This window comes from Magnolia sinica, chromosome 19 (genome assembly GCF_029962835.1).
Source record: "Magnolia sinica isolate HGM2019 chromosome 19, MsV1, whole genome shotgun sequence".
Taxonomy (NCBI): domain Eukaryota; kingdom Viridiplantae; phylum Streptophyta; class Magnoliopsida; order Magnoliales; family Magnoliaceae; genus Magnolia; species Magnolia sinica.
In genome coordinates this window covers 25,694,090-25,798,531 of record NC_080591.1, presented here as the reverse complement: position 1 = coordinate 25,798,531, position 104,442 = coordinate 25,694,090, and the positions used below count along the sequence as shown (strand labels likewise).

Here is a 104,442-nt window from a genome sequence, read left to right as displayed (position 1 = left end):
GTTTTAGGCATGATTTTACATGATATGACTCACATTGCTTAATTTTTGGGCGTTGATGTGAACCGTGGGCCCACAGATGAACAGACAGTATTTCATTAAAAAAATAATGGCAGGCCTAACGCGTTGATTTATAAGATGAGCCTATCCTGGAAACGATTTGTATTAGATCAGCCCTCCTTTGATTTCAACTTGGTTTTTTCTTTTCTTTTCTTTTCTTTTTATTTTTCCCAACTAATCTTACGTGAGACATCATATCCTAAAGATCATCCCAAGTTTGGGATGAAAAACTTTTCAGATTAAGCTTAATCTATAATGCAATGTGTGGGGCCCACCATGATGTTAACATGACATCCAATCCATCCATCAGATTCTCCTTAGTGCCAAAAAATCAAGTAAAATCATCCATAAAACCTCTAAAATCAGATGGTGCCCCCCTCTGCAGGGTGCTGGAATGGCCCTCTTTTCTGGCGGTGTGCATTCATCCTAGTGGTAGGACGTAGGTTCTAAATGGATTGGATGGAATCCACAAAATGCATTGTCTTTAATGGTTGGCATCCCCATCCCAGCCATTCCCTGTGGTGTGGCCCACTTAAGTTTTGGATCATGAGATTAAGGGGCCCAAGAATCCGAGGGGGCCTACATGTGAACGGATCGGATCTCATGTACACATGGCAGTGGGCCCTGTGGATCGCATTCTAGGTTAATCCTAACCTACAAAACTCTGTAGTGGATCTAGCCTCATCCACTAATTAGGTGGGCCACACATACACATCGAGTCAGCCTCTGTTAATCAATGGACCATTATGGGTTTTGCCAGAGACGATCTCTATCATGGGTCCCACCAATTGTAAGATTCCAATGCTATAAACAAATGATGACACGTTAGCCGGATGAAAGCATTGTATATATGTCTTAATTAAAGTTCCTATGCATGCCTAATAATAAATTAATACATAAGCTTAGGAGAGGGAGAATCCTTCTCACTTTGACTAAAGAAATTTAATTAACTTGCCTATGCTTACACACAACTAGTTGGTGTGTGAGGCCATCATGGGTTTTTTTTATTACATTTCATCCGTCCAACAAGGTTGTCCCATCATGAAAATGGGACACGCTAAATGTTAGATGGATCTAACCATCAGGCAGGGCACACCAAAAGTTGGATCCAACTATCAAGCATGCACACCAAAGAAAACAAAGAACAACTACCAAAAAACTCCACATTTATGTGGGGGTGCATCTAGTGGTTGGATCAACCTTATTTTTGGAGTATCCTATTTTCATAGTGGGACAATCTTATTAGATGGGCGAGATATCATACAAACACCATGATGCGTCCTACGCACCACCTAGTGTGTGTGCATTTCTCAATAATCCTAAGGAAGGAGGAACTCTCCTAATATATTTTAAGGAGAAAAAAATTGATAAATCATAGTGCACCGCTGATGCTATAAGGTATGGTAGGTGTAACGGGAAGGAAAGAGAAGAGAGAGTTGGAGGAGAGAGAAAGATTAGAAAAGTGAGAGTTACAAGCATATGTTTTTGTTATGATGAGAGAAAGAGAGAGAAAGCATGTACAATCTTATTATTTTTTTCACTTTGACCTAGTGAAGTTTTAAATCTGCGTGTAATCCATCTTACTAATTTTCTCATTTTAGCCCACTCAAATTGCAAATGCATATGCAATATATCTTACAAATTTTATCACTTCGGCCCACTCAAGTACTAAATTCACGTGCAATCTATCTTATTATTTATCTCACTTCAGGCCACTTAAGTTTTAGACCCATGTGCAACTTCGTATTTTTCTCACTTCGGCCACTTGAGTTCCAAACATGCCTAACATTTTGGGCTATCGTCTTAATAAGAGTTTATTACATGGATGTATAAGTGAATGTCATAGGTCATTAAAGTGAGTTTTATAAAGCCTTTGTAGCATAGTTTTCTTAATTAGACACTTACCATTGATGTGGACTACACATAGAGGTTGATGACATGGTTTGACACAACATAGTCCAGCTAGCTAATCTCAAAGCTCCGTGGGCCCGTCATGATGTATGCATTTTATCCAAGCCGTCCATCCATTTTGCTAACTTATTTTAGGACATGAACCCAAGAATGAGGCAAATCCAAACCTTAGATGGACTGCATCACAGGAAACGGTGGGGATTGAATGCTTGCCATTGAAAACTTTTTGAGGGCCACAAAAGATTTGGATCAAGGTAATATATGTGTTTTCTCTTCATCTAAGTCCGTGTGACCTCATCAACCGGTTAGATGACAAATAAACATCACAATAAATCCCAGGCAGGTTTCAATGGTGGGTGCCATCGTTCAATTTTAGAGTTGAAATAACAGATGGATGTGGTGGATAAACACATACATCATGGTGGGCCCCACATAGTCCGATCATGGTGTTGGGGTCACCATCCAATCTGTTCCATGTGCAACAGAAACCCTATGTGGGCCTACAATGATGTTTGTTTGACATTCACATATTGTGGATCATTTACACCAGCTCATGCTATGGTGCGATTCCAAAAATCTTGCTCATCTAAATTCAAGTGGCCCGCAGCACAGGAAATAGTGTGATTGCTGACACCCGCCGTTGAAACCTTCCTAGTCCACCGGAGTTTCCAATCGGCTTGATGTTTAGGTTTTTTTTTTCTCTTCATCCTAGCGGGATTCACCTCGTGAACGAGTTAGATATATGGCATATAAACGTCACGGCGGGCCCGCAAATGTTCCAATCGTTGGATCTCCTCATCCCCATTGGTCCATGTGGTGTGGCCTACTTGAGTATTGGATTGGCTAGATGCAGCTTTGGTGGATCCCTCGAAGGCCCACTGTGATGTATTTTTCTTATATTCAAGCTGTTTATCTTTTTCATCAGGTTATTTTATGGCATAATTCCAAAATTATAATAGATTCAAATCTTAAGTAGAACACACCTAGGAAAGTGGTGGTGATTAACCATTAAACATTTCTTGTGGGCTACAAAAGTTTTGGATCAAGCTTATATTTTTGTGGTCCATTCATCCATGTCTTTGTGACCTTGTCAATGGATTTGATGAAAAATAAACATTCTCGTGGCTCCCAAGAAGCTTTTAATGGTGGGTATTCAATCATCAATGATTCCTTTGGTGTGGTACACCTGAGTTTTGGATCTGCATCATTTTTGGTAATACGCCCTAAAATGATCTAACAGTCAAAGTAGATGTAGCATACATATCAAGGTAGGCCCTGCCAGAATAAGTCTGGGTTATGTACAATGCATCATGGAGAATTAAAAAAAAGAAAAAAAGAAAAAAAAAGAATGGCATGGGATACAGCTCTCAATTTTGACAGGCCACGAGATATTTATGTAAGATCCACTCTGACCATTAGACATTTGGCCTCATATAGGCTAAGAGACAAAACATCATATTGATATGTGATTCTGGTGGACCACACCAAAGGAAACATTCGGAAAAGAGATGTCTAAACTTGATTTTTAGCGCCAAGGATGATAATCATATAAAATCTACTTGAACCATTAGATTCCACACAAACATTTAGGCCTATCACCCAAAACTCATACCCATCCGTGGTTCACATGGGCTACACTAATGAAAACCGTTTGGAGGGCAAGTGTTGCCTTATTCACTCTTTCCAATTATGTAGTCCACCTAAATCATAGGTGGAGCTGATTTTTAGGACTTTGGCCTAATATGGAGTGACACACTTAGTTTTCCAGGTGAATTTTACATCAAAATTATGGTGGGACCCATCTGAGTACTTGTGGCAGTGAGGGAAGGTAGGAAAATGATAATTACATTGAATGAGGCAGCTTCTTTAAAACCTTTTGAAAAAAGACACTGAAATGTAAATTCTGTATTAATCATGTAAATTTTTTATTATAAAATTCCCTTGACAAATGTTCACACAAAGGATAGAATCTTTACCCACAGCAGGTTTCTGTTTCCAGGCCGGATCCACTACAAACGTACAAACTGACGTGTGGGGCCTACCATAATATTCTAGTGACATCCAATCCATCCAGCATATATGTCCCCCGATATTCTCTTGCCACCCAAAAATCCTGCAGACCCAAAACTCAAGTGAGCCAACCTAGAGGAACAGATGGGATTTAAAAACCTTTCAAATTGTATGTGGGGCCCACCCTTTTTATATGCCATCTAATCCATTTATAAGATGCATCCAACCTGGATAAACAAATCCCCGGATCATCATACCATTCCAAAACTCAAGCGCGCCACAACACAAGATTAATTTAGAGGTTTTAGGCATGATTTTACATGATATGACTCATATTGCTTGATTTTTGGGCGTCCAGGTGAACAGTGGGCCCACAGATGAATAGACTGTATTTCATTAAAAAAAATCATGGCAGGCACGTTGGTTTGTAAAATGAGCCTATCCTGGAAACATTTGTATTAGATCAGCCTTCCTTTGATTTCAACATAGTTTTTTTTTCTTTCTTTCTTTTTGTTGTTCCCAACTAATTCTACGTGAGACATCAGATCCTAAAGATCAGCCCTAGTTTGGGATAAAAAACTTTTCAGATTAATCTTAATCTATAATGCAATGTGTGGGGCCCACCATGATGTTAGCATGACATCCAAGCCATCCATCAGGTTCTCCTTTGTGCCAAAAAAAAACAAGCAAAATCATCCATAAAACCTCTAAAATCAGATGGTATCCCCCTCTGCATGGTACTGGAATGTCCCCTTTTTTTGGCAGTATGCATTTATCCTAGTGGTAGGACGCACGTTCTAAATAGATTAGATGGAATTCACAAAAAGCATGGTCTTTAATGATTGGCATCCCCATCCTAGCCATTCCCTGTGGTGTGGCCCACTTGAGTTTTGGATCAGTCTTATTTTGGGGCCTAAGAGTCTGAGGGAGCCTACATGTGAACGGATCAGATCTCATGTACACATGAAAGTGGGCCCTGTGAATCGCATTCTAGGTTAATCCTAACCTACAAAACTTTGTAGTGAATCTAGCCTCATCCACTAATTAGGTGGGCCACACATACAAATCGAATCAGCCCATCATCTTTTTGTTAATTGGCTTAGTGTTGCCAGCGTTCAATGGACAAATAAGGGTTTTGTACGAGACGATCTCTGTGATGGGTCCCACCAATTGTAAGATTCCAATGCTATAAACAAATGGTGACACGTTAGCCGGATGAAAGCATTGTATATCTTAATTAAAGTTCTTATGCATGCCTAATAATAAATTAATACATAAGCTTAGAAGAGGAAGAATCCTTCTCACTTTGAATAAGAAATCTAATTATCCTGCTAATGCTTACACACAACTAGTTGGTGTGTGAGGCAATTATAGGGCCTTTTTTTTTTTTTTTTTTTTTTAAAGGACAACTAGTTGCTAACTTATTTTAGGACATGAACTCAAGAATGAGGCAAATTCAAACCTTAGGTGGACTGCATCACAAGAAACAGCTGGGATTGAATGCTTGCCATTGAAAACTTTTTGAGGGCCACAAAAACTTAGGTGATATATGTGTTTTCTCTACATCTAAGTCTGTGTGACCTCATCAACCAGTTGGATGACAAATAAACATCACAGTAAGCCCTAGGATGGTTTCAATGGTGGGTGCCATCGTTCATATTTAGAGCTGGAATAACAGTTGGATGAGGTGGATAAACACATACATCATGGTGGGCCCCACATAGTCCAATCATGGTGTTGGGGTCACCATCTAATCGGCTTCCATGTGCAACAGAAACCCTATGTGGGGCCTACAATGATGTTTGTTTGACATTCACAGTGTACATCATTTACACCAGCTCATGCTATGGTGCGATTCCAAAAACCTGGCTCATCTAAATTCAAGTGGCCCACAGCACAAGAAATAGTGTGAGTGCCGACACCCACCGTTGAAACCTTCCTGGCCCACCGACGTTTCCAACCAGCTTGATGTTTGGTTTGTTTTCTCTTCATCCTGGTGGGATTCACCTCATGAACAGGTTAGATGGCATATAAACATCACGGTGGGCCCGCAAAGGTTCCAATGTTGGGTGTCCTCATCCCCATTGGTCCATGTGGTGTGGCCTACAGTATTGGATTAGCTGGATGTGACTTTGGTGGATCCCTCTAAGGCCTACCGTGATGTATTTTTCTTATATCCAAGTTGTCCATCTTTTTCATCAGGTTATTTTAAGGCATAATTCCAAAATTATAGTAGATCCAAATCTTAAGTGGATCAAGTTGATATTATTGTAGTCCATTTATCTAGGTCTTTGTGACCCTATCAACGGATTTGATGAAAAATAAACATTTTGGTGGCTCCTAAGAAGTTTTTAATGATGGGTATTCAATCACCAATACTTCCTTTGATGTGGCACACCTGAGTTTTGGATCAGCATCAATTTTGGTAATACGCTCTAAAATGATATGATGAAATAGATGGATGGCATGGATATAATACAATTACATCAAACCTTTTATATGTCATCTAATTCTTTCATAAGATGCATCCAACCTGAATAAACATATCCCCGGATCACCATGCCATTCCAAAACTCAAGTGGGTTACAACATAATATTTTAAAAGTTTTAGTCATGATTTTATGTGGTGTGGCTCACCTTGCCTGATTTTTGGGCATCAACGTGAATAGTGGGCCCACATACAAATAGACTGTATTTTCATTTTTTAAAAAAATAATGGCAAGATGAGCCTATCCCAAAAACAGTTATATTAGATCAGCCCTCTGTTGATCTAAGATGAGTCTATCCTGAAAACGATTGTATTTCATGGTAAAAAATTATATTGACTTATAAGATGAGCCTATCCTACAAACGTTTGTATTAGATCAGCCCTCCGTGGATCAACGTAGTTTGTGTTTTTTCCAACTAATTCTACGTGAGACCTCATATCCTAAAGATCATCCCAAGTTTGGGATAAAAAACTTTTCAGATTAAGCTTAATCTATAATGCAATGTGTGGGGCCCACTATGATGTTAACATGACATCCAAGCCATCCACCAGGTTCTCCTTGGTGCCAAAAAATCAAGTAAAATCATCCATAAAACCTCTAAAGTCAGATGGTGTCCCCCTCTGCAGGGTGCTGGAATGGCCCTCTTTTTTGGTAGTGTGCATTCATCCTAGTGGTACGACGTATGTTCTAACTGGATTGGATGGAATCCACAAAACGCATCGTCTTTAATGGTTGGCATCCACATCCCAGCCATTCCCTGTGGTGTGGCCCACTTGAGTTTTGGATCATGAGTTTAATTTTGGGGGCCCAAGAATCTGAGGGGGCCTACACGTGAATGGATCTGATCTCATGTACTCATGACAGTGGGCCCTGTGGATCGCATTCTAGGTTAATCCTAACCTACAAAACTTTGTAGTGGATCTAGCCTCATCCACTAATTAGGTGGGCCACACATACACATCGAATCAGCCCATCATCTATTTGTTAATTGGTGCAGTGTTGCCGGCCGTTCAATGGACCATTAGGGGTTTTGCAAGAGACGATCTCTATGATGGGTCCCACCATTTGTAAGAGTCCAATGCTATAAACAAGTGGTGACACGTTAGCCGGATGAAAGCATTGTATATCTTAATTAAATGTCCTATGCACGCCTAATAATAAGAGAGGGAGATTCCTTCTCACCTTGACTATGCTCACACACAACTAGTTCGCATGTGGGGCCATCATGGTTTTTTTTTTTTTATTGCATCTCACCGTCCAATAAAGTTGTCCCATCATAAAAATGGGACATGCTAAAATTTAGGTGGATCCAAATATCAGACAGGGCACGCCAAAGAAAAAAAAAAACCAACTACCAAAAAACTCCACATTCATGTGGGGTGGTGCATCTAGTGGTTGGATCAACATTATTTTTATAGTATCCCATTTTCATGATGGGAAAACCTTATTGGATGGATGAGATGTCATACAAACACCATGATGGTCTTACACACCACCTAGTGTACCTGCATTTCTCCATAATCCTTTTCCTAATATATTTTAATGGGCAACAATGCCCATTACTAATGGTACAGGGTATGGCAGGTGTAGCGCGAAGGAAAGACGAGAGATTTGAACGAGAGAGAAAGAGTAGAAAAGTGAGAGTTGCAGGCGTAAGATTTTACCATGTACGAACCATTTAAGTATTTTTTTCATTTTAACCTACTCAAATTTTAGATTCGTGTGTAATTCATAATATATATATATATATGCAGGCGGTCTATGTTTTTTCATCAAATTATTTTAAAACATAATTCAAAAAAATATAGCATATGCAAATCTTAAGTGGACCACAACACATAAATCATGGGCCTAGATCTCAAAAATGAGTTAATCCGTGACTTTTGTGGGTCACACCACATACAGAAGTGGGGAGGGACCGTGCACCATTAAAACATTCATAATCATTTTTTGGGCCCAACTAGGTTTTTTTTTTCAAATCCATCCCATCCATTATGTGTGTCCCACTTGGATGAGGGTTCAGACCAAGTTTCAGCAGCATTAAAAACTCAGATGGGCCCCACCAAGTGCTTTTATATGTTTTAACAGTGTCTTCACATGATTTTAGATGGTATGGCCGACCTGAGTTCCACATACAGCTGACTTTTAGGCGTAAGATTTTACCATGTACGAACCATTTAAGTATTTTTTTCATTTTAACCTACTCAAATTTTAGATTCGTGTGTAATTCATAATATATATATATATATGCAGGCGGTCTATGTTTTTTCATCAAATTATTTTAAAACATAATTCAAAAAAATATAGCATATGCAAATCTTAAGTGGACCACAACACATAAAGCGGTGGTGATTAACCATTAAACACTTCCTGTGCGTCACAAAAGTTTTGGATTGAGCTGATATTTGTGTGATCCCTTCATCCATGTCTTTGTGACCTTATCAACAGGTTTGATGGGAAAAAAAAAAAAAAACATTCCGATGGCTCCTAAGAAGTTTTTAATGGCGGGTGTTCAATTACCACTGTTTCTGTAATGTGGTACATCTGAGATTTGGATATGCATTATTTTTGGTAATATGCCCTAAAATGATCCAAAGAAACCGATAGAATAAATATACATCAAAGTGGGCTCCACATTCAGGGCTCCACTCAAACCGCGTCCTTATTTTTGTGCTCCTGTATACTGCGAACCGCTGAAAATGACATATGGCATTGATGTCACACACATGTCAGGGTGGAGCCCACGTACCCTTTTGTTTGTTGCACGCACTCAGAGAATCTGGATCTTGTAACTCAACGGTTTATTCATCCGATGAGTAAACTGGCTTATTTTTCAAGCAAAGGCACCAGCCCCACCTCATGAATGGCTTAGATCTTTGGAACACGTGTCATGCAAAAAGGGTTCTCTTCGTTTCTAAGTAGTCTTATCTCTCAGACTTGTGGCCATACTCTATTTGTATACGTGGCATGCATGTAACTTGAATCAAACGTTTCATATCGTGGGACCCACTGTAGAGAAGTATAGAGAAGTAGTAAATACAAATTTAGATTGACCGTAAAATTCCAACTTTTGATCAATAAACGTATATATCCGCTGAATTTAGTTGGAATAAGGCTATGATGATGATTGGTGGGTCATAATTTTTGGACATGCATGTAATATAGGACAAGTTAAGAGCAATGGCATTGAGAGCCAAGATCAAGAGAAATCAAGCTCTTTTTTTTTTTTTTTACACATGCACACACACCCCCACACACTCATGCCGGTGGAATTTCACCACCTATGGGTACTCGAACCCTTGCCCGGGAGTTGAAACTCCTGAGAGTCTACCACTGGGCAAGAGTAAGAACCCAGAAATCAAGCTATATAGCTACATATGGCATTAAAATAATAATAATAATAATAATAATAATAGGTAATATCTTTGATATAAGTTTTTTATTTTGTAAATTAAGGTTTCATGGATTTTGAGGTTTATCTTAGCAAAAGAAGATCATGATTTCTTCCTCTCCTTTCCACTATATATATACTCATTACGGTAGTTGGTATCAGAACGAGGTCTTTCATTAAATCAATAGCTTTCAACAATGGATCAAATGAAAACAATCATTTGGACTAACATAATGGTCCAAGCTTTTCATCAAGAAAACTTATGATCAATATAAAAGATAATAATGTTAATTAAACAATTTACTCATACTATGAAACATAAACATATTCATACCAACAAATGACCAACAACCATTGAAAAAGATTGCAATTAGCCAATTTGTGGCTGAGTAATTGAGTAACCATACCCAGCCGTTGGTTACAGCCTGATGGAGGCGAGGCTAAGACTAGATACTTTTTGACCAATCAAATGGTAAAGAAGAAGAAGAGTGGACTAATGTAGATTAAGGAGTGTCCCATGAAGAATTTATTGGTGAATATGAAGATTAGACTTGTGCAAATGAATGAGAGCCTCTTAATAAATCCACCATCAGATTGCTTGATGGATCCACAAGGGAATCAACTTGTGAATTCATGGCGACACACGTGTGGGAGTGGGTCGCGGAGTCTGCATGCCTATATGGCGTGAAAATCAAATGTCAGTTGCTTGTGTGACTTGGAGTCGTCACCGGCTGAATCTACGGTCAGCTAGTTACCATAAGATCATATGAAACTTGGGAATCAAAGATCCTCCGGCTTGAATGACTCTTGCAATTGGCATGCTTTTAAAGATCTTGAGTAACGGCATCGATGATAGAGGAGGACGTTAGGCACCCTTTGTTAGGGTATGTTGTTGAGGGTCGAATATTGCATATCAAACCCCAATTATTACCTGAATTTATGAACATGATGCCATTTAATGACCTATTTTAATCGTGTTTATGCTGCAGGGTGAATTTAGGAGCCTGGACTGAAAAAGGATGTTAAAAGCATGGATTTAATGCTCATGAGTCATCAAGGCAAGGGACGGACCCCAGGGACCCAAGATCGACAGATTTACACGCCAAAGATCCAAGGAAATCGAGAAACTGAAGCTCAAGTAGTTCGAAATTGTTCCAGAATGCAAGATCACAAGGTTCCAACCATCCATTCGACTCAAAACTTTATATATGGCTTGAAGACCATAAATTAACCGTATACATCAAATTTGAGTCATTGGATCCTTGTGAAAGCGGCCCAACGGACAGATAAGCTCATAAAAACCGGATTCTGGACCCACCTGATCTCTGGATATGCTTCATTTTTTTTCTCAATGTGTTAAATAAGCTGAAAAAGCGGATGGACGGAGCAGATGTCACATATACATTACAGTGGACCCCATGTACAAGGCGAGAGTGCACCGCACGGTGCACTCCCACGCTGCACCGAACGCCAGACTGGTTTTACCCAAGCCATTGCGTGCTGAAACAGCAGACGAACAGCGTCCGTCTGGTTTTGGGTTATGGGGCTCATCTAGGGTTCAAAAGAAAGATCTGGACCGTCCATTAGATCCCCATGGTCTGTCTTACCAAGACTCAGGTGACGGAATTTCAAAAGGAAGCGAGTATGGGTTCTCAGCTGTTCAAACGCAGGTTGGACGGCGGAGTAAAATATTCGGTGGGCCACACCGAATCCAACTTGAAACCAGCCATTTCTTACTGGTTTTTTGACGTGATTGCAATGGACGGAGTTGATTTTGCAGACATCGAAGGCAGTGGGCCCCACCGACAGCCAGCGCAAGAAGCACTGGCTCTGTTCGCAGTCCGGAAAAATCAGATGCAACGTGCCGATGTGGGCTGGTTGCGTGACTGTGATCATGGCCGGATCATTGATCCAAATCGTCCATTTGATCAGGCAAGGGGTTCTTACCCTCACCACGTTGGCATATTTCAAGGATGTGAAGTTTCCTTCTCTCAAATTCATTCCAAACGGCAATCTGTCTCTGCGTTTCTTGCACAAAAACGGAGGCTGATGTGGGGTTCCGCTGCAAACGGGAATCACAAAGAGAGTCAGTTCGCCGACTCTAGTCACACTCCCAGCCGACCTCCAGCAATTATAAAAGAAAGAGAGAGGAGAGAGCTGAGCTATCAAAGTTTTAACGTGAAGACAGGGAGAGAAAGGAGAAGTCTTTTTTTTCTTTTCTTATTTTCTTTTCTGTTGTTTTTTTTTTCTTTTTTCTCTTATGACTCCTAAGGTTATTAGTCCATCCATGAGGGGCTAAACCTCTTAGCTAGGGCTAAGAGGTGAAGCTTGTAGCGTGATGGGGGACTCTTTCGCTTGTGTTTTGTATTCATACTGAACTGACACTAATTATAGTTTATTTAAGGGAGTGTTTTTAGTTTTTAATGGTCTGTTGTGACTAAAATTACAATGGATCTGCAAATGGCTTTGAGCATGTTCCTTCCTTTTATGTTTATGACGTCAGGAAACCCTGTTGTTCACCATCATCTCCTGGGCATGATAGGATGACGGTACCCTTTCTAACCTTCATAGCATGTTGATTGGTTGGTAATTAGTTAATTCTGTTGTTTGCTTTGTCTCCTGGGCATGATTTGGTGATGGAATTCATTCTCATTCATATACTTTTCATCTCTTTAAAATTTTATCAGAGGAAGTTCAGTTTAATTTCCATGATTTTTGAAGCAGGCATAAGATCTCCCTGATCTCTATAAGTGGATCCTCTGAATCCCTAGTTTCTTATCTCTGATTTCTCTTAAGTTTTACATTAATCTCTCACAATTATTCATCAATTTATATTTGATTTAGATTTCATCTTAGGCTAGTTTTATTTCTACCTAGTTTCAGATTTCGTACAGGTATCAGTCCCTTGGGATTCGACCTCGGTCTCACCGAGTTTATTACTACATCACAACCCTATACTTGGGGAGTGAACATATGTGAAGCCTAATCATTAGAGATATCCAGTTCATCCAACTAGCACTTTTATGAGTCATACATATTATGTCATAATTTCACATGGTGTTTTATGTAAATCCTAATTTGTTTAGGATAATATATATTTTGTCATGAGAGAAAGTGAGTTGTCGTTGTATTGAGAGATGCTTCTTCATTTTTTTTCTTTTAAGCATAATAGATTGTTGTGAATCCATAGACATATCAAAATGGAGCCACGTAAATCCGTGTTATATTTTATTTTTTTTCTTTTCTTTTTATTTCGATATTACTATGTATGGTCGAGAAGGGATCTCTCCTCCCAACACCCTTATCCACACACACTAATGTGCAATCTCTACTTTGTTGGATTTTAAGTTTTTTTTTTTTTTGGATTGTCGAGCTCCAAAAATTATTGTTTGACCACAATCATGATTGTGGAGATAATGCGCTCAACATCAATCGCAATTGAGAAATCAACTATTACTTGAAAGTGAGAAAAGGAAGTAAGATTGGTCTTTGGTTTTTTTTTTTTTTTTTTTAATGGGTTAGGATCCATTAATATGGTAAGGCATGTTGAAAATAATGAAATATGAAATATTCAAAGTAAATAAATCAGCAAAAAATAAAACATCATGCATGTTGACATGATTGCAAAAGCAATACACTTGGTTGATGTAGAAGTCGTCTTCTCACTAGACGAGGCACAAACTAGGTCACTCTCTTCGAGATAGGTTTGTGCCCCTCAATAGAATATCTTTGGAGTAGTATAACACTCCAAATTTCAAGAGTCGAGCACGTACTCAATTCCCAATATTTTAGGTGTCACTTATATTTTACATAAGCATAAATTTATTGTACTTTTAACTTGATATCTGTTAAATCATAAAACTAAGTTAAACAGTGAAATATACTCTGAAATAAATGTATCAAAAGCAAGCACCAATCCCAAAATATACAATATGCATTCATTCATACCACAGGGTCCAAAGCTGGAGCTTAATATACAGTTCCAAAATAAATAGAAAATGTGTCAAGCCTAAAGTCTATCAAACAAAAGAATATCTCTCAAATCCAACTGAGCAGCGATCCGTCTACAACTGCCCATCAGATAACTGAAAGTATGAGAACTTCTCCTCCGGATCCATGCACACATCATTCAATGCGTCTACCTCAGCAACCCCTCCATTTAAAGCAATGTCTGCTTGGTGTTTTAAAACACCGTCTTAGAGTGAGAGTGAGTGATCAACTCAATGGTCTCATTTATTATAAGTTGCGCATGTTATCAACTCAATCAGTGCAGGTAATGATAACACAGGTAAACAAATATTTCTTATATAATCTTGTCAGGTGCATAAATGTTATAATGAAATGATGTATGATCCTTACAATCCAGCACTCCCACAACAAGTGACTTCAATGCCTATTTTGCAGATGCCAAGACTTCCTCATCAAGCGACTCCGACTCTATTCACAAACTACCTATCCTAGTATAATGTAGCTCATCACCAGCATTACCAATAAGTGATGAATGATATGCATGATCGACCATATACTTATTAGGTCTTATTCATTTAATATATTGGAAAAATTAGGGTACCACCATTATATCACGAGTCTCATCTGGATCACGAGGCTCGTGGCAGCCATACCGACTACTCACCTGTATCCCTTGATATGTTTTTGGGTTTGTCGCCTCATTCAATCACACACGAATGGCACGTTGCTTTCATTATTGTCCAATGGTCACTATAGGGAGGCTTGTCACACTAGCATATGCCGATAACTCGAACATAGTATCACATACCATCATGCTTGGTTCATGACTCTTGTAGGATCATATCGCTAATGGTTATAAGTAGACTCATTCAAGGGAAATAACGATATTTTAGATTCAATCAAACGCTATCACACGATATTAACATAATATAATCAACCATGCATTAGAATGATCCAATTAACATGAGAGAACCCCGATGCAATTGACATTAGGTGTAAAGCATCTGACGTAATCCAACTATTGTTGGTCGGCCGTGTTTAACACTGGTCAATCAAACAAGCCTGTGATGGCTGACCCATTGCGGGCCACTCCTTGACTTAAACATTTTGCAGAGCGAATTACACAATAATCGCAGTTCTAATCATTAGGCAGCATTTATCAATTCGTAAAATGACAAAGCGAGGCAACATAAATGTTCGTTAACGAAAGCATTATACGTAAACATAAACAACATATCAATGTAATGTATAAGTCTTCAATTCAAGCATTTCATTCATTCAGACCTTTCATCAAATATATTGACTGCCAAAAGCAAGTAACAACTAGATTTACAACAACGAATCAAGTATAGTAATGTTAGCATACATAATTATAATTATAACATAGATTTATTAACAAGGTCCTCAAGGATTGATAAAAGGAAATGGTTCACATCTTATGATGGTTCACCTCACTTAGAGCGCTTCTAGGGTTAAGTTTATGGTTAGATTTTTAAAACCTACCAATCATATATGTTATCATGAGATTTAGGAAACTCAACCTAAAAGACTTAGATTGGTAAGTAAAATTCATTTCTAACCTCCAATAGCCGATAAAAAATCTCCGATGAATGATCTAAGAGTGACTTAAGGTTGTTATTAAGAGGATGAGAGAGTAAAGGTTCACAAGCCCTCACTCTCTCTCTCTCTTTCCTTTTTTTTCTCTCTTTCTTTCTTAATGCTAGGACACAAATTTGAATGAGGAGAGGAGGTGTGAAATAGTGAACTATTTATAGTGACAGAATGGGTGCAAATGGCCCCCAATGACTAGGTATTTGTTATATTAACCTTTTTTTTTTCTTTTTAGTTAGCTTGTTAGTACACACCCGTGTCAGTACACACACTCCATGTTAGCCACCCCCGCTAGGGATCGATACCAAGACCTCAAGTGTTGAAACGAGGTATCTCCACTCAGTCTGCCAGTTGAGCTATGGATCTGGGTGTTTTGTTATATTAACATTATGAGAGGTCATTTCCAACTAATGGGGCCCATTGGGAGGTATATGGATCGATCTAAGCCATGAGATATGTGTCTCGCTAGAAGATCTATGTTCGGATACTACCATCTGATGATCGGATGTGTCGATCAATGGGGAAGGTCCTAATTCAGTTCAACAGCCATTGAGTACCAATTGAGGTTACAACTATATGGATGTATGTAGGGTTTGTTTTTGTTTTTTTTTTTTTGTTTTTAAACACACACACACCGTAGTGGAATTTCACCACCTATGGGTACTCGAACCCTTGACCAGGTGTTGAAACTCTTGAGATTCTACCACCGGAGCAAGAGTAAAGACTGGAATTTCACCACCTATGTAGGGTAATAATATAGATTGATGTCTTATGTATGATTATCATCTAATGGTCTGAAAGTCACAATTTGGGCAATGAGTGGAGGGTGGACATTTAACTTGAGTTCATGTTACCTCTTAAGGCATTCGCACATTTCACACCCTTTGCTTGTAAGCCCAAGTAAGATGATCCTAGACGCGATCTTGCCTCAGTATCTAGGATGGACATCAATCCCGATAAGACAAACATTTTCTATAGTTTCGAGTTTAACGAACCACGAATGCGCGGTCTAAACCTACTTCGGTTAATCGAGGCATTTTTAGAATAAGTTAAACCTCAAGATTTCTCGTGGGTGTCAACTAGTGTTGGGATTATCGACATTCATGATGCTAACCATTCTAAATTAGCATAAATGAGTATTCAACTCTAATTATCCTAAATTCATCAATTCTAGTATAATTAGAGCATTTAATTGGGTTAGTACGACCCTATAGCAGTTTTGCTCGTGGATGTACTAGGAATTTTGCACGTAATTTTATAGGACGCTACATGTTTAAGGTTTGTATCGCACTGTCCCCAGCATATAATCGTCCAATATATGATCTTGAGGTTATACATACATTATGCGAGACCCAACACCACCACACCTTCTTCATATGCCCTGGAAGAAGAATGAGAAAAAAAATTGAAAAGAGAGAGAAGAAACAATATGTGAAATGCAATGGATAAAAACCCATTTTATAAATGCAAAAGAGAGAGACATAATCTCATTATGACACTACTACACTACATATACACACCACGGGTATAAAGAAACAATTCATAAGTGTGGAGATACGACACACGTGTGGGGACATGAAAAAGGAAAAGTGGGCCACTAAAAAGATTGCTAAAAACAATCAAAATAAATTAGTGTAATTTTTTGCAAAACCAAACCCATCTTGACTCAAATAAATGGACCCATTCAAACCTATCATAGCCCGATTCTTTCCTACATGCGCGTGAGTATAAATGCGCACACACACCTAGTTAATTGATTTTCGGGACAATTTTTTCATTGGGCTGGCATTGGGTGCGCATAAGGGCTCGTGCATAGTATTATACCAATTCAAAATACTAAGAAGGGGAAAAAGTTATAAACGCTTTAAAATTCTTTCCTCTATCTAATATGGAAATAAACTTTAATACAAAAAGTGAGAAGATGATTTTTTTTTTCCAAAATATTTTCTTCATGTTTTACTCTTTATTTTTTTACAATATCTCAATAAGGCATAGATCATATGTCTAGCCTGTTTAACCAATAAATAAAATAAATGCAAATGGGTGAGTGTATGAGAAAGAGTATGTTACAAAGTAAAATGAATGAGATGAACGGAAACCCATGGTGGCTACTCTCGTTAAAGATGTGAGAAATGAATGAAGAGCTCTGACAATATTCTAGTAAAAATTTGGTAGAAGGTCTTAGATCTTGATCCTACTTTACCTGATCTGTATTGTTGGTTAGGTGATGGATTGGACACTCTTTATTTTCTCTCTTTCTCCCTCATTTTCTTTTCCTCCATTTTTTTTCTTTTTTCCTCCTCTCTCTCTCTCTCTCTCTCTCTCCCTATGGTCCTCCTAATAGCTATATAACAAATACCTTTGATGTAACGCCTCAGATTTTTGCCAACTTAGGAATTGGATGTCCTTGGGTATTATCTTTGATTTCTTAATTTGAGTGCATGTCCGTGTCTATATGCATGTGTTTGAGACCAAATGGAGTGATTTTTGGTCCAGCAAAACTGCTCAACCAAGTGAAAGTATGATCTTTAGGCAATCTGGATAAAACCAAATGACGTCACCATAGAAAATGAGAATTTTCCTAGTTCAGGAGTATCCGACAATGTAGGAGATCTAGTAAATTACGGACAATGAACCCCAAGACCAAATTCCTGATTTGATATGTTTTAAAACTTGAAACATGGAAACGGGCACCTTAGGATCAAACTTTCCATATGCACGAACGCGAACATAGCAATCTAAGTTTTAAGATTTGTCTTGGTTAGTGTAAACGAGTTCGTAGGGTTGTAAGTCATTTGTAGGTATGCAAAAAACTAGTTTGGTGGGTGTGTTAGAGTAAGAAAAATGTATTTTACGGCTCTAGGCCTTGAATGAATGAAAATTTCAAAGATATTGTAAACTAGATGAAGAAAAATCTAACCCAATGGTTGGGGGTCGACCCTCGCTTGGACAGAGGTCGATGGTTAACCCCAAAAATCGAGGGTTGACCCTCGTTGAGACAACATAAGTACACTAACTTAAAAAATACTTATCATCTTCAATACAACTTCGATTGAGGTGATTCAAAAGTCAAAATGAAGATCAATGAGTCTATTTTCAAAGAGAAATAAATAAAAAAATTTAAAAATATAATAAAATAAGGTTGATTTTAGGATATTTTGAAAACTATATAGAAAATTATTAGTTTCAGGTAATTGGTACTTATGAAATTTTAAGAATTTTTTTGAAGCTCAAAATGTAATAAATTTTGGTGGAACTAAAGTAAACTTGTGGATTAATTACCTAAAAAAATATAAAAAATAATTAATTAACTAAAAGTGTCAAAAACATTACAAGCAATAGACCTATTGGGAGTGAAATTTTTTGCAACAAAATGTCGTTGATGGGTCGAACGTATCGTTTTCATCTTAAAGTTTTTATATTCAGTGTCTTTTTACGAATTGTTTCTAATCATACTATGAATCATCCCATATGATTAAATTAAGATTTTCTATTTTTAATACATTTTACTAATTTAGGTAGTTCCTTATAAAGTTGAATCAGGGTTCTTGATTATGGTGTTAGAGCTGAATCATCGTTTTTGCTAATTGCAAATAATACGCGATATGAACTTAACTACTCCAAAATCTACTTGTCGTGCACAAGAAATCTCGTTACCCAATTCATTTAAAAAATGCCATGATTAACCAAACTAGATCTAGGCCTCTTGTTAGTGGGCCGTTAAACTCGAAACTATAAAAAAATGTTTGTCTTGTTGGGCTTCACGTTCATCTCGAACGTTGAGCCGATGTGGCATGTGAAATCGCTCAATTTAGAACCGAAAGGTAGCACGTATTGTATGAGGCTGGGTTGAAATCAGCATAAATTTAAGTTAATTGTCTTCCTTTAATCTTTTTTTAAAGTTGTGACTTTCGGGCTATTAGATCGCAACTAAACTTAGGACGTTAAAATAGAATAATTTCCCACACACATCCATATAGTCACGACTTCGATCGATGATCAATAACCGTCGAATTAACTTTTGATCATAATCGTTGATCGATGTGTCCGACATGCGGGGTGATCGAAGCTTTGCGTAAATTATCACTCAGAGAAACTATCCTATGCCACAGATCAACTTGTGCGCCTCCTAGTGGGCCCCAAAAGCTATAAACAACTTCTCATAAGGGTTATAATAGTATCATTTGCATCACATCTTGCACTAAAATATCCATTTATTTCACACTTTCTCCTTATAAAAATTTGTCATAGCAAATGAGAGAATGAAGAATGAAAGATGAGAGGAATGAGAAAAATGGTAGTTCTCGGTGCCAGATCACACTGTCCAATCCTCGTGCTCGTCGGATCTTGTAAAATCTCACCTTTACGCTCGATTTCACGTCTTCCACACCCAAAATCTAATGATTTCCGGTCGAATTCGTCACCCCTTACTAGTTAATAGGTTCCCTAATTATTATTTTTCATATTTCCTTTTGTTTCTTACATTTTTGAACCATTAGGGTTAAAAACCCTTTCTTTTTTGTCATTTCTTGTAAACCCTAACTCTGCAGTTTGTTTATGCTAGGACTTGGGACCTCGTCAATCGATTAAGAGTGGTTCATGCTATTGTGGAAGCTGTATTTGGGCGTGTCCTTATGTGGATTCCGTTATACAACAACTCCGACCCCAACTTGTCGAATTGAGTTAGAGTTTGCTTGAATTAAGTTAGATAAAATCATTGACCCTTAATTAAAGTATAAATATATTAGAATTCACGTTACTAATGATGAGATTTTCAATGAATTAAGGTTTTGAGCGTTTTCCCTAAATTTTCGACATTAAGACCGCATCTAAATCGATGATTTTTGACTTCAAAATGAAAATCTACCCTCAAGTTTCTACCTGCAATTTTATATGATTAAATGTGTTTGTTTGCTATTTGATTAATAACATGCTCGAAGAAATGCTTAAATGATATGAAACTCTTAATTGATACATGCTTGGTGTGGTATTAAATTTTCTTATGATTATGTTTACGTAATTAATAAATTTGAATTCTTATTGTGGTAGATCGAGCTCTGTAAATTATTTAAATAAGCAGATGACCCGCTTTAGGGTGGCTATCCCATACTTATACAAATGATCGAAGTTGAATATGGACGATTGACAGTAATTGAAACTACAAGGGATAGACTGCACCCAATGCTAGTTTGCTTCGGGTCCTTCGTAGTCGATCGCATAAGCCTAATGTAGGACTCAATTATTTTTATGCTTAGTGATTGTATAACATTCGATAGAATCTGGGATACCAATATTACCATTGATTTAAGTCTACTCATAACCATTAGTACATTATGATCCTACAAAGACTTATGACCTGAGCATGGTGGTTTAGGATATTGTATTTGAGCTGTCAGTTTATGCTAGGGCGACGAGCCTCTCCTTAGTGGCCAATGAGCATTCATGGAGGTGATATATTGGCTATGTGGTAAAGTACCATCCGAACAATCCGAGCATAAATAAAATTGAGTGATGACTTTTTTTTTTTTTTTTGATTTGTATTTATTTAGTTTTGATGGCATTGTACATCACTAATGATAAGGGATTATGAACGCATTGCCAAGCACAACATTAGAACTTCTGATCCGCAATTCAAGGTGTTTCAAATTCATAGGTGGATTTGTTTTACCGCTTGCGTCGTATATAAGCCTAAAAATGAGGGCCGTATGGCAGGAAAAAATTGGGCAGGAAATGCATACCGTACAATCCTCCCGGTGCCCACCACGATCCTTATACGCCAGTGAAACCTTTCACAACGTCATTCCCACTGGATGAACCGAAAACTCAAAAATATACGCCTGATCAAAACTTGTGGCCACGTTAATATTTCAAGAGTGAACGTACAATCCTCAGTGTTTCCTGTTATGCGGTTCACGAGTTTTGGATCTACCTCATTTTTAAGATCATGTCAGATGGACGGGGTGGATTTCTCACATACATCACGGTGGGCCCCACCTTGCTTCTGTGTCAGGAACTTCCTTCGACAGGGTGCCGCCGGCAATACGCGTCCCAGTCATTGTAGCTACCACCGGAGGGAATAAAGTGTCCCTCTCATCAGCAGACGCACTGTAGGCTGATTCGTACGATTCCTTACACGCGTGACACGTTTAGATGATCCAAGCCGTTTATATGACGGAAATAACTGTTCATCGCGTAAGTACAAAACTTCCCAAATTGGAATGGTCTAACCCTTGGATCATTCAACTGTTTTCCTTCAAAATGGACGGTCTTCTCAACCGTCTTTTTTGGGCCATTGATCTGAACGCTGGCACATCGAGTATTCGAAATTTTCGGAGATGGCCCCATCAAATGTATATAACATAAGATCATCGGTTTGGATTACCATTCCATCGCCACACGTTTAAGAATCTACCTGTCAGATTACTGTATGTTTGATAATGAGCAGGACCTTCCATCCAACGGAAAGGAATGAGAAAGAGCGCCCGTGAGAAACAAAACCGGCATGAAAAATACCGCCCGCTTCCCCGTTCCAAAGCCTCTAAAGGGACTGGCGCTGCTAGGCGAACTCACGCGAGTGAATCTTTTGGTATTCATTTCCCACACGTGAAAAAATGAAAACATGTAAGAAATCCAAGATGTCATTGATTCTAGAAAATATACATTGGATTCATTTTCACTTTACCTGTTCTTTTTGATAGATATACCACATTTTATAATTAATCCGTGGTCACAAAACATTTAAAAACGATCATATTCATCATAAATGTGTGGAATTCATGATATAATAAAAATGTTAATTTTTAATTCAAAACCATAAAAAAATCAGGGCTAGAAATAATAACGGGTTGGATCTTTGACAAACATGAGAAAATAGCATGTATTAACAGCGCATCCAAAAAATGACTTCGCGCGAGTTCACTTTTTATTTGATCGTCGGACGGCCTCTTGATCCCCGTTGTTTAGGAATACGACCAGTACTCTCTCGCATGTGATTTATGGTCTTCGCCGCGTGCCAGATACCAACGTTAATACAGGTGCAAGATCTTGTCTGTTAATCAAGTGGGCCCACAATATATAGTCACTTAAAAAAGTATTTTTTGTATAATCATGAAATGGATCACATATGCATGAGTAGTCCTGAAATTTAGAAAAAAAGGATCCACCTTCCACTTGTAACTGATATTCATGTATAATTAAATAAAATAAATATACTAATTTTTTATTCATATCATAAAAATATCAATAAATGGATATGATGTCATATATATGTCCATGTTAATATGTTTTCTGCGATGAAGCTAGAACGAGCACGCGCGCGTGTCTTGTTAGTATTTGTGAGAGTCCTTCCAGAGTCAAAATGGGAGGACCACTTAAGAATTACAGCCCACGAGACCACCTTAAATAGTAGTCCCTCTTGAACTAAAAACCCCACCATCTGTGCTAAAGAAGCTGCGAAGAAGCAGCGAGAGAGAGAGAGAGAGAGGAAAACAGCTCCAAAAATAGCTTTTTGAGAGAGAGAGAGAGAGAGAGAGAGGAAAACAGCTCCAAAAAAAGAGGTTTTGGAGGGATTTGAAAGCTTCTTCAACGGCGGGCGAATTTCTCATGTAAGTTCGAATTCTAAAAATTCTCAGATCAGATCTCTCTCTCTCTGTCTCTCTCTCTCACACACACACACACACACACACACTCTCTCTCTCTCTCTCTCTCTCTCTCGCATGCGATTTTCAATACGTTTTCTTTTCTGTTGTTTTGTACTATTGCATTTCCCAAAATGGAAAGTACGTGTATGGAAACCAATCAGATTGGGTGTAGATGTCACTTACTGGTTTTTAATCAGGAAAAAAGAGTGGCTGCTCGCGACGAATTATCTCATCCTCGACCCGACGATGTGCAAGATAGTATACTCGGGTTTCCAGCTTGTACAAGTTGGGCCCATGATTCAGTAATCCAGACCGTTGATCGGTTTGGCTGAACCGTGGATGGGTAGGGAAATCCTGACCTTTGAATTTTTGGCTTGTGAATGGACGGTCACGAAGAGAAATGCAGGAATAGTTCACGTTCAGCCGGAACAAGTTCAGAGATTGGAACGATAGGATCTCCTAAGTTAGCTGATTGTTGGGGGCATGGCCCGTCAACAACAGGAGCCCATAGATCAATGGTCGGGATCACTCAATCATGGCACCATTTACAGAAGTAAAAAACTCCAGGGATATACTTTGCATATCCTCTGGTTGAGGAGTGCATGATTCCTCCTTGCTTTCTCCCTCCCTCCATTTCCATCGTCAGCGGACATCTAAGGTGATCGGAACTGTTCGTCTGGTCGGCCGCCACATTTATGAACCATCTCTGTTGTTGGAATTTCTTTGGGACTGTTTGGATGACGCCCAAAAAAGAACCCAGCTCGTTTCTCTATAAAAGACTATTCACGAGCATCCATTTGAAAAAGGTCCCCCTTTAAAAATACGTCCCTGGTTACTCCACTCCCGGCTGACCCACTCTCTCCTAGAGTGTGTCGGATTTCATTATTCAATTGGTTTTAAATCGGGTTCACCATAAACCCTTACAACCTGCACAAGGTCTACGTTTTTCATCCGTCGATTGCCTACACAAGGCCTTACTAAGTCCTACACAAGAACTCAAGAAGTCCTACACAAGGACAACAAAAATGTACTCTCCCATCGGAGGCCTACACAAGGACTTGTCGAGTTTCGTAGTTCAAACTCCGAAACCCAAACGCACACAAGGAATGATTTCCAAACGCTATGGACTCAAAAATACTTTCTTACCTAAAAGTGGATCAACCCCATTAAGATTTTAAGAAGTGGGTTATCCACTTGCTTGCACATGTGCCAATGTGTCTTACATGGGAGTGGTTCAGAACATCCATCAGGTGGTCATAAAATTACCGTACACCTAGCGTTCACTGTATCGATGGTGTCTGCTGATATATCAGTCGATACTGTTGGTATAGTAGGTCAAAGATTCAAACTAGTGGGGTATTGCACAAATTATGTTGATGGTGACATTTTCGATACACGCTAATAGTTCGTGATATTATCGGGCCATATCAGCTAGAAGTATGTGTTATAAATGCGTAGCATCGCTTGATACTTGTGATATATTTGATAGTATTGGTACTCACAAATTTCGATTGACACAACAGTAGTATTTGTGGTATTTGGCAAAAAAATAAAAATAAATAAACAAAGGAGATTTTACCCATTTTATGTGAAGTTTCTTGGTGTGTTTGAACAAATCTGTTCAAGTTGTTTTGCATCAAAACATGAAATTGGTGTCTTAGAACTAAGTTGAGAACTTGGAATTAGAAGAGTTTTGTAATACTAGAGTAGCCAAGGATTTTGCCTTATATGCTATAGCTGAGTTAGCTAGGACCATGGAGAATCATCAGTTGTCTTAGAAAGAGAAAAATAGAGATTCTATCCTCAATTCGAAGCTGGATATGTTACTTCTTTGGTAAGAAATCCACTGCAGGCATAACTCCTAAAGCCAACTGGATTAAAGAAGGTGATAGGAATACAACATACTTTCATACGATGTCTAACACGTGGGAAATCAAATATGATTGCGTCTATTAAGATAAGAGGAAGAATGGGATCTGCAATGCCATGGTCAGGTTCTATGAAGTTTATACGTTGAAGAGTTTCTCAAAAGACCGATGCTTAATGGTTTGCTTTTTGATAGTGATGCAGGTCCACAACCCACCTAGGCCCACAACCTACTGCAGGGCCCAACATGTGTTGATTTTTGACTGTTTATTTAAATATTAGGGGCCTAAATACTGAGATTTGCAATTTATGATTTGTGGAAAATGAGGGCTGATTTAAAGATATGATTGAAGATATAAGAGCTAAGTTAAAGATGTGACTGAAGATTTGAAATATTATTTTCTAGATTTGCTTTTACTATTATTAGGCTTTTACCATATTTGATAGATTAGATTGCTTTGAAATCAATTATGATTGATTGGAAATCAATCTCTTAGGAGAAGGAATTCTCATTGAAGATTCATTTATGATCTATAAAAGGGGTGGTGGTATAGGAGGTAAGCATTCCAAAAATTTTAAGTATGAGTTTTCTTAAGTATTGTGAAAAGAAGTTTGATATGAATAAAGGTATTTTTTCCCACTCTCGTTTGGAACATTGAATGTAGAAGGAATCTTCGGGAATGGGAGATAGACAAACTCACCGCCCTCCTCAATCGCATCTATAGCCTATCGCCTAATCTCAACGTGCCTGATAGTTTGTCCTGGCGTCCGGATAAACAGGGCAGATTTTCTGTTAAATCCCTCTATGGGTTCTTGCTCGGCAAACTTCCCCCTCTTGTTGGTCTGTTGCGGTACTATGGCTGGAAGTATGCTGTCCCTCCTAAAATCGCGGTTTTCGGTTGGTTGGTGGGTAAACAGAGGGTTCTTATTGTTGACAACTTGTGGAAGCGGGGAATGATGATAACCAATATCTGTGTTTGTTGCATGGCCAATGAAGAGATGGTGAATCATCTCTATATTCATTGTCCTTACACCCACAAGGTTTGGTCGGTTATTCTCCTCTGATCCATCGTGCATTGGTGTTTTCTGTAGGGCTGAAAGTCAGCCGGGTTGGGTTGGGTTGGTGCTCAACCCTAACCCAACCCAAGGTTCCCATACCTCAACCCTAACCCAAGCCAACCCAATCTCGGGTTGGGAATTCTCAACCCAAGCCCAACCCGAGCGGGCTCGGTCGGGTGTATACGTGCTAATATTTTCGTTATTACATTAGTTTATTATATTTCAATATAGGACCTATTTTTTGTATATATGATTTTATTAATTATATATGTGATTATTCATCATAAAGAACTTCATTTTTTCTTTTTAAAAAAGCTAAAATATAGGACAACTACTCATTTAAAAGTCATGTAGCATAGCACGCAATCTGTTTGGGAGAGAAATCCGGCATATCTTGTTAGCTTGAGTCCTTGGAAATGACGTGGACAAATGAGACCCGACATCACTAGTGTGCCTTCGACACAAACGATCCACACTCAATTATAATTTATAAGTAACTTATATATTGATCGGGTTCGGGTTGGGTCGGGCAACCCGAGACCTCAACCCGAGCCCAACCCAAGTTTTATCGAGTTGGTGTTTGTATAGCCCAAGCTTGAGATCGGACCTGATATATCCTACCCGAGCCCAACCCAATGTCTTGTCAGTCACGGGTCGGTCGGGTTGAACCCGCCCAACTTTCAGCCCTAGTTTTCCGGCTTCAACTAATAGTTTCCTTCTCTCCTGGCATGGGGTCAAGTACGGGAATCACCGGACCCCTTTATGGCGTATGGCCCTTCTTGTGGTTTGGTGGGCTGTTTGGATCGAAAGGAACGACCGGTGTTTCAACGACAAAGCCAACTCTACGGAGGCCACCATATTTAGGGCGATCCAGTTCCTGGTTGAATGGGCAACTTACTCTATTAAGGCCTTAGATTGTAACTTTGATTTCCTAGCTGTTTAGCGGTTCTGCTATCTTAGCAGAGCTGCGTTTTTCCTTTTCCTGTCCTTTCTTCTTTTGTTTTATCAATACAATCTCCCGCATTAATTCTAAAAAAAATAAATATATTCTTATCAATTTCTTTGCAATTTGAGTATTGAGATCATTGATTCGATAACTAGATTGCACCATTTTGGTATTAGAGTGGGTGATCGTTGGGGAATTGTGGATTATATATTATCTCCTGATGGCTTCGGAGGGGGTGACATAAGAAGATTTTGTGTAAAAAATCCAATTGATCCATGCACTCACAAAGTGGGTAGATCAACTCACGCATGCTATAGGCAATCTTAGTAATTAAGAGGGGGAGCTCCAACATGGAAGGAATTTGTTGGCCAAAATCGGAGCATGTGGACATGTAGGGGAAGGTTCCTACCAGGGTCCTAACTAACAACGGGCGATTCTAATTTATGAATACATGATCGAATCATTCGATTGTTGGACTGTGATAGAGAACTCAGAATTGAATTAGAAAATTTGAAAACGATAAAGAGATCCACGGAGTCAAAAGGAAAAGTTGACATATGAAACGATTGATGCACTAGTGTTGGACGTATACTTGAATTCACTAGTGGATCAATTGATCCACTGATAGTGATAGTCATATTGATAGATATGCAAATAAGTCTCAACACTCAAATTGAAGCACCCTTGCAAAAGATGACTATGGCATGAAAAATGGGGCAAATGTTTTAGGATCCACAAAAAAACTTTAAAGTTACAACAAAAAATTGGCACCCACAAAAGTGCAACTGAAAGAGACATTATCTACATTGGACTTTAACAAAGGATGTGCCAAATAGTCGCTTAGAGTTTCACCACTAGCTTTCACCAAAGAAGAAGAAGCTTCATCCTAGAGGTACTACAAGTTCAAAGGTTGAGGTTGGTTTCCAACTCGAGGATGGGTTCTTTCAAAGCCAGGGAGAATTGATGCGGGTCTGTGGTCCACCTAGGCCCACGGTCCACTGTAGGGCTCAACATGTGGTGATTTTGAACTGTTTATTTAAAGATTTGAGGCCTAAGTATCCATATTTGCAATTTACTATTTGTGGAAAATATGATAACTGATTTAAAGTTGTGATTGAAGATATTGGGAGATGTGATTGAAGATAGAAGTGCTAATTTGAAGATGTTATCGAAGATTTGGAGGATTATTTCCTAGATTTTCTTTTTCTATTATTAGGTTTTTACCATCTTTGGTAGATTAGATTGATTTGAAATAAATAAGATTGCTTTGAAATCACCAGATAAGATATTTGAGGAGAAGGGTAAAATGTTGGAAGATCACTTTTCGCTTGCAGAAGTGGAACAAGCCTTGTTTAACCCAAGGGCCCTCTTGGTCCAATGGTTTTAAAATAGTTTTTGTCCACAGATGTTGGGATTTTGAAGGAGAATTTATTGGCATTTTTTATAATGAATTTCATGCTATTGTGAAGATCTTCCATGATATGAGTGCATCACTCCTTGCGTTCATCCTTAAGAAAATGTATGTTGACAAAATAAAGGAATACAGGTCCGTCAATTTGATAAGAAGCTATTACTAGATTCTTACAAAGGTCTTGGTGAACAAACTGAGTACGGTTCTGGGCTCGGTCATTCCCTTACTACAATAGGCTTTTATTCCTGGGTGATTTATCACGAATGGGCCTTTTATTGCCCACGAGCTCATTGAGAATTTCAAGAAGTCTGGTGGAAAGGGCTTCATCTTCAAAATGAAGATTTGTGTACGTATGCATTTCTCAAGAAAGGTACATCTTATAGAGAGATGATTTCCTATTTATAGGAAATACAGGATAAAGACTAATTAATATAAGACACATTTCTCAAGAAAAGGTATATCTTATATAGAGAGGATTTCCTATCTATAGAAAACATAGGATTAGGACTAATTAACACGATGCATTTCTCAGGAAAAGGTACACCTTATAGACAGAGGATTTCCTATCTATAGAGTACACGTACAAGAACTAACTAATACAAGATAAGGAAGAATCTAAATGCACTATGGTACAGCGATGAGTACAAAAGAAAGAGTGCCCAAATCTGTATAGTACTCCATAGGAGTATGCACGAGGTGACTTCCTCCAACACTCCCCCTAAGTTGGAGCATAAATATTGATCATTTCTAGCTTGCTTGTAATAGATGTGAGTCAATCCTTGGGGAGAGATTTTATAAACACATATGCTAATTGCTCTTTGCAGCAAGTATATGGAGTTATGATTTTTTTTTTTTTTTTGCAACAATCTTCTCCCCGATGTAGTGACAATCGATTTCTCTTTGTTTAGTTCGCTCGTGAAAGATATAGGTTGTTGCTTGGTTGTCATGGTTCATTTCCATAGGATTCTGAACAGGGAATCCTAATTCTGTTAGCAACTTCTTAAGCCAGAATAACTAACATGTTGTGTGGGCCATTGCTTAGTATTTTGCTTTTGCACTGGATCTAGCCGCTGGCATATGCTTTTTACATTTTTAGGTGACTAGATTCCCACCAACAAAAGTACAATATCTAGAAGATGATAATCTATTATCTAGATTTCTTGCTCGATCTGCATTTGAATAAGTTGTGATTTGTAAGTGTTCTCGGGTTGAGTAAAGAATCTCATGCCCGGGTGCTCCTTTGATGTAACAAATAATATGTTTAGCTTCCTGAAGGTGCGTAGAGTGAGGTGCTTGCATGAATTGGCTTATAACTCCCACGACATGTGCAATATTTGGATAGGTAATCGCAAGGTAAATCAACATTCTAACTATCTTTTGAAATACTTGAGGATTTGGAAGAGGTTGGCCATCATTCAACTGTATTTTACAGTTGGGATCAAGAGGGCTTATCAATAGGTTTACACCCAAGGTTGCATGTCTCTTGAAGTAGATCGAGAGCATACTCGCATATGTGCATATCCATATGCAGATTGCATATGTGATTTGGCACATATGCGATCACATATGTGGCATATGCGATCGCATATTGGTCAACAGTTGGCACATTATTTATTTTGTTTATTATTATTATTATTTTTGTTAAAAAAACAACTTTTTGCCTATAAAAAGGCTTCCAAACCTCTCCCATTTGCAATATTCTCACTCCAAAACTCTCTTATTCTCTTCTTCTCTTACATTTCTTAATTCCAAGTGGTCTTAACCTCTCTCTCTCTCTCTCTCTCTCTCTCCTACATTCCCTCTCTTGGAAGTTGGAAGATCAAGATTCAAGCACTTGATGTTTAATTGACTTTATTTCTCTCAAATATATTTTAAATATGTAAAATTAGTTATCTATTAACTTAGGAACGTTTCCTTTATTTTTTCTTTAAACTTTTTTTTTTTTGGAATTTTTCCATATATATTTTTTGAATTTTTCAAAAAAACAAAAAAAATGTGGTCTCACATGCGATTGTGTGATCGCATGCGATCGTACATGATCGCATATGTGATTCGACAACATTGCATGCAACTTCAATATCGAGAAAATACTTAAATGGGCCGGGATCTTTGATGTTAAAAAACCGATGCAAGTGATCCTTTAAGGCTTTAATGTTATCCTTGTCATTCCCTGAGAGCATGATATCATCCACAGATTATTGAAACCGTTGTTTTGCCATGATGTTTAACAAACATGGAATGATTAGAACTACATTGAGAGAAGCCAAATTTAAGAAGAGCATTGCTGAATTTCTCAAACTAGGCTCTAGGCGATTGTCTCAACCCATAGATAGATTTTCTTAGGCAACATATGAGGTAAGTCTCCCCCTTCGAGTAAAGCCTAGTGAATGATTCATATAAACTAATTCAACGAGATTACCATGGTGAAATTCTTCTTCTTCTTCTTCGTCTTCATTTTTTTTAAATTTTTTAAATTTATTTTTAATTTATTTATTTTTATTTTAAACATTGAGTTGATAGAGGGGCCAGTTTAAGTTTGCAGCAAGGGAAATGAGAAATTGTATAGAGTTGAGCTTTGCAACTGGAGCAAGTGTCTCCAAATAGTCGACTCTATAAGTTTGGATGGAGCCTTCAGCGACTAGCTTGGCTTTGTAACAAGCAATACTTCCATCTGGATGATGTTTAACAGAGAAGACCTATGATGAGGACATCGTGCACACGCACGCCCGCACACCACCACCCCTACGCACGTACATACGCAGAAGGAGGACCCCACCATCGATCTGGCTCGATGACGACGTCCAGGGAGGGCCTCCTAGCTAGAAGACAAGTTTTGGTTCAGAAAAGTGGCCCGATAGTCAAGAAAAGCCCACCATGGGATCTCATGATCGTGGCCCACTCGTCGGATTGGTTTTATATTTTAAGTTTTGCTTATTGTTATTATTTAGAACATCGTGAACGCTTTAGATTTTCTTGTTTGGTTTTTATTTTAGTTTACTTCATCGCCAAGTAATAGGTGTCGCACATGGTGCGAGTTTTTGAGTATAGGATTTCTCCCTATAAATAGGCACCCCTTGTAGTTCTTTTCATTCATTGAAGTTAATAAAAAATTCCTGCTTTATTTTTCTGCTCTCTTCGTGAGTTGTGGAAGAATTCAAAAGTGGGTGTGAAGCCCTCCCTTTTCGAAGGGCTAACTACCGTGGTGCGAAGCCACATCGATCCCAATTCACCCCCATCTTCCATTATCTTTTTTTTTCCATCTTCCCCCACCATCCATATGTCAAATTTGTCCTTTTGTTGCATCAGATTTCTTCATTGAAGCAGGTTTTCAGATTTCAGCCCGCAGGCGAGCTGAAACTTCGGCGGAGCACTACGCACAAACCGTACATCGGATCGAGCTGAAATTTGGAGGTTTTGGAGTCCATCCCTAGCCGACCAGGGCCAAGGTGGCCTTTTTCTGAATAGTGGGCCCCACACACGTGCGGCCGGGATCACACACACGTCCATCTGGACCATTGTTGCTGTCCACACGCGGGATCATCTTTTGGTTCAGGTTTTTATCTTCTTTTATCCTCTCATAGCCGTTTTTTTTCATGAATCCTAACCCTATATTACATGATCCCTAATTGATTTACCCCTTTTTATCACCTTAGGGTTCCTTGAATTGAAATTAGGGAATCCCTTGGATTAGGGACTGATTTTTATGCATGAGTAGTTGATTTTATTTCCCTTTGATATTGTTTGGTTTATAATTTTATTGGTCCAGTCATAGCCTGTGTCGGCTTGGACCAACATAGATTCCCCTTTAATTGAATGTTTGGATTTTCATGTGGGATGTGGAAGTTGTGTGATTGTTTCTGAATTGGTGTGATCTAAGCCTGCAATCTTGCATATCATAGTTAATTTTCCATGTCCTGCATCAAATTTGGTATCAAAGCCTAGGGTTCTTGTAGGGGAATTCACCACATATTTAGGGTTTAGTTTGAGTCCTTCATGCATTCAGTCCATCATATATAGCTGAATTTTAGTAACGGTGTGCAGTCTCCTTCATATAGAGTCTCGTAGGGTCATTTAGTTTTTAGACACATATAGTTGTCATAAAAGGTCCTTAGGTTGAGCAAGTCAGTGTATACCCACACGTGCGGGTCGCGGTTTCGATTTGCACCCCACACTAAACATGGAGCAACTACAAGAAACAGTGGCCAAGTTAGCCCAGCAAGTTGAGTCATTGAATAAGCATTTGGAACAACACATAGATAAACGCCTCGAAGAAATAAAGGTTTCCTTCAGGGCAAACCCCACCACTGGGGAGGATGCCCAATCTCAGGCAGTTGGTCAGGAGGTTAGACCAAGGAATGGAGGCGGCCAAGGAGCTGGTCATGACCGCATACCTGTGCACCTACTCCGTGAGGGACATCATGATCAATATGACCCAGATGCACAACTCCTCAAGGGAGTTAGGGTAGATGCCCCTACTTTTGATGGCCACTTAGACCCTAAAGCTTTTTTAGATTGGTTGGCGGATATGGACCACTATTTTGAGTGGTATGATATGTCGGATGCTCGACGAGTCCGATTCGCCAAGATGAAGCTTGTGGGTCAAGCAAAGAGGTTTTGGGCGACGGTTGAGCGAAAAAAAGAAAGAGCGAGGGAACTTCCAATAGTCCATTGGGGAGAAATGAAAGAGACGCTGAAAGAGAAGTACCTCCCTTTCTCTTATCGCATGCGGTTGATTGAGGAGTGGCAGTCTCTTCGACAGGGTTCCATGAGTGTTGCTGACTATATTGAGAAATTCGAAGAGTACTTGAACCACTGTGAGGTTGATGAGGACCCCGTACTCACCCTTGCTCGTTTTAAAATGGGCCTCCGTCCTGACATTAGGAGAGAATTGCTCGCCAAAGACATAGACACTATCGAACAGTTGTACCAAGTAGTGTTAGATGTCGAGCAATACCTTAAAGCATCTGTGGGAAGGCGGTTTGACTTTCGCGAATTCAGTACTAAGGCCAACCCCTCTGGGGCTAGACCTAACACGGGATTCCAAAACAAACCTTCCCCTAATATCCCGGACCTAAGGATGATAAGGGTAAAGAGATTGTCGGGTCTAGTTCACGTGGAAGTGGGGCCACTAGGTGTTTTAGGTGTCAGGGGTTTGGTCACTTTGCTCACCAGTGCGGCACGAGAGAGGGCACCAAAGTACTCCTTATTGATGGGCAAGTAGAAGTAGTGCCCCCAGAGAGATAGTGAGGAGGAGGAATATGAGCCAGTCGGAACCCCTAGTGATGAGGAAGAGGGAGCACAAGAGTCTTTGACCCTCGCAATTGTGCGTTGCGCCCTAGCTCAAGCCAAGAACACTGATGACTGGCGCCGCAACACGATCTTCTACACTTATGCAAAATGTGGGGAAAAGAGCTGTAAGATGATCGTGGATAGTGGTAGTTGTGCCAACGTGGCATCCACTAGCACTGTGAGTCGTTTGGGCTTGAAGCTGGAAGCCCATCCTCAGCCCTATAGAGTCTCCTGGGTTGATGAAACATCCATTCCAGTCTCGCACCGCTGTCTTGTCCCTATTCAGTTCGGATCTTATAAAGACACAATTTGGTGTGATGTTGTTCCTATGGATGTGGGCCATGTCATTCTGGGTAGGCCATGGCTCTATGACAGGGATGTTACCATATTTGGTCGTTCAAATGTGTGTACATTCTGGTTTGAGGGCAAGAAGGTCAAGCTAAATCCTCTACCACCCAAGAATACAACTGGAAAGGAGTTCACCACACAGAGTGGTGTGAGCGGCCCAAAAGAAGTGAAGGAGTCGAAGTCCAAGTCCAAACCACTCCATATTTTGAATGCCAAAGACTTTGAGCGAGAGACGGAGGCGGACTCGATGATATACGCCCTTGTGGCTAGGGAGAGTGTACCAGAGACTAGCGTAGAGTTACCCACTGAGGCCATTCAGGTAGTACATGAGTTTCGTGATATTTTTCCTGATGATTTACCGAATGAGCTTCCCCCTATGAGGGATATACAACATGCCATTGATTTAATCCCTGGGGCAACTCTACCAAACCTCCCACATTACAGAATGAACCCGAAGGAGCACGCTGAGTTGAAGAGGCAGATTGATGAACTCCTAGAGAAGGGTTTCATTCGAGAGAGCATGAGTCCGTGTGCCGTGCCCGCCCTTCTTACACCTAAGAAGGATGGCACATGGAGGATGTGTGTTGATAGTAGGGCCATCAACAAAATTACAATCAAGTATCGATTTCCCATACCGCGTCTTGATGACATGCTAGATATGATGGCTAATGCTACTATCTTCTCAAAAATCGACCTCAAAAGTGGGTATCACCAAATCCGTATACGCCCTGGTGATGAGTGGAAGACGGCCTTCAAGACGAAGGATGGGCTATATGAGTGGCTAGTTATGCCTTTTGGGTTAACTAATGCCCCAAGCACTTTCATGCGTGTGATGACCCAAGTGTTGAGACCCTTCATGGGGAAGTTCCTGGTCGTATACTTTGATGATATCTTGATTTATAGCATGACTAAGGAGCAACACCTCAACCATTTGAGGCAGGTTTGTGGGATCCTTAGGGCCGAGAAGTTGTACGCCAACCTAAAGAAGTGCGCGTTCTTGTCTAGTAGTGTGATCTTCTTAGGTTTTATTGTGTCAGCTGAGGGCGTATCGGCGGATCCCGAGAAGGTCAAGGCCATCGTTAATTGGCCTGAACCCCGCAATATTCATGAGGTGCGCAACTTTCATGGCTTAGCCACCTTTTATAGGCGGTTCATTCGAGGCTTCAGTTCCATTGTGGCTCCCATCACGGACTGCATAAAAAAGGGAGAGTTTCAATGGACAAAGGCCGCCTCGAAGGCCTTCAAGGAGATAAAGGTCAAGATGACCGAAGCTCCAGTCACGCGACTTCCAGATTTTTCAAAAGCTTTTGAAGTCGCATGTGACGCGTCAGGAGTCGGCATAGGAGGAGTACTTAGCCAGGAAGGGCACCCTGTCGCCTTTTTTAGTGAGAAACTGAATGAGGCGAAGCAAAGATATTCTACCTATGACAAGGAATTCTACGCGGTAGTGCAATCACTACGCCATTGGCGACATTACCTGTTACCGCAAGAATTCGTCTTGTTCTCAGATCACGAGGCCTTAAGATACTTGAACTCTCAAAAGAAATTAAGCCCCAGGCACGCTAAGTGGGTTCAATTCCTTCAAGAGTACACTTTTGTGCTTAAGCACAAGGCCGGTGTAGAGAATAAGCCTGCCGACGCGTTGAGTCGTCGAGTCGCATTACTCAACTCCATGAACGTTGAAGTTACGGGCCTTGAGCGCATCAAAGAAGAGTATTCTGAGTGTCCAGATTTTGGAGTTGTGTATACGTCTTTATTAGAGAGTCCATCAAGAGCTAACAGTGAGTATTTGATTTTGGACGGATATTTGTTTAGGAGTGACCGCTTGTGCATACCACGCACCTCCCTTCGCGATTTTCTTATCTGGGAGTTACATTCAGGGGGGGTTGCAGGTCATTTCGGTCGTGACAAGACCATTGCCCTAGTGGAGGATAGATTTCATTGGCCAAGCCTCAAGCGGGACGTGGCCAAAATTATAGGGCAATGTCGTACTTGTCAACTGGCAAAGCAAAGGAAACAGAATACAGGATTATATACACCTTTGCCAGTCCCATTCATCCCTTGGCAGGACATCAGTATGGACTTCATGCTTGGACTTCCAAAGACTATTCGAAAGCATGACTCCATATTCGTTGTCGTGGACCGTTTCTCTAAAATGGCCCACTTCATTCCTTGTTCTAAGACCTCCGACGCCTCTCATGTTGCCAAGCTATTCTTTAGTGAGGTTGTCAAACTGCATGGGTTACCAAAAACCATAGTGTCTGACCGTGACGTGAGATTTATGAGTTACTTTTGGAAGACACTATGGCACATGATGAATACTAGGCTCCAGTTTTCTTCTGCTTACCACCCTCAGACCGATGGCCAGACTGAGGTGGTTAATAGGAGCCTAGGGAGTTTACTTCGATGTTTAGTGGGGGAGCATACCAAGACATGGGACGCCGTACTACCCATAGCCGAGTTTGCATACAATAGTTCTGTCAATAGGTCCACAGGTCTAAGTCCTTTTGAAGTCGTTACTGGTTATAAGCCTAGGAAACCTATTGATCTTATCCCCATGTCATTGTCTCATAGGCCATCAGAGTCTGCAGAGTCTTTTGCGCATCACATACATTCATTGCATCAAGAAATCAGGCGAAAGATCACTACTAGTAATGAGCATTACAAACTTTCTGCAGACCTACATAGACGTTTCAAAGAGTTCAATATTGGGGACTCTGTGATGGTCCGTATCAGGCCCGAGCGGTACCCTCCAGGGGCCGTTCGTAAGTTACACGCGCGTAGCGCTGGGCCCTTCAAAATTATAAAGCGAAACGGTCTCAATGCGTATGAGGTAGATCTTCCACCTTCCATGGGAATTAGTTCCACATTCAACGTGGAGGATCTAGTTGCTTTTCAGGGACCCACTGATACTTTGTCCGGCCCTTCGCCCACCCATCCTGATGTCCCAACCTTACCCTTTGATCCATGGCCTCTTCCCGACCTTTCATCCCAGCCTCTGCCTTCCATACCTAGCCTTCACACACCCAGAGAGGAAATAGAGGATATCTTGGACCATGAGATAATTTCCACGTCGGATGGCGGGTTTCAGAAATACCTAGTTAAATGGAAGTCACGCCCAACTTCGGACAACACGTGGCTCACTGAGGAGGAGCTTCAGAGACTTGATCCAGACATCCTAGAGCGGTTCAGGAGTTTTATTTCGCCAGTGGCGAAATCTTCGCAGCCGGGGAGAGTTGATGAGGACATCGTGCACACGCACGCCCGCACACCACCACCCCTACGCACGTACGTACGCAGAAGGAGGACCCCACCATCGATCTGGCTCGATGACGACGTCCAGGGAGGGCCTCCTAGCTAGAAGACAAGTTTTGGTTCAGAAAAGTGGCCCGATAGTCAAGAAAAGCCCACCATGAGATCTCATGATCGTGGCCCACTCGTCGGATTGGTTTTATATTTTAAGTTTTGCTTATTGTTATTATTTAGAACATCGTGAACGCTTTAGATTTTCTTGTTTGGTTTTTATTTTAGTTTACTTCATCGCCAAGTAATAGGTGTCGCACATGGTGCGAGTTTTGAGTATAGGATTTCTCCCTATAAATAGGCACCCCTTGTAGTTCTTTTCATTCATTGAAGTTAATAAAAAAATTCCTGCTTTATTTTTCTGCTCTCTTCGTGAGTTGTGGAAGAATTCAAAAGTGGGTGTGAAGCCCTCCCTTTTCGAAGGGCTAACTACCGTGGTGCGAAGCCACATCGATCCCAATTCACCCCCATCTTCCATTATCTTTTTTTCCATCTTCCCCCACCATCCGTACTTCGAATTTGTCCTTTTGTTGCATTAGATTTCTTCATTACAGTAGGTTTCCAGATTTCGGCCCGCAGGCGAGCTGAAACTTCGGCGGAGCACTACGCACAAACCGTACATCGGATCGAGCTGAAATTTTGAGGTTTTGGAGTCCATCCCTAGCCGACCAGGGCCAAGGTGGCCTTTTTCTGAATAGTGGGCCCCACACACGTGCGGCCGGGATCACACACACGTCCATCTGGACCATTGTTGCTGTCCACACGCGGGATCATCTTTTGGTTCAGGTTTTTATCTTCTTTTATCCTCTCATAGCCGTTTTTTTTCATGAATCCTAACCCTATATTACATGATCCCTAATTGATTTACCCCTTTTTATCACCTTAGGGTTCCTTGAATTGAAATTAGGGAATCCCTTGGATTAGGGACTGATTTTTATGCATGAGTAGTTGATTTTATTTCCCTTTGATATTGTTTGGTTTATAATTTTATTGGTCCAGTCCTAGCCTGTGTCGGTTTGGACCCGCATAGATTCCCCTTTAATTGAATGTTTGGATTTTCATGTGGGATGTGGAATTTGTGTGATTGTTTCTGAATTGGTGTGATCTAAGCCTGCAATCTTGCATATCATATTTAATTTTCCATGTCCTGCATCAACCTATTTGCAACCGACTGGAGGCTTCCCTTCAGGTAACACAGTCATCTCATAGGCCTGATTTTTCTCCAAGGCTGCCATTTCTTGTTCCATGGCTAGTCTTCACAATGGATGTTTAAGTGCCATATGTCAACCTTTTTTGTGGGAATAGAAACAAAAGGGAGAGATGTAAGATGGAGAAAGTCTCTGATGGGACAAAAACTGTGCAACAGGTTGAGTTGATAGAGTGGAATGAATGGCGGAACAGGATTCATGTACTGACCCCAACTAGTTGAGATAAGGCTTAGATGATCATGATGAGAAATGGGCCCTTTTCTGTTTGCTCACTGCATTATTTTATGTAGTGAATTTGGATGTCGTTTTAGACTTGACTTCTTTCAACAGGTCATTTTTAAACCACGTATGTTAAAGATAGTCCAATCATTGGGATTCTTTGGGCTATATGGTTCATCTACATGGTGGCCCACTAGATTACCTGTTCTGATCACCCTTGACATGTATCAGTGTGAGAGAGATGTGCCACTTAGTTTGAATGCTTTGGTTTCTGCAGTTGTTCTCTGCAGCTGTTATTTTCTTATATATTGGTTTGATTTGCTGTGATTTTTGCAGAATGGCGAGATTTCCACTCCAAGATCTATGGTTTATTCTCCGTAATCGAGTATCATTTTCTTTCTTCAAGAATATGTAGTGATTGTTTAATATTTTATGAGAATTTCTCTTTGAAAAATGCCATCTATTTGGATATTTTGTATTGTTTTATGAATTTTAGCAACCATCATTAGCAACGCGAAGGTTTTTACTCCTTGAAAAATACTGTATGCCAATTTTTTGTATTGTTTTATGAATTTTACCAACCATCATTGGCAGCATGAAGATTTTTACTCCTTGAAAAATAACGTCTATGTGGATTTTTTGTTTTGTTTTTATGAATTTTGGCAACCATCATCAGAAAAGTGAAGATTTTTATGCTGAAATTCGTTCTCCTATTGCTGTTTTAGATTTGAGAAAGAATTTTTTGCGAATTTTTGCAGAAATGGAGTTTTATTGCTACCATTTATTTGGTGGATTTCTGGTAGCTTCTCTTTAAAAATGGTGAAAATCTTGCTTCAAAATCTACAGTCAAGATTCATTGCTCTGTTCTACAAATTGTAGTGAAGATACTTTCGACATTCTGACGGTTCCTTCCCGCTCCGATGAAAAGGCCTATTCGCTCTCTATTCAGCCTTGTTCTTTTGATTGCGGTCGGCACTGCACTAAGCTACAGATCAGCAGTTCGCCACAGTTACTTTTCACGCCCTCTTGAAAACATCACGACAATTGGCCCACCCATTGTATTTAACTCGACTCTGCTTAAGTTTGCTGGAATTGATATCGGAGAGGCAAAAACCCGTCAGGATATTGATCAGTTACTTGACGGGGATTTTGGTCACCATGGGCATTACCGTTCAATGTCGTCTTGGCGGCGATACAACCATTTAGATGAACATCCAAGATCTTCTGGCAGACTTCCTGCATATCTTCGTTCTCCAAAGTACAATACACTCTGGCCAGAATTCCGTAAACTCCTTCGTACTTGGTTCCGGAACAAAAGATTCGAACCTGATATCATGAAGGACTTGATACATGTAATTAAGCGTCCGCTTGATGAGCATTATGGGTTTGTGGATCATGGCCGTTTCTATGCGTCTTGTGCCGTCATTGGCAATAGTGGGATTCTTTTGAAGAGTGAGTATGGTGATTTGATTGACAGCCATGAGATTGTGATTCGATTGAATAATGCTCGAACTGATGGGTTCCAACAACACGTGGGTTCAAAAACCAACATCTCGTTTGTAAACAGTAACATCCTGCACCTATGCTCACGCCGAAAAGGCTGCTTCTGCCATCCGTATGGCGAGAATATCGCGATTGTTATGTACATTTGCCAAGCAGTGCACTTGATGGACTACATGCTGTGTAGTGCATCACACAAGGCTCCTTTGCTCATTACGGATGCTCGCTTTGATGTCTTGTGCACAAGGATCGTGAAGTATTACTCTTTGAAACGGTTTGTGGAGGAGACGAGAAAGGGCCCAAAAGAATGGGGTGCAGCCCATGATGGTAGTTTGTTTCATTACTCTTCGGGGATGCAGGCTGTGATGCTTGCGTTGGGAATTTGTGAAAGGGTGAGTGTATTTGGATTTGGAAAATCGACAGCAGCGAAACATCATTACCATACTAACCAGAAGGCGGAGCTTCATTTGCATGATTATGAAGCAGAGTATGATTTTTACCGTGATTTGGTTCAGAGACCGCAGGCAATACCATTCCTCAAGGACTCTCACCTCAAGGTTCCTCCTGTTGTGTTCTATCATTGAAGTAGCTTTGACCAAATGTCTTGTTCCCATGTTCATGCAACCATGTTCTCATTGTAATTTCCCACGATGGAAGGAAATCATCCTGTGCTAATCAATTAGAATTCAGGGTTCTTGTCATTGTAAAATTGGAATCTTCAAATGCAATATCAAATTTTGGATGCGGATGCTTTGTTGTAATTGTGACTTCCCTGAAAAGAAAGGAAAGTTTTTGAAGGAACCTCTAGGAAGAAACTCACCTTTTGTGTCTTATGGATATGATTTGTCCTTTTGTCCTATTAATGTTCTGTGGCAAATCAGAGCTTGTTTTTCTGTTAATATGTTACGTATTGCCATTTCGATACTCCCTAGAGTTAATATTAACACCTGTTCGCGAGGGTTGTAATTTGTTCACAACCGGTCGTTTGGGCAAACACTTTTCACAATCTCCACAATGAGCAAACTACCCTTTACTGGGGGTGGAATTAGCATGAGAAATATCGCTGAGATTTTGGAAATCTCATGTAAAAACTCCAAACGATATTAACTCGAAAAATAGTAAAAAACCTTAAGGAATTTGTTATATAAGTTTATGTATATTTAAATATTTATTAAATAATTTACAATAAATATTTTTAAATATATTATTTTTGACAAGATTTTCCAGACAGTATGCTGAGAAAAAGCTCAAAATTTGAAAATCTCCTGAGATATATTGGAGCCAAAATTGCGAGAATAAGGTTTGTCACTATGTTTATGGGATGTATTAACAATTCCCTTTGATTGGGCTTATTTGCCTCTTTGCTTTTCCCCGTTCTTCTTCTTTAACTTGGATTTCTATGTTCAAACTTGTGGTGCTCCAAGCCTCCAACTACCAAGAAACTGTCAAAATGATGATCCCAGCGCTCGGATATTCTGAAAATTGCCCTACTAGTGAGAGTGCTATGATAACTTAATGGACACAAGATCATGGAGAAGTGTTTATGGTGCATTACTTGTTAATACTAAAATGTGGGCCCTACCTATCTTCCTCTTGTCACAAGTTGTAGCATGTCTTCAAAATTTATGATATTCTCCGTTCGCAGCATTAAGCTCACCTGTGAATTGTCATTCAATCCTAATTGACGGACTTTCTTCATTCTGCTCGATGTTGAATGCCGTGTTTATGCACTTCCCAATTGAAACTCTATAAAAAAAGTCAAATGCTGTTTTAAATAGGACACAATTTGCACTCCCCCCCTCTTCAAATTGAGCCTTAACATCTCCCTAGTTCTTGTTACTGATCTATGTTTTACATCTCAAGTTAATTAGGCACTCAAAGAGAGGTTCATTGCCCTTTATTGTAGCATGGCTGTCCTACATTGTAACTTCCTCCTGCCTTAGCGGTATCTTTTTATAGGATTAAGAATCTTTTTTCATTCCAAATCCTGCAAAAGTGTGTTGGAGAAAATGGCAAAAACCAACATGTGGTTCTGGGTGGATGCAATATTTTTGAGACAGCAGGAGATCATTTATTGGATTAATAATGTTAATGAAGAATTTCCTTTTCGAAGATGCTTGCGCATGGGTTTGTTTGGGGATTTTGGAGGAAAGAAAGAGGATGATTTTTATAATAAGTCCTCTTGTATGGAATCCATTAAGATGGGCATTTCTTCAAAGATTGCGTATTGGGTGCTTTCTCTTTCCGAAATCAAGCGATGTTCGTTCGAGGAGATTGTCTATGAGTGGAGGAGAAATGGTTGATTGTATTTTTTATTTTTCTGTTCCTCCTTTGATGGTTTCTTTCTTGTTTTCTATTTTTCAGGCTCTATTCAGCAGTTTTTTCTGTGATGAGAGGGTCACCTGCTACTGGATTGCTTCCTCCTTGTTTCTCTTTGTTTTAATAAAAATTTCTTGGCAGTTTAGAAAAAAAGAAAAGAAAAGAAAAGAGAAGGAGAGAGTTATTTATGCCTTTATACTGTAAAAGGGTATTGGAGCAAATGGAGAAAGTCAACATGTGGTTCTGGGTGGACACAATGTCTTTCACGCACTGGGAGATGATAAATCCTTTTATTTCTCTACTTAATTTTGTCAGAGGAATGACAAAAATTCTAGTGTGCTTATTGTTTGAGAGATGAATCCAGTTCTGCATTATCCTTTGCTTTCACACACATGGAGCCGCTTGAATCTCTAAATCGTAATGTTTTGATGTATTGCAGAGAATTCGATCTCATTTCAGTATTTCAAACACAATTTAGGCTATTCTAATATCGCATACTTTGTGCTGCCATCGGAACACATGTATTCACCACATGTTCTTAATCACTGTATTAAATTATTTCGTCAGTTGCACTCTCTGATTCATCTTGAATTTATCTTGCTTTTAACTAAACTTGCGGCATTTTCCACAAGTCAAGTAAATTCCTATCATGTATAGACTTGTAACTGGGAGTAACTTTGCAGGTGTCCTACACTCGATTTCTTCTGTAATTTACTCATGAGATTAGTATATTTTTGTATGGAACTTGGTTAGACTGAATTACGAAAACATCTTCCACAGATGTGCCATTTTCTGCCAATTGCAACAATAAGTAACCTGTGGAGAACTGTTTTCCTCTCTGCAATTTTCTTAAAAAATGGCGTTCTCCTTTTCCTCTAAAAAACTCTATAATCCTCATATCTACACTTTTTGAAAGACAGATTTTGTTTTTTAACCAATGACCATTCCACATTCCTTGGAAATCATAGAAAATAAACTACAACCTTTTAAGGATTTTCCCCCCCCACCGATTCACTTATCCACAGTTTTTGTCAGATTTGAACTTTTCCTTTCAAAATCTGCCTTTTGGATTCCACCAATCCAAGCTCTCTGATAAAAGAAAACAAACCAACATACCTCAAATGCAAAATCCATGAGAATGCCCGTCATTCTTCAATTGGAGTTTCTCCACTGTGGTCTTCAAAAGGTTGTAAACAATCGCAAGTAGTCAGTTTCTGGCTAGAAAGCAAAGGAATGGGGGAGTGGAATACTCTTTGCACGTCACTTCTCATGATGACAAATGAGATGCATGTTTTTATTCAGTATCTGGTTCTTTTTGGCTGAAATGGACTCCTGCTGAAACATCATGGCATGGTCCAGGAGGGTGTCGAGATAGCTATATCATGTACTGTCTAACCCCAAATAGCTGGGACAAAACTGAAGATGAAGATGCCGATAGAGCTTTGAAATTAGTTGTGCAAACTGTGCATTGTCTCTCTCCTTATAATATGATATTCCTTTTCAAGTAAAATACATAATGCTATTTAAGTTCGGTGAATTTGGCCCAACTTTGAGAAGGTTGAGTTGTTTCGGCCTTTCGGGTTTAAGTCGGGTAATGATTAGTTCAATGTCAGAGCTAGAGTTTGTTCGAATCATGTTTTAGTACCTCAATATAAAAGACTTCTCCAAAAGTTCAAGAGGCTTAAGACAAGGTCATCCACTTTCCCTCTCTCTTCGTGGTGGCAGCAGAAGTGTCGGGCAAAAAGCTGGATAGAGGGCAGGAGGTGGGCCTTTTTCATGGGTTTAAGGTGGGAGGGTTGATTCCCCCAATACGCACATCCACTTTGCGATGATACAATCATTTTCTGCGAGGCCGAGGCAGTTATGGTGGACAAATTGAGAATGCTTATCAGGTGCTTTGAATGGGTGTTAGGGCTGAAAGTCAACATCACCAAGAGTGGAATGTTGGGAATTCGTATGCTTATGGGTGAGGTCGAGCAGTTGGCGGGGATTTTTGGGTGTGTGACAGGCTCTCTCCTCCACATACCTTGGATTACCCCTTTGCATTGGGAAGCCGGCTAAACACTTGTGGGATAAAGTGGCGGAAAGATTTGAAAGGAAGCTAAGTTGGAAGAGCTGATACTTGTCACTTGGTGGCTAGGTCACTCTAATCAAAGCAGCATTGTCAAAATTGCCCCTATTCTTCACTTCTTATTTAGATACTTGAAGTTGATGCTCGTTAGATTGGAGAAGCTAAGGCATGACTTCTTGTGGTAGGGGTCAGAAGATAAGAAGAAATTTCACCTGTTTGGATGGGAAGAAGTGTGCAAGTCTTATGAAGAGGGAGATGTAGGCATCATGAATTTGGAGTCTATGAACCTTGCACTATTGGGAAAGTGGCTTTGGAGATTTAGGTCAGAGGAGGGTGCCTTGTGGAGAGTAATAATAGCTAGCAATTTTGGGTGCTAAGATGGAGATTGGTGAAATAGGGACTCATCCTTTAATAGAGAATCTGTAATTTGGAGAGGGGTCATCTTAACGAAGCCGAAGTTTATTAAGGGCATTGGATTCTCTCTGTTTAATGGGGAGAAGATAAAATTTTGGGAGGATGTTTGGCTTGGAGACACCTCCTTGCAGATCGTGTTTCCAAGAATAGCTCAACTCCCTTCAGATTGTAGTATTTTGGTTGCTAATTGCTTCTCCGGGTCGTAGTATTCTGGTTGCCCCCATCTGAAGATTCCTCCTAGATGATGAGGTGGAGCATATCTCCCTGTTGGACTGTCTCTAGTTATGCTATTCGTTGAGTGTGGACTTGGATAGGATGGTCCAGCGGACAGATAGGTTGGGGTGATTCTCGGTTCGATCCTTATATTATTTGATTCGATCCTTATATGATTTGATTCGAGATGTGTGAAGGAGTGGTGCGGAAGGGCAGACACAACATGTGGCATTATGGTGCACCCCTGAAGCTCATGGCCTTTGGGTGGCTAGTAGGCAGAGGGAGGGTCTTGACAGGCAACAATCTTAAAAAATGGTCAATGATTATCACTAATGTGTCTCATGTGCATGATGAGTACCGAATCGGTGGATCATCTTTGTGTTCATTGCCCATTCTAAGATGCTTCAATATGTCTTGGTAGATGCCGGTTCATTTAGGGGTCTATTTATGGCTTGGCATGGAGTGAGGCTCAAGAAGGAAGAAAGGGTTGTTGGAGGCTGAGCCTGCTGGCCGTCCTTTGGGCGATATGGGGGGAAAGGAATGGAAGGTGCTTTCGAAATGAGAGCAGTGTGGTGGAGTGGGTTGCTATCAGGGCAATGTTATATGTTGTGGATTGGGCTTCTTGCATAGATGCTTTGAAGGATTTTAAATTTTCTTTTCTTGGGCTATAGCTTTCGCACCATATCGGCACTTTCTTTTCAATAGAATTGTCGTTACCTTTCAAAATTTTTTTTTACCTCAATATAAAAGAGAAGTTACAGCTCAAAACTCAAAAAAAAAAAAAGGCTATCCAAAATTGTGTAAAGGTAAACTTGTATATGGCCAATTGGTCATGAATCATGATGCCAAAATGTAATTAAATGTGGGTGTGGTCACTTTTTAGGGGATTTTATAGGAAATACGAGGGTAAGCCACGTCATGTCTACCTGTTAGTAGCAATGATCTTGCAGGTAAGGAGCACAATAAACATTCTCAATTTGTAAATAATAAATGTGGAAAGAGCGTGAGATCCCAAGGGCATCTTACATAGTGGGTTATTTTATTTGAAACTAATAATGAATAAGAGTTGATGATCAATTGGAAACTGTCCTACTTAGAGGATGTAAACTTTCAATCAATTAGGACGTTGGCTGCTATTGTTGCCTTCTACCAATCCATGCCTCAATGGTAGACAAAGTGCGTTTCAACATTGAGGTCATGGGTTCGAGCCCATGTTACCTTTCAAAAAAAAAGATGGAATTCTTGAAGGGGGGTATAGATCTACAGGTTCTACACATGCATTACATAAGTAATTTTTTAGGGATAGATATATGTTCAGAAGGTTATAATGAAGACATTGTTAATACTATAGATCTACAGGTTCTGCACATGCATTACATAAATAATTTTTTTACAACAATTCTTTTGTATTTTTGGGGCATTTTCTGATTATTTTTTTTTCCCAAAATAAGTTTAGGGGAATGAATCAAATAGATCTAGGTAGATCTATGTTTAACTTGGATTTTAATTATATATTTTTGGGCCCTTTTTTTTTTTGCCAATTCAGGCACTTTTCTTTATTATTTCTTCTTTCTTCTTCTTCTTTTTTTTTTTTTTTTTGAGGTTGGGGGGGGGAATGATAGATTTATGTTGTTTAAACATAGATCTATGTTCAATCAACTTTATATGCTGTAATTTTTTTAAAAAACATATTTTCGGCCACTTTTTTGCCATTTTCATAATTTTTTCTTATTTTTTAAAACCAGTTTAATGAATCGATAATTTTATGTTGTTTGAACTTAGATTTATGTTCTTCGAATATGGATCTACTATCCCATGTGCTATATATTTTTTCAAATGTATTTTCAGCTATTATTTGACAATTTTCAAAATTTTTAATTAAAAATTTTTTTTTTTTCAAAAATCAGGTTGGGGAAATGAAATTTTTTTGTTGTTTGAATGTAGATTTATGTTGTTTAAACATTGATCTACCATCTATGAGCTGTAATTTTGTTTGTTTTTTTTTAAAAAAAAATGTATTTTCAACCATTTTTATTTTTATTTTTTGTATTTTTTTCAAAAATCCATTTGGGGAAATGGACATGTATAAAATTGCTAGATGAGGACATTCATTTTCACATCTTTTTTTTTTTTTTTTTTGCCTTTTATCATTTTTTGTAATTTTTTGTTGTTTTTTATTTTTATTATAATTAGATGTTATCATTGTATTTATTTTATCATTTTTGCATTGATTTTAGTTAGGGTTCATGTGTTTAGTTAATTAGTTAATTAAGTTTGTTTATAACACACTCTTAATTTTGTTGTTTTTGTAGAGTGGACCGTTGATTGTGGATAGTGTCTTCCGGACTTGGAATGGGCTAGGCTGTGGGGTACTGGCATGGTGGGTATTTGTTGAGTGGAGTGTGCTCTTGTTGCTATATTTGTTGGGTTGGACCGTTGGATATTTGGGTTGGTGCTTAGGTTCGGTAGTTGATGTTAGGGAAATGGCTGAGAATGGCAACAAAGATGTAGGGTGACAGCACAGGGTAAGAATAGGAGTAGACATCAAATTATGTGCAAATATTTTAATAGGAATGTAAGTGGGTCATGACTCGATTAAAGTAACATTTGGCCCATAAAAAAGGTCAAGTTTCTAGGTCCAAGTGTCTCTAAGGAAGTGAGCAAATGCAAAAAGAAAAAAGAAAAAAGAAAAAATGAGAGTAACTTTTAGAAGAAATTAAAGGGAAAAAGACGAGTAAGAAAGAGAAGAAGACCACCCTTAATGCATGTCGAGCAGATGTATTTGGTGTTCCTGATCAAGATGTTGGTGACGATGAAGACAATGAGTCATGGGAGTGATCAGACAAGGAGGTTAAGATGGCAAGGAGGGAAAGTTTATGAACTGTCCATGGGGATGAGTAGTGACATTGGATGTTTGGGAGTTCTTTTCATGATTTGGAGGGGAGCAGTAGGCTAGGAGAGTAGTAATGGTAGTAAGGGGTTATTTAAGGGTTTACATGAGCTTTTAGCACGTGATAGCAAGAGCTGAGTGACTTGAGTTGACAACCCTCATGTCATGCTTAGCTTGATATTCAGAATCTTGATGATGATGAGTAGGAGCCACAAGCACATCTTGGTGATGAAATGCTATTTAGGAAAGCTACTAGAAAGGAAAAGAAGAAGAAGAAGAAGAAGCAAATGTGGTAAAAAAACAAATAATAGATAATCTTTGAAGGGCATCAACAAAGCTATTTTTACATAATAGCATTCCTCCACATGTTGCAGATTCTTCGTATCTTCAAATGTTTGTAAAGGCTGTAGTAGATGTGAGAGTTGGGATTAAAGCACCCTCTTCTTACGATCAAATGATTTGTACAATGAAGTGTGGGGTTATGTTCAGTCATGTAAAGGATATGGGCGAGCAGAGGATGCAAAATCATGTGCAATGTTAGACTGTCTCAACCGATTGAGCATGGTTTACTCCCACCTTGGTACAGTGCTTATTAGAGCCATTGATGCATGCTGATGAAGTGAAGATTGCTTGATATATATTTAGCCAGGTGGACATAATGGTGGAGGGAGTTGGCGAAGTAACGTCATGCAGATTGTCACTAATAATGAGGCATCATACAAGGCAACGGAAAAAATGCTAGATGCATAGTCTGTTCGCCTTGTGCATCCTACTACATTGACCTCATCCTCAAGAATATTTGGAAGAAGAAGAATGTAACAAAGTAGGTTAAAAAGGCAAAGTTGATTCCAATGTACATTTACAATCACAATTCGATTACTGCTCCCATGAAGAAGTTCATAGGTAGGACTAGAGTTACTGAGGTTATTGGCGTCTGGATTCACGGTAAATTTTATAGCCACAGAAAGCTTATATAATCGTAAAGAGTAATGCGGGGGCATTTTCACATCGGGCACGAGTGGGCGGCCTATGGAACCCATGGATTTGGGGTCGGCCGAAGACCTAACCCATGGATTTGGGGCTTGAGCTATGAGATAAAGAGATTAATTCACCATGCTCTATCAGTTCGAGCTTTTAGAGCAAGTGGTTAATTGTCTTGCATCAAATTGGTATCAGAGCGGGTGGTCTCGTGTTCGAGACTCCTCACAGGGGGTGATTAATGTTGGGGCATTTCACACTGGGCTCGAGTGGGGTGGCCTGTGGGATGTAGGGGTACACTCTGGGTGGGCGGCACGCGGAACCCATGGATTTGGGGTCCGTGTGAGACAGGTGGCTCATGTAAGGCGGAACCATGGATTTGGGGCTTGATCTATGAGATAAAGGGATTAATTCGCCATGTTCTATCAGTTCGAGCTTTTAGAGCAAGTGGTTAATTGTCTTGCATCAAAGAGGCACTAGCGAGATGATTGCATCTCAACAATGGATGAACTCTAAGCATGGAAAGCTAACAAGTGTCATGCCTGTGGAAATGTGTGCAATTATAGAGACAATAAGTACTGAAAGAAAGTCTTAGAAATTATGAGAATATTGAGACCATTGATTAATGTTTTTCAACTTGTGGAAACTAATTGTAGGCCGACAATGGGCTTTCTTTTTAAAGCTATGGATAGAGTAAAGTTGTCTTTTTGATTTGATTGTAAGCACTATAAGGATTATTGGAAGCCAATGACAAGTGTCAGAGTAAACGACTTCGCCATGATCTCTAGACAACAAGTAAAAAAAGTATGGTTATTTACCTACTTAGCAATTAGTAGTCTTACTCCTCAGTTAATACTGATAGTTATGACTTAAGAGTTACTTTTTTTTTTAAGGCACAAGATGTCCCCGCCCCTTTTGAGGCAAGACTATTCCCTGCGGATACTTTTTTTTTTTTTTACGAGTCTTAATGTGATATTTTGATATGTTCTCTTCATTAAGGGTTGTAGGTTACTTCTTAAACCCTCTTTTCGGATATGTGTCTGTATATCAAGAAAATGATGAAATTATTGTCGGTATAAAACATTTGATCAAGAGGTTGGAACCAGATATCAATTGGCAATTTGATGCCATTACCGAAGTAAGTTATATTTAAAATTAGGGTTATAATTTTGAAATGTAATACATGTCACATATGTAGTACTTACTACTTTTATGTTTCACAGGTGATGTATACACTTGCGATGGGTAGTTTTGCAGATCCACTTGCACAAGTTGCCATACAGAGAACGAATCTAGGTACAAGGAATAGTATATAAGATTTAGGATTACTTAAGTGTAAAATTTATTATAAAGATGTATGTCTTTAGCAATTGAATAAGTTAATATATTCATTTTTTATCCATACAACTCAATGTTGGGTTAATTATGGAGAAAGTGCACCTACTTCGAGGAGTATTGTAGTCAAAATTTTGAGTTAAACATCATCCTCCGCTAGTTGTGAGAAAAATTGGAGCACTTTCTCATGTGTCCATATGAAGCAACAAAATCAATTAAAGCATATCATTGTAACGTGATGTCGCAGTTAAAAAATGTGAATAAATCAAGAAGACAAACTGATAACCAAATGCAATATTGTCCAATAAATTTGGATTACATTTTTCCTGAAGACGACCATCTTTCCTATGGCTTGAATAAAGGAAGAAAGATAAAGACGCACCCAATAACGAGAAGTTAAAATTTTTTTGGATCTCATTGCAGCGATAACTAATCTTCCGAGTCGTTCAAAGCTGATTATTGAAGATGGTGATGAAGGACGTAGTAGTAGTGTGACAAAATCTGATAGTTGTAGCAATAATAGTGAAAGTGGTGGTGATGAGGATGACCATGGTGGTAGTATTGGTGGTTATAGACATGTACCTGTTGGTATTGCTAGTGAGACTGAGGCGGGAGTGGCTAGCACCCATTCTTATCAAAACGACACTGCACTTGGCCCAAGCCACTCCAGTTAAGACCGCGGAAGGAGCTTAACTATGATGACTAGCCATGGAGATGATTCAGTAGTGCCTAGTCAGGGAGATTATGTTTATGGTGGGAGCAGTAATGAATAGAGGATACATTCTTATGATGATGATGACAAGTACGAGGACGCCGTTGAGCCGATGCCTATGCCTTCTTATTAGATCCTACAGTTTCTATGGCCAAACTCGGCGGAGCCATATATCCATATAATTGAGGATTATTTGCAGCAACCACCACCACAGCCACCATCTGGTGCTGAGAGACATATAGTTACATATTCACTATTGATATGGACAATACAACAACGCTGATGAGGAGAAGATATATGCCTTCTTATCAGATTCTACAGTTTCTATGGCCAAACTCGACGGAGCCATATACCCATACGATCGAGGATTATTTGCAGCAACCACCATCACAGCTACCATCTGGTGCTGAGAGACATATAGTTACATATTCACTATTGATATTGACAATACAAGACATATAGTTACATATTCACTATTGATATGGCCAATACAACAACATTGATGAGGCTAAGATATATGCCTTCTTATCAGATTCTACAGTTTCTATAGCCAAACTCGGCGGAGCCATATACCCATCAGGGTGTCCCGTATCCGTTATGATACGGCCGTATCGGCCGTTACGTAACGGTAACGGCCCAGGCCGTTACGCGATACGGGGTCAAAATGGGCACCTCCCCTATTTTGTGACCGTAATGGCTGTCACGGGGCCGTTACGAACCTGTAACGACTGTTATGGGCCTAAAGGAAATAGGGAAGAAAAAAAAACACATACTTTTTTTTTTCTTCCTTTCTTTCCTTCTTCTTCTTCTTCTTCTCGGGCTGGGGCTGTGGCCCTGCTGCGGCCCCCCCTCTCGTTTTCTCCTCCTCCTTCTTTTTCTTCTTCTCGAGCTGCGGCTGCGGCCCCCCCTCTCGTTTTCTCCTCCTCCTTCTTCTTCTTGGGTTGCGGCTGCAGCTCTTATTTTCCCCTTCTCTCTCGTTTTCTCTTTCTTTCCCTCTCATTTTCTTCTTCTCTCTCCATTTCCCTTTCTTTCCCTCTCATTTTTTCTTTTTCCCTCTCATTTCTCTCTCCCTCTCTCGGCCTTGGTCGGTAAAAGAATGGAAGCAGATTGGCTGGTGTACCGCACACCAGCTATATCGCTGCTGTAGGTACGTGTCGTGCGAAGACGAGCACTGACGCTCCTTGAGCTTCGAGTTGTATGAACGGTTTAAAGGAAATCAAAGTTACATGGGCCCCACAGTGATGTATTTATTATATCTACACCGTTCATCTACTTTTAGAGTTCATTTTAGAACATTACCCAAAAAATGAATCATATCCAAAGATCATTGGACCACACCATAAATAGTTGCGGAGATAATGATTTTCACCGTTAAACAATTTGTAGGGCCCACCATAATGTTTATTTTACATCCAATCTGTTCATAAGGTCGAAAATACCTAAATGAAGAGGGAAATTTTTTTTTCATATTGATCCAAAACTTCTGTGACCCCAAAAAGGGCTTCAATGGTAGACGTTCAATCCCCCACTACTTTTTGCAGTGTGTTCCACTTGATAATTAGATCTGTATTATTTTTCGTGTCAAGCCTTAAGACGAGCTCGTCAAATGAATGGACGGTTTAGATATAACACATACCTCATGATTAGACCCACCAGACTTGGTGACGTCAAACGAATGGACTGCATACGCAGCACGCTTTGATGGGTCGAGTTAATAAAAGGTACACGTGCCACATGGGCCCCACCATGATGTATGTATTTTGTCCATGCCGTTCATCCATTTTGCCACATCATTTTAGGTCATGATCCAAAAAATTAGTAAGATCCAAATCTCAGGTGGACCACAGCGTCGGAAATAGTGGTTATAGAATGTTCACCATTAAAAATTTCTTAGGGTCCACTGTAATGTTTATTTTCCATCTAACCTATTAATTGGGTCACACTGACTTGGATGAAGGGAAAACACACATGCAATCTTGATCTAAAACTTTTGTAGCCCCCAAAATTTTTTTGATGGTGGACGTTTAATTATTGTTGTTTCTTATGGTGCGGTCCACCTGAGCTTTGGATCTGCCTCATTTTTGGGCTCATGCACTAAAATTATTTGGCAAAATGGATGGACGGTGTGGATATAACACATTCATCACAGGTGGGGCCCAAAAAACTTTGACACTCGTGTGCTACACTTCACAATCCAAGTCCCGCCTAATTCGGGCCCTTAAAAAATTGTACACGAGACATGTATTAACTTAAAATTTACCAATTAAATTATGGACTATAATTGCTAACTCACAATGCCAAAATCAAATTGTTTGAATAGTTTTAATTGTTAATTTGTGGACGCTTATTTTTAAAATAGGGCCTTATTATTATTTTTTTTTCATAATTCACTATCCAATAAATGTCCACCAATTCATAAGTGGGATAATGCCAATAAATTGCATGAATTTGAGGTTGATTTGAGGCATGGATTGGTCTTCCAAGTCAGCCCCAAATTGGCAACGCCATTGACCTAAATTTAATTTCATTTTTTTAAAGAACTATTGGGAGAAATGATATCAAATTGTTGAGTATATAAATTAGATATTTAGAAAATTAAATATATGAATTTTGTAGTCAAATTCAGGTTATCTGGTTCATAAATTCATCAGACAGTCCGATACAACTTCTCACTAAAGAGTGGACCGTTACATCTCCATAAACATGTTCCAATTTATAAATGAATGCATATTTGGAATTCTTAGAATATTTCGGATTTAATCCATATTTTTTCATATTTTTTTGGCTTTTTTTTTTTTTGCACCGTTACGGGCCATTACGCCCCCGTATCGCCGTTACACCACCGTATACATATCGGTATCGGAGGGCACCGTTATGCCAACCGATACCGATACGGGATACCTTGAATTACCCATACGATCGAGGATTATTTGCAGTAACCACCATCACAGCCACCATCTGGTGCTGAGAGACATATAGTTACATATTCACTATTGATATTGACAATACAACAATGCTGATGAAGATAAGATATGCCATAGGAAGCCAAAAAGGCAGAAGACAATGAAAGGAAAAAAGAAAAACGACAAAAACGAGGGCCGCAACCACCCCACACCCAAAGGCTATGAAATCCACTCCCTAAATAGCAACAAGATCCTCCTAACAATAATGACTATAGAACCACTGTTACTCCTAAAACATTACTCCTTTCCAGCCAAACAGATCACAAGATCGCCAACATGGCCAACAACCACTCCACTTTGGGTTTAGATCTAGGGCCCCCCTTCATTTGACAACAATCCTTTTGGTATTGGCACGGTAAACACCTGGACTTGGCCTTCAACACATGATAGTGTGTATATTATTTGTGTTATTATTATGATTTTAATCATTTAATAATCCAATGTTTGATGGATAATAGTATTAATAATGTATCATATTAATTTACGACATAATCAATAATTTATAGCCAAAAGATTCAACATCACAGCAGGTTAACTCGACAAACAACATTCTTACCAAAGAATGGTCCGATGCACCATTGAATACATATTCAAAACATCAAAAATAAAAATAAAATGAAAGATTCTTGGATATCTCATTTTTCTCCTTTTTTTTTTTTTTTTTCTAATATTTTTTCTGCATATGTTTGGTTAAAAAAATGTCCAATGTTGTTTGAGATGGGGTTGATGCTGATACGCGACGTTTTATCGTATCAGTTATTGGTCAGGCCGATATGCCCGCTGAAATTGATATTCAGAACTATGGAATCAATTGATAATTACTAGTATACAACCAATAGCATGTGTCTTGTTAGTGTAGAGTTGAAGCTTGAACATAAGTAAAACCCTTAGCTTTAGCAGTGGGAAATATCACGGATGCGGTGCTGTGAATGAGACTAGATATGTATTATTGCCATGGGCCTGTTAAGTCAACCCTCAAATTTCTCATTGGCAAGTGATAAAAAAATGTCTCTAAGATGTATTGAAGGCCCCAAGAATCTTTCCATCTGTTATCAAGTGACTTGGAATTGCATAGACTTTGCTGAGTGGGGTAGTGACTGGGACAGAAGGAAATTCACATCTTGTTAGATGTTCACTCTTGGTGGTCGTGTTGTGGTGATGTTTAAGAAGCCATTTGGTTAGAACACTTCATATTAATGTTTTGGAGTTGGTAAAATTCCATGAGCATGTCAAAATTCACCAATGATATCCAAGCTTCCATGCCCTTGTGAAAGATTTTTGGTCTAAAGTTTCCAGTTGAAACATATCTAGATGATCACGACATTGAAGATATGGAAGTTTTAATTTTAGCACTGCATATTGAGATGAAGTACATCAAATATATGATAAAAAAGGATAGACTATATGATGAGGACATTCGAGCACCATACCAGAGGAGGGTTGAGCTAGTTTCATTATGGTTAGACTGCCATTACATGGGGCCCACTTGGCCCAATTCACATTCCTAGCCATGTTGAAGACCCCACGTGCATGTTCATGCATCTTTGAAGACCCCACACTGGAAAAATGCACGTGGGCTACATACAGGAGCTTGCTGGACACATCGGACCGTTGGATTGGGTGGACACGATGATCGGATCGTTGGATCATCATCATCGAACATTTTGATCGCCGACCTCCATGGACCACGAAATAGTTTAGTTGTTTAGATTATTTACATGCTTCGCTATTTTTGGTATAACTTATATTTGTGTTGATATTAGGGAGTTAGGAACAACTTTTAATTTATTAAGCGTCTTTATGTTGAGAATTTTATCTGAGAGCATCTTTTTATAAAAGGTATTTTTTGAGACTATAAAAGAGAAAGATGGGTGTGTGAAGCCTTAATGCCATTATTTTGAAAAAAAAAAAAAAAACCGTGTTTTCTCTTCTTCACGTGATTTGAAGAATACTCCATGTGATTTGGAGCTTGGGTGTGGTGTGATTCCATTCCCCATTCAACGGAGGTCCGAGGCTTCCATCTATCATCTTCATTTCTATTTAAAAGAAGTATTTTTCTAAAAACTTCATCTCTCTTCTTCCCTTCCTATCCAAGACCATCCATATCATCTTTTATTTATTTATTTATTAACTTTTCATCATCCAACTTCAACTCCAACTGAAATAACCCAAAAAAACCCTAGCCAACGGCCCACAAGGGCAAGCCCGTAGGTTGACTATATGGACAATCACTCAATCCTTTGATTTTCCCTTGCTTCCCTCATAAAAACCCATTGATTCCCCATTCATAACCCTACCCTAAACCCCAGATCCCCAATTCTTATGAACCCTAATTTTCCAAATTTCAAAATTTTCCTTTCCTAACCCTAATCATAAAACCTATAATCTGTCCCTTGAGTGTGGAACGTGCCTATGCTAAATTGGAAGTTCTATCCTTCCAGCAGGCCTAGTTTTAATTGATTTATGTGGCTTTTTAGCATGAGGGCAAGTGATTTAGGTTAACCTAGTTTTTATTGCCTATTGTTTACTCTTAATTACTTGGTGGATTGACATCTTTTATTAATTGAATTACTTTATGGATTCTTTCATAATCTCCACATTGCATGCTGGCATTAAATCATGTGTCCTGCATCACTAATATATCTCATTTTCTGAAATGCTTGTTGATCCTTTTAACAATTCTTTGTTGAGGGAAGTTTTGAACAACACATATGAGGATGGGCCTTTGGTAAATTTGAATGAAATCGCTTTTAAGCCAAGTGGGGTGGGTTGTTGAATTATTATGGCATTGAAAGTGCCTTTCAAAAAAGAAAAAAAAGAAAAAAAAAAAGAGGCTTCGAAAGCCTTTAACCTGCGATTAAATGACTAACTGTTTTCATAAACTTTAAATTATATATATATATATATATATATATATGTTTTGGGTTCTTGTTTTAGATTAAATCTATGAAGATCCATCTTGGGCTGTAGGACTGTTAGGATTCCATATACAAGAAGAGATGCAGTTGATACATCATCTAGATCCATAGTAAGAAATCTCGACTTGATCTTACGCCAGGTTAGGTCGACTCGACTTGATATTTAAGAATTATAAATTTAAAAATTAGGAATAAAAGTAGATATCTAAAATAGTTAGTATTAGTATAGAAATATGGAAGAAAAACTTTGTCACCAAACCACCTTTAAAATAATAATAATAATAATAATAATTACTTTTTCACCAAACCTTTGGATGTAGGTTCAAAACCCTTCCTCACTCTTTATTAAATATCACACTAAGTCAAACTGAGTGACTCGGTTCTAGTCACTGTGAGTTGAGTTGAGTTGACAAGCCTTCTCGAGTCAGGATCAAGTTAGACCCAGGACAGTTTTCCAATGATTCAGCTCAAAACCTCATGGAGTTGAGTTTCCTGAGGTAGGATTGAGTCAGACCCAAGAATGAGTTTCCCAACAACTTGGCTCAAAATCTTGCGAAGTTGAGTTGATTCACCCAAGTTTCAAATCAAATTAGCAAATCGAGATCCGATTTGGATGGTTTACACATGTTTATTGACACCATGTCAAAGTTTACATGTCTCTCTTCTTAAAAGTAAAGATGAAGCATTAGAAAAGTTCAAAACTACATAAAATGGAAATAGAAATCAAACTGACCACAAAATAATTAAAATACCATGAGTGAGCAAGTGGGAGAATATTTGTCTGGAGATTTCATAGAATTCTGTGAGAACAATGGAATTAAGAAACAAATAGCAACTCTGCACACCCATCAACAGAACGGAGTTGCTGAACAAAAATAAAAAATAAAAATAGAACACTAATGGTATGGTAAATTCTATGATAATTAGTTTAGGTTCGCTGAAAAACTTGTGGGGAGAAGTATTGCTTGTTGCATCCTCATCGTAGAAGAATTTCTTCCCGTTTCCAAACCCGTTGCCGATCTACATATTATAGCTCTGATGCACTGGTAAACTCATTATAAAAAATGAAAGAGGAAAATGGAGTTGCTGAAATTGTCAAACCCGCCATCATTGAGAAGATCCGGTCGAATAGCATTTTCCATAATTGCGGGTCTACAACTACGATTATCCACGCTCCTGCGAATATTTTTTTCAAAGTTATTTGCATCAGTTTATTATTTGAAATCATTTCACAATAAACACATTGAATATGATTCTTGCCGCCTCCAGGGACGTATGGATCTTGCTCTTCACAAAGAAGGTATGTTTTTCATTGAATCCGTCTCTGGGATCAGTTTGAGCTTCCTATTGGTTTGATGGTATTGATTTTATGAATTTTCATGATGTTTTCATTAAAGTTGTCTAGGGGATTGATTTGAACTTCATGTTGTTTTGAGATAATCTTGGTTGAGATCCAATTTCCTGCATGAAGCATGGTGTTATAACATTGAACCTTGACTTTTTGGCTTTTTGCATCAGACAGCTTTGGCCTCGGGAAAGAAATTACAGTCCTCCGTTATTTATGAAGGAATGCGTATTCCTTGTCGATTTTTGGGTTGTTGCATGGATCTTCTACTCATGGTGATGCTTACACTTTGGAATCTCTTCAGTTCACAAGGTATAATTCGGGAACTCATGTAGTAGTATCAGTTATATTTAAGAGTTTTGAAATTTTTATTCCTTCTTCAGTTTCTACACCAAAAATGATGCCCTGCCCACAAACACTCATGTTTGGATTTCAAAACATACTACTTTTGGCACCAACTCAGCCCTGATTCGGGAAGACTCATCGAGTTGATTCTATAACTCGATCGACTCGACACAACTCACGGAGACTCAGGCTGAGTCACTCGCCATACATGGAGCGTGGAAATTGAACCCGCGACTGCTGTTATCATTCACATGCTCTCCATGAGCAGTCTAATTATGTCTTTGCTTTCTTATTTTAAATTTTTTAATACACGTGTAATTATTTTAAATATTCATTACCATTCCTAGAATTTTTTATTTTTATTTATTACCTTTCGAGTCAAGTCGGGTCAAGTCTTCGACTTGATCCAACCTGGATGAATATTGAATCGAGTCGAGCTTTCAGACTTTTAAACTATGATTTTGACAGGATTTTTTTTTTAAAATGTTTTGTAAGGAATGAGAAGTGTACTTACTCATGTGAGATGGACAAGGGGTTGGCAACATACGTGCCAATGTGGCAAACATGTGAAGGATCCTAGACATTCATTGGGTAGTGTGTACTTTGAACAGGTTTTTCTGGTCATTAGACTTTACGAGAAAACGTCAATATTCAACATACATGTGCATCCTACCTGATGAGTGGCCCAGCCTGATTTTTACACACACACATGTATGCCACACAGCGTCCATCTGATGCAAATGTAGGTAAGGGTTTATGGTGTGGGACTTGCAGGTTTTGGCATCATTAAGGAAACCAAAGCTTTCAACAATTGCTGATTGGCCATCCTAGGTGGACCACAGTGAGAGGACATGAATTTTGTAATTCGCTTATTTAGATTAACTTAGAGTGTGTTTGGTAGACAGCCAAAAATGCGTTCATCTCATTTTATGTTATTGTTATTATGTATTAGAGAAATATTCTTGGGACCTTACTGCAAAATCCCTCGGAAATTCTGATTTTACCAAATAATGCCTCTGAGAACCAAATTTATGGGGTAGTGAGGAATGAAATTACTAAATTACCCCCATATGTTTTTTCTTTAAAAGTGATAAAGTTGAGAATCGTGGGGCCCACGTGGTCTGCATATGCCATCCAACCCATCCAATCTATGCGCCCCACCATGATGATCACTCGAACAAAAATCTAGTTGATTGAATAATCAGATGGGCTACATGTGAATTTGGATGTTTTTGGGCAGTGTATATTACTTACTGTGGTGTAGCCCACCTTCTGGTTGGATCCACAGAATTTTCATTTGTCTGATCGGGTTGGATGTCATACAAATGTGGGCCCCACAATTCTTGACTTTATCACTTGTTAAAGAAAAAGCCAATGGGAGCGCTTTTGTAATTTCATCTTTTGAAATACACCACTGCGTCTTTTATTATTATTATTATTATTCTTGTAGGCATTATTTTGTAAAAGTTGAACCCCTAGGAATTGGTGGTGAAAATCCCATATTCTTTTTGGTGAGGTTTAAAATTAATCTTGATAACTAACAAACATGGTCTCTAATACATTATTTTGATTAACTAAAACCAGATGAATTCATTTTTAGGTGTCAGCCAAACATGCCCATTTAGTGTTCAAATGTTGCTTTGGCAATTTTTGTTTTTCTTGGCAGGCATCGGTTGTCACGAAGATCTGATCTATTGCTGCGAGCTGCATACGAGGGTTACAACTTGGTCCGGTTTAGGTTGAGGGTCATCCCAATCCTGATCCGACCTCAACAGGACTCAACCCACAACCTGAGCCGACCTCCAGCCTGAGGTGCGCAACCCAAACCCAACCCTAATTTCTCTATACCGACCCAAGCTGACTCAAGTACATGTGATTGTTCCCAACCAGACCTAACTTGACCTGAATTTGCTCAACCCGATTTCAAATCGGATTGGCATTTTCCCAACCTGAATCCAACCTATGGACCTTGACAACTTGACCCAAATTCAGGTTGGGTCTATCTGGTTCTGGTTAACCTGAACCCAAATTGCTGCCCTACTGCATTTTAGCAATGAACATGCAATGCATGGGATGTGCCCTACCCAGCTTGTATTTGGGTAGGGCTCACTCACTGGTGTGAGGTGTGCCCTACCCAACAAAAAGATTTGTTACTTCCACACCAGTGAGTGAGCCCTTCCCATTCACATGCAAGCACACATGCTGATATGGAACACTTGTGCTGGGTGTTAGCTTTCAGTCAGCTAACGACACTGTTTAGATCTTATGGTTTAAAAATCAGGCCATCTCACACTTCAGGTGGGCCACAGCTTCAAAAGAAAGGACGGGCAGAAAAAGGAAAGTTTTAACTGTCAATTTACTTTGTACATTGTGGCCCACCGGAGGAGCGAAACAGCTGGATTTTTTAGGCAGAGGATCCAATGGTTTTTTCGAACCAGGCGGAAAGCTCGCATCTCAGGTACAAGTTCCATGTTGGCATGTTTGCTTGCTTGTATATGGTTCGGCTTCCACTAGCAAGCCTTGCATGCTTGATATGAATCACGTCCAGCCTACTAATGTCTGGGGGAGATGATATGTAGTAGGAAGAACCCAAATATTATAGATCCATCCCCCTATAGTAAATCATGGCAAGGTGATGTGCAAATCACATCCGCTCATATGTAGAGCCCTAGAATGGATGGATTGTTGCAGAAGTCACTCCTATTAGACAATCCTATTCATCTGATCTGTGGCCATTAAAATGACGGTGGTAAAAAAAATCAATTAAGGGTTAAATATGCAGTGGGATAACTATAAAAGAAGTTACGGACAGGATTATCTCATGGGATTCACTTTTAAAACGAAAGCCATCAGTCCTAGTGCCAGTATAGAGGCGGATACAATTGATACATTTGTTGGAAAGTATAAGCTTTTAGTCCATTGAACTTTTTTTTTTTTTTTTTAAATTTTTTTTAAAAATATAAATATTGATTAATACTTTGTTTATTATTCATTGTTATTGTGTATACATGGGATAGATGTGATTGGGGCAGCCTTGTTGGGAGACTCTTTTGAAGTCTCTGTATCCTTTAGGAAATGAAGTATGATAAGTTCGATGTGAAATACATTCTAGTGTCTAACATATCTAATTCTGTATATCTAGAATGTTTTCATGGCCAACTGATAATGCAGGATAGCTCCTCTTAGGGAAACTATGCATGTGTGATTGCTGGATGCATGGTGAGTCTCTATCATGGGACATTGTCCTCACACATGTAACACTGATTTCGTGGATGCAACTTAGCTGTGACCCCGGATCGAGTGATGTGGGTGGGACCCTGATATATGTGTTGTATATCTATGCTGTCTATCCATTTTCCTAGATCATGTTATAGCATGGGCCAAAAAATGAAGTAGATCCAAATCTCAAGTGGACCACGGTCGAGAAACAGTGGTGAATGACCATTAAAAACTTTTTGTAGATGACAAAAGTTTTGGATCAAGCTGATATTTGTGTTTTCCCTTCAATGAGGTCTGTGTAAGCTTATCAACAGGTTGGATGACAAATAAACATTACTGTGGACCCTAGGAAGTTTTTTAGTGTGGGCATTTAATGACCACTATTTCCTGTGGTATGGTCCACCCGAGATTTGTATCTGCTTCATTTTTTGCTCATGCCCTAAAATGAGTTGGCAAAATAGTAGATACACATACATCGAAGTGGGCCCCACGATCAAGGTCCCACCAACATCACTAGAGAGCGTTGGTCGCAACTAAGTTGTGTCCAGTGCCACATGCGCATGTGTAGGCATGGGACCTACAATAAAAAGTAAAGATCACTTGCACATGTAATGTGCATCTACACTTATCTACAATTATCGATTGGATTTAGAGAGTTGAGTTGAATTTTGCTATCTGATCTTAATTTGTATTTTTTATGCTTGTGAGCTTTTTTATTTTTTTGTTAGCTTGTTAGTACACCCACTGTCAGTTCACACTTCACTGTTAGCCACCCCCACTAGGGAATCGATACCAAGATTTATGCTTGTGAACTTGATTGGTTACTTTAATTCACTAATACGTGAACCTTTCCGGTGGATTATGGTGAATTAGTGGTCAATCAAGGTTTTTTTGTTTTTTTTTTTTTACACACACACACACACTCACGCTAGTGGTCAATCAAGGTTTATGTAGGAACTAGGATTCTCAACGAAGAATCAATGGCCGTTATTAGTTTAGCTTATATTAAGAATCAGAATGATTGATCAACATGGCCCACCAAAATTTCTTTTGAAAATTGTTTGTTACGAAGAAGTTGAAATCAGACATGCATTATTTTGTAAAATAAATGGGTAGCACGTGTTAGTGGTTCCAACATGAACATGCACAATCTCAGATCTGGCAGGTCCATTAATCAAGTGGGCCACACAAGTATGTTGAAATTGAAATCTCAAAATTCACTATTGTTCGTAGTGGGCCTCATTGGATGATTGGTGGTGAATCTCTTGTAACATACGCTTCCATGAATGTTGGCATTTCTACCTTGTAATTTTCAGGTAGGAGGTTTATATGAACATTTGGCATGCATGTTTCTTCAAATTTGACATGTGGGACCCATGGTTCGGTAATCCAGACCATTGGTCTGTTAGTGTCCCACCATTGGTGGATTATGCCTCGAAATTCTGTGGATGGACCATGCGTCAAAATTCTATTTTATGTGGCAATCTTAGCCTTTTGATTTGAGGGCAAAGAAGAGATGCGGCAACAGTCCAGGTATGCCGCTCGGTAAGGAAGCACATGCATTTTTCATGTAGTACGTCGGTTTCATTTTTCTAAAGAGGTGTTCTCCGTCGCTACCCGTACTCCAGCATATGTGGGCTCCACGTGATGTAAGCAGGCAATCCAATCTGTCTATCGGATGTATCACCTTGTATTACCCTCAAGTGCAAAAATTCAGCTCGATCCAATAAGAGTTGAACATGCGCGCAACCAATAGCCAACCAATGAAAAATGGATGACAAACGTGGCGTCGTTTGGTAGGTTGTAACTCTTTTCAACAGTTATCTCTCTACACTAATAGACATGAGGTGTAGCTATGGAGATCTCTTTTTTTGCAACCACCCCAAAATTCTATCAATAGAAGGAAGATTGAAGAGCTTTGGTCTCTCGCTAACCCAACACATATCAAATCAAATCTATAGAGCAATGCTACTTATCTTTTATTTATCTTAGCGTACCTTATCTTAGACTAGGATAACTCATCTACGCTGTTATTTAACATAAGAGTAGTGTAATCATGTCTAGCTATGCTACTACATTTGACCGACCTAGATTAGTAGTAGTTAATTTTCTCCAATCTATGCTAAGCGTTGGATCGCAAGAAAGACATTTTCTTATATTTTTAGTAGTGTAATTTCCTTCTTCTACACCCAAGTCGTTAGGCAAATGGAGATTTACATTTAGAGCCTTGTTACCTACACCACAAGCGTTGGATCACCAAGAGGTATTATTATAAGTTTTATTTTTATTTCAATTCAATATAACTGAGTTCCTTATACTCTCACATTGTACAAATTGAATTATCTTTACTATCAAAATGAGAAAAGTTCTTTAATCCAAAAGATAAAAAGAACTCATTAGAAGGACGAACTATTCCCTTCATAAATCGTATATTTTCATTTATCACCAGCTGAATAGACAGCCAAACTATCTCAGTTCTCGGTCATAAAGAACTGCTCATGGTCTCTCTTTCTATTTTGGTGCTTAGGGTCATAGGCGTTTGATTCAGATCGAGCTATAAAAGGCTTTGGTATGCTTGACGCCATACACACATACCAATGATTGAATTTCAAGCCAAACACCCACTCAATAGAAAGCTTGGATCTTAGACTAGTTTGCCACTTTGGCTCATATGACTACTTATGTAGGAATTTAGGACCATGAAAACTATATGACCTATCATAAATATCACCTTCCTCTAAAATTAGTTTGATTAATCGACCAAGTGAGCCGCACCTTTATATTGAGTTAGATTGATAGTGGTCCACTGATTTAGATGGTGTGGCCCACCTAATGAGCAAACTGATTTTAGTTTTATGTTAGGTGATCTTCAGGATGGCCCCCACTATTTGCACATGTCAAAAACACTCTTTGCATGGTGGAACAATCAATGATAAACTAATTAAAACTATTTTTTAGATGGTATGGACCACTTGATAAGTAGACTTGCTTGATTCTTATGATAGGTGATCTTCGAAATAGTCCTTACTATTTACATAGGTTAAATCTCTTGATGTATAATGTGACACATTGGTACAATGGGTTAAAGAAAAAAAGAAGCTACAATACCTGGATGATTGGTTTATAAGTGGTTGTCTATGCATTATAAAAGGGGTTTTGTGGCTTACTTGTAGCACTTGAAAAGTTAACCATTGACGCTAGAAACAGATGTTGCGGGAAGATAACACCACCAAAATCTTCCTTCTCCTCCTCCCCGCTTTAGCTATGGGAAATCAATCTAAAGCTAGGGAGCAGACTCAATGATTGTGGCTTTGTTATATAAATATTAGGGTTAGTGGCAAAGTCCATCCCATTGTTGGCTTGCCAGTACTGACAACTCCTCTCATAGGGCTCTCGCCTGAGAGAGAGAGAGAGAGAGAGAGAGACCCTGATTGTGGCTTTGTTATATAAATATTATGGTTAGTGGCAAAGTCCATCCCATTGTTGGCTTGCCAGTACTGACATCTCCTCTCATAGGGCTCTCGCCTACGAGAGAGAGAGAGAGAGAGAGAGAGAGAGAGAGAGAGACCCTTGGTAAAAAAAAAAAAAACTCTTCACAATATAGCACTCTGTAGGGCATGAAAAAGTTGTACACATGTCACACATTGTGAACACCACTCAGAGCTCATTAATGTGATTCAAACCGTTCACCAGTTTGTCCTGCTAGCTAATGTCACATGTGGCTCATAATTTACAATATTTCTTTCACTTGTGTATATCTAGTATATTCTTTATGAGCTCATTTTTTTTAAAAAAAATCAAATATTTATAATGGATCACAATAATACCCTGAATAATCTAATTCACTAAGACTATAGATATAGGACCATGGCACTCGTCAATACATTTATCGCAGACGGACCCTATATGATCACATATAGTAGCACTCTCAGCAACATAAATTCTGATAGCTACGGAACGTGGTATGAAAATCTCATGCATAGTGTGGTTTTTCATATAGATTTTTAAACGGTTCTATCATCTCTTCCAAGAGATGCCTTAGTTTTAACAATACAAACTATTCATTTTATCTTGTGCATGCACAACAAGTATACTTAATGAACAGAAATCAAAGGAACTTAGACTTGAACGTCAATTAAACCTTAATTAACTGGAATGCGTATGCAACTGTAGTGTCTTTACTCCTACTGACCTTCAGCATCTCATGAAAGATGATACAACTGTAAGTTGGGGTTTACAAATGTTTGATGATTATAAATCATCTTCCTTTTAAGGAGCTTTAGCATATGATATTTTATCCATGTCCATATTATAAGAAATGCAATACTATAACATCTAACACCTAGCTTCTTAATATGCATTAAAATCTATTTTAATGCATGGAGTTGTAAGCTCTTATATTGTATTTTCTTACGCAATAATATTCATATCATGAAAAAAAAAAAAAAGACTTCCCACTAATGAGACACTTAGTATAATCTAAACTTGTTTATCCAATGAATCTCACATGACTGGTGTTATTATATGTGAGCTTTTTCAAAGAGTAGCCTAGCTGATGAATAGTCCAGATCCCTGACACGTGTGACATCCACCGGCCGTGAGGGGACCGCGGGAGGAAGTGGTCTGAAGTTAGGTGAGGCCCACCATGATGTTCGTGAGGAATCCACCCCCATCCATTCATTTTTCCAACTTATGTAACATGTGCCCAGATTTTGAAGCAGATCCAAAACGCAAGTGGGCCACACAACAGAAAAAAAAAGTAGAGAGGGAAATGCCTGCCGTTGAAACCTCCCAAGTTCCACCGTGATGTTTATATGCCATCCAAACCGTTCATAAGGAAATAATCACTAGGATGAACTGAAAACACAAATCTTAGCCTGATCCAAAACTTCGGTAGCCTCACGCATGTTTCAACTGCGGCCATTCAATCCCCCACTATTACTGTCGTGTGGCTCACGTGAGTTTTGGATCTGCCTCCTTTTGGGGCTGGAAAAATGAGTGAACGGGGTGGATTTCTCAAAAACATCACGGTGGGCCCCACCCAGCTTAGGAGGTCGCAGGCAATCATTGAAGCACGACCCAATGTAATTTCACTGATCCAAATGGACCCCACGACATGCATGTTATACTTGGCTTTTTAAATACGTACAAGTGTCATCCATCGTACAACGATCCAGACCATTTGTTTGTTGGGCCCACCGTGGATGGACCGTGCCCAAAAGTTCCATGATGGCACAATCTTAATCTTTCAATCATGGGCAAGGTAACTTGCACGAGCGTCCTACCCTCGGACGGACTCGATCCTGGCAAGGACTCTGTGAGGCCCACCGTGATGTATATGATTTATCCATGCTGTCCATCCATTTTAACATATCATTTTTAAGGCATAAAGCACAAAGGAGGCAGATCCAAGGCTCAAGTGGGCCACACCATAGAAAACAGTGGGGATTGAAAGCCTACGGTTGAAAACTTCTCACGGCCACATAAGTTTTTTTTTTTTTTTTTTTAATAATCAAACTGATATTTGTGTTTTCCCTTCATCTAGGTTTACGTGACTTTATAAACAGGTTGGATGGCAAATAAACATCATGGTGGGTCCTAGGAAGGTTTCAATGGTGTCATTATCACCACTGCTTCCTGTAGTGTGGCCCACTTGAGCCTTGGATCAGCCACCTTTTTGGGTTCATGCCTATTAAATTGATACGTTAAAATGGATGGATGACATGGATAAAACATATACATCACAGTCGGCCCCACAAAGCCCCTGTAAGGACTGTCTCCGTCCATGCAGTAATAGGACGCAATCTTCGTCCGACCCGAGGATCCCTTCCTTGATCGAAATCGGATTGCGTACTGAGTTACTCAGTACGGTCCTATTGTACTGAGTGAACCCATTTGGGCCCACCATGAATATATGTAGTTTATCCACGCCGTCCATCCGTTTTCCCAGCTAATTTAAGGGGTTGAGTCGAAAATTGAAGCACATCCAAAGATGAAGTGGATCATACAACATGAAACAGTGGGAATAATGATTTCCACCGTTGAAACCTTTCTACGCCCACAATTATGTTTATTTGTCATCAAAACTGTTCATAAGATCATTAAGATATAGATGAAGGTCAAAAACCAATATAAGCAAGCTTGATCCAAAACTTCTGTGGCCCAAGAAATTTTCAACGTTAGACATTCAATTCACACTATTCCTGTGGTGTGGTCCATTTAAGATTTGGATATCCTTTATTTTTGGGCTCAAATCCTAAAATTATCTGCTAAAATGGATGGACAGAGTGGATAAAATATGCCTGGCTGGATCGACCTGATACAAATATGTCATTCTCATTCTCAGTCTGCTAACCCATTTATTATGAATGTGGTCTGTTGGTTTTATATTTTATGAAATTTTTATTTCTTTGTACACGTGTGGTCCACATGATCAACGGCTAGATTAGGAAATTCAGGTGGGAAATAGAGATTTTATTCAATTTTGGACTGGGTCAGGTCGGGCTCCTGCGGGCCTCTTTAGTGTCTGGCAAGGCCCAACCTGGCCCATTGCGAGGGTATCTAGAATCTTCATCTTGGATACTTTTAAGGCATGGTCCATCATCAACGGGTTACGTCACATCAACGAATTGGACCACTGAAATGTGGGGCCCACCTATACAACATGAGAAAGCAGCTAAAAAGAGCAATGAGAGCCTTCCTCTTGTATCCCACGATGTAAGGCTGAAGCACTTGAGAGCTCGTAGCCATGCACGGCATGCATTAATTTTTTCTTAGTTAACCTCACACGCATGTACAAACCCAGATCTTCGCACTTCGTTCTGCCAACGTGTAACCATCTTGCAAGATCCAATCCGTCCATCATCTGATTCCTACCGTGTAGATCTTCGGAGTAGAAAAATATACATATATAATTGGTCCAATCCTCAAATGAATCATAATGCATAAAACAAATAGACAGAAAAAAAACTTAGCCGATTATTTCAGCATATTTAATCTACATGAAGTAAATATTAGTTTTCTAACATGATGGACGGATTGGATCTTTCACAAGGGTCACTTTTTGGTACATATGCTAGTGTGTAGAATAGCTACTTGTACATGCGCGTGGGATGAGCAGACCATCTATGAAAGCCCCTAACCCTAGATCTTCAACCTTTAAGGGGACAAAAAGACAATCTGCAAAAAGCAAATCTAATTCAGGAGGCTTTATGGAGAGTCATTTGGTACTCTGGCAGAGTTTGATGCTCTATACACATGCACTAAAAACATGCACAAATGTCAGGTACTTCGTCATATTAACCTCCACAAATAGTATGATCCGCTGTATAGTGCAGATGGGCCCAAAGTTAGATTGGTTAGATTGGTTGTGACCTCAGATCAGTGGAAAATTGTTGGCTGAATTTGGACCGTTGAAACCATTTTCAATTTTGACCATCCATCGGGTGTCCAACTATCATCCATGAACGAAATGTGCTCAGTGGATTTTTGGGTCTTTGATTTAGATGTGTGCCACGTGTCTGTGCATGCGTATGGGCCACCACACTATGAGAGAGCATCGAAGTTCTTCGGTATGATCATGTGGGGCGCCATCATTATCTCAGGCTAATTTAAAACACCATCATGGTGTTTCTCTACGAGTTCGTATTTGCACGTGTTGAGGCCAGATGGGTGGGGCCCACTTTCAACCATGGAAGAACTGGGCGGGGCTTCGGTGGATCGCCGGATCCACCAAGGTGTGTCGATCCCTGACTGTGGGGCCCACCTTGATGTATGTGACTTACATCAAGGCCGTTCGTCCGTTTTGACAGCTCATTTTAGTGAATAAACCCAAAAATGAATAAGATAAAAATCTCAGGTGGATCACACCACAGGAAAGAGTGGTGATTGAATACCCACGATTGAAAACTTATTGGGGGCTACCAGAATCTTTATTTTCCATCCAACCTGTTGATAAGGTCACAAAGACCTGGATGAAGGGACCAGACAAATATCAGCTTGATCCACAGCTTTTTTGGCCCACAATAAGTTTTTAATGGTCAGCCACTACTGTATCCTGTTACGTAGTCCATCTAAATTTGGATCTGCTTCAGTTTTTGGATCATGCCTAAAATGAGCTGTCAAAACAGATGGATCGCGTGGATGTAAGGCACATCACATCTATCACGGTGGGCCCCAAAGTAAGGAATGACTACGCGGTTTGGCTGGTACCCCAACACGAGCGAGCTAGCTGATGTCAAAGCTCTGTGGGGCCCCACCATTATTATTTTTGTTTATCCACGCAGTCCATCCATTTTCCCAGCCATTTTAGTGCACGAGCCTAAAAATAGGCACATCCAAAGCTTAAGTAGGCCACACCGCAGAAAACAGTGGTGATAATGAAATCAACCGTTGAAACATTCCCACGGCCTACAGTGATGTTTATTTGTCATCCAACCTTGATAAGGTCACACAAACATATACGAAGGTAAACCAAAAAAATCAGCTTGATCTAAAACTTCTATCTCTAAGTGAAGGCGGAAAAATGGCAGATCTGGGTTATGGTTTTCAATGGTAAGCGTTCAATCGTCACTATTTTCTATGTGATGGTTTACCTGAGCTTTGGAAGTGCCTTATTTTTTGGGTCATGCCTGAAATTATTTGGAAAATGAATGGACGGCTCGGATAAAACAAATATATCATGTCGGGCCCACAAAGCTTTGACATCAGCTAGCTGGCTGTTGTCGGGGTCACGGGCCAAACCGCGTCCGGATGATCCATGTGCTGTGTACCGCCATTGATGGGCTACGGTCCAAGAGTTACACAGACCAGATGTTTTTGACACCGATGACTGGGCCATATCATTGATCATTTTATTTTTAGGCATACAATTGACAGCCACCATTTGGACAGTGGGATATTCTGATAGCTGTAATTTTCAAATAATGCTCTTCCCAAATTAAGATCTACAACTTCAATGGTGCGGATTATTAGCAAGTGTGCATACCACGTGTGCGGTGGATGAGACACCATAACTTAAAATTGTCAAGTCCCTTGTGTGGACGCCGAGGATGCCGAGACGTGTGGGATCAGCTTACTTTTCCACAAGTTGTGTCACTGGAGTTATTATTACAGATATCATCAAATCAAAACGAAACTACTCAGATTTGGAAGGGGGAGCAGGAATAGATGGATCAATTTGATGTAAACCCTTATTAATGCGCTTCCTATATTTGCGCATATAAGCAAGTTGAGAATCCTGGGTTACACGAATCTGAGCCACCTATTCCTCAAGATTACGCAACCTCTCATCGAAATCAAAAGGCTGATAATTAGGGTTAGCCTTAAAATTTGATTCAAGTTTAGCAAATAAATCATCCATATTAGCGTTTTCTTAAGGTAAAACATCAGCTTCTTCATCTCCTCCAGTATTCCCATCAACTTGACCAGGTGTCAAGTCCAGGTTCATCTTATTGATATTAGAATTGTTAAAAGGACGGAGATTAATAGAACCTTCTCCAACAGGCATAGCTATCAAAGCATGATTAGCTAAGGCAGTCATAAGATAAGTGAATGGAATATCGCTATGACCAGGATGGAGACGAAACTGAATAATATGATGACAAATAAGAGAAGGAAGACAGATATGGATGCCAGATACAACTGAATGCATAATGCGGGCCGTAAAAGAGGTCAGCTCAATCTTGTTACCTGAGTGAGGATAGACGTTTAAAATAAAAAATCGATGTAAGACCTTATATCTAGGCAACATATATTTAGAACTGAGCGCAGTACCGCCGTTCCATTCCGCATTCATGTTACAAAGAACTCTCGTAATCAATTGTTTAACATTTTCAGAAGGTCTAGATTGTAAAGTGGATCTGGGTATGCCGTCATCAACAACAGGTATATTCATGATTGCTGAAATTAAATGATGGTATACCTCAATTGGACCTTCTCTAGTTGACACAGTAAATGTCAAATCTTCTAGAGAGAACTTAGTAATGCAAGCGTACATGCCCTGCGCAATGGATCGGTATGCAGGACCGCCCTAAGATAATATGTTTTCCCAACTTACAGTTTGAAGGAGAGGGATAATGTTGAAACGCTCAATATGATCAACAATGACAACACGCTCAACAATAACATTTCTATGACGAAAATCCTACACATACTCGGGATCCTCTTCGGGAGGCCAAAGGTGACACACGGTAATGGGTGCAGAACGGGATGAAAAGGGACCACGAGCGGTTCTCTTCCTATTTCTTCCTTACATTGCAATGAGAAAATAAAGAAATAAAGGATTGTAAAAAGAAATGAAAGGATTCAAAGCAAATCAGATTTTAAGGAAAAACTCTTTTCAAACCACCATAAATCTTGAAACAAGAAGCAAAATCAAGATTAAGGATGATCAAAGAACTTAAATCCACAAGAAAATAAAAATGAAGCACTAACCAGAGAGTAATCGAGAGATGGGTTCGACCAGTCATGGTTGGGCCTGATGGAGAAGAAAAAAGAAATGAAAAAAATGACATTTTCCCCAAATAAAAACCTATTTCACGAGTTTTACGAGTTTCACGACTGGTTGTATATATACTGGACCGGTCGTGCCACGACTGGTCGAGTGTGTACTCGACTAATCGTGTAACACTGAAAATATGCAATTTTGCATATATTTAAATTTTAAAAAAATACAAAATAATATATGCATACCTTATGATACAAATGAGCACAAATCATTAGTTCATATTGCACATACCAAGATCAAATTTTAATTTTACAAATCAATTTTTGTTGAGTGGTTTTGTGAATATGTCAGCTAGTTGATTTTCGGTCTGAATATATTCTAATAAAATTATCTTTTCTTCCACTAATTCACGAATATAATGATACCTAATGTCAATGTGCTTGGTTCGTGAATGTTGAATAGAATTTTTGAAAATATTAATTGCGCTTGAGTTATCACAATATAATATCATATATTCTTGCGCAATTTCGTAATCGCTTAGCAATCTCTTCATCCATACGAGCTGAGTGCATGCATTACCTACAACAATATATTCAACCTTAGTAGTGGAGAGCAATACGAAACGTTTTTTTTCTTACTTAGCCAGAAAACTAGACAGTTCCTGGCATAAAAACAACCACCGCTGGTTGATTTATGATCATTAATGTTACTAGCCCAATCAGCATCCATATAACCAGCTAATTGCATACTTGTATCATATGGATACCAAAGACCAAGATTAGCTGAACTAGCGACATATCGCAAAATTAACTTAACAACAATCAAGTGGGACTCTTTAGGGTCCGATTGATATCTGACACAAATTCCAACACTAAAAGCAATATCAAGTCGACTCGCAGTTAAATAAAGTAAACTTCCTATCATGATGTGATACAACTTAGGATCCACACTCTTACCTGTTGAATTCTTAGAGAGTTTCAGAGTGGTACTCATTGGAGTATCAAAATTTTTTCCACTCTCAAATCCGAACCTTTTAACTAAGTTCAGAGCATATTTGGTTTGAGAGATGAAGAATCCATCAGGAAGCTGTTTGACTTTCAACCATAGGAAATAATTTAGTTCTCCAACTATACTCATTTCAAATTTGGACTTCATAAGATTTACAAACTCAACAGTCATGTTATCATATGTAGATCCATAGATAATGTCATCAACATAGATTTGCACTATTAAAATATGATCATTATGTTTTTTAACAAATAATTTTTTTTATCTACACTCTCCATAATAAACTCATGACTTAACAAGAATTTAGTTAATTTCTCGTACCATGCCCTGGGAGCTTGTTTCAAACCATAAATTGCCTTTTTTTAGGCGATAAATATGATTAGTATGCTTAGGATCTTTAAAACTCTTAGGTTGTTCAACATATACTTCTTCATGTAAATCACCATTTAAAAATGCACTCTTAACATCCATTTGATATATTTTAAAATTTTAAAACACGTAATGTATATAAACAGTCTGATTGATTCAAGATGAGCTACTAGGGCAAAGGTTTCATCATAATCAATATCTTCAATTTGGGTATATCCTTGTATAACCAGCCTAGCCTTGTTTCTAATTATGTTACCAAATTCATTAGACTTATTTTTGAAAATCCATTTTGTTCCGATAATCTGTTTATCAGTTGGTCTTGGAACTAAATACTAAACATCATTTCTCACAACTGATTGAGCTCTTCTTGCATAGCTACAATCTAATTTTCATCAGTAAGGGCTTCTTTTACATTAGCCGGTTCCATTTAAGATGTACAGCACACGTAGTTACACATATCTTCTAATTGTTTACGAGTGCGTACACCAGTGAGGGAATTTTCAAGGATTTCATCAGTAAAATGATCTTTATTTGTTCGTAGTTCAGTGTTATTCTGGTGAGATGAAGAGGCTGGTTTATCAATTAGAAGAACCTCATCATCTTCTGAACTTAAGACAGGTGTATTCAAATGATCATCAATGACCACATTAATAGATTCTTGTATTACACTGGTCATCTTGTTAAGTACCCGATATGCTTGATTATTCAGAGCATACCCTAAAAATATCCCTGCATCACTTTTGGTGTCAAATTTACCCAGATGTTTTCGGTGATGCAAGATATAGCATTTACTGCCGAAAACTCGAAAGTATTTGACAGAAGGCTTCTTATCAAACCACATCTCATAAGCCGTTTTATTATTAGATTTTCTAATATAAACACGGTTACTTATATAACAAGCAGTATTTACGGCTTCAACCCAAAGACTTTTAGGAAGCTTCATATTATTTAACGTTACATTTGTCATTTCTTGAAATATCATATTTTTCCTTTCCACTACCCCATTTTGTTGAGGTGTTTTGGGAGCAGAATATTCATGTGGTATTCCCTGGTCACTGCAAAATTTTTCAAAACTGTTATTTTCAAATTTAGACTCATGATCACTACGGATCTTAGAGATCATAAACCTTTTTCATTCTGGATACGTTTAAGTACCGTTTTTACTTCATCGAGAGTTTCAAATTTCTCTCTTAAGAAGACTACCCAAGTATACCTGGTAAAGTCATCTACAATTACCAGAATATACTTCTTGCCACATCAACTCTCTGTTCTAGTTGGTCCAATGAGATCCATGTGGAGAAGTTCGAGTGGTTTAGATGTGGCATTGGAGTTTATCTTTTTGTGAACACTTCTGGTTTGTTTATCAATCTGGCACTCGATATATATCTTATCCACTTTCTTTATTTTGGGTAGACTTCTTACCAATTCACTTTTGCTTAATCTATACAAGTTGCGGTAGTGTACATGTCCTAGGCGCTTTTGTCATAGTTCAGTCTCATCGGTATGGACCATGTAACACGATAGCTTAAATGAGCTTGAGTTACTAACTATATAGTAGTTCTCAAAAGTTCTGTGATCAATTAATATTACAGAACCATTCTTATTTAAGATTTCATACTTTTGATTTGAAAATTTTACACTATAATTATTATTGCAAATTTGAGAAATGCTTAATAAATTATGTTTTAAACCTTCTATATATAAAACATTCTCAAATAGAGGGAGGTTAGGAAGTTGAACCGTACCTTGGCCAACAATTTTGCAGTTACTACCATCACCGAATGTGACTGAACCATCAGTCATGTCTTTAAGACTGGTGAACAAACTTTTGTCACTTGTCATATGTCTGGAGCAACCACTATCCATGTACCACTTTGAATGGCTCGTGGATTTGAATGTAGTGTGGGCAACCAAACAAGCAACCTTAGGGACCCATTTCATTACAGTTTTAGGATTATGAGCATAGTTGGTCTTCTTCTGATTATAATTGTTATACTTCCCACCCACTGAGTTAGATTTTAAGAGCTCTTTAAGCAAGTCTACAATTTTTTCAGCTAAAGAATTACGGTTCTGATTTTTATAGTTGATCTGGTTCTTTTTAGGATTTAAGGACTGAAAAGTTTTAATCGTTTTAGAAATATTTTAATTCAGACTCCAGATCAATTACCACTTTTTCTGGATCCGGATAGGAGTTTTTCTAATTTAGGGTCACCTTGGGCATACCTCCATGTGTCCTTCAAACTCAAAAGTGAAAAGACTTCTAGTTTTAGATTTTCAATTTCAGATTTTAAGTTTTCAACTTGGGACATTTTGAAATCTAAGTCACACTTAGTTTTTTCAAAGCAATCTGGAAGGTGTGATTTTTTCAAAACCAGATTATCAAAGTTCTCTTTCAATTTTAAAAACTTTTCTTTCTATAGTTTTAATTTAACAGCTATTTTACAACTTTCCCTATATAGGGTATCATAAGCATCCTGAAGATCTTCTTCATTCTTATGATCACTTCCTAGATTTTCTTCACTGGTTGTATCATTATCTAAGAAAGTGAACTTGACTAGAGTCATTAGGGCTTTAACATCATTACCCGACTCGATTTCAAAATCTTCTGACTCAGAAGAGGCTTCAGAGCAGGAAGATTCATCCCATATAGCCAACATACCTTTCTTTTTAGGTTTGTCCTTTTTAGGACATTTGTTTGCTAGATGCCCATATTCATGGCAGTTGTAGCATTGGTTGTCTATTAAAGATTTTCAATTTTTTTATCTTGATCTTTTTTTTTTTCAGTAGATTTTTGAACATCAACCCTCTTTTTACTTTTGAAAATCTTGTAAATTTTTTTAGCTAAAAGGGTCATATCATCTTCAGAATTTTCTAAATCAGAATTATTATTTTCATGAGACATGCTTTTAAAAGACTTAAAGGCGATAGATTTACCTTTTGGAGCTTTAAAGTTTAACTCGTAGGTTTGTAAAGAACCAACCAGTTCTTCAACCTGCATATGGTTTGCATCACGAAGTTCCTGAATGGCTATAACTTTTGAATTGAACTTTTCAGGTAGTGAGTGTGGTAGCTTTGCACAGAATTTACTTTCTGGGATGCTATCTCCAAGACCCCATATAGAGTTGACTATGTCATCCAACTTAGTATAGAAGTTCATGAATGTTTCACTTTCTTTCATACGTATTTCCTCAAACCTAGTGGTGAGGATTACCCTCATGTGTCATATCTAAGATATCCCAGGCTTGTTTCGTAGTATCATAAGATATAATTCTTTTGAATTCATCTGATGATAGTGAGCAAGTAATTGCATTTAAAATCTTGGCATTGACACTACTCTCAGTTCTCTGAAGAGTGGTCCAAGTGCTATAGGGAGTAACCCTTAGAGATTTAGTTCCATCAAGGCTTAGAACTTCAACAGTAGGTAGAGTCCATTTAGTTACTATGACTTGCCACACATTTTCATCAAAAGACCTCAAGAATATTCTCATTATGGCTTTCTAATAAGCATAATTAGAGTCATCAAAAGGTGGAGGCTTAGTTATAGAAAGGCTATCAAAATTTAACATCTTAAAAGCTCAGATCGGTTAGCTCAGGAATTAAATCCAAATAAACAAGCTATTAGGCTCTGATATCACTTGAAAAGGCCGAGCTATATGTCCTAGAAGGGGGGTGAATAGGACTATGCCAAATAAAAATTAATAAGCGGAATATAGACAATAGATAGTAAATACAGATAGCAATAGATGTGAACAAATGTACAAGCTTGATACAAATCAAGATACAAACATGAATTGGTTTGTCACACCAAAATTTGACAATACTTAGGGTTTATCAACATAGCACTTTCGAAGGTCAAGTTCTATGTAACTTCTCTAGGCTCAGCGATGGCATAAAAGAAGGATGGAGTGTGCATGAAAAGCATTGGTTGAAGCTATAATGACTCTTGAGTTTGCATTTTAAGGATTTCGAGTAAGGGACCACAGTTACGGAGAAGAAAGGTGTTAACCACATACTCTGCCTGTATAGATGTATGATCTTTACTTCACAAGATTTGACTAATTTTTGAGTAATATGATTAGTTCTCACATATATAAAAGATATAATGTAATGCAACGATGATGGTGAGTAATCGATCTAAATTTCTGATGGACAAGATCTGATTATATCGACAAACCGCAGAGCATACGTTCGAACTTACCGACTATTGGGTGCAAAGTATGTAGAAATATGATGTATGTAATGCTTGATGTTGTATTGATGCTTATCATAAAATGACAGCTAACTGGCTAAGGTTTCTGGTGGGCCAGTTCTGATTATATCGGTGAGTCATAGAGCATATGCCCGCCAGTTAGGTACTAGAAAATGATGGAATGCAATACAACAATGATGTATATGAGGAGCAATGGGGTTGAAAAGAGAATGAATGTGGCATAATGTTAATGCTCTAATTGGTGAAATTGATTGAAACTCGAAAGGTTGGATGGATGGTAGTATTGCAAGGTTAAATAGAGTAGCTCAAGTTAAGACTTGGGTGGCTGAGCAGACTTAGATTCTAGCTAGACTAGGCTAGACCAGGGCTGAATTCTCTCTCTCTCTCTCTCTCTCTCTCTCTCTCTCTAACTCTCCTTGGTAGAGGGATGGGATGGCCAAATGGCTAAGGCCTTAAAGGATGAGGAGGCTTTGAAATAAGAGTGGATGCCTCTATAGATGTCTTGGATGCTTGAAATGAGGAGGGTAGGGGGCTATTTATAGCCTCCAAACTTGTTTTTCTAGTAATTTTTGATAATCTTATGGGAGAAAGGTGGTTAAATGGCTATAATTGGAGATCGGCACATGACATCATCTCGTGGGTTGGATAAGGTGGTAAAAGGATAATTTTGAATAAGGAGATTGGCATTTGAGTAAATATACATCGCCTCACACTTAGGGCATGGAAAAGATTGATTCTACATGCTTGAGGGACGCCAGCCTGAAGAGGGGGGTGTTAGGTGGCTGGAGGCAAGCTGGCGGCCGTCGATCCCCACTTGGACTCCTTGCTTTGGCAGGTAGTCTCCTCCAAACATATGAAGGCTCTGTTGTAAAGGACGTTGTGTTGAGGCTTTCCATGGTACTTCAATTGAGCTTACTTTTGGGCTTTAGTTCAGGCTTGGTTTTGGGCTTAACTAGGTGAGTTGACTGGGTTGTTAGATTGGGTAGGTTGACTGAGTGAGTTGACTAGGTGAGTTGACTCATCGAGCTGACTCAAGGCTCTAGGGTTTTATGTTTAGGATTGAGGTTTTGGTTGATCATCCATTGGTTCAAACTCAATCAGCTTATCAACCTGGGGTGAGATATCTACAGATGCCCCTCTTTGGTAGAGGTTGTGTGCAACCAAATGCCAAAGCGAGTGGACACCCTACCATTGCCGTTTAGTAATGAATTGCGTTCTGAATTCATTGCCTACCTTCGTGTCTGTGTCAGTTGGTTGCTTGGAAATACATAACTCACACATATCGTGAGGGTTTGAGGAAAATGTTGTGATTGTCCCTGCACATGCCGCCAATCAGAACCATTTCAATCCTGATCGGTAATAACATCGGAAAGGTACAGTAGAGCCCATGTGTTTTCGTGGCCTTACAAGGATACTGACCCAAACTGGAATGTTTATTGCTTCTCAGATCACCCCAGGAGTACTTGTTTTACTTGATCATCAAAGTGGTTAGTTGCCCTGTGCTTTCTACGGCCTTACGAGGTACTCACTACACCGACTTGGATTCGATTAAGTTCCACAAGCATTCACACCTAGGTAAGTGTGGGTAACCTTTTCTATGCAATCTTCTAGTTTTGACACTTAGGTTAATTTAACAACCCCATGTGCAAGGTTGCGATGGAGTAATAACTCGGTAAGACCGAGGTCAAATCCACTTGGACTAAACTTGTACGTATTCTGAAAATAACTTAGAAGCAGGACTAGAATCAGAGACTAATCTAAATTCTAGAATAGAAGAAGTAATTGTGAATGAGTATTAATAATCAAAAGGAAATTAGAGTGCCAAGGATCCACTTGTAGCTATCAAGATGTTACCTTACTTGATTTGATAAACACAACTGTAATCAAAGTCCTATCCTATCCAGTTAGAAGATAAAATAATTGAAGCATAATCTAAACTTTTGATTGAATTAGTTCACACATGAAGGAGTATTGTGATGATTGGAAGGGATTCCATCATCCTACCATGCCTAGGAGACGATGGTGAACAACAGGATCTACCGATCTCACAATCTCATAATGGAAAAGAAGATATTCAAAGCTATCGCAGCGTCTATTGTAACTTGAGTTACGATAAACCATAGAAAACTGAAAATATTCCTTAAATTTAAACTAAAAATCAATGAAGTTCAACATAAACAATAATTAAACCAAAATATACATCTCAACACACTACAAGCTTCACCTCTTAACTTTAGCTAAGATATTAGCTTGAGAAGACTAACATCTTAGAAGAAAAACAAAAAGATATACTAGAACCCGTGAAGAAATCAAAGCAGAAGAACGTTGTTGGCGCTCCACCTAGGCCTCTTCTCCCTTTCCAAACCCTAGAAGATACTTTGAAATAGCTTGAGGACTCCTTTAAATAGTTTTGCAAGTCAAACTTTTGCACTGAGTTAGAAAAATTTACAAACCGTTTCAAATTTATGCACTCCGTGTAAACTCTGCGTAATGCCTTTGATGCATTGAATAGCCTTTGATTGCACCTTCGATGTCATCGAAGTTTCTTCGATGCCATAAAAAAATTGGTCCAGAACTGTCCCGCAAGTTTGACTTGAGAAATCATGAAATTCTCGATTGCATCGAACTGACTTCGATTGCACCTTCGATTGCACTGAAGACTATTTTGGAATTATTTAAGGACTATGTTTTTTTTGCCCTGAAATTTCAGAATATCTTTTTTTTAGGATTCCTTTTCTTCACTTCAAATCTTCGATTTTCTTCATTCCTCGCTTAGTTTCCTTGGATCTTTGGCATGTGAATTCTTCATTAATGACTTCCAAATCTCCAATTCTTCATTATCTTCTTTTGATATCTAAGTTCATCATTTTAAGCTCATATTTATCATAAGCTTCTGAATCACCTCGCATGACAAAAACGTATATAATTAAATTAAATTATCAGTTAAATACTAAGAAAACTAATGTAATTGAAGGGTTTAAATATGCAATACTTGAGTCTCAACACACCCCCAACCAGCATTTTGCTAGTCCTGAGCAAAACGTGCTGATATAATCTTCAATTCTCGAATTGCAATCCTCTTTCAGAAAATGATCTTTTGTGTAAACAAGTATGAATGAGTATAATCCAAAGAGGTGAGAGTGAAAAATTAAAAACCCAGAGCCGAATCACACGAGCGATCAATCAGATATGTTCTTCATTAATCATTTAAAAGCATAAGTTCATATATCAAGTTTTTTCAATGTGCTTAGTGAATTTGAACTTACTTTCTATAAAAATACTATTATTTCATATTGTTAGTCATGCTCGTCACCTTAAGCTTGATTGAATAATTGAGTGTTGATTCTGAACTTATCCCCCTTTTATTCTTTTTTCAATTTTTTATTTTATATCGACGGTCCTTTTTATTTATTCATTCTTTTCAGACTTTTCATTCTTTTCTGGTCTTTTCATCATTCATGACCTTTTTGTCAATCTGTTTTTTTTCACGATAATTTTCAGGATTCCTTTTCTTCACTTCAAATCTTCGATTCTCTTCATTCCTTACTTGGTTTCCTTGGATCTTTGGCATGTGAATTCTTCATTAATGACTTCCAAATCTCCAATTCTTCATTATCTTCTTTTGAGCTCTAAGTCCATCCTTTTAAGCACATATTTATCATAAGCTTCTTAATTATCTCGCATGACAAAAATATATATAATTAAATCAAATTATCAATTAAATGTTAGGAAAACTAATGTAATTGAAGGGTTAAATATCCAATATTTGAGTCTCAACAGGTTATACTATGTCTTTTTCATTGTTTAGATGATTTCTTCTGACCAGTCTTGGCCTACGTCTTTTCTTAGCATTAACATTTAATACAATGGAGCTGACACTTGAGTTTAGTCCGATCGTACAGTGATGTGCATTCGGATTCGATAATCTTTAGGGAAATCGTGAGATATCAAATCTTATTTGATTTTGCACTTACTCCCACCGGGAGATATGGAAGATCTCTTAGTACTTTAGAAGTTTGACACTTTATTTTAAAAATATTTTGTGATTTTAAAGTTGCCCCACTTTGGAGAGTGATACTCCTTGCGGGTTTTATTGCAATATGATTTTAAAATGGGTTAAGCTTACTTAGTTGTCTCGATTGGGGATGCCTATGATACTTCGAGTAAGCTAGTTTTTATTGAAAATATGTAAGGGGTTGGTGTGCATGCTGGTTGTGATGGGGATTGTGGACTTTTAAGATTTTGTATTTTATTGCTTGGATTTTGGTTGTCACAATCGGGACTGAGATTTGCTAGGAATGGTTTATTTGGTGCAATTCTGATTGGTGATTGTGAAAGAATCTGATTCATTAAAGACGATTGATCGGATCCATCATCTCATAGGGTAAAAAGAATTGATTGTTTTTTGGGCTAATCCGGAATGTTGGCTATGATCAATGACTTTTATTATGGATGGCACAGATCTGACCATCCTTGGTGATCAGGATTACAATTTACAACCAATCAAGTCCATCGTCGTGCACATTTGTGGTTAAGATTTCGATCCATGAAAGATCGAGTTCGTCGTCCTGCACGTTTGCAGTCAAGATTTCGATATGCGAGATGAACTGAAAAAGGGTGCTTAAACCATGGATTTAACGCTCTGATGACACCCAAGGCAAGGGACGGACTCCAGGGGACCAAGATCGATGGAATTACACACCAAGGATCCGAGGAAATCAGGCCATTCACGTTAAAGAGGCCCGAAATTGGTGAAGAATGCAAGATCACATAGTTCCCGCCATCTGATTGGCTCAAAACTTCATATATGGCCTGAGGGCCATAAATTAACCATACATATCAAATTTCAGCCCTCGGATCACTATAGAAGTGCCCCAACTGACAGATCAGCCCATAAACCGTTGATTCTGGGCCCACCTGATATCTGGAATTGTCTCAACTTTGGTCTCGATGGTTTAAATAAGATGAGAAAATGAATGGATGGATCAGATTTTTGAAACACATTACAGTGGGGGCTCGTATGTGAGGTGTGTACATTGCACAAGTACGTGTATGCGAGCCGCACCGAACAACACCACTGGCCCTTTTTGCGGACGACTGTGGGACCCACACATCACCTGTACGACGGATCCGAGCCGTTCATTGTGTAGACGGCCTTGAATACTATTAAATCTTGCTAAAATTTTACACCCATGCGTGCACATGTGCGTGATACAGAGGCCACAAACAGGCGGTCCTGTGACGTTCAAAATGATTTTTGGCGTGATTTCTTCTCTGGGCCTCGTGAATGGACGTTCAAAACCACCCATTCTTGACCGAAATTTCATCCTGAATCCAATGGACCCTGTTTTTCGCGTTCGGACGAGTCCGAGATTTGCGGGGAGTAGTGGGTCACGATCGTGAATATTTTGAGTGATCCAGACCGTCCAATGTGTCCACAAGGACGCCAATAACCTAGCCAAGATTTCAGAATCGACAAATAAGTTGATATCACGCCGCAAATACACTCCAAACGCAAGACGTTTTGCGCTTTTGCTTCGCATACGAATTCTACTGCGGGAAAAAGACTCCCGACTGAAGTTGTACAAGGACGAAGCCATTGCCATGGGGTCTTCTATAAAGGAGAGTGGATTCAAGCTGGAAAAATTATTCAAGGAGATCTGGGAGCTTGGGCGTGAAGCACACGACAGAGTTTGTTTTTTTTTTTTTTTTTATTTTTTTTCTTTTTCTTTTCTTTTGAGATTTAGTTAATCAAAATTATGTTGGGCTAAACCTCTTAGCTAGGGCTAAGAGGTGAAGCTTGTAGCGTGATGGGAGAACTATTTGCTTGTGCTTTTTGTTTAGATTGAATAGATTTTTGATTTAATTTTATTATGGGAATATTTTTAGTTTTTAATGACTAAACTTACAATGGGTTTGCAATGGCTTTGAGTATTTCTTTTTCTTTATTTTGATTATGACGGAAGCCCCGTTGTTCGCCATCATCTCCGGGCATGGTTGGAACCCTTCCTAACCTTCATAATCATCTCGATTGGTTGGTAATTAGTTTAATTCACTTTGTCTCTGGGCATGGTTTGGTGATGGAATCCACTCTAATTCATATACCTTTCATCTCTTTAAAATTATATCAAAAGAAGTTCAGTTTAATTTTCATGATTTTTGAAGCAGGCATAAGATCTCCCTGATCTTTACAAGTGGATCCTCTGAATCCCTAGTTTCTTATCTCCGATTTCTCTTAAGTTTTAGATTAATCTCTCACCATTATTCATCACTTTATATTGGATTTAGATTTCATCTTAGGCTAGTTCTATTTCTACATAGTTTCAGGAAACGTACAAGTATCAGTCCCTTGGGATTCGACCTCGGTCTCACCGAGTTTATTACTACATCACAACCCTATACTTGGGGAGTGAACAAGTTTTTGCTGAGATTAATTAGTTTTAGAATTAGGTTAAGATTAAGATTTTACTAACTTTAGGTTAAAGTTTTTTTTATTTTATTTTTTTTAGAAACTAACCTGTTTTCCTATTTTGTAGGATCCTGACATAAGCTTCTAAATTGGTAATCCCTTTCTAAATTCTCTATTTTTCCTATTTTTAGAAGTAGGGTTTTATTTTTTAAAAAACTTTCTAATTCTAGGATTTCTTCTGTTTTTATAAACTAATTTCTTTTATTTCCTTTTGCAGGATCTTAACATAGGAACTTCTCATTTGGTACTTTCCTTCTAACTTCTTCTCCTCTTACTTTCCATACTTCTGTAGGATCTTTTCTTCTATTTTTCTTAGAATTAGACTCAGAGTTAGGGTTCTACCATGGAAGCGTGGGTACGTGCATATGCCGAGATGGATAAGAGATATTGGGGAATGCCTGAGGGTTGTGGAATTCAACGTATACCTCAAGAATTGAGAACCGACTAGAACGTTATGTTCCATCGGTTAATAGGGCCGTATATGATCGTAATTATGGAAACGAGGATTATTATCAACCATCATATTCTCCCATGTATGATCAGTATGACTATTACCAGGGGAAACATCAAAATTTGGAAGATGAACCAACTATATGTTATAATGATTATCCTCTTGGATACCCTACCATTGATATCCAACAAAATCGTTGGAAGCGCTTAATTCACGCCTTGATAAGATAGAGGAGGCTCGGTTATCTCAACCACAATTCATTCCAGAAATACAATGCGAGACTCGCTTTTGAAGAACTCTGGAATTACAAATGAGGAGTTGGATTCTATTAATGAGCATACGGTTCAATTTCTCGATGAGTTGATCTCGATGACTGTTCAAAGGAATGGTCAAGATGCGTGAGTATCTTTCAAATACGGTGATGATAACACACTTTCCTCACATGACACATAGGATCTCAATGATGAGGTAGAGGTTAGTTTTTTTAAACCTCAACCGAACTTAGGTGTAGAATATGAGGAGAGCGACCCCATCCCAAGTGTGTACTGCACGAAATTAGACGATGATGCGTATTGGGATGATGATTATGAATATACATCCCAAAGTCCCCTAGAATCATTCTCAAGTTTGGTCCAGGTCAATGATCAAGACGTAGACGAAGTGGTCGGTCATAATGAGCCACTCCCCTCACCTGACATGTCTGATTTTAAGGTGGAGGATGAGCCCCTTACAATCGACCCTTCTAACTCTTATGAAACATGTTTGGACCACTCCTCTGAATTAAATGATGATGTGATTCGGGAGAAGGACGAGTTGCTCGCTACGACCTTGGAAATTGAAACCACTAAGTTGAGGCCACCATCTGAGCTGTACACGTTTGACAATTCAACACCTCGATTGAGTAGTTTCAATGAACAAAGTGATCACATCGATGCTTCCCCTATTGATTTTCAATCTATCTGTGTAGGGCTGGAGCAAGAGAGCACACCTCCGTTTACCTTTAAAGACAATGGATTCCTTGGGCAGATCATCACGAGCTTTAATGTGGAACATAAGTCACGCTCAACTGAATTTTTCAACTCTTTGGATGATTGTTTGGCACACTTTGCAGATTCAAATGATCCCATGATAAGAGACATAGTGAATGCCTTGCAAGACAACATCTCGGTAGTCATCACTGACCGAGAGAACCCTTACTCTGAAGCCCCTTCTTCCACAGATCCTGAATGTTTACCATTAGGGGAGGAGGAGCTGAAAATTGAACTGAAGTTTGCTACTTTGGAATGTGTTGAGACTACACCACTTCCTGAAAATTTTTCTCAATTTGATCTACCTGTAGTCTCTGATTCACCATGGGATACTAACTTTGTAACTTTTTCTGACACAGGTGAATCATATATACTTTGGATACCTCAAGCGAATCAACAGTAAAATTTTAATGAGGTACATAAGTTTCTCTGGAAAGTCAAGCTCCAGGGCATCCAAGCCCATTACAAAAAGGGCTTTTGGATGATCCTGTTGAGAAACTTACTGAGAAACTTATCACGATACTGGCCGGAAGAGGAACCTTGCGACATGATCGAGTAGTTTTTCCCTGCTTTCATAGGACTATGGTAGTTTGCTTTATGCTGTTCTAGGATAGACGGCTTTATGCTGTTAGGTTAGTGCTTGATACGTTGTTTTAGGATAGTTTGCTTTTGTTGGTTTCTCTCTTGCGCTAACCTGCTCTGATGTCTTTGGGAAGTCTCTCGATTCGTTATCCAGGTATTATCTTCCCATCACTTTTCATTGACTTTCGTTGTCTCATGTGTATTGCATGATCATATCGTTTACATTGAGGACAATGTAGATTTTAGGTTGGGGGTGGGAGATTAGGTTACCTAATCAGTATTTTCTTAGTTTTGAGCAAAAATTATGAAAATTTTTAAATTTTTTGGGATTTCTTATGGATTCGAGGTGATTTTAACGGGCATCTTTGACTTAGAATCTCAAGCTACGTGATGTTGGTCATTTATGACTCTTGGATTCAATTATCTAGTAGATTTCACATTTAAGTCTGAATTGTTAATTCATGATTAGAAGTTTTAAACATTGATTGAGTCACGATTTCACATGTCACATCTCGCTTACACAGTAAGGTTTCAGTTCAATATCAAAGGATTGACTTGGTAATCATTAAACATGAAAGGAACCAGCCTGGAAAATTTGTCTGTCATGATCAGTTGAAGAAAAAGAAAATACCTAAAAAAAAAAAAAACCAGATGCCTTTGGAAAGGGTTGGGCAAATAATCTTCACCATAGGTTTGCTCCCTATAGGTGTAGATTTAATTCCCCATGGACATACGTGAAAAGGGTTGGGTGTACAGTCTTCACCATAGGTTTACTCCCTATAGGTAAGTACTTGATTCCCCTCCTTGGTGCTCCTTTTAATAGAAAAACCAAAGGCTAAAAGAAAGAAAAAGAATGATCTATGAGGTACGTTTTAGTTTAAGTTTTGGGTGTCCTGAATGCTCTTGTGGTTACCTATATACTCAGGGATCCTAATGTTTAGAATTTTTTCTAATTGATGGATTACTACTTTAAGTTGACTGTGAAATTACTGTGGGCTTGAGTTCAGGAGAAAATAATGCCCAACATTCATGAATCTTAGATTTCTTGTATCTGAATCGCTTTTTAAAATATCACTCGAGTATATAGAAATTATCCTGTATTTGTTAACTTATCTTTCGCATACTTTGCTCGGGACTAGCAAAATGCTGGTTGGGGGTTGTGTTGAGGGTCAAATATTGCATATCAGACCCAATATTGCCTGGATTTATAAGCATGATACCGTTCAATGGCCCGATTTAATCATGTTTTTATTGCAGGATGTAATCAGGAGCGTGGACTGAAAACTAGCACTAAAAGCGTGGATTTGACACTCCGAAGTCACCAGAGCAAGGGACACACTCCAGAGAACTAAGACTGAAGAATTTACATGCCAGGGATCCGAGGAAATCAAGCCATTCACGTTAAAGAGGCCCGAAATTGATGAAGAATGCAAGATCACATAGTTCCCGCCATCTGATTGGCTCAAAACTTCATACATGGCCTGAGGGCCATAAATTAACCGTACATATCAAATTTCAGCCCTCGGATCACTATGAAAGTACCCCAACTGACAGATCAGCCCATAAACCGTTGATTCTGGGCCCACCTGATATCTGGAACTGTCTCAACTTTGGTCTCGACGGTTTAAATAAGATGAGAAAATGAATGGATGGATCAGATTTTTGAAACACATCACAGTGGGGCCCGTATGTGACGTGTGTACATTGCATGGGTACATGTACGCGAGCCGCACCGGACCAGCGCCCGCCCGTGCCAGCAGCAACCTTCACAGAGACGGAAGTCTCCGTTTTCAGTTACGCAACGAACACCGCTGGCCCTTTTTGCGGATGACTGTGGGACCCACACATCACCTGTACGACGGATCCGAGCCGTTCATCGTGTAAACGGCCTCGAATACTATTAAACCTTACTGAAATTTTACACCCAGGCGTACACATGTGCGCGATACAGAGGCCACAAACAGGCGGTCCTGCGACGTTCAAAACGATTTTTGGCGTGATTTCTTCTCTGGGCCTCGTGAATGGACGTTTAAAACCACCCATTCTTGACCGAAATTTCATCCTGAATCTAATGGACGGGGCGAATTTCCTCAAAAATACCTCTGTGGGGCCCCACCAACTCGACAGTGAACTCCTCCTGACGCAGGCCCTGTTTTCGCGTCCAGACGAGTCCGGGATTTGCGGGGAGTAGTGGGTCACTATCGTGAATATTTTGAGTGATCCAGACCGTCCAATGTGTCCATAGGGATGCCAATAACCTAACCAAGATTTCAGAATCGACAGATAAGTTGATATCACGCCGCAAATACACTCCAAAGGCAAGACGTTTTGCGCTTTTGCTTCGCATGCGAATTCTACTGCTGGAAATAGACTCCCGACTGAAGTTGTACAAGAACGAAGCCATTGCCATGGGGTCTTCTATAAAGGAGAGGGGATTCAAGCTGGAAAAATTATTCAAGGAGATCTGGGAGCTTGGGCGTGAAGCACACGACAGAGTTTATTTTTTTTTATTTTTGTTTTTTTCTTTTTCTTTTCTTTTGAGATTTAGTTAATCAAAATTATGCTGGGTTAAACCTCTTAGCTAGGGCTAAGAGGTGAAGCTTGTAGCGTGATGGGAGAACTATTTGCTTGTGCCTTTTGTTTAGATTGAATGGATTTTTGATTTAATTTTATTATGGAAATATTTTCAGTTTTTAATGGCCTATTGTGACTGAAATTATAATGGGTTTGAATGACTGAAGTTTCTTTACTTCTTATCTTGCTTATGACGTCAGGAAGCCCTGTTGTTCGCCATCATCTCCTTGGCATGGTTGGATGTCGGTACCCTTCCTAACCTTCATAATCATCTGATTGGTTGGTAATTAGTTTAATTCTGTTGTTGACTTTGTCTCCTGGGCATGGTTTGGTGATGGAATCCACTCTAATTCATATACCTTTTATCTCCTTAAAATTATATCAAAGGAAGTTCAGTTTAAGTTCCATGATTCTTGATGCAGGCATAAGATCTCCCTGATCTCTACAAGTGGATCCTCTGAATCCCTAGTTTTTTATCTCTGATTTCTCTTAAGTTTTAGATTAATCTCTCACCATTATTCATCACTTTATATTGGATTTAGATTTCATCTTAGGCTAGTTCTATTTTTACCTAGTTTCAGGTTACGTACAAGTATCAGTCCCTTGGGATTCGACCTCGGTCTCATCGAGTTTATTACTACATCACAACCCTATACTTGGGGAATGAACACCAGATTTCCTAGGAAATGAGGCTGGGAGCGAGACCCGTGAGGAAGGCAGTCAAGATTTCGATATGCGAGTAATCGAGTCTGTGGTCCCGTGCATTAGTAGTCAAGATTTTGATCCATGATTGATCAAGTCTGTCGTCTGGCTCGTTGTGACTCTCTAGGGATATGTAAGCACTTTTGGTGTTTTTGAAAGATCATCTGGTCCATCGGATCGAAAGTTGGCCATTGCAATTAATGCTGGTTTTTATTGGCAATATTTTTTAAGATTTTAAAGATGATCTGATCCATTGGATCACGAATCGATGGTCACGATTGATGCCAGTTTTTATTGAAAATGTTTTTAAGATTTTTTAAAATGGTCTAGTCCATCATATTGTAAATCAACGGTCACAATCGCCGCTGATTTTTACTTTTATTTTTAGAATTTATCCAGTCTACCAAATCTTAAATCGACTGTCGCGATTAATGCCGATTTTTACTGGAAGATATTTTTAGGCTTTTTAAAATTGGGTTGGTCCATCGTATCATGAATTGACGATCGCAATTGATGTAAGTTTTTTTAATTATTTTTGTGATATTTTTTTTTTGAAAGTGATTTGATCCATCAGATCGCTAATCGATAGTCGAGATTGATGTCGCCTTTTCTTGGAGTATTTTTTAGAAATGATCCAATCAATCGGATTTGAATCGATGGTCGTGATTGCTATCGATTTTTATTGGAAATATTTTCTGTGATTTTTGAGAGATGATACAGTGCATCGGATCGTGAATCAATGGTCGTGATCGATATCGATTTTTATTGGAAGTATTTTTGTGAAATTTTAAAAATGATCCGGTCCATCGGATTACGAATCAATGGTCATGATCCATGCCGATTTTTATTAAAAATATTTAGAAATGATCTGGTCCATCATATTGTGAATCGACGGTCATAGTCAATGTCGGTTTTTATTGAAAATGTTTTGGAAATGATTTGGTCCATCAGATCTCAAATCGATGCTTGCGATCAATGCTGGTTTTTATTAAAAATATTTTTTAAAAATGATCCAGTATATCGGATCACGAATCGACTATCTTGATCGATGCTAATTTTTATTAAAAAAAAAATTTTAATGATCTGGTTCATCAAATCATGAATCGACGGTCACGATTGATGCCAGTTGTTATTAGAAATATTTTTTGAAAATGATTTGATCCATTGGATAGCGAATCGACGATTGCGATTGACTTTGGTTTTTATTGAAAATATTTTTTGAAAATGATATGGTCCATCGGATCACAAATCGACGGTAGCGATCATTACTGGGTTTTTTTTTTTTGAAATGTTTTGAAAATGATTCGGTCCATTGAATCGTGAATCGAAGATCGTGATCGATGCCGATTTTTATTAAAAAAATTTTGAAAATAATCCGATCCATCGGATCGAGAATCAATGGTCGTGATCGATGCCCCCTTTTTTTTTTGAAAATATGTTTTGTGATATTTTTAAAATTGCATGGGATTTTCTCTCTTCCACATCATCTTTCTAGTTTCTCCTCAATTTCTCATGAGTGATTGGATTTTGAATTAAAATTCAAAATTTTTCCACAATTTTCCTTATTTACTCTTTCTCTCTTCCATCATTTCATTATGGACAATCTGTGCAAGATTCCTCATAGGAGGTCTTCCCAAGGTCTCTCTCTTCCTAATGGGAGAGTGCAAGGCAAAGTCTCATCATAAAAAAGGGAACTGGTAGCAAGCTGGCTACCGTCGGTCCCGCTTATGCCCACTGGTTTTTTTTCAGGCTATGGGCAATGAGGTGTGGTTTCCTCTTCTACATCTTCATAATTTCTTCCCCCTTTTTTTTTTCTTTCCTTTCTTCCTTTCAAGCTCTCTTTCTTTCCTTCTCTTCCTTCCTCCTTTTGGTTCCAAGTCGAGGTTTTTTCTGAAGTTTGGACAGAAAGGGTGGTGCTCTCTTGGTGAGGAGAGGTAAGTATAAGGTAGGGTCCATTCATGCTTTCCCTTCCATTCATCTATTCTTTCTGCTTTCTTTTCTTTCATAGGTGCTTTTTTGAGGTTTTGAGTGTAGTGGAGTGGTGGACAACAAGAATTTCTGATGACTCAAGTGGTGCATGGAGTTGCACTTTCAAGACTTTTCATTCTTTCATTATTTCTCTTTGTACTTTCATTTGCTCCCATCTTCCCACATGTACAAATAATACTTCTTTTTTTTTTTATGTAAAGAATAGTTCCAAAATTATTCCTTGGGCCCCATGTGTATTTGGGTGGGCCCAAGTTTCATTTTGGTTCCCCTTTTCATGCTCTCTTTTTTCTTTCTTTTCTTCTTTATGAAAGTGGTTGGGCCCATTAAAATGGGAAGGATCCACATCAAATTTTTGGGTCTCAAAATCCAACATGATGGCCCAAATGTTCTTTGGGAATACTATGGAGAAGAGAGAATGATTCACACTAAATCTAAACTTTTATGTTCATCTGGGCTTGAGATTCCATGTTTGGCCCAAGTGAGGCAAGTGACTCATCCTCCTTTAGTGCCTCTTGGGTTTGCTTGCTCCTTTTGTGTTCCTTAGGTTCAAGTTCCTTGGGCTGAGATATCTATTCCTTTTTACTTTCTTTGATGGGCCTTAAATAGCTTTTGTGGCTCATGTCAATGTTAGTCAAGAGCTTAGCTTCTTGATGTCCATCTAAGGCCCCAAATTCTTTTCATGGGTTCACTTTGGGAGGACTGTTTGCTTGGCCATTTGTTACAAACCTTAACTTGGAGATCTCAAGTTCATTTGTACATGTGAGTGTGATATTTTTCTATTCTTGTTCATAGATGGACCCTAACTAGTCCTTAGAAAACTACTTATGAGTGTAGGAAATGGGACATTCTTTCATGAGCTCTTTGGTGTTTGGACTTGTGTTCGACCCTTCTCATGTACCACATTGCTATTCCCTTGATCCTTTCATCATTGCCATGTATTTTTTAAAGGAGGTTGGTCTTGTATTGTGGCACTTGACAAGGTTCACCATTGGTGATGAGGTGAGTTCATCATGACTAGGGATGTTCCATTTTTCACCTTAAAAACATTTGTGGGCTCATGCTTAAGTTTGCATTTGGAGTGGGCTTTTCCTCTTTCTTAAGGTACCACTTTGTCCACATTACCTGTCTTGGAGTGGGGCATGGGACAAGCTCCTGTGAAATGTGTTTGGACTTAATATGCATTGTAGAACCTTTCCCATGTCCCGCTTAAGCTAGTCATTTGAAGGTTTGAAGGAGATGGATTGGGGTACTTACCTGGACCATTCTTGTGTAGACATGCCTCGTCAGACTCGCAACCAATCTAATTCTTCATCCTTGTCCGATTTACATCCTCTCTTTATTTCCAATGAAAATGATAATTTGTTATCTGGGGCTCGCCCTGGCATATCCTTGCCTTCCATCAGGGTTCGAGGGGCTTATAAGAACTGGGAGGACTGGTATCTCGGTCCCCAACCTCAATTGGACGCCATCCTGGAGGACTCACCCTTCGCCGGGTTTCTGACCCTCCAGTTTCCTCAAGCCAGCCGGATGTTGGTTGCTGCCCTCTATGAGCATTGGTAGGACAACACTCACACCTTTCAGCTACCTTTCGCTGAGTAGGGGATTATCATCTTAGACTTTCTTATGCATTTGGGCCTCCCATCTTGTGGCACGTACGTACCAAATGCCGAGACCCTATTGGTCACTGATGACAACTAGATGAATCTCCTTAGCATTTCCCACCTAGCTCTGAATTCTATTACAATTAGCTAAAGCTCCGCTGGTTGACTGCTACATTCTCTCGCATTATACTTGGAGATGATTAACACTCATTTTTAAGGCTAGAGCCATTGTAACGTCCTGAATTTTCGTTATTTTGGATTGTCAAAAATTCTTTATATATATATATATATATATAGCATATGTCGTTACTTATTGACCCTTGATGCTCGAGGTGAGACTATACGTAGGTGATAGCAATAAGGAACGACACGAATTTGATTAATCTGCCCAATCACTTAAGCATCAAGTTTAGCCTCATGATTTGTTCACATAAGGCCCAAATCTAACCGACCTATCACTGAATAATCAGGACGACCACAACTAAATTAAAGACATACCTAAAGCCGAGACAACTATGAGTCGGATCTTAATTAATAAACCAAATCAACTCGGTTATTCATTTAGCCCAAGAACCAACAGTCTAGAGTGTTCATGACTGAATTTCCATTTTTGCTAATTGTCAATAGGCCACACTATGAACATAATTAATCCAAACCCTAATCATTACGCACAAAGAATCTTGATACTTAATTCATTCCAGAAAGCCTTGATTATCCAAACAAGCTCTAGACCGCTCGTTAGTGAGCACTAGTTCTGAAACTATAGGATAATGTTCGTCTCACTGGGCTTGACGTCCATCATAGGTGGCGAATTAAGATAGTACCCAGAACTACGCAACTTGGGTTAGAGGCCGAGTGCTTGAAATGCGCAAATACCCAAGGCTGAAACTTGAAACTTATGTGAAATGAACCTCCCACTCTTTTGTGAAGTTGTAGCTTTCCAATCGTTAAATCACGACCAAACTCGAGGTATGAGTTAAAGATATTTTCCTGTTCATATCCGTATAACTGTGGCCCTAATTGAATACTGATAGTGGTCGATTGTAAGTACAGTCCCCACGGTCGATCAAGGCATCTGATCTCCACCAAAATTGGACTAATCGCTCTTCGTATGATGGGGCACCTGTCCCATGGCGTGGATAAGCTAATTGGACCCTGAAGGAGCCCTGTGGGCCAAAATTCAGCCCACTAAGGGCATGTATGTTACAAAAAGGGCCCCCAGGGCCACTTAGACATAAAATTCAAACTATTTAAGGCCTAAAATTTCACTCTCTCACTTCCATCTGAATTTTTAATTACAAGGGAGTGAGATAGAGGGGAGAAGAGGAGGTGGGAGCTCTTTAGGGAGCTAATTTGGGGGATTTTCCTATTACCGCTACCCCTGTTGGAGCCCGCAACCACGCCCCGCCGTAGGGAGCAATTCGGCGACAATAGATAAGTAATCCCCTAACCCCCTTTTGAATTTGAACTTTGCAGGTTGTCGCATGTGCCCTTACGAGCTAACCTATTTGACATAAGGCATCAATCCACCAATTGCTCAGTCGATATCCTATGTACGGTATAAGAGAATCATTGGATTTCCCTTAGATGCGGACCATTACCCTTAGGTTACCAATTATCGAACCTATATCACAATTAATGATTGCGTGGCGAAATTTAGAATTACACGCTAAAAATGAGTAATTCTTGGGTGTAATATCCTCTATGAATTGTGAATTTTACGTAGAATAGTTGATCATCAATTGCATGCTAGAATATACTATTTTTTACTGAAATTTCAATACCCATATGCTCCACATTTTCCCCTTGATACATGTGCGTAATTATTTGGCTGTTGTAAATTGTGCAATGATTGAAAATGAATTTCATGCCTAATTGTTTGCCCATATCAGACAGAATATCCTGAATTACGGATGAGTTTGGTTGCCTATTCCTGAACAGAATTACTTGCGGCATGCTATAGAATTTTAGTCTATTGGTAATTGGGTTGGCCAGTAAATCAGAAAAATTCATAAGAGCAGCCCTGCTGGATCAACTGCCTTAGGCCAATCCAACTGATTCAGGCCGAATACGAACAACCGACAGTAGTTGGACTACACGGGATGCTTGCACCCAGTGCCGGTTGCGCCGTAATTCGCTTAAGTCAGCCGAATTAGTCCACTAGTTGGCCAACCATGTGTGTTCACCATGTATGATCACGCCTGTTTGAACCTGAGACACCCGACGCCCCTGAAATGCCCACTTATAACCGCTATGATACGATCCATAAGTCTCATGAGCTGGACATGGTGGTATGGGACACTAGGCTCGAGTTGTCGACTTACACAAGGGTGACAAGCCTTCCTGTAGTGACTGTGAGCAACCCAGTTTACAAACCTACCTTTCGTATGAGTTCAGCTGAGAGTGACGAACCCAGATAGATCAAGGATCGCAGGCACGAGGCCGCTACGACCGCCTTGGGCCTCGCAATCGGATTAAGGCATTGATTTCGTGGGAGTGCCTTAGTTTCCCTAATCTTGCTGGACAAATAGACATAACTAAACACTCGGCTAACATGATCATTGTCACATTACATTAGTTAGGTTGGTAACTTTGCAGTCGAGGTCACATCAACGGAGTGTTGGTCATATGCAAATGTATAGATAGAGTCGCTTAAGGGAGTGTTGCATGGCGAGGGCATGCATCATATCATAAACCATGCATGTGCATTAACAAAAGTATTTGGGACTATATGCTTAAATTACTTCTCATTAATTGTGCATCTGGATTTGATAGCTTGTGTAACTTGATGTTAATGGAACCACTGAGTTGATCACTCACTCCCACTTTGGGACAGTGTTTTAAAACACTAACCAAACCCTATCTTAGATGCAGGTATCATAGAGTCCAACGCACTAGATGAGGCATCTATAGACTTAGAGGAGGAGCTCTCGTATTTTCAGCTGTTGGGCGAGTCGCTATAGGCTGCCCTAGGGCCAGCGATGGGGGCCTTAGGGTAGGGACACTTTGTATTTTTTTGGACTATATGTATTTTGTTGGGACGCAGTCTCATACACCGAACGTATATGCATCATTTTGTTAGTCATACCTTAAATTTAAGTTACGTTTACTCCAGTGTACATTGCATGATCCATTTAATTTCTCGAGTGCTCGTACACAAAGCAAACAAACCCAAATCATTCATTTTTGCGAGGCATAAGTGACAACTAGGAATTCAAGAGTCGAGCATTTACTTGGCCCTAAAATCCAGGGTATTACAGCCATGGTAATGTTTCTCCTGGGAGCCCTCATATTCTGCCATGACAATGGGAGGATGAACTCCAAACTGGTCTTCTTGTTGGAGGACTTATCTCTCCCCTACAATTGGAATGCGGCTTTGCTAGCTCGTCTATATCATGGCCTAGATAAGGTCATCCGTGATAGCCATTTTCTCATCGAATTTTGGTTGATCATTGAGGTGACTTCCATTTCTCTAGCCCTGATCTTTTGATCCCTTGAATGATGACCATGCTCATTTTCTCTTTTTTGTTTGACCATTTGACTTGCTTTTATGACATTTTCCTCATCTAGCCCAACCAATTGAGAGATCTTGACCCACCTCGCTACCGTTTTATGTTGTAGCGACCAAAGAATCGCTATCCCACCCTTGCATCTTATAAGAAAATTGGCGAGCTAATATTAATGGCATCACCATGAATGATGTAACCATTAGTCTCTAGTTATTAATGTTGTCTTTTGATTGCCCATTGGCTGACCAATGTTTTTTTGCATAGTTCTGGATGACACCATACGCTCATCTTCATATGTTCTCGACCTTATTATCCAGAATGGCATTTGAGGCGTCTCACGAGCATCTCCTGCTTTCTAATCCTGACATATACAAATGGTATCTAGGAAAGCGGTTGTATGGTCATCTTATCGGGGTCCTTTATGTTCTTCTATCGCCACCTTTGGAGTTAGTTCGTTCTGGTCCTGTTGCAGCGGGTAGCTTCGCTGGGATGCCGATGTGAGATTTTATCATGTCTGATAGAGATTATGCTTCATGGTACCGTCAGTTTGGTATAGGGCCGATCTTTCTTCCTCTCTTCACTCCTCGACAGGCTCATTGATATGCTGGTGGTTCGGTGTGGCGCCTCTAGCAGATGAGTTTTATGCGGGGCAGTAGAAGAGAGGTGACAATGATGATTACGTGGGCCATCTTTAGGGGCTTTAGCTGGCTTTTAGTCCTTCTTTCTTCAGCATTTATACTTCCTCTTGATGTCTCTTGTATTTCTATTTAACGGATCATGCACTAGTACTTATTTTGTATGGCCTAGCTGGTCTTGATCAATGAAATGTACTTTTCTGCTTCAAATCTTGGTCATTAGATGCTTGCTTCTGATTTTCTGGGCTTAAGAAAGTTTATTGATGGCATGGATTGTGTCTTTATAATGTTTTAACGGCATGGATCATACAATGTTCACCTTGATCATTTTCAAGTCTAACGGGCTTATTTTAGGACCATATATTCATGGTTAGTCATTTAGGGAAGGATATGGACAATGTTGATCACATTTTGACCAAAGTTGAGGTCCATTTGAAGTACCAACGGCAACTAGGGTGCTTCCGGCCGGTGTCACTTGTCATTTTCACCTATCGCGGGCCCCAGAACCAATCCCACGCGAGCGGGGTCAAAATGACAGACCAGCGGCAAGTTAGATGTCGTCGGTCTCCCATCTGTCGAGTTTTCTCAGCCGGTTCTGCTTCAGACAAAGTGAACATTCTCTTATAGTTGGTCCCCATCATTCACTGTGCTCCAAAACTTCAATTTTGACCATGACTCTCTTCCTTGTCTTCTTCTTCCTTTGTATCTTTTCTTCATCTAGGCCATCCTTTTCATGGGCCATTCAAGATACGTTGCTGGATGCTCTTATTGCTGGAGTTGGTGGATCATTGTCATTGGATGGGTTAATGGCTATGGTGGTGTTAATGGAGGTTTGAAAGTGGTGGTTGGGATTGAAATAGATGCCACATTAATGTTGTTGAACTTTCCACCATTAATGTGGAGGCCATTGATGTGGATTTTGATGTTGGAGATGGCCTTGAGAAGGCAACTATGGGTTATTTGGAGAAGGGCCATGAATATGCAATCTTAGATAAGGGGATGAAGCCATGGTTGATTTAGAGAGGCCGATCTACCCTTTGGATGGCTTGGACAACATGGAGATCATTTTGGATGGGTTGGATCATTGTATGGATGGTCCGGATGGGAAATCTCTTCAGTTGGGAGTCTTGATGCGATCCCGACTATGACGGATGGTGAGGGAGTTATTTTTCCGACATTGGACGGTGTGGATGACTTGATGGTTCTTTTAGATGGTCAGGATGGTGATTGGATGCCCACGGGATGAGCTGATCAATGTAGATTTCGGCATTGATTCTTCGATTGGACCTATGATAGTGCTTTTAGATGGCTCAGATGGCATCCTGGACGGCTCGAATTATCACATGTCATCTTTGATGGATTGCGACGCAATTTTGGATGGTCGGATTGACCTTACTGGATCAATATGTGGCGCGATCTTCAGTGACATTCTGATGGTTAGCTTGGATGATGGCGGCCGTCCTTTGTTCCCGACTCCTCTTCCTTAATCATCTGCAGCGGCTGACATGTCCGATCGAGATGTTGTGTGTTTCGCCTATGAGATATATGAGTCTTCTCGCGCTATTAATGAGAGAGTTGAGCTGTTGATCAGGCCTCATGGATTATTTAATGATGCGGTTGTAGGGTAAGGTGACACAATGTCAGTTGACGTTGAGATTCCCCTTGGTCAATTTCCAGATTCATATACCATATTTGCATATCCTCTTTAGGAGGGTGTTGTCATTGATCTTTGCGACAAGGGGATGCCTCACTTCGATGAGCTATCAGTTCCTTCTGAGGTGGTAGTTATCGACGGTATTCCCGTGCACACTTGTCAGCTCCGTCCACGTTCAATATGCAATGATCGGTTGCGATCCTAGATCAGGAGCTTGTCAGACTTTGAGCTTCATGAGATGGAGTATTACAGCTTTGGCGAGGTCCTCCGACTGATTCAGATAAATGTTGATTGGAGGATGCTAGGGGCAACCTTGGACAGTTGGGTTCCAGCGTTGAACTTGTTTGTGTTCAACGATATAGAGTTGGGACTGTCCCTGGAGGAGCTATCTTGCCTGACTGGATTGCCTTTGGATCACTCCCCTCATGTCCCAGGGAGGTGCCAGGCGAGGGCGGATGATCCTAATCATTGGTTCGACATTCTGTATTTAATCTAGGTTGTAGTTGATGGTCGAAATGCGATCTTTTGCTCTTTGTATGCTTTGTACGTTATCTTCTTAGTGGATAGGGGCTTTTCGAGGTCCATGCGGTCATCTGAGTGCCGCACAACTCTTTATCTTTTATTTGATCATCGATTTCCTGTCCTTTGGGTAGGGGTGTACATCGGGCCGAACCGAGTCGAATTGGGCTCAACCCAGCCCGGCCCGGTCACCAGCCAAACCAGCCCGAACCCAGCCCGGCCCGGTCACCGGGCCAACATGTCCGACCTGAACACGGCCCGGTCAGCAATCGGGCAAGTTAGGGCCGAGTTCGGGCCAGTTTCGGACCGACGATTTGGACGGCCTTGATTTTTTGACTCTGCTCCATCTACTTTATGAGAAGAGCTTTAGCTGGTAACTTGAACGGCCTTGATTTTTGGGAAGGACTTTTGTCATAAATTTTTGGGACTTTTCTCCATCTACAAAGGGACTCATGATTTGGACGGCGTGGATTGCTATAAATGGTTAAGGTAATTGGGTAAGAATTTAGGATACACACACATACATATATATAGGCCAAGTCGGGCCGAACTGAAACCTATCCAAACTCGGCCCGAACTCAGTTTCGGGCCGAAGAAAATGGTCCGTCTTGACCCGAACTTAGTTCCGGGTCAGGCTAAGTCCACCGAGTTAATCAGGCTAGCCCGGTTCATGTACAGCCCTACCTCTGGGGGCATAGATCTACTCTTTTGTTACACTTTGAGGTGCTAAGTCGTGCGTAGTGCGTACTTCTAGAAGAGTATTGTATTGTAAGTTGTCTTTGAGGCATTTGATGGGCTGACTGATTGGGCCTGAAAAATCAGGTGGGCGACGCCAGCAAAACAGTACGATGAGTAACGTTCAAAATTGAAACCTTCTTGGAGCAGACCATGATGTTTATATGCCATCCAAACCATCCATAGAATTATTAAACTCAGATAAACTGTAGAAACAGATATCATCATTATATAAAAAAAATTCTGTCACTGCCAGGCGTTCAATCCCCACTGTTTCATATGGTATTGCCCACCTGAGTTTTGAATCTGACTGATCTTTAGAATCCTGTCCTATTGTAGTCTTTCAATACAGATGGACAGAGTGGATTTGTCGCGGACATCTCTATGGACATCTCTATGGGCCCCACACATCTCCGGGCACAGAGATACCAGAGATATCTCTGTGCCCGGGGTCACAGGCAATCCGCTCCCTACAGAAAAGGCCAGATGTCTCGGATCTTCCAATTTGGAAGATTTTCTGCCATCGCTTATCTTCAGTGGTTAACATTTGATCAACGGTCTGGATCACCAGGCCATGGAGCACAATTGCGAGGACGGCTTGTCAAGACAATATTCACCGTCTGATGAATCAGGACCATAATTCCTCTTAAAATATAGGGTCCTGATTCAACGAGGCGCCCTTCATATGAGTGGGCAGGACACGTGTTAGAGATCTGAGCGGATGGCATGCGTGCCAGTGATCCGGACGGACGCGGATTTCTTCCTGCGCAAGGATTCTGGGTGGGGCCTACTGCGATGTTTATGAAAAATCAAATCCGTTCATCCGTTTTTCAACCTCATTTTAAGGCATGCTACCAAAAATGAGGAGGATCCAAAAGCCAAGTGGACCATAGGAGATGAAACAGTGGGTAAAGGAATGCCAACCGTTGAAACCTTCCCAGGCTCCACCTTGCTTTTTATATGCCATCTAAACCGTTTATCAGGTCATTTTCATTCCGATAAAGTGAAAACACCGAAAAATTAGACCGTTACAAAACTTTTATGGCCATATAAATGTTTCAACGGTGGTCACTAAATCTCCACTGTTTCCTCTCGTGTGGTCCACTTGAGTTTTCGATCCTCCTCATTTTTGGTCTTACGACATAAAATGAGCTTCAAAAACAGATAGAGGGGTTGGATTTTTCACAAACATCTAAGTGGGCCCCACATAGAATCCTTGTGCAGGAACTTCCTGCCAAAGGCTTTCGCAGGAAATCCGCGTCCGATCCGGACCACTAATCAGGTAGGGCCGCACTGTGAACACGCTGGACTAAAACAATGCTGGCGCACTGATGAGGCGAGAAAATGAGCGGTCAAAAACAATCCAACAGCCTAAATTCAAAGTATATTTGTGGCTCACTTGATGGATTTACCAAACTAATTTTTCTTATATGGCATGATGGCAGTGCGCACTATCTGATGAACGGCTCTGATTTCTGACACGTATTCCCCACCCCGGAAACGGATTGGCTACTCCCCCTGCCATCAGCCAATGGCTGGTGGTCGGTGCTCTGTGAGCCTCACCATGATGTATGTGTTTCATCCATGCCGTCCATCTATTTTTATAGATCATTTCATGTATTACACAAAAAAAGGTAAAGTATATCCCAGTCTCAGGTGGACCAAATTACAGGAAACAGTGTTGAATGAACATTGACCATTAAAAACTTTTTGGGGGCCATAAAAAAATTGGATCAAGCTGATATTTGTGTAATCCCTTAATCTGGGTCTTTATGACCTAATCAACAGATTGGATGTCAAATAAACAGTACAGTGGGCCTTAGGAGGATTTAAATGATGGATATCCAATCACTATTGTTTTCCTGTGGTGTGGTCCATCTGAGATTTATATCCTTCTTATTTCTGGATTAAAGCCCTAAAATGATCTTTAAAAATGGATGAACGGAATGGATAAAATACTTACATCATGGTGGGACCCACAAGCACCGACCATCAGCCACGGGGCTGGTGTCAGGGGGTGTAGCCAATCCGTTTCCGCCCACCCCACTCATGAGGGGCCCAAAGAAATAATGACGTGGGATTCAATGTGCGTCCTTCACCATTTAGCAAGCTGCATGGAACCAAAAAAATGAACGAGTACAAATAGATAAGAGGCCAGATTCGTCAATCCAGACCGTCCAATTGGCGGGCCAATCTAAATTTAACTACTCTTTATATAAAAACTCTATGTACTGCTTATCTGAATTTCCTCACCGTTAAAAAATGGCTGTCCAATCCGACCGTTATGGACTTCCAATTAGGGATATTTCTTGATTAATAGCCCATCTAAGGGGTGATCCACTCATTGGACGACCTAGATTTAATGCCAAAGTGGTCCAATCAAGAGATAGTGGGGCCCATAAAACAAAAGGGCAAAATTGTAAGTTCACATATGCAGCCCGTGGGATACAATAAAACTACGGCCCTTTCACATCCGTTATCAAAACCCAAACCCAGACCATCAAGAGCTCAAAAATCATTCATCATCTCCCTCAAACGAGCTTCACGAGGCCACATCATCATCTTGGATGGCCGTTTTGCCCCTAGACCATCATAAGATAGGGGCAAATTCGTCATTTTCCACCCCAAGTTTACGTTAAAAATCTTCCCCCTCCAGGCGCAGGTTAGAAAATGGTCCTGCACGGTGAGAGCACTACAAGTTCGGTGCTCCTCATTGCATTGGGATAATTAGTAAATCTAATCAATCGATCTGGACCATCCATCAAGTTCAGAACCTATTTTTTTTGTAAACCAAGGAAAATCACACCGTTTCTATCACTCCAAGAGTCCCATTATAGAATGGACGAACAGGAGCATTTATGTAAAAATAACCACAATTAAAAATTATGTACATCTATTTGTTGGATAACATCATGGATGGGTTATGATCCTAAAGAATCTCTTTAATCAGGAAATTCTAACCATCCCATCAATGGTTTTGAGAAATGGATGGGTGTCAAAAAGTTTAATTTATAGATGTAAATAATCCCCCAATATATTTTATTTTTATATTATTCACCTAATAAATATGTGATGTATCTGATGAACGGTCCCGATTAATGTTTTAGAACGTATAATTGGCTTAAATGAACGTTTATTATTCACCTAAGAAATATGTGATGTTTTACCGAGAGGAATCTCATGATACCTGCGACTCACGTCTTCGCACCAAACACGCGGTTTTTAATTCTAATAAATGGGGCCCATGGTCTGGTAATCTAAACCGTATGTCCCAGAAATAATCTCCATAGAATAATTCTAACCTTAGGATTTGTAGCCCACAGATAAATGGTTGTGAAGAGAATACTCCAACGGTCCATATTGAAAGGAAAAAAAAAATATCCCAATACTGGTGTCCTAGATCTTATTAGTCTGGAATATTTTGAGGAATTGTCCTTATAGTGTTAGTCAAAAGATCAATGGTATGGATTACTAAAAAGTGGGCCCCACTAGTCAGAATTGGAAACTCGAGTGTGGTGTGTATAACAACGGCCGCAATAAAAACGAATATAAATGCGTCTGGAAGATGATGAGAACGGGAGTTATTTGATACGCTAGATGACTATGATGCTTGATACGCAGTAAGTGAAGAAATTGTACACGTGGCATAGATTAACTAAAATTAAACCGACCAGGTTTTGGGTCGCAATGTATTTAAATAATAATCCTAAAATCAGAGCCTTTCATTAATTATAAGCTCCGATTCGTGAATATTCTTATGTTGAAATAGGATCATCGGATATTTTTAATACCATCCGTCCAATAAATGTCCACCAATCAAGCAGTCAGATACCCACTTAATTTTTTTTAATTAATGGAACATATAAACCATGACCCATAATTTGGACAGTTCAATATAAATTACGTTATACTCCACGTGTGCAATCCCCAAGTGCCTGCGCATCATCCATCGCAATCCGCCAGAGTAACAAAAGCTTTCCTCCCAACACAACCCACACGTGTGCCACACAC

At 39.3% G+C, this 104,442-nt stretch overlaps 2 protein-coding genes and 1 long non-coding RNA gene across 6 annotated transcripts; all 3 read left to right on the top strand.

Moving 5' to 3' along the window:
- The first annotated feature begins 22,896 nt into the window (after positions 1 to 22,896).
- LOC131235432 (beta-1,6-galactosyltransferase GALT29A-like) lies at positions 22,897 to 41,046 on the top strand. Of its 4 annotated transcripts, none has more exons than XM_058232622.1 (3): positions 22,897 to 23,042; positions 39,064 to 39,112; positions 39,607 to 41,046. In XM_058232622.1, the coding sequence occupies exon 3, from the start codon at positions 39,648 to 39,650 to the stop codon at positions 40,809 to 40,811; it is 1,164 nt and encodes a 387-aa protein (XP_058088605.1). In that variant the 5' UTR covers positions 22,897 to 23,042; positions 39,064 to 39,112; positions 39,607 to 39,647; the 3' UTR covers positions 40,812 to 41,046. The 4 variants fall into 4 exon arrangements, with proteins under 4 accessions (XP_058088605.1, XP_058088603.1, XP_058088602.1 ...); XM_058232620.1 differs by having other exon boundaries at positions 39,486 to 41,046; XM_058232619.1 differs by lacking the exon at positions 39,064 to 39,112 and having other exon boundaries at positions 22,901 to 23,042; positions 39,486 to 41,046.
- On the top strand, positions 38,462 to 59,204 carry LOC131235433 (uncharacterized). Its single transcript, XM_058232623.1, has 4 exons — positions 38,462 to 39,093; positions 58,310 to 58,340; positions 58,559 to 58,697; positions 58,769 to 59,204. The coding sequence occupies exons 1-4, from the start codon at positions 38,987 to 38,989 to the stop codon at positions 58,852 to 58,854; spliced, it is 363 nt and encodes a 120-aa protein (XP_058088606.1). The 5' UTR covers positions 38,462 to 38,986; the 3' UTR covers positions 58,855 to 59,204.
- A 3,543-nt stretch (positions 59,205 to 62,747) lies between these two features.
- LOC131235434 (uncharacterized) lies at positions 62,748 to 63,174 on the top strand. The gene is made up of 2 exons (XR_009166126.1): positions 62,748 to 62,834; positions 62,894 to 63,174. It is a non-coding gene; the product is annotated as an uncharacterized LOC131235434 (long non-coding RNA).
- The last annotated feature ends 41,268 nt before the right edge of the window (positions 63,175 to 104,442 follow it).

Excerpts from the sequence above, each read along its gene's own strand:
- LOC131235433 (XM_058232623.1), top strand. The coding sequence starts at position 38,987 with ATGCTTTGGTTTCTGCAGTTGTTCTCTGCAGCTGTTATTTTCTTATAT. Across the intron at positions 39,094-58,309 it reads TTTCCACTCCAAGATCTATG|GGACGTATGGATCTTGCTCT; the intron begins GTTTATTCTCCG and ends TGCCGCCTCCAG. Across the intron at positions 58,341-58,558 it reads TCTTGCTCTTCACAAAGAAG|ACAGCTTTGGCCTCGGGAAA; the intron begins GTATGTTTTTCA and ends TTTTTGCATCAG.
- LOC131235432 (XM_058232622.1), top strand. The coding sequence starts at position 39,648 with ATGAAAAGGCCTATTCGCTCTCTATTCAGCCTTGTTCTTTTGATTGCG.